The 127500-nt window shown below is 43.2% G+C and overlaps 1 protein-coding gene across 4 annotated transcripts; it reads right to left on the bottom strand.

Moving 5' to 3' along the window:
- Positions 1–8884: 8884 nt before the first annotated feature.
- Positions 8885–113079, bottom strand: LOC311239724 (uncharacterized protein). 4 transcript variants are annotated; one of them, XM_084328138.1, is made up of 16 exons: positions 112948–113079; positions 110103–110145; positions 103425–103556; positions 97842–97987; positions 97665–97729; positions 97406–97554; positions 97085–97180; positions 95923–96036; positions 94755–94868; positions 93115–93228; positions 91946–92059; positions 90777–90890; positions 89610–89723; positions 19152–19238; positions 11517–11599; positions 8885–10633 (listed from the first exon to the last, which is right to left on the bottom strand). In XM_084328138.1, the coding sequence occupies exons 2-16, from the start codon at positions 110134–110136 to the stop codon at positions 10562–10564; spliced, it is 1548 nt and encodes a 515-aa protein (XP_084184264.1). In that variant the 5' UTR covers positions 110137–110145; positions 112948–113079; the 3' UTR covers positions 8885–10561. The 4 variants fall into 4 exon arrangements, with proteins under 4 accessions (XP_084184264.1, XP_084184265.1, XP_084184266.1 ...); XM_084328139.1 differs by lacking the exon at positions 89610–89723; XM_084328140.1 differs by lacking the exons at positions 89610–89723; positions 90777–90890.
- Between the last annotated feature and the right edge of the window lie 14421 nt (positions 113080–127500).

A 127500-nucleotide genomic window follows, 5' to 3' on the forward strand; every position in this document is an offset into this window, starting at 1 on the left:
GAGGGAGGGAGGGACAGACAGAGGGAGGGAGGGAGGGAGGGAGGGAGGGACAGAGGGAGGGGCAGAGGGAGGGACAGACAGACAGAACAGAGGGAGGGAGGGAGGGAGGGAGGGAGGGAGGGAGGGAGGGAGGGAGGGAGGGAGGGAGGGAGGGAGGGAGGGAGGGAGGGAGGGAGGGAGGGAGGGAGGGAGGGAGGGAGGGCGGAGGGAGGGAGGGACAGAGGGAGCGAGGGAGGGGCAGAGGGAGGGACAGACAGAACAGAGGGAGGGAGGGAGGGAGGGAGGGAGGGGAGGGAGGGAGGGAGGGAGGGAGGGAGGGAGGGAGGGAGGGAGGGAAGGACAGACAGAGGGAGGGAGGGAGGGACAGACAGAGGGAGGGAGGGACAGAGGGAGCGAGGGAGGGGCAGAGGGAGGGACAGACAGGCAGAGGGAGGGACAGACAGGCAGAGGGAGGGACAGACAGACAGAGGTAGGGATGGACAGACAGAGGGAGCGAGGGACAGACAGAGGGAGCGAGGGACAGACAGACAGAGGGAGCGAGGAGAGGTGAACTGTGTTTGTGTGAACAACACCCTCTTGACCACCACAAACAGACAAATAGACACCGAAAGCTATGTGGACAAAGCTGTGGTGCATGGCCAGATGTGGGTCATCAGCACAAATGCTTCTGTCTGACCTTGTGAGGGACCCGGCAGTTTCCTGTGTGGTTAACCATTGTGGAGCTGGTGGACTCACAGCATTATTGGGATAAAAATGTTAATAACATGTTAATTGTAACGCTTCCTCCGGTCCTGAGGGACCAGGCGGCAACCCTCCTCCCGGTTCGGCTGGTCCAGGTTTCGGACCTTGTCAACTCCCCTTCCATACACCACTTTACACTTCAACATTGCCAACCGGTGGGCTGATCCAGATGTGGCAGATCTGGCATCAGCTCACTCACCTGATTAACATTATTTGCTGTCATTTATGTTTGATTTATTCGTTGTCTATGTTGTCTTTATTAGTTCCACTGTGTTGGTCTTGTGTCCCTACTGTCTGTGTTTTGTAAATGTGTTTTAGTCTTGTATGTCTCAGTTTGTACTATTGTTATTGTTTTCCCCTGTGTGCTCTGTATTCTGTTAGTCCTGTCTACCACACCTGTGTCCTGTTATTAATTACCCTCTGTCTCTAATTAGTGTTTGTATTTAAGTGTTCTGGGCCAGCATACACTTGCTGGTTCATTATTTAATGTTACCTGTGTGTCAGTCGAGTTTCCTTGTTTTCTGTTTGAGTAAACCTTGTTATCGTCACAATGCCGTCTCCTGCTTCCTGTTTAGCATCTCTCCGTTATCTGCTGCAACTGGGTTCCACACTCCACCATGCTATCGAAACACGGCAGTCATAACAGTTAATATAAATACATTTATACAACGGCATGCACATTTTTAGAAGTGAAAGCAAGATGGCGTACAGTAAACATTACGAAAGGATATGGTGATAGGGTCATAAAGACTAAATGAAAAACGATTATGTCACGGCGAATGTGTTAGTTTCTTAAACAATGTTGGATGATGTAATTGATGGGTCATGAGTCATTGTGGAACAAAATAAAAATCGCGCAAATTGATTGATTGATTGCAAATTTTTTTAATTAATATTTTTACCTACTTTCTATAGAAGCAGCTTGGAGGTGCACTGTTTTAAGTGAGCGTGGATTATTGAATTGATTGATTGATTGATTGCTAATTTTATTACTGTCCGTCTTGTTTCCAACTGGTTAAGTTTAGGCACTCTTTCGAAGTCGCTCTCTTTCGAAGTTGGTTAAGGTTTTTGATTGATTGATTGATTGAATACTTTATTTTGACACAATCGTAGGACAAACATTTAAAAGACAAACAATAACAGTGTCAACACACTGGTCAAAAATGGATAAGGTTAGAGTTTGTCTTTAGAGCAGGGCAATATACCACCAGCCCTGATTCCAAACTCTAACCTTAACCAACTTCGAAAGAGTGCCTAAACTTAACTAGTTGGAAACAAGGTGGACAGTAATAAAATTAGCAATCAATCAATCAATCGCTAATTTTATTACTGTCCGCCTTGTTTCCAACTGGTTAAGTTTAGGCACTCTTTCGAAGTCGCTCTCTTTCGAAGTTGGTTAAGGTTAGAGTTTGTCTTTAGAGCAGGGCGATAGACCACCAGCCCTGATTCCAAACTCTAACCTTAACCAACTTCGAAAGAGTGCCTAAACTTAACCAGTTGGAAACAAGGTGGACAGTAATAAAATTAGCAATCAATCAATCAATCAATCAATTCAATAATCCACGCTCACTTAAAACAGCGCACCTCCCAGCTGCTTCTATAGAAAGTACCACTCCTGCGCGTGATGTAATGCTTTAATTAGTGCCACTCATCTCTGTGACGCATAGCGCACATACAAAAGAAATAAATAAATATATATATTTTATTTTATTTACGTAAACATTTACACTCAGTCATACCAGTTCATATATATCAAGAAAAAAACATTTAATTTTGGTGACCGATTTCTTCAGACAATCATTTCAGAGTACATTTTAATTATTAATATGCCCAGACAATGAAAATAATGGTAGAGAGATAACTTCGAAATATTTCTTCCCTGTGTGAGGTTGGACACAATTACATTGTGATTTGCTTTAGAAGTGCAAGGAATCCAGGGAATGATCTTTGCGTAATGAAACATTAAGTTGACCAGTGTAACTGTTGTACAATGTGTCTGTTGTTGCAATGCACTAAGGTCCATCGTTTGGTTTGAATGTTAAAAAAACCAGTAATGGTATGTTACATTTAGCAGGTCATTATGGCCAGCTGTTTTTGCCTATTGGGCTTTGCCATGTTATTATTTGCAACATTTATTCTATGCTAAATACAGTACCTTTGTTTTTCCTGACAATATTTGTCATTTTAGGGGATGACAGTGGCTCAGGAGGTAGAGCAGTCGTCTGGTAATCGAAAGGTTCCTGGTTCAATTCCAGCTTCTCCCGACAGCATGTCGAAGTGTCCTTGAGCAAGACACTTAACGTTAGGTTATGACTATAACCAAGTTCTGTTAATTAGGGGTGACGCTTGGCATCACTACTGCACTATCTCGCGTACGTGCACGCGTACTGAATAAACCACAAATGTACCTCTAATACCAGTATTAGTCTGACCACACCCCTCATCAGCTTACCTTCATAAGCAGGTGTGTGGTCACCTGCTCTCCTCCTTCCCAAGCTTTCACCACAAGGTGAGGTCAAGGGCTGCAGCGGCCGTCTGATGCCAAGCGTCACCCCTAATTAACAGAACTTGGTTATAGTCATAACCTAACGTTCTGTTTCATTAGGGGCTCTGCTTGGCATCACTACTGCACAAAGGGAGGCCAAGCGGAGCCGCTGGCTGACAAATACACCCCGCTGACAGCCCCCCAAAACCATCAGAACAGGGAGGGCCGAGCCCCCCCGACCCCCCCTAATGGAGGGTATCCCCCCTATTAGAGGCTTCACGGGAAGGCGACGGACCCGACCGTGCGAAGAGGCACTCAAGCAACTTAACGCACAGGGTGAGCAGACCGTGGCTTGACCCCACGACTACACACACGCACAACCCGCATGCCACCCGGGAACGAACGGAGGAACAACCTCGTTACTGCCCCCAGAATCACGGGGTCAAGGGCAAACCCAACCCTGTGGCAAGGCCGTAGCAGCGGAGCGCGAAGGAAGACCCAGACCCACCAAAAGGACTGGACTCCCTGGAATGGGGGCCCGGAGAAGTCCATGATGCCAGCATCAAGACCCCACCAGGTGGGCACGTAGTGCCCCGCCCCCCACATCGCCAGCGTATTCGGACAAAGGCCCCCCAGTTACTGCACCTGGTAATCCCAGGCGGTATCCCAAGTACTAACCAGGCCAGAACCTGCTTAGCTTCCGAGATCGGACGAGATCGGGCGTGTTCAGGTCGGTATGGCCGTAAACCGAGCGGGCCCCGTCCCCCCAACAGTACACCGCCTGGCACACTAACCCTGCAGAACAGACAGTCAGCATGGCCGTAAGCACACAAAAAAGGTTAACCAACGGAAGCAGGCAGCGCACCGGGGAAAAACCAGGCAACAGGCTGTTAACCCTAGCCTGGAGACTGCGGACGAGACAGGCGCCAGAGGGGACAGCTGAACACAGCCGCCCCGGCGGAAGGAGCGTAAGCTGGCGGTGTTGCATGACCAAGCCTCCATTTAAAAACCCCCACCCAGAGGGGTCGAGGCAGAGAAGGCTGACACGATTGGCAGACGTCATGAACGTGCAGGGGCACCCTCAAACGGTGAACCCGGGAGTTGACACTGCTCCAACACACCAGGGAATCAACCACCTCGGTGTTACCCAATGCGGTGGTTGTTCCTATAACCCCTCAAGAAAAAACTCCAAAACACACCTGCGGGTATACACCGGCTATACCGCAGTACAAGTGTTTCAGTTTCCAAAAAGGGTTAACCCAGGCCTACGGGTCGCAAACATCACTTCGGACCGGGCCTGGCGGTACGGGAAGCACAGGGTCACCAGAGGAGGTCAAAAAACCACCCCCACAGGCCCCTCTTCGCCATGCGTGAGAGAGGAGCGAAAAATAATGGAGAACCAGCCCCTAAGCACACCGTACCTGGTATTCCCCGGCGGTCTCCCAACCAAGTACTAACCAGGACCAACCTGTGTAGCGGCCGAGATCCGACGAGATCGAGCGCGTACAGAATGGCATGGCTGTAAGCCATGACGACAGTGCTGAGTAAAAACATACCCAACCAGGGTCTCCATAGCGCTTAACCCTGTGACACCCAGACCGACCTGGCATTTTTCCCCCTGAAAAAAGCCCAAGTCCCTCAGGGTACCAGAACAGCAGATCTGCATCCCCGGCGGACAACGGGTTCAACTGATCTGGACCAGCGTGACCAGAACCAGTCCCGTGCCCTAACCACGCCGACATGCCTACTCCAGGAGAAGGGCAGATATGCGTGTTGATCTTAACATGAAAAGAAGGCGCCACCCAGACGTTCGGACGAACCGCGCCTGGTGGCCCACCCCAAGGGCGTGAGACCCCACTACATATGTTCAGATCCATCCCGTCATCATCCCCCAGACATGAACGAGAATCCGTCGACAACCCACCCAGGTCATGGGATGTGGTCGCCGGAAGAGGAAAAACCCCCATCTCAGTTGCTTTATAAAAACGCTGTTTCAACCACAAGCAACCAAGGCGTGCCAGTCAATCGCCTGTTTACAGCGAGCTAGCACTATACGTGCGTCGGGACACACCCCCATCAATGAACAGGCTATTTAGACCTGTCATTGAATCCCCAACGCGCCCAGGGGAACGACAAGAGGGGTGTGACACTCCCTAACTCCAACACTTCTGGAATAGAAAGAAGGAAGCATCAACAGTATGTATCCCAGTCTACACAGCCGGGGTAAAAATTTTTCACATTTTTACATCCCACCACCCTCCCATAGGAAAGAGACGGGGATCCCCAGAGAGACTTCCCACGCGAGCTGTACAGATTGAAAAGAATATATTGCACCTTGAGCCATGTAAAAAACTGGTTTTAGGGCCTCCGGGGAAGAGGCACTGAACCCATACACACTCAATAAACGAATTGAATCGAATATACATACAATAGAAAAGGACCCTTCTAGAGGGTCCACTCACTTTGACAATCTGAGGAGGAAGGCTCTGTACTCTGATGGAGGCTTCCTCACATGGAAGAAGGAGTCCGAACTCACAGAAGGCCTGAATAGGCGCTTGGTGAGGAGGAGCCCTGACCACCCCCCCTGAAAACAGATCCATCACATGGACCTGAACAGCACACGGAAGTCCTACCAACAGAGACGCGCACGGTGACGTACTCTATGGCGGGGGAATTCCTGCGGTGCACACGCCCAATATACCAGGCCGTGGGACCAGGAACTCCCTCCCCCCCCCCCCCCCCCCCCCCCGTAACGTGCCGAACCGCCACGTGACGGGAACCTTGAAGGACAGGGGGTGTACCCCTGACCGACAGAACAATGGGGAGAGGAAAGGTTACCAGTTCACCCCTTTACGACCCCACACCCATGATACGACGTAACGACAAAAAGAGAATATGACACAGTCATAGTCAGCTCTATGAAGCGTTTCACAGCTCCACACAGCGCATGAGCTAACCTGCTATCTGATTTTTACTAAGGAAAAACACAGAATAGAGAGGGCTCTAAGAACCCCGGTCCAACATACACATGTGCTTCTGTGGCCAGTACAACCCAGTTGTAGGTCACATGACACACACAACCCATCATCACCTACAAAAAATGGCAAAAACACTCAACAGAGGAACGCCGTTTTTTTCACAATGAGAGAATACATCATTCTTGATTAGTATCGACCACAGGCCTTGCTAAGCACACATGACAGCAACCAAACCAATTTCCCTTTAGGAAATAAGTTTCTCCAGCTGATTTAGCACAACCTCAGCAATCAAGCTAAGAGTTACATCGTATCCCTACCACACAAAAGACACAATTAATGCACAACATGTCTGATAGGAGGTGATAAAGTCCCCAGGGAACCGGGGGGGAAAACACAATCCTCCTATTTTACCCTCAATACGGCCAGTTAAAACAGGAAAACCTGTTAATGTGTGAACACACTGTTCATTGTCATTACAGTCTGAGAAAGAACATTCTTTTACTCACTTGTCACCAAGCATAGCTTCATAGGTTAGTTACCTTAGTTGTGAGTACACGGCCGTGTTACTCACACAACAACCAGATCATTACATCCCGTTTGCACGGAGAAGCTAACTGCCAGTGACAAAAACAGCTCACACATAACCGGCAACGTATCCTAAATGCATTGTAGCAACACACGTTTTGGGAAAAACACCGTTATTCACAATACATTTAGCAAAGTAAAACCAGAAGACGTGTTATGAGGTCTGGCCAACCCCGTTCCTACCCGGAACGCAGATCAGCGAAGTGCAGTCACAAGACACCGTAGAACACAGCCGTCCTGTGTTGTTCGATCCGGGCAGTGTCGCCGCTCCAACCAGTCGCTACAGTCCTCTTTGTTGACGCAATCCCCGTCCAGGCTCAGGGCAGGGTCGACGAACATCCCCTGTCAAGGATGACGTCGTGGTCAAGAGTGTAAAACATGTTAAAATCAAAGCACGTTCAACAGAATAGCATCAAGCTAACGGCTGCTCCAACCGTTCGGGTGCTATTGCTTCTGCTCGCGAGACGCCGATCTAACGACGCACGCGATCAGAAGCGAGCTCCCGGCGGCGCGCGAGAAGCTAAGCTACCCCGCACCAGGCCATGGCCATAGCAGCAAGCTAACGTCACCTAGCGACCACGACATGCTAGCCCCGCAGCTAACAGCTGACTGGCTAATAGTAGGCCTTAAGCAGGCCATGCAGCGATCCAGCAGGCTAACGCAGCAGTTAACAGCTGACCGGCTAACCGTAAGCTATGAACATGTAAACAATGACATAACACTCACCCAGACAGGCCGCCGTTCTGAACCTCTCCTCACTTTTTAAGAGAAAAGAGAAAACAAGATGTCAACACCGCTTCACAACGGTGACATTACCACATCCGACGGATCAGCACAGTACCAACTGGCCTGTGTAGCTGACTTTGAACATGAATCTGCCGCTATCGCACATTACATGCACATATCCCCTCGTGAAGGAATACTCTCATTTGGATATGAAAGATGGGGCCTTAACACGGTGACAGAGAGAATCCACTCGTCCAGAACACACAGGGATCACCAGTGTCAATGGTCGCGGCCCACTAGTTAAAACTATAATGGTCTCCAGACCAAGGCCTTCTGTCGCCTAGGTGGCTGAACAAAGGACCCTAGTCTGGGGCCGGTTTCCATAAACTTTGTCAAGTAGCCCCCATAGCACTAACAGACAAGTGGAGCCCGCCAGCAAACACTACTCACCCAACCTGGAACGCACCGCTTCTCACAACAGCGGCATGTCCGACAGTTCAGCTGTGGCCTGACAGGTTTCACCCCAACAAACACAGCAAGGAACTGCAGTTGAGAAGCATGCAGCGGCGTGCTCCCAATACGAAAACCGGTGGAGGGTTTTTAGAATGATCATCATCTTCCAGACACTCCAGTACGAAGACAATATCGCCGTATTTTCTCGAAAATAGTGAGAGAGAAAATAAAGATATGATGTCAACGTATCCTTGTTTCCCAAAGCTGCTCCTAAACCTTTCTTCCATCATGGTGTCAAGTGTGGGGATCTACCGAGGCACTTCTTCCTTGTGGTGAAAGCGAGAAGGAGGAGAGCAGGTGACCACACACCTGCTTATGAAGGTAAGCTGATGAGGGGTGTGGTCAGACTAATACTGGTATTAGAGGTACATTTGTGGTTTATTCAGTACGCGTGCACGTACGCGAGATAGTGCAGTAGTGATGCCAAGCAGAGCCCCTAATGAAACAGAACCCCTGAGCAGGTTGGCAGCACCTTGCATGGTTGTATCCGCCGTCAGTGAATGTGTGAGTTAATGGGTGAGGCATAAGTTGGATAAAAGCATTATATAAATGCAGTCCATTTACCATTTTAATGATTTACTTTATCTAATAAACATACATTTGCATAAAGCAATTATATCTGTTCGCTTCCATGTTGATAAGAGTATTAAACATGTCAAAGATTAGGTACATAAAATGTGAAATGTATACATAAAAACAAATGTGATTCAATAATTAAATCGATTGATAGGCTATTCTTTTTTTGGGATAAAATGTGATTCCTGTAAAATAAAATAATCTGTTATAATCAAGACATGAATGGAATAAATCACATTTATCTTGAAAAATATGAATGAAACAAGATGTACGCAGACAGTGAAGGTACACAGTGAACCTTTTTATTAACCTTTTTACCATGTTTACTTGTTTTCACTTACAATTTACACACTTTTGTTTTCACACTTTTCTTACATACAGGACCCGAACACCATGCATGTAATATAAATGTTTTTTTTTTTTTTTTTTTTGGCCAAGGCCAATGAGTCATTGTATCATTTAACTTTTAGTAAACATTGAAATTGGGTCCCACAAAGGGGAAGTGATGTCATTGGATTGGGAGGTCATGATTGGCTTTCATGCGGTGAATGCAGCCTGTGTGCTTGCCTATATATTGTATTTTGAGGAGAGTGGTTTGAAACAACTTAATCATGTTTTGAAACCAGGAAATGAGAACTGGTGTTTGTGAGAGGATTGCATAAGTTGGAAGTCTATAAATGGCAGCTGTCTAATGATTAGATTTCCTCTGGTCGGTAGTAGAGCTGTGACGATAACCACAACACCACGGTCATCCCTACCTACTAGGGTTGAGCTCATTACCATCATTTTGCTAGTGAAAGTTACAGGAGTGCATATGGTGTGTGATGTAAGCTTATCATATAAACACAATAATTATCGATTAGTTACCATCATTACGTTTTCATTCAATCATTTTCACTGAAAAACTTGCCGTTGGCCTTGGCGGTGAACCGGCGAACCGTGGGGATACATTGCTTTTTCACCGCAGTAAGAACGAATCCATAGCAACAATCAAGCCCTAGCTGGTGGCAGCATACAGTAGTTTACATCACCTCTGAGGTTTCAGAACAATTTTATTTTGATAGTGTACATGCTGCACTAAGTAGTATTTGCTAGTATAGTTAGTAGTATTGCCTAGTATAGTTAGTAGTATGGCCTAGTATAGTTAGTAGTATTGCCTTGTATGGTTAGTAGTATATTGCCTTGTATAGCTGGTAGGGCTGTCACTTAAAAAAAAATCAAATTCGATATTCGTTGCAGAATTGTAGATGAGTTCGAATTCGAATTTCAGTGTCAAAAAAGGTCTTTAAAATTGCAAGACTAAAAATAACCATGACCAGTAATTATTTGGACCGACTCACCCGCCTACTGTCGTCGTTGACGAAAAACAATCCGCCGGAGCATCACGTTCTGTCGAGCAGAGAAATGTCCAGACTCCAGACAGCAGCGTGATACAATCCCCATAATTATGTGCATTTCCGAGAGTCCGAAAAATCCGTTGTCCCTCATATTAGCAGGGCTCTCTTCCTCACGTCTTTGGCATCGGCTAGCCCGGCGGCTATTATGAATGTGTCTAAAGATTCCAGCCAGTGAATGCACAGAATTGGTGACTCGCCAGGAGAGAGATGTGAGAGTAAAGAATCCATAATCCTCGTCGCCAATATTGTGTATAATAACTTCACAAGATAAGACGTTCAAACACTCGCGCCAACTGCCAGCAACAACAACACTTTCCGACATTGCATGTCGCGAAACTCAGTTTTTTCTCCGTTCATGTTAGAATCTGGTGTTTTATGTAAATTCGACATTTAATTCGATATTCGAATATAATGTGACAGCCCTAATAGCTGGTAGTATCATGATATTTTTTGTAAGGGATTCCATTTGATCTTTGTTAATTTCCTCCTCCTCCTCCTCCTCCTCCTCCTCCTCCTCCTCCTCCTCAAACAACTCTTCTTCCTCCACCCAGGGAGGAAGGTCATCTCTGAACAAATTGAAGACGGAGGGTGAAATCTGATGGCAGCCCTAGGTTTATCAGCTCTGTACGTATCTGGATCAACACACACACACACACACACACACACACACACACACACACACACACACACACACACACACACACACACACACACACACACACACACACACACACACACACACACACACACACACACACACACACACACACACACACACACACACACACACACACACACACACACACACACACACACACACACACACACACACACATAATGTTATTCTTTATCAAAGATGCTAAAAATAATTATTAGACGCATAGAATAATAGACGCATTAAAAATGGTGCCAGTAGGATGAAAACACTCTATATGTCTCCTAAGTGGCCGGGACTTTTACACAAGCACTCAACTACTGTAAAAGTTACTGAGATTTTAATATAGTTAAACTATACCACCCAACTACTGCAAATTGTAATTAAACTAGTAATTGAGATACATGTAGTACTCCCAAATGATGAATATGAACTCATGAAGGATGTATTCATATATATAATATATATGATATATGTATTATTAATAGACCACAGGAAAAAAGATACATAATGTACATTATGTTATAACCATAAGTAATATATTTACGTCTTGTATAAGTTATGTTTACGTTTGGTTGAACACCGGGTTTGTTCCCCAGCAGGTGAGCTCAAACGTTTTGAATATTTTATATATGTACTTATATGTAATAAATAAATACACATTGTACATTTTCGTAATTATGTCAATATATTACTTATGGCTATAACATAACATATAATATGTACCTTTTTTTCTGTGGTTGATTAGCACTTTATTTACATATTTTAGGCAAGATCAGGCTGTGATGTCACAACTTCCTCTATGAAAGAAATATAATAATAACAATGAATGGTGTTAAGTAGAACAACAATAATGTTACCTGATCTAAGACAACGTTGCTTATGTAAGAGTCTGTCAACTCAGTCAGCGAGCTCAGTTTCATCCTCAATCCAAGCACATACCCTGTTGACAAACAATGACACAACCTGTTAAGCCAATTGGTGGACCCTGCTGTCCTCGTCATGAATCGATCAATACAGATCATATTCATTAATGTTGTGTTACTTTTTCAAATGTAGCCAAGAGTAAAGACCCTAACCCTATCAAAACAGCAGTCAAAGTGTATATTTTCAGTACTACGTTTGTTTACCAATGATTTAAAAGTTTCTCTGAATAATGTGAATTCTCTGTGTATTGCATCGGAAAAAGGTGAGTAGTCACGCGAGGAAATGACTAAATCCAGATTTAACACTGCCATCGGAAAGAGGAGATTGTATAGATGTATGACTTGGTCATAATAAGGTAATTTATATGCCTGATTTTCTATATTATATATTCAAATTGCATTATAATTCAAATAGCTTGTGTCCGGATGGCAAAATTCAGTACTTTAACACTAGCACAGCCATGGAGAAAATGCCACTAATTCCCGCCAGGAACGGGTCAGATGACCCAACAGCATATTATGAGAAATATGAGAAAAATAAACAGTGTAAACTATATAATTACCTCTGAATATAAAAATATGAGGTTTACCACAATGAAATGTAGGTTTGAGTGACATAATTTTTTTTTAACATTTTAAATTAAATAAATGTCAAATATAATTTTTTTATTTTTTTGGGATGGAAGAGCCACACATTGATAGGCAAAGAGCCACATGCAGCTCACGAGCCATGGGCTGGCCACCCCTGCGCTAGACGCTCGCAAAGTGCTGTGACTTTTGTCTGTTCCAACGGCCCATATGTGGAATAACGTTCTAATTACATTTTCCTGAAGTCATTTTGAAATTTCCGTGCCAGATAAAACAGGTACTTTTAGGAAAAGTCATTGAGTGACAGAGCTGGAGCTCGACCGAGTGACGAGGATACATTTATTGAAAATGCCTAGGGGTCATTTGACCCCTTGTCGGCTGTGCTAGTGTTAATGAGCCATAACATTTACAAATGTGATTACCACTTTTTCTTTGTGTATAAAATAAGGCTGTCAAAGTTAACGCGATATTAACGCGTTAACTCCTGATTCTATTAATGCCACTAATTTTTTTAACTCAAGATTCATTTTTTTTTTTTTTTTTTTTTTTTTTTTTTTTTTACTAGACTTCACTCAGGTGTATTATTGATGCTCTCATTGATACTATGTTTGTTTCTGAAGTGTGTGTGTGTGTGTGTGTGTGTGTGTGTGTGTGTGTGTGTGTGTGTGTGTGTGTGTGTGTGTGTGTGTGTGTGTGTGTGTGTGTGTGTGTGTGTGTGTGTGTGTGTGTGTTTGTGTGTGTGTGTGTGTGAGATATAGAGAGAGAGGGGGGTGAGAGAGATGAGGAAGGGGCAAGAGAGAAAGAGAGCTGGGAGAGTGTGTGTGTGTGTGTGTGTGTGTGTGTGTGTGTGTGTGTGTGTGTGTGTGTGTGTGTGTGTGTGTGTGTGTGTGTGTGTGTGTGTGTGTGTGTGTGTGTGTGTGTGTGTGTGTGTGTGTGTGTGTGTGTGTGTGTGTGTGTGTGTGTGAGAGAGGGGGGGGGGGGCAGGGGGTGAGTTATCAGAATGTAACAAGTTCCTAACGTTTTCTTTCCCCTATTATTTCATGCACAATATTCATTGTTTTAAATTATTATTTTCTTTTAAGTTATTTTGTGCATCACTCTGTTTTGAATTTGATGCAAATTTGCAATGCATGTGGGTCATCCTTTTGTGTTAAATGGCTGCATAAAGCAAGCATTTGTTGACTCGCATGTTGATAAGAGTATTAAAACTTGGAACTTGAAAAAGATCCGTTTAAGGTAAGAAAAATTCAAAAAATAAAAATGCGATTAATTTGCGATTAATCGCGAGTTAACTATGGACAATCATGCGATTAATCGAGTTAAATATTTTAATCGTTTGACAGCACTAGTATAAAACTTAGTTTTAATTGCTGACATCAATAAATCAATAAGTCATCCACATTATTAACAGAATTATTGTACTTTGCTTACTCAAATCATGGATACATAACTTGGCACTCCAAATCAGCACTGATAAGAGATTATTATTGAGGCATACATTTCCGATACCTTTAAGAAAATGTAATACACATAGTGGAAACTGCATAAATGCTAAAAAGGTATTGGTCCACAACACTATGATTAATATTATGATTCAATAAGTAATGTTGGTTTAGTCACTGGACTATCTTGTGTTTGTATCTATACTTTAAGTGTATCTATAGTGTATATAGATACTGGACTGTATAGGACTGTGAAGCTATGTATCGCCCACCCTGTATCCCCCCCCCCCCCCCATGCTGCGTTCAGGGCCGCCTCAGGGGGTGTGCGAGCAGTGCGGTCGCACAGGGCCTCGCGGGAAGGGGGTCCTCGCAAAAAAAATAATAAAAAAAAATAAAAAAAAAATATTTTTTATTTATTTTTTTTTTATTTTTTTTTATTTTTATTTTTTTATTTTTTTTGCGAGGCCCCCCTTCCCGCGAGGCCCTTTTTCATCACATACCTAAAATCTAGTTTTGCTTATATGCTTATATATTTCACATTAGACACGTTTGTAGAATGTGTCTGACCTGTTCCTGGGTCTGCACCTGGGTCACTATTGGAGCTCTGGTGCTCTGCAGCAGACATACTATTGGTTTCAACGAAGGGAGTGGTTACTTACATCATAGTACGCCGCCGGAAACTTAAACGAAGAAGAAGAAGAAGAGTCAGCTGCTTTTGAATATTTCGCGCGTGCAGCTTTTGACTATTATGCTTAGTTATGCCAGCCAAGGTCGGTCACTATCAGTCGGTCAGTCACCAAGGAACGTTGACGAAAGGCGGGACAAATGGCCGGAGCCTTGTCATGATGCAGTCGGGATATAGCCATGGCCCATGATGATGTCGGCTAGTAGCTAGCTTAGCTAAAGGCTATCTAGCGTTAGCTAACCTGCAGCCAAGGATGAAGAGGATGGTCGTTTAGCAGATGAACTTCGTCAACTCCACGCGGTTGTCGCCATCCTCTTGGACGTTTGGTGAGTTTTTAACCTATTCTATTAACTCTATTCTATTCCCGCCGTGGACATCGCTCTCTCTCTCTCTCTCTCTCACTCTCTGGAGCTAAACTGGCCGACTAGCTAATAGTACTACTAGTAGCTAACGGTGTGTGCCTGGTGTCAGCACCTGGCTGTATGTAGCCGCATAGCTTGCTTCTGCGTTAGCTAATGGTTAGCGATAGCCTGGTTGAGCTAACTGTTAGCCAGTTAGCTGTTTAGCTTCGACGTTAATTGCCGGCTGCGCTCGGCTGGGAACGTTCGTTTGATGCTATCAGTTAGCCTTGAGTTAGCTGTTAGCTTGTGCTACGACCATTGACATTAGCCGTGAGAATAGCAGGGGGTTCTGGCACTCTGACTACGACATCATCTTTGACAGAAGATGTAGTCGGGCCTGCACCATGACAAGGCTCTGGCAGCAGCTTATTTTTGTCCCGACAGCGAGAGGCCTTTCGTCAACGTGGAGACCTGTGTTACGGCCTTTCGCCCTGCGTTCCTTGGTGCAGGTAAGATTAATGAAAATGTCATGACATTACCCCACTCTTCCTTCCTTCCCCTCCCGAATGTTTTGTTAATAACGATGTTTTTTTCCAGGCAAAACATATGCTACTTCACAACATTTGGAGATATGACATGTGCTGTGTGTGAATGTCTTGGTCGTTTGTGTAGCTTGGGTAGCGTTGGGCCGTTGGCCAAAGCTGTGTGTGGCCTGGTGTCACAGTACCTGGCTAGCCTATTTAGCTGATGTCGGCCATTGGCACTTTGCTGCTTTGGTTTCTCTGGTATAGACCCTCTTCTCTTTGGATTTAAGTGTTGATCTTTGTCCTTTTGGATCTCTCATACATGCTCTCTCTCTAACACACACACACACATGCTCTCTCTCTCTCTCTCTCTCTCTCTCTATCTCTCTCTCTCATACATGCTCTCTCTCTAACACACATGCTCTCTCTCTCTCTCTCTCTCTCTCTCTCTCTCTCTCTCTCTCTCTTTCTAACACACACAGTCTGCCTATGGCGGCCTTTCTCGATGGCTAGGCTGTGCTCGCTGAGTCTGTATAGTCAAGGATCTTCAGTCACAGTGCTCAAGTATTCTGCCACTGTGTACTCTCTGTTTAGGGCCAAATAGCATTTCAATTTCTTTCCAATGTGTCTCTCTCGCTCTCTCTCTCTCTCTCTCTCTCTCTTGGATTTAGGTGTTGATCTTTGTCCTTTTGGATCTCTCATACATGCTCTCTCTCTAACACACACACACACATGCTCTCTCTCTCTCTCTCTCTCTCTCTCTCTCTCATACATGCTCTCTCTCTAACACACATGCTCTCTCTCTCTCTCTCTCTTTCTAACACACACAGTCTGCCTATGGCGGCCTTTCTCGATGGCTAGGCTGTGCTCGCTGAGTCTGTATAGTCAAGGATCTTCAGTCACAGTGCTCAGGTATTCTGCCACTGTGTACTCTCTGTTTAGGGCCAAATAGCATTTCAATTTCTTTCCAATGTGTCTCTCTCTCTCTCTCTCTCTCTCTCTCTCTCTCTGTACACTGTATATTGACTGTAGAACGGGAGCTCTCTCTCGCTCTCTCTTTTGCTATATGTTGACTGTATCATGCCCCGCCTCGGGCAGCGCTATTATTTAAGAATATGTTGACTGTATGAAAAAAAAAATATATATATATATATATATATATATATATATAATTTTTTTTTTTAACCTTTTGGGGGGGGGGGGGGGGGGGGGGGGGGGGGCTTGCGTTAAATCTCACACAGGGCCTCGCATTTCTCCCAGGCGGCCCTGGCTGTGTTGACACCCGACTATCCCCAAGGGGATGAATAAAGGATCATCTTATCTTATCGTCTTAATACATTTTGTAACTTTTAATTAATAGAAATAAATCACACCTGAACTAATATTATTTTAATTCATATTTAAGCATGATGCCATTTTCTGGTGACAAATATTGGTGTGCTAATGCATCGTAAGAAATACCACACCAGTCACATGGTACTAACATTGACCAAAAGCAAAAAGATGCCGCTGAGCTCATTCAGCACCTTTTTGAGATCAAGTGTACTAAAAAGCTAAGCAAATAAAAAAAGGGCAGATAATTTACAGGACTTTTTGTAGATACAGTACTGCATTTTGCCATCCGGACACATGCAATATGAAATATGAATATAGAATATAGAATATCAGGCCTATGAATTACCTTATTATGGCCAAGTGTTATGTCTATGGATCGGCACAGATTTCCTCTTTCCAATGGCAGAGTTAAATCTGGATTTAATACCACCAGGCACCCCGATAGAGGGCAGCAAAGACCGCAAATGAAACTGTACAAAAGTACAGTTACTTTTGTATAATGGCTGTTAAGAGTAAATGTATACAAGTGGCCTCAGTTGTACTAAATGTGCCAAGATATACTGTTGTGTTCAATGTATATTAAGAGTGCAATACTGTTGTTGTAACACTGTGGGGCGCTCAAGCGCAAGGTAGAGGCGCACGTTTGTGTCTTCACAGTAAGCTGATAAAAAGGGTGTGTCCACCTGTTCAGTTCTCTTCCCTCCCTGCCTCTCTTGTAGCAGGTGCACGCAGCACGCTACAGGTGTCTATGTCTAACTGAAAATAAACCAAGCCAAGAGGTTAAAGAGTTCATCGTCTCTCATCGATTCCTTTCCTCCGAATGCAACGTAGGAGAAGCTGAAATCCTTATCCTAACAATGGCGATAGCTGCGTCAAAGATGACCGGATTGTGACGCCTTTTTTTCCTAGACGTTTACAGAAAGGTAAAGAAAAAATATACGTTGTATTTTATGGCAATAGTGTTGAGGTTTGTTCGACCTGTGATATAAACAGGATATTCCAGTCAATGCTTGTAAGAAATGTTTTTTTGTCATCGGCAGGTGTGAGCTGGGTAGTGTAGTTTTATGAAATTTAGACGTCCATCGAAAGCCCTGAGTCTCCTCTTTCTCTTGACTACAACGATTTCATGATTGCTTGCATGTTCTACTGTCTAAATAATCGGATTTCCAATGCAATGCGCAGATATTTTTATAAGCTCATATTTCACTAATAGCACATAAAATCATTGCTAAACAAACGTAGTGCTGAAAATATACACTTTGACTGCTGTTTTGATAGGGTTAGTCTTTACTCTTGGCTACATTTGAAACAGAAACACAACATCACTTAACACTTTGAGTGCCACTCACGAGATATCTCGGGTTTATTTGCCACAGATTTCTCTTTTCTTTTTTTTTTTTTTTTTTTTTTAGCGATCTGAAATCATATTGCATCACCCGAGCCTACCCGAGTATAGCCGAGCGGCACCGGCGATCATTGTGGAAAAAAGCGCCCCCTGTCGTCTCCCAGATGACATAAGTGATTTTGGAATGGACTCAATGAAAATGAATGGGGAAAAAAATCCGGTACTCCACATTTTCCAGTCCACTGATCCAGCCAGGGTTACCACAGTTCATTCTGGAACCTCAGATCCCCGCTGATCATGGAGTTCTACAGTATCGCGTTGGATCCATACACGTATCGATTTTTTCGAATGGTGATCAGGAATTGGAATATACCAGTTGGATACCATCTGATGTCAGGTAAGGACTATGTTATCAGTGTTAGGATAATCAGAGTAAGTTTGATGAAGATATAGGCTGTTTTGTGAAATGTCTTCTTTCGGTTTCACTGTAAAAGTCCGAGAGGAAATCAACGGAGCGATTATCTGTGCGCGGCCGTAATGTGCTTGCGTGCACGTATAATATTGATCATCTAGCGTTTATTTGAAAACGATTCATAAAAAGGCCGACGAATATCAACGTTGTGGAATATTCCAGTAAAAGACGATTTTCATAGAATGCTCCAGAATGAGCTGTTTTTTACCTGAAAACGGGTGCTTTTCATAATGCTCTGAAAACGGAAACGACGCGATAAAAAAACAACCTGCCTTGACAGCACTGACTGGAAAATAGTCTGTGATAATGCGATGGGCAGATTAGACACATAGCCATAATTTAAAACATAGATTAGGCGATATTAACGTTAACATTGGCGCCGATGGTGGCATTCAGCCGGTAAAAAGGAAAACCAGGCGTGGCGCTCAAAGTGTTAATACGGACTGTATTGATCTATTTGTGCGACGTTAAATACTTCTCGGCCCGGTACCGCTTCACAAAAACTTGCCCTCTGGTGATAAAAAGGTGTACCACAACTACAAAAAGGACTACATGAAAGACAATTAATTCCCCAAAAATACTTGCCGTTGCCTGATAAACATATTCCAACACACTAATCCTTGTGCCTCTTTAACTTTCTGCGCCAAAGCACAGGCTGATCGGCTTTATAGTTTGCAAGATATTGCGCGGATTCACACACACAAAAACAGAAAAACACACAAACAAACACAAACACACACACAGATTCACCGACACACAGACACTACTGAATCATAATATCCTCGGATAGGCTCACCTGCCGTGGACATAATAATACATTTATGGGTTTACACTCACCTAAAGGCGTTTCTCCATTTGTGGTTGGTTGAGTGGTGTCTAGGGTAGATGGAGGAGGAGTAGTTGGCTGAACTGTTGTCACCAACACTGAAATATTAAGCAAATTACATTCATGTCTTGTAAGAAATATAAGGAACTCACAGCAGAAGCTGAAAACATACAGAAAATGGCATTTGAGCTTCTGAGAAAAATTTATATACAGTGTATACAGCGAGACCCTTAATAACCAGTGGACCACACCAAAGGCAAGAAAACACTGGGCAGAGGATGTCATGATTATTTCCTTCACGGTGTGAGGGCTGGAGGAATTCTGCATGCAGCCCAACGAGGGGGCGTGCCGTTTTTCTGCTTCACGCACCTGAGAGGAGTTTGCAATCAGCTCGGGAGAGTATTGCAGACTCCCCTCCACTCCTTGTCGGGTCGTTCTTGTTACAACTGTGGTAAATTCCCAAACATAGACTCATGATTAACTAATGTGTAGAAATACTTGGCTCTCAAAACAATAATTCATAGATTGTGTGTGTGTTTACATAGACTGATTGCCATTGTCACCCCAGGAGGGCATTTGCATATAGTGGCAGCTGGGGTAATACTTGCTTCCCTTTAGCGGGTGGGTAAGACAAAGGGCAGGCAATTCTAGAGAAACATGTCTCCTTTTAGGAGACATCAAAGAGCCAACTGGTCTGCCAAAGACCAAAAGGTCACATAAACATGTTATCTCGCTGGAGTTTCCTGTCACACACACACACACATAGTCACACACACAGACACACCCACACTCACACACTCACACACACATAGTCACACACACACACACACACACACACTCACACACACACATTTTCAAATACACATACACACACACACACACACAGAGAAGATCACTATTGAAATCCAAACAAGCTAACTATTTCCTGGTATATTGTACTTATAATCTTGAATTAAGTCATTGAAGTAAGTTACAATATAATTAGGTTTGGTCATACTTAAATGTCTACAATTAGTTAATGTGCCTGTTCTGTTTTCATTTAGGTTCAATATGATTAATTGATTGTTCTATATGGTATTGATTTGTATTCTATTAAGCTTGTTCTATATGGTATTGATTTGTATTCTATTAAGCTTGTTCTATATGGTATTGATTAATATTCTATTCTAAAAGAATGACTAAAGTCAACAGACTTAGTGATAAAGAAATATATCTGTGTTTAGGTAATCAATATATCTTGAGGTTCATCAAAGTATTAACAAGTCAAGTAATGTGTTTAAGTAAAAAATATAGGGAAAATATTCTCTGGGTAAATGTGAAGAGGGTTTGGCCTATAAGCCAAACCCCTATTTTTCAAATACAAGCTTAGCAGGCTTGTGATTGGAGGAACTAATGTGATGATGTCATCAACTCCGAGACACTGGGCCTGGCTATAAGATCTGTGTGTGATGGAGGAGAGGACTCTGAAACAACCACACCACAAGGACAAGACCTCACCTACCATCTCACCCATCTTCAGCAGGCAGCAGAAGGACAAAGGAACTTCTTGGAGGGAAAATCAACTCTTTGTTCACTAGCCAAGACAACAAAGACCAGCAACAACTTATCAACTATCATTCTTTATACTGTAATATTAGTCTGGTTGTTATCACTTACGGCATAGTGTTTGTGATCAACAACTATAGCATTTTCTTATTGTAATTTGTATACACTCTTAAACTTTGATTAAACAACTGTTAAACTACCTTCCTCCTAATTCCTTCTGCCTGCACTGTTCAGTTTGAACAGAAGTGATTCCCAGAGCTTTAAGGTATTGAATCACAACGCAGAGTACCAGCAACCCGGTTACTGATCAGAGCAGAACAGGACAGCTTGGGAATCCACTTCATTTTGGTGCCGGACTTCAGTGAATCAGGGCGCTCATGTTATCACCACAACAAAGAAATTTTTTTTCTCTACACGCCGGTCGACGAGGAGAACAACTGATCGATCGATCGTCTTCGAGTGACTGGAACAGTTACTAAGAGGTGAGTGTGATAATGTTTGGGTGCTCTATTCGAACCACGGAGGGGGTTGCTAAGACTTTAACCTCATGTAATCATGATGTAAGGGAAAATTAAATTGAATGTTCTGGCTGGGGAGGGCGGCTCTGTAAACACCGTGCGTAGTATATTTTAAAGTAAAATGTTAGCACAATGAACGGGACGCCGCTGCCAGTCGGAACAAGTAAGGGAACAGGAACATGTCTTAGATTCGTGCTCAGAGTTAAAACCAAGGTAAACACTGTGCGTTGTATGTCTTAAAAGTAGAGGCTAAAGCACGCCGTTGCGTAGTATTTTCTAAAGTAGAGAGTTAGCACAAGTAGGTCTGGTTTAAACCTTGGGCACGGCGGGCGTGTTGAAATTAGACTGCGTTAGGCGGTAACAAAAAATAGTACTTAATGAAAGGTTTACCGGTCGCGCCGCTGTGCGGCGTTCGAGAGACGGTAATGTGCGTGAATGCTGATTTTGTATTTTTTAATTGTGTTAGGAAGCGTGTATGAATGTATAGTTGGTGAATGTTTATGGTTAGGAGTGATTGGTGGGACGTGTGAGAGTATGGTTGTGTTATTATGTAATTTAAGTCACCGGTTGGCCATGGGGAAATGTAATGGTGAACGCCGGTTTTCCGAGGCCCGTGGAACGCAGCAGCCGTTAGCTGTTGTATTTAGCCTCTGAGGCACCGGAGCAAACGGAGGGAAAAGTGGACGTAATTCAAATGTATAGGGTCGATCGATAGTGTCTTGAGATTACGGGGATGTGAAAGGCACTTAAAAGTTTTCATATTCGTGGCGGATAAATTAGATGTGTAATGTTTAAGGTGGTTGGGATAATCTAGACGGGGACCCGGAAGTCGTTCTAAGCTCGCCGGAAGTGACGACAGAGGGGTCAAACTAGTGTTTTGCTATTATGTTTTTATATTTATATTTAGATCGCTACACTGGCGTTTTGAGGGAAATAGGATTCTGTTGTGGGGTATGTGGTGTTGTATTAACGTTGCGAGGAGACGGCCCGCGCGGCGGAACGGGTCGTTGGGGAGCGTTTTTATGGGATCATGGGAGAAGCTAAGCTAATGCTACCTAGCCCCGCTAACGGCTAAAGCGGTCGCCGGTTGTGACGTCGTAAGGGTGCGCGGTCGGACGGCCATCTTGGTAGGGGCTCCGAGCGGCCATCTTGAGTAGGGGGCACCGAGCGTCCATCTTGGGAGGGGCGCCGGCGTCCATCTTGGGAGGGCACCGAGCGTCCATTGTTAAGGGGAAGGTGGAGTTTATTTAGGAATACAGTAGGGGGCAGAAGTGGACAGGATGAATATGTTTGGATTCTGCTCACAGAACGTTTTCATTGTACACTCTCTCTCCCCCTCTCTTCTCTTTCTCCCCCACTCTCTCTCTCTCTCTCTCTCTTTCTCTCTCTCTTTCTCTCTCTCTCTCTCTCTCTCTCTTCCTCTCTCTCCCTCTCCCGCTCACCTCCCTCCCTCTCTCTATCTCTCTCTTTCTCTCTCTCTCTCTCTCTCTCTTTCTCTCTCTCTCTCTCCCTATCACCTCCCTTCCCTCTCTCTCTCTTTCTCTTTCTCTTTCACCCCCCCCCTCTCTTTCCTTCCCTCTCACCTCTCCTCCCTCCCTCTCCCTTTCCGCCTCTCTCCCTCTCCCTCTCACCTCCCCCCCTCTTCCCCTCCTCTCCCTCTCTCTCTTTCTCTTTCACCCCCCACTATCTTTCTTTCCTTCTCTCGCCCTCCTCCCTCCCTCTCCCGTTCACCCACCCCCTCTCTTTCTTTCCTTCTCTCACCCTCCCCCCCTCTCTCCCTCTCTCTCTCACCTCCTCTCCATCTCTCTCTTTCTCTTTCACCCCCCTCTCTTTCTTTCCTTCTCTCACCCTCCTCCCTCCCTCTCCCTTTCACCCCCCCCCTCTCTTTCTTTCCTTCTCTCACCCTCCTCCCTCCCTCTCCCTTTCACCTCCCCCCTCTCTCCCTCTCCCTCTCACCTCCCCCCCTCTTCCCCTCCTCTCCCTCTCTCTCTTTCTCTTTCACCCCCCCTCTCTTTCTTTCCTTCTCTCGCCCTCCTCCCTCCCTCTCCCTTTCGCCTCTCTCCCTCTCACCTCCCCCCCTCTTTCCCTCTCCCTCTCTCTCTCTCTCTCTTACCCCCCCCCCTCTCGCTCACTCCCCTCATTCCAACGCCGCCTCTCTTCCATATGTTCCCCCCCCCCGAAACGCTTTCTCTTTCTCTCCTAGTTTAGGGCCTGTATATAGAGTTTTTTTTTATGGGTTTCAAACGCGGTGTAGTGCTAGGTATATTGTTTATTGCTGTTTACTGTAAGGTTTCGAAGGCGGTAGGCTGAGTTTGGGACTTATTATGTGTATGTTGTTGTTCCATATTCAGTTTTATTGTTGTTTTTAGGGAATTTCTAGTGCTGGCAGTGGTGTTGGCTGGCGTTGGCGCTACGCTTTGTTCGACAAAGCGCTCGTACTTCTTTCCTTACATTTGGACGGGGGCTCCGTGTCAGTTCATGTTGGTGGGCCGTAAGTCGGAGCATAATTACTCTACTCGGCTGCGCCTGCGATGGGGGTGTGGGTAGACAGTTCGTCGTGGCTCACTGTCTGCCTCCACGCTTTGTGCGCTGTGTGCGACTCGTCGGTGCTCGCTGACACACTGCGCACAGTTTTCATTTTACCAGGGGTACGGGGACTGCTAAACGTCGTGGCGGGGGTGGGCTCGCTGTCTGCCACCGCGCATTAACGGGGGTGCGCTATGCGTGCGCTCGTCAAAGGCTCGCTGCCACACTACGCGCGTCGGGTTATATTGTGTGTGGGTATTTGGGTGACTGGTTACGGTGGTTGAGTGAGGTGCTGTATGTGTGTGGCAGTGGTTGTGAGTGGAATGATCTTTGATTATCCTTGAGTAGGGGGCCCGGGGTTTCGCATTCCAGGTTCGAAACTGGGGGTGATGCCGTGGGCCACTGGACGAGTTGGCCAGTGGAATGTCATTGGTCGGCAGGATTTTCAATGTGGGGATGGTGTCGCCGCCTGTGGTTATGAACGGGTTGTGTGACACTGTTCTAAATGCACGGGGACTTCGGTGACATAAGGCACTGGAAATTGATTTCTGTTCCCGTGAGGAGCGCGTTATTTTAACACCTAAAGGGTTAGGTGTTACGGGGGAAGTATAGTAACTGTGTGAGAGATTATGAATGGAAAATATGTATGTTACTGATATGTATAATGTAATATGAGCGAAATACATACTAGGCTTTCACGGACAGAAATAAATATAGTTACACATACACATAGTCATTTGCAAAGAACGATTAGAGTAAAAGTGAGATAATTCACCTAAATTACCATGTCCGATACAGATGTTTAGAAATGATAGGCTGTAAATAACGAATTTCTGATTGACCAACAGGAGGAAACGGCTGATGAAAAATAAGTTCCCCGGAGTTGTGTTAAGGAGGATCATAACAGGATTAAGAGTCTGAGTTTCCAATGGAGACAACTGGAAAAAGATTAAGGCTGTGTCATTGATAAATCAAAAACGAAAATTGCACAAATGCTTTCAAGTGATCTTAGTATAGGAGATGCCTGACATTCCATGCTTAAAGACAAATGATGGATTGTGAATGGGAAATATCACTGATAATTAAGTGTATTTTTTGCTTCTCTTTTCACAGCTGCTCCAGGACGGATGGCCAGCGCTGACAATTCCGAACCCCAACAGGGAAATCAAAGAGACTGTTGACAGTCAGGGGGTATAGTATCACAAGACCGAGATTATCAATTCCTGTTTACACCAATATAGAAGTGTGAGTGAAATTAACTCAAGTTTGGTAAAAATAGTTTGAATACAGAGAAACTTGCTTTCCAAACGGTGACGTTACGAATGTTTGAAGTAAAGTGAGAATGGAAAATACACAGATAGGAGCAACCGGAGGGTTAGATGCACTGACCATAGGAAGGGTAGACAATCTGTCTATTTCAACGACTGGAGATGTCACAATAAAAGTGACGAAAAGATGGCCAAAGATATTCAGGCCATTACAGAACCTTGTAGTTAAAGGAGGCCGGTATAGAATGCGTACCCAAATCAAGATAGTGCCGATAACCTCTGCAGACATTACATTGACCGAATTGGACGTTAACTTGATTGACTGGAATTTGATCGACTCCCCTCTAGTGTCCAGTGAGACGGAGGGACTGGAAATAATGTCTTTTACTCCGCCACAGGGAGTCGTTGCAGCAAGCGACCCAGAGACAGCTGTATTACCCGAGTCAATCCACGCTGAAGTGTCCGTTGCAGATGACTGCCAGTTACAGACGTGCCTCCCTCTCGAAGAACAGCTAGCCGAGGCTAGACGGGTAGTGGACTATCTCCAAGGCCTACTCCAGTCCACACAGCCCGGAGGGGAGACAGGTTCCAATCGCCTCTCTCCCTCTCCCTCTGGAGAACCAGATGGCCAGAGACAGGCCCAGTTGGGGCCACAAGGGGGTCCCGTGCCGGAACAACAACAAACCCCAATAAGACCACCCACGAGGTGGCAACCACGAGGAAAAGGTAGAGGCAGAGGCAGGATTCCGAATGGCTACCGTGTGCGGCAGGTGCATTGTTGGACGTGTGGGACCCTCGGACACATTTCTCGGGACTGTGTAGAGCGGGACCATCTATCCATAACAGGGCGTGTTTGTACCGAAACAGGTGGCGGGCCCCTCCCAACCACGGGCCCCTCTCAAGGAACTGTGACTGGACCAAATAGGTACGTGGCTTTCTCCTCCGAACAGGCTCCAGGGAACCATGGCGATGATGGCATACCACCAGGACATGTTCTGGGCCCGATGACCCCAGGGTCATCCGGTCTCAGGCAACTGACCCACCGGGTCCCACAACCCGGGGGAGACCGCCAGTGTTGTTGGAGCTGTGGAGTGAAAGGTCATTTTCAAGGGTCATGTCTGCAGAGGCCACCGGCAGAATAAAAATATATGCAACTGACTAGGGTAGAGGTGGGATATATTGAATGATAAAATATGCTCCTAATTAGATTAGGATAAAAAATAAAAAATAAATAGAGGTGTTAGGTGATTAGATTATGAATGAAAGTTACTAAAAACGGATGTATGGGTGACTGACAAATGCATGAACTAATCAGACTAACAAGAGGATCAAATTATGTTAAACAGTTAATCAATATTAGACAGTGTGATGATGTGACACTGCGGCAGCTAGTGATCAGTAAATTATCCATGCTCGGTCAACATTCGGATTGATCAAGGGGTGGACTGCATGGTTAAGAAATTAAAAAGACTCATAGTTGTTTCTAGTATTTTATAGTATTGATAAGAAGCGTATTAACAGTTATGAGCAATAGGATAGGTGTTTATTTACTTTTATTTTTACTTCTCTTTTCTAGTGTGTTACGAGCAATTCCTGACTTAGGCCGGGAGCGTACATTTTGTTTATTCGTTTGATTTCCCTTTTTGTTTCTTAAGTTAAAAATGAGCTCAGAAGAAAAAAGAAGAAGCTCACAAGTTTGGTTTATTTTTTCATTTATTGGTTTGGCAGCGGTTTCTTTGTGTTTTGTTTTCTGTTTTCTTTCTTTCTGTGTGTTTTTTCTTAGGGTACCTGGCAAGCTGGGAGTGATCTCGACACATCAGGACGGGGTAGTATATGTCTGTAAAATGGACTGGGAACAAAGTGAAGGAACATGAGCTAGTTATGGATTTTTGTTCTCCGCCCATTGAATACCCAGTTTTAGGGGCTGGGGGTGTGTCGTGGTTGGTGATAGGGTTGGGAAGCATGATTCTCTGTACATTAATGAAGCTCAATAGATTTGGTCGCTATTGGCCGAATTAGTCTTGTGTAGGGTGTGAACATGTGCAATTGATAACTGGCTTGTGGTATGGGAGATGTGTGTTTAAGGCGGTCTGTGATTTGTTGCCATACACACAGGTTACTGGGAGAGTGGATGTGTCAGTGCTGACTGTCCGGTCCGGGGTGCAGCTGTCCAAAACCAGAGGAAGACGGTAACGATGTTTCATTGTGTATTTCACATCGAGAGGTGGAGGAGTATACTGTTTTGACAGCATAATATAATGAGAGCCATGTGAATTTTTCAGAATTTTGAAAATTAATGATCTAAAAACCATGAAATATATAGATAAATGATTTGGAAAAGAAAGTTGTCAAAGCTCAGACCAGTAAAGAGAGTCTGAGGGATGGAAATTATGGATTCTCAATCAATTGTTGTGGTAGAAGTGACCTGCACTGTCCCCCGAAGGATATATATTCACTACAGGATACGGATGGGAGATTGGGGGATCCGCAGTCATCAGAGAATGGTACAAGGAAGACCGAGGACTCCATCGGAACTGTTGATGCAGGACACTGGCTAGTGTCTACCCAGCGGTTCCATGGGGAACCACAACACTGCGGAGAACCAGGAGACGCCTACCTCTCGGGCCGGGAGAGTCTTGGCCAACGCAGTGACCGAGTCTTGAGGCTTCAGAGGGAAACGACAGACAACCAACGAGGAGACAGGCGGCTAGGCCTCAGCAACAACTCCGGCTGTCAACAGAAGCAAGGCCTCAACTATTGACCAGGGGGTCAACAAGCGAAGGGGGGGAGCTGCTATCGCCCCTATCGACCACCAGGTCGTCTAAGGAGGGGAGGAGAAACAAACCTCTTCCACTAATCTGAGGGTCAACGGGGGTTGGGCAGCCAGCAACGACCTCCCCACCGCTGTGACAGCAATAGAAGATACAGCAGGGGGCTCTACCCCCTAATAGTCAAGATGTTCTTGACAGAAGATGGAGTGTGATGGGAAAGGCAATTTGCTTTCTAAATTCCACCTCCAAAAATGGGAGCAGTTGCACCCAGCAGTCGTGATACTGCATCAGCTCTGAGCAACAAATGATCACAAAAACTGAAATGGCTAATTTGAATTTTAGGATCTGAGTGTGGCAAATCACATGATATATTTTATCCTAATATGATTTAAAATGTCTTAAGTGTTATCTAGATAGTAGTGTGTAGAGATTGATATCTATGTTTGACATATTAAGGATAGGTAAACTATCCAAGTGGGGAACTGTGGTAAATTCCCAAACATAGACTCATGATTAACTAATGTGTAGAAATACTTGGCTCTCAAAACAATAATTCATAGATTGTGTGTGTGTTTACATAGACTGATTGCCATTGTCACCCCAGGAGGGCATTTGCATATAGTGGCAGCTGGGGTAATACTTGCTTCCCTTTAGGGGGTGGGTAAGACAAAGGGCAGGCAATTCTAGAGAAACATGTCTCCTTTTAGGAGACATCAAAGAGCCAACTGGTCTGCCAAAGACCAAAAGGTCACATAAACATGTTATCTCGCTGGAGTTTCCTGTCACACACACACACACATAGTCACACACACAGACACACCCACACTCACACACTCACACACACATAGTCACACACACACACACACACACACTCACACACACACATTTTCAAATACACATACACACACACACACACACACACAGAGAAGATCACTATTGAAATCCAAACAAGCTAACTATTTCCTGGTATATTGTACTTATAATCTTGAATTAAGTCATTGAAGTAAGTTACAATATAATTAGGTTTGGTCATACTTAAATGTCTACAATTAGTTAATGTGCCTGTTCTGTTTTCATTTAGGTTCAATATGATTAATTGATTGTTCTATATGGTATTGATTTGTATTCTATTAAGCTTGTTCTATATGGTATTGATTTGTATTCTATTAAGCTTGTTCTATATGGTATTGATTAATATTCTATTCTAAAAGAATGACTAAAGTCAACAGACTTAGTGATAAAGAAATATATCTGTGTTTAGGTAATCAATATATCTTGAGGTTCATCAAAGTATTAACAAGTCAAGTAATGTGTTTAAGTAAAAAATATAGGGAAAATTTTCTCTGGGTAAATGTGAAGAGGGTTTGGCCTATAAGCCAAACCCCTATTTTTCAAATACAAGCTTAGCAGGCTTGTGATTGGAGGAACTAATGTGATGATGTCATCAACTCCGAGACACTGGGCCTGGCTATAAGATCTGTGTGTGATGGAGGAGAGGACTCTGAAACAACCACACCACAAGGACAAGACCTCACCTACCATCTCACCCATCTTCAGCAGGCAGCAGAAGGACAAAGGAACTTCTTGGAGGGAAAATCAACTCTTTGTTCACTAGCCAAGACAACAAAGACCAGCAACAACTTATCAACTATCATTCTTTATACTGTAATATTAGTCTGGTTGTTATCACTTACGGCATAGTGTTTGTGATCAACAACTATAGCATTTTCTTATTGTAATTTGTATACACTCTTAAACTTTGATTAAACAACTGTTAAACTACCTTCCTCCTAATTCCTTCTGCCTGCACTGTTCAGTTTGAACAGAAGTGATTCCCAGAGCTTTAAGGTATTGAATCACAACGCAGAGTACCAGCAACCCGGTTACTGATCAGAGCAGAACAGGACAGCTTGGGAATCCACTTCACTACCATCTACTGCCACGTCTCCGGCGTGAGACGTCGTGCCACCCCTGTACATCACCACCTGTCACCGTTTCCTGGAGTAGGACACCGTCTTCGCTCTCTATTACTCCACGGGAGGATCCCAGTGTTCCCACTCCAGATGTCGTGCCGGCTATTTCCCTACCCCCTCTACATGGACCTCGTTCCTGGGGTGAGGATCGCCATCGCTCTCTATTACTCCATGGGAGGATGCCTGTGTTCTCACCCCGCTCCCCTCAGACCCCCTGTTTGCTGCGTTGCCCGTCGGCAGCGTTCTGGTCGGGAGGAAGAAGATTCCTGCTTACTTTTTGCCCGTGAGGAAGAAGATTCCTGGTTACTGTTTGCCCGTGTTCCAGAGGATTCCTGTAACTTTTTTCCTGCCTGTTCGCCCGTTAAAGGCACAGTGCCGCCTTTTTTTTGTGTTATTGGACTTTAGTGTTTTTTCCCCCTTAACACTTTGAGCGTCACACCGTGTTTTCCTTTTTACCCCCTTGAATGCCAGGGTCCACTCCCAATGTTAACGTTAATATCGCCTAATCTATGTTTTAAATTATGGCTTCTAATTATGTGTCTAATCTGCCCGTCGCTTATCAAATAATCATTTTCCAGTCAGTGTTGTCAAGGCAGATTGGTTTTTTATCGCTTCATTTCCGTTTGAGAGCATTTTGAAAAGCACCCGTTTTCAGGTGAAAAACAGCCCATTCTGTGATAATCGCCTTTTACTGGAATATTCCAGAACGTTGATATTTGTCTGCCTATTTATGAATCGTTTTCAAATAAACGCTAGATGATCAATAGTATACGAGCCGCGCGCTGATAATAACTGCTTTCATTTCCTCATGGATTTTACAGTGAAACAGATAGAGCACATATCACAAAAAAGCTTATATCTCCTCGAAAACGAGTCTGATTATCCTAACACTGATAACATAGATTCCTTACCTGACATCAGATGGTATCCAAATGGTATATTCCAATTCCTGATCACCATTCGAAAAAATCGATAAGTGTATAGATCTAACGTGTATACAGTAGAACTCATGATCCGCGGGGCTCAGAGGATCCAGAATGAACTCTGGTAACTCCGGCTGCATCAGTGGACTGGAAAATGTGGACTGGAATCTTTTTTTTCCCCCCATCCATTTTCATTGAGTCCATTCCAAAAGGGTGATTTACCATCTGGGAGACGATAGGGGGCGCTTTTTTCACATCTGATCGCCGGCAGCCCTTGGGTAGGCTAGGGTAGGCTCGCGTGATGCAATATGATTTCAGATCGCTAAAAAATAATAATAATAATAATTCCGAGAAATCTCGTGAGTGGCTTTCAACGTAACTATCGTAAACACGAGTTTGCCGTGAGTGGCGCTCAAAGTGTTAAAGGCTCAGTGCCACTTTTTCTGTATAATAAATCATGCCCTTGTTTTGGCTAACTTTGATTACCTGTCTGTGTCGTGCTATTGGGGTCGCATTACAAACCACAACACACGGTTTCATCAAGAGCATCTTCAGATAACAGTGACAGCAAGGGACCACAAAATAAAAAAGTTAAAGGAACACACCAACATTATGGGAAATGTGCTTTTCTTTTTTTAAACTTAAATTTGTATTTACATTTATGGACATACAACACTTAGACAATACTTAAAATGACATCAAACACATAACAAACAATACATTGAAATGGGTCCCTTGGATTCCTATATAATGACTGTGTTCAGCAGCCCAATCACCCTTAAGAGGGACCCCCCCCCCTCCCGCCATCCACCCTAAGAAATGGGACTCCCCCATATCCCAGGTCTGCTATACCCGGGGCCAAGCACCCAGCGACAGGACCCTTGAATTAAATTGGGCTAGGCTCAGTTGAGGGGAAGGAGCGACTCCCCCCCACCGAGCCAAGCCAAGAACCCCACCCCACGCACATCAACCACATAACATACAAGACCCCACTCTCCCGGGCCGAACCGCCGAAACGATGGCCCCCCTCCCCCGACAGTCCCACCCACTGAGCTAAGCCCGTAGGACTCCCCGATATCCCAAGTCCGCCACGCGCGGAGCTGAGCCCCCAGCGACACGGGTCCCTTGAATTAAATTGGGCCAGGCCCAGTAGAGGAGAGGAAAGGGGACTCCCCCCCCCACCGAGCCAAGCCTCCTACCTCCCATGTCACCAAGAACCCCACCCCACCACGCATACCGACCCCACAACACACAAGACCCCACTGGGCTAAGCCCAGCCGCTCTGACCCCCTTAAGAGAAACCCCCCCTCCCGCCCTCCTCCCCCAGAAACAGAACACCCCCATATCTCAGGTCCACCATGTACGGAGCCGAGCACCCATAGCCCCCACCCGCCCCCGCCACGACCGCCAGGCCCCCGAGAACCCCAAGCCCAGGCCCGCAGTAGGCCAGAGCACCACGCCTCAATGGCCCCCAGACCCCCCACGACCCCAAGCCCGGCAAACCCCCGGCCCGGCGACCAAACCACCCAGGCCACGGCGGCAGAGGGCCCCACGGGACCCCACCCCACACGTACCGATCCCACAACACGCAAGGCCCCCCTCTCCCGGGTCGAACCGCCGGAGCGATGGTCTCTCCCCCCGACATTCCCTCCCACTGAACAAAGCCCGCCCACTCCTGTACCTCCCATGTCACTGATATGATATCACTATGTACATTTATAGCAACAGCTATTTTAACATGACTTAAAATATGATATCTCCCCTAGTGATGGAGATATCCCCAATGGAGATTCTCCAAGCCTCTATTATTGTCCAACATTTTTTTTATTCTTGTCCTTCACAAATGTCCATGGGCACATTTAAAGCAACCTCTATCCTAACATAACTCCCAGGTTTCTTACCCCCGTTGGCGGGCTGGAGGGGTAAGGCTCTCCTGGAGAGGGCCCCTCCTATAATGACAGATATCCCCAATGGGGATTCTCCTATGCCCCTATTATTGTCCAACATTTTATTTTAATTTGTATCTTTCATACATATGATAGTACAGTTCCAAAGCTCCAGGTCAGGTCTCCGAATGTGTTTCCTCTGTTCCCCGCCGTCTTAGTTGTGCGTCATGTGTGTTAGTGTCTTCAGTTTAGTCTAGTATGTGATATTTATATTATATGTCCCGAATCAAGACCCAATTTTTCCCAACTAATGTGTTTACCTCGTCTGTATTCTCATTTATTTGTATGGTATTTGTAGTGTGTCTCGAGTCATAACATCTATTCATTATCAAATAATATGCATATGTGGTATTGAATCTTGGTCGGTGTGTGTGACCCCAGCGCTCGAGTCCTGTTTGGTATGTGAGATCTCGTTATTTGAATCCTGGCTGGTCTGGTTGATCTCGGCGCTCGAATCCCGGTTGGTGTGTGTGGCCTCAATGCTCGCATCTTGGCCGGTCTGGGCGATCTCCGTGCTTGCATCTCGGATGGTCCGGTTGGCTCTGTGCCCGAGTCCTGGTTGGTCCGGGTGTATCCAGTGTCTCTTTGTCCTTCTTCTGGGGGCCATTTGTTTTATTTCTTTCGAATTAGCCTCCATGCTCCTCTGAATATTCTGTATTGCATCGAGTCCGGTCTGCGTGTTGGTTTGCATGTTAGCATCGTTAGCGTTCTGTATTGCTTCTAGCCTGATCCGAATGCTAACTTGCATATTCATCGTGTTAGCTTCCATGTTAGCTTGTAGCTTCGCCTCCAGCCAGGCCTAGCTGTTGTCTAACGTTATGTTAGCTTGTTTTACCTCTTGCGTCATCCCCTCGTGTTGTACCTTTCCCTTCGTTGTATTTTCTTTGTCAGGGATCGTTCTTCTCTCACTTCTCCTCGAGTTTTGTGCACTGGGTCTTGTCATCGTTCTTTTATCTTCGAGTTGTTACTTTTTATCGTGTTTTATAACTTTTTATTACCTTTCTTGAATTTCGGACCGGGAGCTCTGTTCTGCAGCTGCTCACCTGCTCCTCGCCAAACCGGAAGTCATGGGAAATGTGCTTACTGTCAACTCCAGTGTCAGACAAGCAGATACATGTAGATACTAATTTCCTCTCTGTGTGTTCAGCAGAATGTTATTCGGCTGCAAGCTAGCCTAGCTTAGCACTAGGGCTGCAACTAATGACTAATGACTACTAGGGCTGCAACTATTTTGGTAGTCGACTAATCTGTCGATTATTATTTCGATTAGTAGACTAATTGAAAAACAATTATATAAAAAAATAAATAATAATAATTATATATATTATTTTTTATTTATTTATTTTTGCACTACCTATCTTTGTGAAAGTGGCTTCTCAGCTCTGGTCCAGCTGAAGACAGAGCAGAGGAACAGATTGGACATTGAGCATGACCTCAGAGTTGCTTTGAGACTCTTGTCAGGACCAAACAACATCCCCAGTTATCCCATCATTTCCCCCAAACTTACTGTCGGTCTGTTATGTTAAGCTAAGAAGTCTTCAGCTGGCTGGACCAGAGCTGAGAAGCCACTTTCACAAAGATAGGCAGTGCAAAAAAAAAAATATATATATATATATAATAATTTTATATATATATTTTTAATGACTAATCGACGCAACAATTCCTCGTTGACGATTTTTTATAATCGACCACCCAGTACTCTCCCAGATCCCCTCATACCACCCAGTACCCTCTCAGATCCCCTCGTATCACTAGTACCCTCTCAGATCCCCTCGTATCACCAGTACCCTCCCAGTATACTGAAATTAACCTGACAGAGATATTTATAGACATTCACGCAAGACAATCTGTGTAATGTTGTTCATACCACGCCCCCCACAAGATGATCAAAGCCTACACTGTACTGCGAGAGTGTGTGTGTGTGTGTGCGTGTGTATCTGTGTGCGTACGTGCGTGTGCATGCATGCATGTGTGCGTGTACGTATGAGCATGCATGTGTGTGTTTACGTGTTATCTGACAAAAATAAACTAATATTAGAATAGTATTTAAAAAAAGACGTTTTTTAGAACTTTATATTATTAACTATAGTAACCAATGTGTTGTTACGGGTCAAAATAGACCTGTATATATTTATGCTAGAAAAAGCTGAAAAATAAAGCCTTTTTATCATAAAACACAACATTTTTAACAGATACCTTATACCACCCAGTACCCTCCCAGATCCCCTCATACCACCCAGTACCCTCCCAGATCCCCTCATACCACCCAGTACCTCCCAGATCCCCTCATACCACCCAGTACCCTCCCAGATCCCCTCATACCACCCAGTACCCTCCCAGATCCCCTCATACCACCCAGTACCTCCCAGATCCCCTCATACCACCCAGTACCTCCCAGATCCCCTCATACCACCCAGTATCCTCCCAGATCCCCTCATACCACCCAGTACCCTCCCAGATCCCCTCATACCACCCAGATCCCCTCATACCACCCAGTACCCTCCCAGATCCCCTCATACCACCCAGTACCTCCCAGATCCCCTCATACCACCCAGTACCCTCCCAGATCCCCTCATACCACCCAGTACCCTCCCAGATCCCCTCATACCACCCAGTACCTCCCAGATCCCCTCATACCCACCCAGTACCCTCCCAGATCCCCTCATACCCCCCAGATCCCCTCATACCACCCAGTATCCTCCCAGATCCCCTCATACCACCCAGTACCCTCCCAGATCCCCTCATACCACCCAGTACCCTCCCAGATCCCCTCATACCACCCAGTACCTCCCAGATCCCCTCATACCACCCAGTATCCTCCCAGATCCCCTCATACCCACCCAGTACCCTCCCAGATCCCCTCATACCCCCCAGATCCCCTCATACCACCCAGTACCCTCCCAGATCCCCTCATACCACCCAGTACCCTCCCAGATCCCATCATACCACCCAGTACCCTCCCAGATCCCCTCATACCACCCAGTACCCTCCCAGATCCCCTCATACCACCCAGTACCCTCCCAGATCCCCTCATACCACCCAGTACCCTCCCAGATCCCCTCATACCACCCAGTACCCTCCCAGATCCCCTCATACCACCCAGTACCCTCCCAGATCCCCTCATACCACCCAGTACCCTCCCAGATCCCCTCATACCACCCAGTATCCTCCCAGATCCCCTCATTTCATATTTCATTTAGTTAGATTTAAATTATAATTATATTGACCAAATTGTTTACCCCATGCTCAGTATGCTCAGTATATTCTTACTGTATTTATTTCTGTATATTTTATTTCATTTCATTTTATCCTATTTTATTTTACTCTACTCTTATCCTAGGCAACTTGATTTGATTTGTGTTATTATTCTAAGTTGTGACCTGTCCTGTCTAAATGTTTAAATGTTGAGCAATTTGCATCCCCTCATACCACCCAGTATCCTCCCAGATCCCATCATACCACCCAGTACCTCCCAGATCCCCTCATACCACCCAGTACCTCCCAGATCCCCTCATACCACCCAGTATCCTCCCAGATCCCATCATACCACCCAGTACCTCCCAGATCCCATCATACCACTCAGTACCCTCCCAGATCCCCTCATACCACCCAGTACCTCCCAGATCCCCTCATACCACCCAGTATCCTCCCAGATCCCATCATACCACCCAGTACCCTCCCAGATCCCCTCATACCACTCAGTACCCTCCCAGATCCCTTCATACCACCCAGTATCCTCCCAGATCCCTTCATACCACCCAGTATCCTCCCAGATCCCTTCATACCACCCAGTACCCTCCCAGATCCCCTCATACCACTCAGTACCCTCCCAGATCCCTTCATACCACCCAGTACTCTCCCAGATCCCCTCATACCACCCAGTACCCTCTCAGATCCCCTCGTATCACCCAGTACCCTCTCAGATCCCCTCGTATCACCAGTACCCTCCCAGTATACTGAAATTAACCTGACAGAGATATTTATAGACATTCACGCAAGACAATCTGTGTAATGTTGTTCATGCCACGCCCCCCACAAGATGATCAAAGCCTACACTGTACTGTGAGAGTGTGTGTATGCGTGTGTATCTGTGTGCGTACGTGCGTGTGCATGCGTGCATGTGTGCGTGTACGTATGTGCATGCATGTGTGTGTTTACGTTCAAGTTGAATATTAATGTCCATATTCTGTGAGAAAGGTTGAGTTCCCATGGGGGGAGTGGTGCCAGAGGGATTGGGAGAACAGGTGCATGTTGCAAAAAGTAATTGTTCCCGTGGAGGTAGGCTGGTAAAGGTATATGCCTCCTAAAATGTCTAAACGGAAGTACAGGAAGTACAGGCTACAGGCTTTCCGGTTTCGACAAAACAATTATAGAAACATGTGAAGTGCACAATATTTCCTCGTTTAAGCCACTGCAACGGCTTTGCCTGAAGAATTTACTACATGACCGGGACGTTCTAGCTTGTTTGCCGACAGGATTCGGGAAAAGTTTGGTCCGTTCGGAGCAGGGGCGTTTTTAGGGTTAGAATTTTTTTTTTTTTTTTTAACACAGAAATACACAATTTTAGAGTAATTAGAGATGAATACTGAATAACTAGAATCATTAGAGGTTCTCAAAGTGAGGTCCAGGTCCATGAGAGGGATCTGGGCAGTCCCCATAGAAAATTCAAAGTTAACAGGACCAAATCATCAGTTTCTTATTTATTTATTTAACCTTTATTTAGCCAGATAAAACATTGATCTGGTCCAAGAAGCCCCAACAGGAGTACAAATATACATATATACACATATATATACATATATATATATATATAATATATATACATATACTGTACATACATACACACATATACACCAATAACAAAATAAAAACACAGTTAAGAATCATACACATAAGCAAATAAACAAACAAACAAACATATGCACAGCCTATGTACAAAAGAAATAAACAGTTCATCTCTAGTCTTTACAGTTTTCTTCAATTGCATAAACACTCAAATCAAAAGTATTACACAATTATCAAAACTTTACACTCAAGGAGCAAAATATAGGCCCAGATTTGCACCCCTACAATGTCAGCCTCACACTTTTTGCAAAACAATACACACAGTGATTTGCAAAACACTAAACACACTTGCATTACATTAGACACAGAATGTCAAATTACCACACATATGAGCCAATTGGTTAAACACAGCCATCAGATGCACAAACACACCATTGCTTAATTGTAGATACACCAATCAGGTTTAAGCACTATAAAAATGCAGCAGGTGAGTTCACCTGTCTTCAACCAAAATGGAAGGAGAGTGAAGTACTGTACACAGAGAACGTGAAAATATACAATACATCCACCAAACACTACACAAGACAACCAATGATGCAGACTGATGAAAATATACATTTTCTCCCATTTTCCCAAATCAGTCAACGTGGAGAATCACAACAAAAAATTATCTTGCCAGATCCAGCTAGGCAAAGAGATAATGTCTAGTATTTTCTGTTTACATTTTTTCAAATTCTTTTTTGGTTTACTGTAATTTTAACCTGTACTGGATACAGTATTTTATGTTTGTCTGATATTTGCTGAGCTTACAGTGTTATGCACATAGTAGCATGAAAACTGGGACATGTATTGTTGTGATTCTCCATGTTGAAATGTTGACTGATTTGGTTATATGGAGAGAACATTTATATTTTCATCAGTCTGCATCATTGACTTGGGTATATGGAGAGAAAATGTAATTTTTTTCATCAGTCTGCATCATTGATTTGGGTATATGTAGATAAATAAATTATATTTTCATCACAGCATTGGTCTTGTGTAGTGTTTGGTGAATTTATTGTATATTTGCACATTCTCTGCGTACTTCACTTACAGTACTCTAATCACTGAGAAGTAGAATTGCTAAATGTGTTTTAGGTTAAGCACAGCAGTGTGTGTAACTGGTTCAAACAGAATTAAGTCATATGAAACGTGTGTTTCATATGGTAACAAATGTAGTTTTTATAAATTAGTGTATGTGTTTAATTTAGCAAAGGATCTGATGTGTTCTGATAATTGTGTGTGTGGTTGTGCTAATTGTGTGTTTTGAAACACCGGGCCCCGTTTTCAAAATCATGCTTAGGCAATCGAAAAAAACTGTATTGTGTGTTTCATTATATACATATGTTTCAGTCTTCTCATAAAAAAAAGTTTCGATTTTTGGGTCTTTTCCTGCCTTTGGTCCGCTTTGCATTCACATCTCAAATGAACCGCAGCAGGATTCACTTGCAAGAGTGAATGAGCTTTCACACCACCCCAAACCAACCGGACTATCCGAGGAAATGAACCAGGGTTCGATTAAAGCTTATTATAGGACACTGGACATGGGTATGGATGGCTCCAGGTGCTGCTGCGTTAAAGTGCACATCTTCAATATCTGTACTATTTAAAAGCACAGTGCAGGACACACACAAAGGTTATCGCACCTCAGAGATGGCAGTGGACATGTATGACAGGACAAAGGCCATTTGTAATGGCCTTTGGATTGAGGAACATACTACCAGCCAAAGGAGGAAGCAGAAAAGGATGGATGAGTATGTAGTTGAGTCATCTTGTGGCACAAGCTCAGACCTCAGCTCAGAGACTGTTCTATCCAGTCGTCGACAGAATGCTGCAAGAGCTTGAGAGCAGGTTCTAATGAGTTGGATAACAACTTATGAGAGGCATACAGGCATGTTATCCAGCCTCAGACCAGTTTCTCTCAGTGGAATTGCTGCAACCCCTCGCCACACATTACAATATCCAACTATTGCCAGAGGAGATCACAGTTGCAAAGGGTTTCCTGGTCAGGACAGGCAGAGATGCAGTCCCTACTATCCAAAGTGTCTTTTCCCTCCTGGATGATAATAATAATAATAATAATAATAATAATAATAATAATAATAATAATAATAATAATAATAATAATAATAATAATAATAATAATAATAATAATAATAATAATAATAATAATAATAATAATAATAATAATAATAATAATAATAATAATAATAATAATAATAATAATGCATTTGATTTATAATGCGCCTTTGAGGACACTAAAAAAAAAGTCCACAAATCGGTGAATGAAAAAATTATAGGATCAAATGAAAACTACTTACAAAACCAACAAAAAATACCAAACACTAACAAACATTCAGCACAGACAATGGGAATGCTGACAAAAAAAAAAAAAAAAAGTAAAAAATATTTTTTTTTTCTTTTTTTTTAGATCCGGGGCTAGGAGAAAAACATCCGGGAGCCCAGGGCTAACTGGTTCGGAGGCAGCTTCCAGGGGAAGTAATTACATCCGGAAATTCTACCCCACAGACACTTTCGGCCGTAGTTCTTTACCAGGCTTTATCTCACGGAGAGACAACTGGGAACGAGGTTACCGCATCGGCGTATTTAGACCACTATCAGTAGGGCACGTGCCCTACTGATTATCATCTGTGCCCCACTGATAAAAAAAGTTTTTTTTAATTTAATTTTTTTAACAAATGTTTTTTATTTCCCCTTTTTTAACATGATCAAATGGTCATTTAACATGATCAAATAATTATTATAATATTTTTTACTTCGCTTTGAAATATATATATATATATATTTTTTAATAATTTTTTAAACATACACATAAACATAAACATAACAACATAAAATTAGATATACAAGCATTAATTAACAGTACACATCCAATGAAATCACCATTTAAATAAATGTATTATACGAGATATACACCTAATACTTGCTATCTAATACCCTACATACATATGCTCTCGCTCGCTCCCCCCCCCCCCGGACCCCCACTTGGATAATCCATCCATTATCCTTCGCTCCTAACCAGGCACTACAATTCATATGCTAGCCTTTATTCTCTCCACCACTTCTAACCACATTGCAATTTTGGATTCACTGACACCTAAAATTCTTGCTGTAGATATTTCTAGATACATCACATCGAGATATGTAAGAATCCAAACCTTCCGACACATTTTTTCCGGTTGAAACCATCGTGATGCTATCAGCTTTTTAGCCGCTGTGATACCAGATAAAACTAATCTCTTTAGCTGTATAGGGACTGCAAACTCAAAAACATCATTCAACAGCAATACAGAGGGGTGTACAGGTATATTCAGAATTAAGAAATTTGATAATTGCTGGGACAGAATTATTTTTCCAGAATATCTTAACTGGTGGGCAATCCCAGTACATGTGCATAAATGTACCCTCATCCCCATTTGTACATAAGGAGCATTTGGAGTCTTGTTTAAGTCCCATTCTGTTCAATCTTATAGGAGTCAGGTATGTCCTATGAATATAGTTAAGATTGATTTGTTGATGGTCCGGGTTACGTGACGCAAGTCGAACGTTTGCCCAGGCTTCTTGCCAATCAAAATGTATTTCCATGTCTGGTATATCCCTCCTCCAGACTGAGTCTAGGGGGAGGATTCCATACGAGGACGTTAGTAATTGATGATAAAAATCTGATACAAAACCTCTCGATGTCTCTCTTTCATAGAAGAATTTGTGGTATCTGTGGTGTTCAATTGGTATCCTTAATGGGACTCCATGAGCCTTAAAACATACCAATAACTGTGCGTAAAAATAAATTTGTGGAACTGGTGAGATACATTTTTTTATGTATTTCTTCATATCTACAAAACCCCCCTTTGTTGAAAACATCTCCTAATGTGTGTATGCCCTGCTTTTCCCATTAGGGTATCTTATATGTCGTTTTCCAATCAGGAGTGCATTGTTATTGAATAGGGGAGTATGACTATGCCATTTATGTGGGTTAGAATATTTTTTTGTTTCACGCCATATCCGGATCGCATGAGTAATAATGGGGCCAAATTTCAATTCGCATTGCTTAATTGATCATTTGGTGTATACTATGTCCTGCAGTCTATGTGGTGCTACTATATTTACTTCTAAATTTCTCCAGGATACTGATGCTTGGGAATCAAACCAGGTTGTCAGTGGTCTTAAAGTGTACGCCTCAAAATAGTGGTAAAAATCTGGAAATGCCATACCTCCGTCGGCTTTGTTTCTCTGTGCGGTGGATCTTTTTATACGTGGTGGTTTGTTATTCCAAATAAATGTGTATGCAGTAGAGTGTAATTTTTTCCAGTAACCATCTGGAGGGGGTAACGGTAGCATTGAGCTAACGAAGTTGATTCTAGGTAGGACATCCATCTTAACTATTGATACCCGTGCCTGTACTGAGTTTTTAAGTTTTGACCACCTGTCAAAGTCGTATTTGATCTTATTTTGGATTTTTATGTAATTGGACTTCACCGTTTGGCTTATAGTAGGGAATACTTCAACTCCCAAACATCTAAAGTATTTAACCATTGGTATTTCTTCTGGAAGGAGTATATTTTTTGCAGAGGCATTAAGTGGAAGGAAAGCCGACTTTGGCCAATTTATCCTAAATCCCGATAGATTGCCAAAGTCATCAATCAACTTGAGAAGATGAGGCATTGCGGTGTTAGGGTTTTGCATGAACAGTATTACGTCGTCCGCATAATAACACATTTTATATTGTGTGCCCTTGATTGCGATTGGTTCTATGGATTGGGATTATTTTATATATTGTGCTAAAGGCTCTAATGATAAATCGAATAGTCCGGGACTAAGAGGGCAACCCTGTCTAGAAGAGCGTGATACCGGAAAGATTTCGGAGGTGATTATACCTGTTGTAATCATGGCCGATGGGTCTTTGTATAATACTTTAATCATATCAATGATTCCTTTTCCTAACCCCATCCTTTCTAATACTGCCCATAGATAAGACCATTCTAACCTATCAAAAGCTTTCATCGCATCCAGGGACAGCATCGCCTTAGGTGTGGTGTCATCCTTGCTGGCATCTAGTACGTGTAGTAATCGTCTTATATTATCCGTGATCAAGTGGCCTCTTATGAAGCCAGTCTGATCCGGATGAACTAAAGACGTCATATGCTTTTGAAGTCTGATGGCTAATACCTTAGAGTACAGCTTGATATCGGTTCCGAGGAGGCTTAAGGGTCTATAACTACCGCAATCGGTGGGGTCTTTGTCTTTTTTAAGGAGGACTGTTATGAGTGCAATATTGTCGTTCTTATGGAAGTTCCCCTCCTTGATTGAGTATAAAATCATATTAAGTAATAGGGGTCCAATTACGTCCCAACATGAGAGGTACATTTCTGGTGGGATACCGTCTCTTCCAGGAGCCCTACCACTTTGCATTTCAGATATGGCCTCCCTAAGTTCATCTAGTGTGATGGGTGTTTCTAACTGTTTAGCGGGATCCTCTGATAGTTTAGGGAGGTTCATTTGATTAAGATATGTGTCCATTTTGTTTTGATCGAAGGTCGTTTCTGATTTATACAAGTTGGAGTAGAACTCTTTGAATGTCTCGTTGATTTTTTTAGGGTCTGTAACAAGTCCTTGTTGTGCTTTAATGGTAGTTATATCTGCAAATTTTGCGTTGACTCTTAACCGCATAGCTAGTAGGTCACTTGGTTTAGAACAATGAGAGTAGTGCTGTTGTCTTGTGCTACGTATTTGTACTTCAGATTGTTGTTTATAAATGGCATTAATCTCTTTTTTTAACACATTCATTTGAGTTTCCAGTCGAACCGAGTAGTTGTATTGTAAAGAAGAAAATAACGTAGAGTAAAGCGTTTCCAGCTCTGCCAGTTTTGAGCAACGATTCTTGCGTATTTTGGAGGAAAAGTACCCGGTAAAATCCTTGATCAATCCCTTTACCGACATCCATAATATTCTGGGGTCCTGCACCGATTTCGCATTCTCCAGTAGGAATACAGAAAGAGCTTCTTTGAGTTGTGTAATGAATTCCTTGTTATTCAGCAATATCGAGTTAAAATCACCATCTTGGGGCTCGGGATGACAGTATACCAAATGATCCTTTTAGGAGTAAATAACAGTGATCTGATTATGACGTCATAGTTATCAAATAGTCTCGGGGATGCAAAAACATAATCTATTCTGGAAAGTGTGTTAAGTCTTGCAGATCGACAAGAGTACTTCCGGGTCGTGGGGTTTTACAACTGTATTCTTCGACCAATCCTTTAACGCATTAGATGCATTTTTCTGTTCGTTGGAAAAGGTGGGATAAGATTTATCCATCCCAGGATCCCAAATGGCATTAAAATCTGCACCAATTATAAATGAGTATTCAGGAAGGTCTAACATTGTTCTGGTAAGTGTAGTGTAGAAATGAGCTTCCTACAAATTTGGGGCATATACCGCTACCAACGCTATTTTCCTATTCCTGTATACAATATTAGCTATGGTTATCCGACCATCTGTATCAGACCATACTCCCTTCAATTCAATATTCAACTTCCGTTTCACGACTATAGCAACTCCACGGGTTCTCGTTCCAAAGGAAGAGTGACTAATGTTATGGTTTATGTTGTCCGCTAACGTAGCTTTGTCTTCCACTAAAATGTGCGTTTTGCTTAGAAGAGCCACGTCAACCTGTTTGTTTTTCATCAGTGTGAGCACGCATTTGCGTTTATGTTGATTATTTATTCCCCCAGTATTCCAGATCATTATATTCAAACTAGCCATAGTCTATACATGTTGCTGTGTAGTTGTTGGTAATGCTTCTGTAGTGCGAATCCACAATGGATATATATCCAACTATTGAGGTCCCGTTGAGAGCCGAGCTTAAAAACATACGTATATACAAATAATCCCCTAAATCCCCCTCCCTCAGATAGTCATACAGGACTGTGTTCCATAGACACAACCTTCGCGTATAACTCCCTCCCTTAAACCACCGGATTGCCCAAAATGAGCCTTTTAACCTTAACTATGCTAATTGCCATAGGATCTAAAACTTTCATTCTAATTTAATAGAATGTCACTCGTGGTCAAGCGCCTTCCTGTAACGTTCGGGAGACTATCATCCTTAGGATTGTCTCCCACTGTCTACCTGGGTCACTCCTGTTGTTATTGTTCACCTTGTTTGTCACCACTGATTGCTGTCATCACTAATTGTCTGTCACACCTGGGTGCTGTCATTGGCTGTCAGATTGCTGCTCCTCATTGACAGCGTGGAATGTTGAGAATGTGACGTATTTAACATCTGCTCTATTCCTTGTTCTTTGCTAGAGCTTCACCTAATTCTACGGACGTACCTACCGCTGGACAAGCACAGACAGGACAACGAGGAGATACGGGACGAGATGGTGAGCCTACGGGACCAGCTCAGGATCATGATGGAGCGGCAAATGGCAGTCGGTGTCGAGCTGGGTCGACTGGGAGATGTTTCCCTGGCTTCTCAGGAGACGGCGGAGACAGCGTTGGCGGCGGTGAACCAGGCCCGCTCTACGACATCAACGAGGATATCCACAGCCGGAGCATCATCGATCGGCGGGGAAGGCGAGCGGGGGTATCCGGTGGATCGGGAGGACTACCGAGAGCCACGTCTGCCGGCGCCGGAGCGCTATGGAGGGGCTCCTACCGGCTGCCGTGAGTTTATCGCCCAGTGCTCTCTCATTTTTCAACTACAGCCGCGTACTTTCCCCAGTGGTGTGGCTCGGGTAGCCTATATTATAACTCTCCTCATGGGTCGTGCTCTCTCTTGGGCCACAGCGGAGTGGGAGAGTGGGTCTGTGGTCTGCCGCGACGCGGATGCCTTCGCCCTGGAGTTGCGCAGTGTATTCGATACCTCCAGGGTGATTTCCATTTACGAGGCCGGCAGTCGACTTATGTCCTGCCGGCAGGGCATTCGCGCCGTAGCAGACTACGCCATTGACTTCCGTATTGTGGCTCGGGAGGCGGACTGGCCTGAGGTTCCCTGCTGTGTCCATTTTTTGCATGGTCTCTCCACTCGCATGCAGGACGAGCTGGCTACGCAGGAGCTACCCGAACGCCTGGATCTATTGATTAACATGGCCATTCGGTTAGATAATCGTCACCGGGAGAGGGGACGCGAGAGGGAGGCTTCGTCACATGTACTCTTCCGTCCCTCTCCTAGTGTCGATCGGCCAGCATACCAGCCAATGAGAGAGCACCGGGGCGATGACGAGCCCATGCAGCTGGGAGCGTTGAACCTCTCTGAAGCGGAGAAACAGAGGCGGGTCAACGAGAAGCGCTGTTTTCATTGTGGTCGCACGGGGCATAGCTTCGCCGCCTGTCGGGGCTCAAGAAACGCAGGAGCCCGCTAGGCCTGGGGAAGGTGCTAGCAGGTGGGCATGTCTCTCCGGTCATAAACGTTCACGACTCACGTACTTTTTTTGATGTCACTGTCAGGTGGGGGGATTCTTCTACAACGGCCAAGGCTTTAGTGGATTCGGGGGCTGCGGGCAACTTGATTCATGTGGGGGTGGCTCTAGAATGGGGGGTTCCTTTAGAGACACTAGAGGTGCCCATCCCTGTCCGTTCGCTGGACGGCCGACCGCTTGGTTGTGGATTTGTTACCCAGCGCACCGGGAAACTGTGGGTTCGGGTGGCGGGTAGCGAGGGTGAATATTTGAATTTTTTTGTTGTTATGTCTCCTCATTCCGACATTGTTTTAGGCCACCCCTGGCTTGTGCTGCATAATCCTCGTATTAATTGGGCTACGGGTGAACTCTCCATGGGAAGCGGCGTCAGCGCTGACGCTGGCGTGAGTTCATCCGTCCCTCCCTCCCTCCCTCTTTTGTCTCTCTCCAGGTTGACGGTGGACGTTGCAGATTCTTTATTATCCCCCAACCCCGATTTGGCAGGTGTTCCTGCGGTCTATTGTGACCTGGCGGACGTTTTTAGTAAAACGCGTGCTAAAGCACTACCGCCTCATAGACCTTACGACTGCACCATTGATCTTCTACCCGGCGCTTCTCCGCCCCTGGGACGGATGTTCTCTCTCTCCCGCCCTGAGACAGTGTCCATGAACACTTACATTCGAGAGGCATTGTCCGTGGGGCATATCCGACCGTCCACATCCCCTGCAGGCGCTGGCTTCTTTTTTGTGGCTAAAAAAGATGGTGATCAGCGGCCGTGCATAGATTATAGGGGGTTGAATGACGTTTTCCATCAAGAACCGTTATCCTTTACCGCTCATGGACACCGCCTTTGAGTGCTTACAGGGGGCACAGGTCTTTTCTAAACTTGACTTACGTAATGCATACAACTTGGTCAGGATTAGAGAAGGGGACGAGTGGAAAACTGCATTTAATACTCCTAATGGGCATTATGAGTATTTAGTCATGCCTTTTGGTTTAGCTAATGCTCCAGCAGTTTTCCAAGCCCTGGTCAACGACGTGCTGCGGGATCTAATTGGGGTGTCAGTGTTTGTATATTTGGATGACATCCTTATTTTTTCTCACGATATGGTGCAACACCAACTGCACGTTCGTGAGGTGCTTCAACGTCTCCTTAAGCATCAACTGTTTGTTAAGGCTGAGAAGTGTGTGTTTCACACTGACACCGTTTCCTTCCTGGGCTTTGTGTTGACGAAGGGCGATCTTCGCATGGATCCAGCCAAGGTGAGTGCAGTCTTGGATTGGCCACGGCCTTCGTCGCTCAAGGAGTTACAACGTTTTTTGGGCTTTGCACATTTTTACAGGCGCTTTATTCGCAATTTTAGCGCCTTAGTCAATCCATTAACCGCTCTCACTAAGTCCTCTCTCCCTGGCTTTGAATGGTCGCCTAGGGCAGAGTCGGCCTTCTGCGACCTCAAACGTCAATTTACCTCCGCCCCTGTACTGATCCGTCACGACACAGAGGCTCTGTTCATTGTGGAGGTGGATGCCTCTGACACCGCGGTGGGGGGGGTAATCTCGCAGAGATGTTTAAAGGATGCATCCTTGTGCCTTCTTTTCGCGCCGGCTGTCTCCGGCCGAGCGTAACTACGACGTGGGTAATCGGGAGTTATTGGCAATCAAATTGGCATTGGAGGAATGGAGACATTGGTTAGAGGGGGCGGCACATCCTTTCATTGTTTGGACTGACCATAAGAACTTGGCTTACATCCAAGGGGCTAAACGCCTTAACGCTCGCCAGGCCAGGTGGGTGTTATTCTTCACTCGATTTCGGTTTACCATCTCCTATCGACCCGGTTCCAAGAACGTCAAGCCTGACGCCCTGTCACGTCAGTTTGATCTTCCGGGTCGAGAGGAGAAGCCGTCCCTGGTCGCACATATCCCTGGATTTTATTTCCGGTCTTCCCTTATCGGATGGGTTCACTGCCATCCTGGTGGTGGTGGACCGGTTCTCCAAGGCGGCCCACTTCATTCCCCTTCCCAAGCTCCCCTCGGCCCGGGAGACGGCTGACCTTGTGGTGCAGCACGTCTTTCGGGTTCATGGGCTTCCAGTGGATATTGTGTCCGACCGGGGTCCTCAGTTCGCCTCCAGGTTCTGGAAGGCGTTCGCCGCCGGTCTGGGCGCCTCCGTCAGCCTGTCGTCTGGGTTCCATCCGCAGACGAACGGGCAGACGGAGCGTGTCAACCAGGACCTGGAGGGCGTTCTGAGGTGCTACGTTGCTGGGTGTCCGGCGACGTGGAGTAGGAGGTTGGCCTGGGCTGAGTATGCGCATAATACCCTCCTCTCCTCCTCTACTGGTATGTCTCCCTTTCAGTGTCAATATGGTTTTCAACCTCCTCTGTTTCCCGAACAGGAGCAGGAGGTGGAGGTGCCGTCGGCCCAGGCACATGTGGCTCGCTGTTGCAGGACGTGGAGCAGAGTGCGGACGGCGCTGCAGAAGGCCTCGGTTAAGGCTCAGCGGCAAGCTAACCGCAAGCGTCGTCCGGCTCCAGTTTTCCGTCCGGGACAGCGGGTTTGGCTTTCCACTCGTGATCTCCCTCTCCGGGTGGAGTCCAGGAAGCTGGCTCCTCGCTTTATAGGGCCCTTTAAAGTGGTACGTCGGGTGAATCCTATGGCTTACAGGCTACGCCTTCCGGCCTCTATGAGGGTCCATCCGACGTTTCATGTGTCCCTGTTGAAGCCATTCCTCTCATCGCCCTTGTCCCCGCCACTCCCTGCGGTTCCTCCGCCCCGCATTATTGACGGTCAGCCTGTCTATACGGTGCGGAGAATCCTGAGTTGTAGGCGGAGGGGTAGGGGGTTTCAGTTCTTGGTGGATTGGGAGGGGTACGGGGTAGAAGAGCGTTCTTGGGTGCCTCAACGGGACATATTAGATCCCAGCCTGATCGATGATTTCCGGCGGCTGCATCCCGAGGCCCCTAGGTGAACGTCAGGTGCCGTTCGTCGGGGGGGGATACTGTAACGTTCGGGAGACTATCATCCTTAGGATTGTCTCCCACTGTCTACCTGGGTCACTCCTGTTGTTATTGTTCACCTTGTTTGTCACCACTGATTGCTGTCATCACTAATTGTCTGTCACACCTGGGTGCTGTCATTGGCTGTCAGATTGCTGCTCCTCATTGACAGCGTGGAATGTTGAGAATGTGACGTATTTAACATCTGCTCTATTGATTGTTCTTTGCTAGAGCTTCACCTAATTCTACGGACGTACCTACCGCTGGACAAGCACAGACAGATTGTCTTCTCCCTGTTATAGTTTATGCTTTTCCCCTGTTAATAAACAGTTCAACTGTTTTGGTATAGTAAAACATTCTCCGTCTCGTTCTTCTACCTCGACAACTTGGAAGTCTCTTACCCGTTCGTAACACCTTCCCATTAATGTAATAAAAATAATGTGAAAAATGAAAAATATACCTCCATTGGTATTTATTTGAACCTTCTACTAACATGTATATGTTGGAACCTTCAGAAAAAAGAGAAAAAGAAAAGAGAGAAAAAATAAAAAATAAACAAAAAAAGGAGATTTTTAGAACTAAATTATGTAAATCCCTAAAGCAGTGGAGCAATTGCTTAAAATATTAAAATAACTTTGTCAGGCTTATACCTTTAGATGAGGATGAGGTTTTTAAAACCTTGTATGCAGTTCGTCCCCCGACAGGTGTGGGCGTTAAACCGTTATGAGGGTTTATTGAACTTCCATATCTGGTTCATATGCATATACATATCGGATGTTATTGTTCACAGGCCTTCATTGGCTGCGTTTACATGGACAGTTTATTCCCCTTTTCATTCGGAATTAACGTTAAATCCTATTTAAAGTTATCATGTAAACATCTGAAAATACTTAATTCCGAATGAAAATGGCCATTCCGAAATAAAATCCATTCCGATGTAAGTGGCCGGTTTATTCCGTTTATCATTCCGAATTAAAGCTTTTTCTGTCCATGTAAACGCTTTTTCGGAATTAGTTCCCCCCGGTCTTTCTGCGCATGATCGCGCATAGGCTACAGTACACATAGATGATCACGAACAGGGGCACATATTGTTCCATAGCATACGCCTTCAGTTGATCATGACAAATCCTCTCTTACCTTGACGATTAAAAAGCCTCCATAATTTAGTAAATAAAGCTGTAGCCAGCCAGCTAGTATTGATGCTATACAAAATGCTATCCACAAAATAGCTACATAGCTAACCAACTAAATACAATGGTATCCTGAGGTAACGTTAGATACAACGTTTGCTAGTCGAAATGACTGGACACACACAGGGACAAGTTAAACATCAATCAATTAATTTATTCCAACAGGTAGTTTGAGCTGCATGTGAGCCGCGGTCTTTCTCTCCTCTCCTTTGGAAACTAATGATGATACGTTAGCTAGAAAAAGCACAGAACCGGCCGGCAAAAGTTAAGCTGCTAGCAACAGACACTATAATACTTCCGTCGGGGGATTTCAAAATAAAAGAGCGACGTCTAAAAGCACCGTAAATAGGTTTATTTTGTACATTATCTAACGTTAACACGAACCTAAACTAACTTTAGATTAGTTTAGGTTCGTGTAACGTTAGATATTGTAAAGAATAAACGTATTTACGGTGCTTTTAGACGTCGCTCTTTTATTTTGAAACCCCCCGCCCGGAAGTAAAAATTATGCTTATTTGTCTGCTTGTTATCAATGGGTTGCTACATACGGGGTACAATGTTACATAGGCTGTGCGTCGATGTTGCAGAAGCATAAAGGCCTGCAACACCTTTGCTTTGTCGATGTTGTGGTGCAGTTGCTTTGAAGTTGCTGTAGCATTTAGAGGCCTTTAACGTTAGCAGAATAGACACACCGAGAGTCTGGTTAATGTTGTTTGGTACGCTAGCACAGTAGCTGAGAATACCGGTCGCAGCTGTTTGTTTACTTCTGGTAAACGTAATGACGTTAACATCCTGTTTACGTTTACCCAATCAGAAGCCTTCCCAGCCCCAAACCTTACGATGACTCGAAAACTCCCGATTAGACAGTGACTTTCATGTAAACACCTTGTCGGAATTAAGATTTGACATGTAAACTCGCATGATTTTTTTTTACATCCGAATGATTTGATTCCGAAGTTATAATTCGGAATTAAAAGTCACCATGTAACCGCAGCCAATGTAGGAGTACAGTGTATTCTAGAAAGTTGTAGAATACCCTTGTATATTTGTATACACTGATGTTATGTTCCAGAATATACTTCCAGTCCATGAGTTATGTCCTTCTAGTGTTTTCCAGTATATTCCAGTATGACCCTGAACTATCGAAAAAAGAATCCAGAATGTTCCAGAGTGTTCCCAATGTCAACGTTAGATTATTGCCTGCACAAAAAACAGAAATCTATAAATATAGTGCCTATCGTTTCGTATTAAACTCTTTGTACCTCAATGTTGCCTACAGGCTTATTTGCTGCCGCTTTTGTAGTTGAGCCGTGGCAAAGTCATCCTAATAAAAATAAGAAAAAATAAGAAAAAGAGATGAATAAGCTTGTCTTCTGAGACGGGCCTATGGTGCGTCCGGCCCCTTCGGCGTCCTCAGGCGAGCGTAACCCGAATCTTTTCCCATTTTCCCCCACAATGGAGAGAGACGCTGGGTAGCGAAGGCTAGGATTGAGTTTCCTCCTGTAGAGTTTCTGCAACACTTCTTTGTAAGGCGCACGTCGGATTATAGCCTCCCTGCATAAATCTTCGTAGAACGACACTGGTTTATCTTTATATTTCAGTTTCCCCCATTGATTACGTGCCTCTCTGATGATCGTGTCTCTTATTTCTGTTTTACGCAGAGTAGCAATGATAACCCTCGTCTTGTTGCCGTTGGGGTCCCGGGTACCGATTCTATTACAATGGTCCACTAACGGCACTGTGTGGAGGATTTCTTTACCTAGAATTTCAGCTAACACTGTTGGAAATGTGTCGTCTGTGCATTTGACTGATTCATCCAATCCCACAATACGGATATTAAATCTACGGTAGTGACGTTCGGTCTCGAGCAGCCTCTCCATTGATTTCTCTTCGTTGTCTTGTATCTTCTTCAAAAGCGCTTTGTCCACCTGTTGTATCTCCTCCGCTAGCTCCATGAATCCATCGTGAAAAGCCTTCTTGCTCTCCTCGACTTTCAATGTAAATTCGATCACAGTGTTTTCCACTGCAGTAATACGCTCGGATTGATTTGCGGCCGCTGTCTTAACCTCTTCGAATTTAGCATCGATGTGTAATTTGAAGTCGTCGATGTGTAATTTGAAAGCGTCAGCCTTGGCATCCGCCTTGACGTCCGCTTTATCCATCCGATCCTTTATCAGGTTAGTCAGAGACTTGAAATCGGGTGGTGTATTCTCCATGCCTGTATCAGTAGAGGTTGTAGGAGCGTTGGGAGGCGCGGCGGTATTGTCGGATATTTTCTTCTCAATTTCCACTGCTTTCCCTTTCACGAAGCTCGTCCCCGCCGGTGCCGTTATATTGTCGTCTGCTATCTCCCTCCCGGGGCAAGTCGTCATTGGGACCATTATATTATCAGCTGCTGTCTCCCCAACGGAGCAAGTCAACACCGGTGCCGTTGTATTGGCCGCTGCTATATCCCTCGCTGAGCGTGTCACAGACGGGTCCGTTGTATTGTCTACTCCGTGTCTCTTTCCAGTATCTTTCTTTTCCTTTGGTCCCATGTTGAATCTTTCTTTCTGTTGATATAGTTAGTAGAAGGTCTTATTTAATATATATATACGATGAGGTCTAAACACATTAGTGTTGTGCAAATAAGGTTTTGAAGTGAAATTGACGTTAACGGGAGCGGAGCGTTGACCAAACGTATCCGCTACATATCGTTCTCAAACCGGAATGTCTTTGAAATATTATAGTGAAATATTTTGCACTGTTGTCGCATTTATCTTGTTGAAATCCTCCAACAGGCTCTTTTTTGTAAGTTGACTGGTTTGCACACCAATAATACAGTGCAATAATAGAATAGTAGAATAGATAGTAAAATTATGCAATAGAATGGCCAGAGTAAAATAGTGCTACAGTACAATCAACAGCGGGGTGTATTAGAAGGCTATGGTAAAGAGGTACGTTTTTAGCTTATTTCTGAAAATATTAAGAGATCTAGCTTCCCTAATGTCCATAGGTAGTGTGTTCCATAACTTTGGTGCATAGTTAGCAAAGGCTGCATCCCCGATTTTCTTTAGACTGTGGCTTGGAACCTTCAATAGGCCAGTAGTAGATGATCGCAATGTTTATACTTTGTAATACAGTGGAGGTTTCTCTATGACAACACGTGAAACACAAATTCACTCATAATTCATAATTATTATTAATTTACATATACATATATATATATATAAAAAAAAAAAAAAAAACTATATATATATATTTTTTTTTAAATTATTATAATTTTTTTATTTTTTATTATAAATGTTTTCCTCTGTAAAAAAATGCCAGTGAATTTTTTTTTCTTCAAAAATGGCCAAAATTGACAGCTCTGAGCAGTCCTGCACTGCAGTATTGCCTGCAGTAATTATTCGTGAAGAAAACTTCACAGGTGTGACCCATTGTTAAATAAATAATAAATAACAGCGAATCAAAATAGGCTATTAACTTCATCTAAGCATGGTCTGTGCAGTTAAACTCTTGCCATTGAATGGAGGATTGATTGATTGACAGCCCTTGACATCCAATACACAGAGGTTGAATATGATTGGCAGCCTTGCAAATCCAATCAGAGATTTCTGCATTGCAAAGTCAAAATGGTCCAGCTGCATGTCCGGAGGATAGGTTTAGCTCGGGCCAATCTCAAGTTTCTCAAGTTTCTTTATTAGTTGTCATACAGAAGTACAGAATACTTTTATACAAAATGTAACATAAAGAAGCATTTTGTATAAAAGTATTCTGTACTTCTGTATGACAACTAATAAAGAAACTTGAGAAACTTGAGATTGGCCCGAGCTAAACCTATCCTCCGGACATGCAGCTGGACCCATTTTGACTATGTGAAAGTTGAGACTATGAGAAAGTTGTTGTTTAGTAGTTAGTAAGCTGTACAGCTATAACAAGTCAGGCTAAATTAAACTTTGCGCCAACATTAGGACCGAAGTATAAACCAGCAACTGAGCAACATGAAGAAGTGGATTTATGCATCTGGATCAGAAAAAACGTTGTGGATGAAAAAGTAAGTAGGCTACAGTGCTTGTATGCTAACAGTAGCTAGGCAGCTTAGCCTACATCACAATGATAATCACCAAGCTAACTTACTGTACACACTGTAGGGCTGGGCAATTAATCGAAACAGAATCGCAATATCGATTCATAGACCTATGCAATCTAATTTCTAAGTTATGACTATTTTCTTTTATTAAAAAAAAACGTTTTTTTTTTTTTTTACTTTTTAAATTATTTTATCTGGGTTGAACATGATTTGTGGAACTCCCTCTGGTGTTGTGGTCGTGGTATTCACTGACCTTTGGGAAGTATTTCGACATGCACATGGGTATCTTAGTGGTGTAGTGTATCTTGTAGACCAGGCCCATTGCAAGTTGCTGTACTCTGTCGTCTACTCTAAGCCATCCTAGGTTGTCAAAGTGGACAGGGGTGAGGTGGGTTTTAGGAGTAAGGTCAAGCAGTAGTCTGACCAGTTTGTTTTGTGATGTTTGTAATCTTGTTTTTAGTGCCTTTGAGGTGCTTTGGTACCATGAGGTGCAAGCATAGTCGTAGTACCCTTGAATGAGTGCTCCTGTTAGAGTCTTCAAGGTATTCTTGTTTACCAGAGAGGAGATCCGGTACATGAATCTAGTTCGTTGGTTGACTTAGTTTTATTACATTGGATCCCATTTTGTCACAGGAAAGATTTGCCTCTATAGGATGGAACCCAGGTAGGTAATTTCATCTTTCCTTTTAAGATAAGATAAGATATTCCTTTATTGATCCCCTTGGGGAAATTCAGGCATCATAGCAGCATGGGGGAAGGGGGGGGGGGGTGGTACAGGTAGTGAAAACAACACAAACAGTGTAAACAAATAGGTCAATATAATTTACTATCTAACTAACTGAAATATACATTATTCACAGTATCACAGTATCCACATAAGGTGCAGTATGCATAAGGTAGTGTTATTGTCCTACTTGGGTTCCTATTAGTTCTAGGTCGATGTCTGGCAGCAGTCGCTGCCCACTGTTGTGGAGCCTGATGGCCACTGGTATGAAGGACTGTCCGAGGCGGTTAGTTGAGTGTCGGGGGGGGTATGAGTCTGTGGCTTCCTTGTCACCTTCACCTAATATGTTTTGATCTGGTCAGGTGCGCTGTCACCTAAAATGTTTTGATCTGATCAGGTGCGCTGTCACCTAATATGTTTTGATCTGGTCAGGTGCGCTGTCACCTAATATGATTTCATCTGGTCAGGTGCGCTGTCACCTAATATGATTTCATCTGGTCAGGTGCGCTGTCACCTAATATGTTTTCATCTGGTCAGGTCCGCTGTCACCTAATGTTAATATGTTTTCATCAGACTGACCACTGACACACAGTGGGGGATGTTTTAAAAATATTATTTAATATATAATATAATATAATAATTTGTGCTTCACCTAAAAATTTGGTCAGCAGCCACTGCGACGTGTTGGTGGCGGAGGAGGCAAGCAACCCACTGCACTGTAAAGTGCTCTGCGTCCTGTGACTAGAAAGGCACTATAACTGTGGGTGCTCTCCTTCCCCTTTCAATACTTTGCTCACATTCACGACAATGAATGGGTAGGTAATACTCGTCTCTGGGCAGGATGAAGTGGCATGCTGCATGTTAGTCCTTGGTCTCTAGTACCCAGACAACCCGACCTATGAGCGAATCTATGAAGGGGCGCAAAATATGGCAGGAGACTTATTTAGCAAAAACTCAAGTTTATTTTTAACAAAAGCACTCCATACCTTCTAACCACTAATACGCTACAAAACCAAAAGGTCTATCATATCAAAACATAATCTAGGGATGTATAGGAATAATAAAATCACATCTAGAATTTGCCCACCCAGATGGTACCAAATCGTCCAATTTGGGCATTTGGCCCAAGGACTATGTGGCCTTCCTGCTTCACAGCATACTTATTGAACATCTCCGTGACGATGCCACCAGGACGACCGGGTACGCTGAAGGCGTGTAGCTTATTGCCAGCGGAAGAGTGCAAGAATGCTTCCGCATTCGTCACCGCACGCCAGTACGGTAATGCGCCTTTCCTTTCGCCCCGCTCAGACAAATGCATGTAGTACATTGCAACACAACGCAGCATTTCCGCGTACATTGCAACGAATCTGCGGTCTACAGTGAAATGCAATATTATTATTATTGTAAAGATCATTACAATTATTATTTTGTGCACGTTGTGCAAATTGAGAGGCTGTGCTCTTTGCACACAACCCTCGTACACTTGTAACATTGCCTCTCCAGGCTGCGATTGTAATGATAATCCTTACAATAATAATAATAATATTGCATTTCACTGTAGACCGCAGCAGCGATAGAAATATATGGCGAATGTAGCTGTGCATTCACTGTACATGTATTGCAGGACAATGTGTGTACTGCCTAATATCTGTGTTGGTACAATTATATATAAAACGATATATATTTTAGCGACTAGCCCACTAGCGTCCTGCTAGTTAAAGACAGCCGAGGTTGAGTAGTTTCTTCTGATATCACTTTCAAACTCCAAGTGATTCGTTGCAATGTATGCGGAAATGCTGCGTTGTGTTGCAATGTACTACATGCATTTGTCTGAGCGGGGCGAAAGGAAAGGCGCATTACCGTACTGGCGTGCGGTGATGAATGCAGAAGCATTCTTGCACTCTTCCGCTGGCTATAAGCTACACGCATCCTGAAGATCAGCAGCGCTCTGCCAGCCCGGGTGGGAGGGGCCAGGGAGCTGAGCTCGGTGGAAGTGGTGTCTAGCCATGTGTGGGAGGTTCGAAGGGTCAAAGTGGGTATCAACAACAAGAGGTAAGACTGTCAGGTTTTAAACTGTGGATACCAAACAGAAGGTAAAGACGACTTTGAACTGTTAATCCAGTAATCCAGAACTATTTTATTGCACTGTAAAGAAACTGTGATTTTATAGCATGTCTGCACTTTATGTGCTCATTTCTTCATCATTTATGTCTTTTCTATTCTACTAAAACTGAATCAAACCATAAACAAGGTGGCCTGTTGGGATGTTAGATCCTAATGTGAAAAACTGTGATTTTATATGTCTGCTCATTTGACCCTTGCTATTATTTTACTTATTTTACTTTTATCTCTACGCCCCATGTTAAGGACCCCCTCGAAAACGAGATAGCATATCTCAAGGGGTTTATCCTTCCAATAAATTTCAATAAGATCAATTTGTTTGTTTTTAGCCTCACCTGGATTTCACAGAATATATTGATGCCATCAATAGTGTTTCAGGTGTCTTTCTTAATAATTTAGGAGGTAATAATTTATTTAATGATTATTTACTGCCATTAGTACAAAATTAAGTTGCAGGGTAATTTACAGACACTGCCTGGACTAGGTGTAGATAACAGATTTAGAACATGATTGGCAGATAGTATGAGCCCTCACTACCAAATGATGTAAACATGATTTGAGTAGGTGGAACTCAAGCAGTTCAAGCTGAGAACAATAATTGTAAAAATCATTACATTCAATGCAATTCTGGTTGATTGGAGCCAGTACCTACCTACTTACGCAATCATGTCCTTGTTAACCCCACCTATCTATTGATTTCAGGGACATTTTGATTAAAGAATCTGTACAATTGTCGTTTTCAATCTCACTGCATTCTTTATTTTTAATTTTATCTTTTTTATCTCTCTTTCTCAGATTTGTCTCTGTTTTCTCCCCGTCCAATTCTAGTGGTTGTGCCAATTCCCTCCCCTCCCCTACCTGGTTGTTGTGCGCATGTTCTCCTACTGGTCGGTACAAGGGAACCCTGAAGTATCCGCACGCTTCCTCCGACACGTGCGGCGACAGCCAGTGGCTCTCTTCTCACCTGGCAGCGAGGGCTCTCATTGGTGAAGTGTAACGCGTGGGAGGTCACGCTGCCTTCCTCAAGTCCTGCCTCCGCTGAGCAAGCGTCCAGACCTGACCTGTAGGCGTCGCTGTCCACAACGCCAGTTTCCCACCCACGGCTTCCCTCCCCCTAACCCAGCCAAACGAGTTAGTATAGCGATCAGCCCAAGCCAAGGCAATGCTGACTCCGGGAGTCGAGACCGCAGCCTCTTGCATTGGTGACGAGCGCAATCTCCGCTACGCCACCTGACCGCAATATCACTGCATTCTTTAACAGAAGGTATGTTGATGTGCAATTACCCAAATGTTTGAACTGTTGTTGTTGTGAAAATGAAAAAAAAAACATTATTATTATTATTTATGGGGAAATAATATGAGTATAGGTAGAACAAGTTGCACTAAAACAGTTCAAACAAATCAAATGCTACATCCGAAACTGAAAAAATTACACTCCTGACATCAACATTCGACAATATGCTTCTTCTGACTGAATTAACATAATTATACTCGTTATTTATATAACATCACTGCCTGGTATGGAAACAGCACGGCACAGGACAATCAGCCGAGCGTACTACGGGTATTGCACTACCACCTCTGCAGGTCCTATATAACAAGAGGTGCAAATCCAGAGCCTGCAGAATAATGAAAGACCCTCACCACCCCAACAACAGCCTGTTCAAGCTGCTGCGGTCAGGCAAACGCCTGCGAACACCAGCAACTAGGACAGAGAGACTTCGGCTCAGCTTCTTCCCCCAGGCCATCAGAGCCTTGAACACTGAGCTCTCCACACACAAGCACACATGAGCACACACACAACACACACACTGTACACGCTCACACACTAGCAGCCACTTTAACATGAGCACACACACACTCATGCTGCACACGCTCACACTTATGGTCACTTTACAAAAGGAAAGGTCACTTTAAAAATAGTATAGTATAACTTGAGATTGTATAATATAGCATTGTATAGCAGTGTACATAAAGACCCAGTGCCTCATCCGTAGCTAACAGTGTATTGCACTATCACAGGACCTAGCATGTCTTACCATGCTCTGTAGAATCTCATGTACATATACCGATATGCCCTACTTTGATTACTTGTATTATTGCACAATGTCGTTCTATTGGATTCTTATTATATTATTATTATTATTGTATTATGCACAATCGTTGCGGGCAAGACCCCCCGCATTTCACTGTATACTTGTATGCCGTGACAAATAAAACTCTCGACTTGACTTGACTTGACTATTTAACCTTCTGTAGTGTGGTAGTGAAAGGGTTAATATTCCTGCCTGCCTTGATGAAGATTGACTAACCTAAAGGCTCGAGGTCCAACACATCATGGATCTAGGGAAGCTTTCAACAGTGTGTTCTACATTTAGCCTCTAGCACCTCTACGTTATGGGAATAATGTTTCTAAAACTAGGAAAGTAGAAAAATTTTAATGCTCCTCAAAGCGCTCCTCAAAGACAATACCGTTGCATACATTTGCACGCTGGTTGGATGCCAAACTTCTTTTCGTTGTACTGTACTTGTGCTGTATAATGACAATACATTTGAATCTAATCTAATCTAAAACCATACAACAAACAATGGTCACATTTGGTAAGGTACCTCCCTCCCTATACTACATCATTATTGAAATGGAGTTTTGGAACCTATGGAACCCGTTCCAATGGCTGTTCCAGTCCTTAAAAGCTTGATCTCCAACCTTTGTCAATCAAGTTGTACGTGTTTTAATTGATTTGTTATCCTTGCTTTATGCCTCGTCTTGTTGTCTTATTGTTATGCTTTTATATGCTTTTTTATTCTGCTAATTTCACATGTAGACTCGACGTGACTGTAAATGATGGAAACCTCCGTTGCCTTTCGAGTTTAGAAATTAAATGAAATTAGATTTAAAAGCTGCATTCAAAATGGAGACAGGTATTCAGTGTTAGGTTTAGTTAATATTTTAGCTAGTTTTAAGTGTAGTGTGTTGGATATGCCACAGCTGTTTCAAACACAGAGGGGGTTTCCATATTGTAAATCTATGACAGCTCTGTAGAGGGGATTCAAAAGGCACACAGAGCATTGATGAAGCTTATCTTTGATCAATGACATCACCAGAGAGGCATTTACTCTGAAAGACTCAAACACTGAGGCAGAACATCTCTGTATGGTTGTCCAATAAAGGAAATGCATCTACACAGAGAATGCAGGAAACTCTAGAGTGTTGTTCTCCACGATTGACCAGCTGCTCAACGCTGCCCCCCCCCCCCACTAGTGTCTGCATCAAAATGTGAAGAACTTGCACTGTTCTTCAATTACAAAATAACCTCAATCAGAGCTAGCATTACCTCTAATGTAAACAGAGACACCATCTGCAAACCCTGTGTAACCATGGGAAAATTGGAGTGTAATTCGTCTACCTCTTGCATTGACGCAATACCTACAGCATTTTTCTAAGCAAATATTTGACAGTGTCTCAGATCATGAGCTAGACATTATAAACACATCTCTTTTAACTGGCATCTTCCCAGACACATTCAAAAGAACTGTTATAAAACCCCTACAAAAAAATAAATAACCTAGACAGTAATGCACTGACTAGCTTTAGGCCAATAGCAAATCTCCCTTTCATCAGCAAAATACTTGAAAAATGTGTCTCAGTCCAAATAAATCATTTTCTCAAAGAAAACCGCATCCTGGACGAATTTCAATCAGGCTTCAGACAATGCCACAGCACTGAAACCACTCTCACCAAAATAATCAGTGACCTCAGACTAAACTCTGATGCAAGGTCTCAATTCTCGTCCTCTAAGTTCTGCTTTCGATACAATTGACCATGATATCCTAATTAATCGGTTGGACAAGTTAGTGGGTCTCTCTGACTGTGTATTAAATTGGTTCTTCAGAACATATATTAAAGGGAGACAATATTATGTCAAGCTTGGAGATTATGTATCTGAGAAACATGACACCTTCTTTGGAGTTCCACAGGGGAGCTGCCTCGGTCCACTATTGTTCTCCCTATGCTACCACTTGGGGATATCATTAGAGAACACAATGTATGCTTCCACAGCTACGTAGATGACACACAACAGTAATTTGCATATCACCCCAACAGGTCCACGGAGGACGCCATAGCCCATGTGCTGCACACAGCAGCATCACACCTGGACAAGAGGCAGGGGAACTACTGTATGTGAGAATGCAATTTTTTGACTACAGCTCAGCATTCAATACCATAGTCCCCTCCAAGCTCGGGCTTGAACTACGACCTCTGCCAGTGGGTCTTGGACTTCCTGACAGGAAGACCCGAGGTGGACAGAGCAGGCAACTGCACCTCCTCATCCATCACTCTCAACACAGGTGCCCCCCAGGGCTGTGTTCTGAGCCCCCTCCTCTACTTGCTGTACACACATGACTGTGTGGCACAGCGAAACTGCAACACAATCATCAAGTTTGCTGACGACACAGTTGTGGTGGGCCTGATCTCTGCAAACGACGAGATGGCCTACCTCGGAGAGGTAGAGAACCTGGTGCTGTGGTGCCGGGAGAACAGCCTCTCCCTGAACGTCAGCAAAACTAAAGAGATGATTGTGGACTTTAGGAGGTCAGGGGCCACGGACTACAGCCCCCTCAGCATCGACAGGGCACCAGTTGAGAGAGTGAACAGTTTTAAGTACCTCGGAGTCCACCTATCCGAGGACTTGACATGGACCACACACATTGACAGTGTAGTGAAGAAGGCACGACAGCGCCTCTACTTCCTTAGGCGCCTAAGGAAGTTCAAAGTGAGTCAGAAGATCCTTAACACTTTGAGTGCCAGCCACGAGAAATCTCGTTATTTCAGCCATGCGTTGAGTGCAGTGGAGGTTATTCCATGACAACACATGAAACACAAATTCACTCATAATTATTAGTAATTTACATATATATATATATATATATATTATTATTATTATTTTTTTTTATTATTATTATTATTATTATTATTATTATTATTATTATTATTATTATTATTATTATTATTATTATTATTATTTTTTATTAGAAATGTTTTCCTCTGTAAAAAAATGCCAGTGAAATTTTTTTTTCTTCAAAAATGGCCAAGCTCTCTGAGCTCTCTGATCAGGCCTGCAGTGCTCACATAACTGCAGTAATGCGAGCTGTCAATCACTCAAGTGCAACTTTCCCTGCACGGGTTGATCTTTTTATTCTATTATCCAATCAAAATAGGCTATTTGAGTCATCTAAGCCCCGCCCGTGCAACTTTGCGCACGCTACTCACGAACGCGGGTTGAATGATTGACAGCCCTCAACGGTCTGAGACTCAATCAGAGAGGAGCTGTGCGACATGGCATAGACCACTGCACTTCCGCGTTACATGGAGCTCATGAGGAGGAGGGGGGCGGGGGGACGAGAGCGCAAGGGAATCAAATGAATGCGCTGCCTTCCACCCCGAACCTCCCATGAGCTCAAAATACCGGAAGTCAATTGTTTACACTTTCTATGGGATAAAAGAACGTGTCTCGACTCGAGTCGGACTTTTCACGATGGAGAAGCTGCAATATTCAATGGAAGATGAGATCGGTCACTGCTTTGGCTGTTGTGTGGTGAGTGGATTTAAAATATATATATATATATTTTACAGTGATTATGAATTCATTGGCCCGCTGTGGCCTTGCGTGTGTAATACACCAACACGGTTCCTGCGGGCACCAGGTAGCCCCCAAGGACCACATGAGTCGCCCGCGGCAAGCCTTGCTTGCGTTTCTAATCAAATATTAATATCGCCGCGGGGAGGGGGGGGGCATAATCCCACGGGACAATGCATTGGGATCTTGTGTCCCCAACACTCCTCCTCTCTCCTCTCCTCTCCTCTCCTCTCCTCTCCTCTCCTCTCCTCTCCTCTCTTAGGTATGAATTAAAAATGGGGGACCCTGATGTAAACAAGACGAAAGTCTTTCTCTGGTCTGCATCCCCTTAACAATTGTGTGTATTGAGCCGTACTGTATTGTACCCATTCTGCAATCTGTTAAATAAAGTTTTCATTCATTCATTCATTCATTCATTCATTCATTCATTCATTCATTCATTCATTCATTCATTCATTCATTGTCCTTGTGTTACATAAAACCCATCTGTGGCCTCGTGCAGAGGAAGGTGGTAAATACATGTTAGATATTCCAATGTACAGTTTTGCTGTACCATTGACTCAGAATGGTCTGTTTTATTGAAATCGTCACAGCAGTATAGTTTGTTTATACTTCAGAAGTATGATATTTAAACATGGTCCCCAAAATGAATGGAAGCGAATGAGGAGCCTGACACCTGGGAGGAATGGGGGTGTTGCAGCGTTGGGGATGTTTAAAAAATATAATTTAATATATAATATAATATAATAATTTTGTGCTTCACCAAGAAATTTGGTCAGCAGCCGCCACTGCTTTGTATATAAGGAGGAGGACCTTGAAATCAATTCTAAATGTTACCGGAAGCCAGTGTAGGTTACTTACTTGTAACTTCGGGTTTGATCCAAGGAGTAAGTTGCCCCATATTGCTCTGTAACATTTCTCTTTTTGTTATAGGACCGACTAGTAAGATTTCAGTTTTGCCCTCATTTAATTTTAGGAAGTTGTTCGTCATCCATTTGTTTATTGCTAAGAGACAGGCGGAAATGGAGTTTATAGCTGTGTGATCATTTGGTTCAGCGGAGATGTACAATTGTGTGTCATCTGCGTAACTATGGAAACATACATTGTGCTTTCTAATGATGTCTCCTCAATGTTCAATGTTCAATGCAATGTTCAATGCAAGTAAAGCACTTTAAACTTTAAGTATGACTAAATGCTTTCTTGACTATATATATAGTAACTGTTCCAAAATGCATAGATTTCTATGTATTTTAGGGGTTTGGGGGGCTAGCTCTTTTTAATATAAATGTCAGATTGTTTTATTTATTTCATAGATTTCTATGCATTTCAGGAGTTTGGGGGGCTGGCTCCCCAAAATAATTAAATAACATAACCCTAACCTAACCCTAAAACCGAAATAAAGTAAAAAAAATAAATAGTTACAAAATCCACCCACCTTCGCCCAAAAACCGGCCAAAACCGGCAAAAAAAATTACCAAGCTTCATACTTCTGTGCCCCCCTGTGCCCCAGTAGAGTGCTGGGTCTAGATACGCCCCTGGGTTACCGTGGAGGAAAGAGGTAGGGGTGGGGTGTCTAAAGATCAAAGAAGAATCTTGACTAACCCAAATTTGACCCAGAGTTACCTACAACATTTAAATGCACTGCTGGGTCTTCCCAGACCCGAACACCAAATTATACACTTTTTTTTAGAATTAGTTAAAATGTCAAAATAAGTTGTGTAGTGTTTATACAGCTATTGTGAAGGATATCATGAAGCCTCATTCCAATAAAAAAAACTAGAGGGTAGTTATTATATAATTTCAACTTGAAACGGGTCACGGGAGACCCGAACACAACTGAACAGCTGTAAATTGACACTTGCGCTTTGGCATTGTGAGCAGAATCAACGCTGCTCAGTGAGTAGAATCAAATCTGTCCGCTTCCTCTGTTTGCGTGTGAGCGTAGTAGAGCCACCCACAAAGCAGTCTTCTTGTGGATTACGTCGCATACAACAGATTACCGTAGTATTCTGTCCAATGCGTAAATAATTGACTGCCGCATAAAATTAAAATTAAAACATTCTATTTATTTTTGGGCTTTCTGTATTTTTCACCCATCCCAATTTAGTCGTTATGCCAATTCCCTTCCTGGTCGTTGTGCGCATTGCCTCACTGTCGGCCTGGGGAGGGTGTAGAATTACCACATGCCTCCTCCGATACATGTGGAGTTGCCAGCCGCTTCTTTTCACCTGACAGCGAGGAGTTTCACTGGGGGAACATAACACATGGGGAGGTTCACACTATTTCCCCCAGATCCCCTCCCTGCTGAACAGGCAGGAGTCGCAGTTGACAAAACGACCAGGACACATACCCCACCGGCTTCCCACCCGTTAACACGGCCAATTGTGTTAGTAGGGACAACTGACCAAGTACCACTGACAGATGGATTCGATCCCAGAGTCTCTGCGTTAGTAGGTGAGTGCTTAGTCCACTGCGCTACCCATCCGCGGGGGGGGGGGGGGGGGGGGGGGGGCTGTACATTGGAGGGGGTTGGGTTTTAGACATTTACAGGGGCCAGTTTCGAATTGCAGTCTCCCGTAGGTGCTCTTTGAGAGTGGTTTTGAAAGTGGGTAGTGATTCACATTCCTTTACAGCTGTGAGTAGGGTGTTCCACATTGATGTGGCATAATTGCTAAACGTGTTTAGTCCCTTGTTTGAGCCGAATCTGGGTTTAACATGATTTGTGGAGCTCCCTCTGGTGTTGTGGTCATGGTATTCACTGACCTTTGGAAAGTATTTTGACATGTACATGGGTACCTTAGTGGTGTAGTGTATCTTGTAGACCAGGCCCATTGCAAGTTGCTGTACTCTGTCGTCTACTCTTTTTTTGTAAACTTTCTTTATTCCAGGAAAACAGTGAGTTAAACATTACAGTTGTACATGTTATACATTTTCCATTTCCCCCCCCTATCCCTGCCCCCTCCTATAGTATCCTTCCTATTAATACTTGGACATTTCAATCATCTGCAGTTATGCCCCCTGTTCCTCCCTCCCCCTGTTATCCACCCCCCTCCCCCCTCCCCGGGATCTCATTCACACACATGCATACATACCAGGACAAGGAGGGGGGGGGGGGGGGGGTTGGGGGAAAACAATAGAAATAAAATAATGATAAAAGATATGAAAATGTAGTTAGAGGTGTAAAGCTCTATTCGTTCTCATTTTCTTCATTGATAATCAAGGTATCGATGTTTGCAGGAATGGTTGCCAGGTCGCATGGAATGTTTTTAGGGAGCCCCTTAGAGAGAATCTGATTTGTTCAAGCCTAATGCAATGTAGTATCTCATGTATCCATCTGTTGTGAGTGGGTGGGGAAGGGTGTATCCATTTAAAGAGAATGAGTCTCCTAGCGAGGAGGGTAGTGAACGCCACAACTTGTTTTGCAGCTTTAGATGTGATTGTAGGGGTATTCGGAATTCTGAAAAGGGCAGTGAGTGGGTCTGGGTCTAACGTAACACCTAGGACCTTACTCAGTGTATCAAATATTGCAGTGTGATGGTAATTCCCAGGGCTCCGTCCCATTTGGCTTTTAGGGAGTCTAAACAAGTTGGGTCTATCCAAAATATTTTATCATATATAATTGAAACAAGCCCTTTTCGCCCAATGCTGAGCGATAGGAGGGGGTCAATCCTTGAGTCTGGAGGACGGCCAGGGAATTGTGGGAATTGGTTCTGAACAAAATGCCTGATCTGAAAGAAGCGGAAAAGGTGGGAGTTTGGAAGACCAAATTTCTTTGATAATTCTGCAAATGAGGAGAACACACCCCCGGAGTAGAGGTCATTAATAGTTAGCAAACCTTTGTTCGCCCAGATTCTGAATACAGGATCGGAGCAGGATGGTAGGAATAGGTGATTGCGAGAGATTGGAGCTAGCCCTGAAGGAGTGTGTAGGCCAAATTGTTTCCTAAACTGATTCCAGATATACAAAGTATTAGTTACGATTTGGTTCCGAGCCACTTGTTTAATAGGGATTGAAATGGGCAGTTGAGATGTTGCCACAGACCAGAGTGAAGAGGAGATTTCCATCTGAGCCCATTGGGGTTGTTCTTCTTCCTCCCTTTTGGTCCTCCAGTAAAGGAGTTTGTTTATATTACATGCCCAGTAGTAATAGCGAAGATTAGGCAGAGCCAAGCCCCCTTCTGATTTGGGAAGTTGCATGACTGTCCTCTTAATACGTGCTCTTTTGTTACCCCACAGGAATGAACTTACAAGTTGGTCAATCGAGGAGAAAAATGCTTTGTTAATGAATATTGGTATATACTGAAAAGCATATAAAAATCGGGGTAAGACCACCATTTTTATCAGGTTAACTCTTCCCAAAAGTGAGAGGGGGAGGGAGGACCACCTGGTCAGATCCGACTTAAAGCGATCCAGTAGAGGACGGAAATCTTTTGCGAAGAGCTCCGTAGGTGATTTGGCCATGAAAATCCCTAGATATGTGAATCCTTCCATGGCCCTTTTAAAGGGGCAAAGTGATTGAGGAGGTCATTGCGCAGATGCATTAACAGGTACATATTCACTTTTCTGGAGATTAACACTTTGGGTGCCGGCCAAAAATCCGGAAAATGACTGTGGGTTGCCAGGATTCCTGGGCGATTCTAGCATATCTCATGATCTTAGCGGAGCTATTTCTATATTTTATATTATAACTATGGGGAAATGGTTGGGCTCATTTGAAGACGACAAGTTGATGTACACAATGCAAAAAAACGTTTGTTTCTGCATGTCTTCGTTCGTTCACAATTACAAGTTAAAAAACGTCAACAAAAGATAAAAGTATAGGTAAATTCTTTAGAACAGGAGTTACAGGCACTTTTATGAACGGTGTGCCGGCGGGGTGATAATAGGTACTGAACGTGTTATAAAGCAATTTAGACTAGGATGGATGGATGGATGGTTTGATTGATTGATTGTTTGACAGATTGTTTTATTGGTTTGATTGATAGAATGTTTTATTGTTTTGTTGATCGTTTGATTCATAGATTGATTTGTTTGATTGATTGATAAATTTGTTGGTCGTTTGATTGATAGAATGTTTGATTGTTTTGTTGGTCGTTTGATTCATAGATTGATTTGTTTGATTGATTGATTGATTTGTTGGTCGTTTGATTGATAGAATGTTTGATTGTTTTGTTGGTCGTTTGCTTGATAGAATGTTTGATTGATTGATTGATTGGTTTGATTGATTGATTGTTTTGTTGGTCATTTGCTTGATAGAATGTTTGATTGTTTTGTTGATCGTTTGATTCATAGATTGATTTGTTTGATTGATTGATTGATTGATTTGTTGGTTGTTTGATTGATTAAATGTTTGATTGTTTTATTGATTGTTTGATTCATAGATTGTTTGATTGATTGATTGATTGATTGATTGACAGTCCGACTGACTGACAAACTTGAAATGCAGTAATACTATTATATCGATCAGGTGGGAATATATTGTATTGATCAGGTTAGTAGATATTGTACCGATCAGGTATTATAGATCATGTGCATGCAATAAACTAAACAAAAAAACATTTTGACTGTTTCTCATTCATGTACTGTGCATAATCTGCTCCTGTGTTGTAGACACTGTGTTGCTCTGTACCTACCTGTTTTCCAATTTATTCGTCCATACATGATAAACACATTCATAAAGTAATAATATCTTGTATTGATAATATATCAATTAGTTTCACCTGGAAATACTACTACCTCATCAACCACCATGCCTGGCGCTAATGAACAAGTAAGTTATAACTACTGGTGTAGGTCCAGAAAACATTATTATAAAATACAGAATACTTTACAATGCAGAAAACTTGAAACTTTGATGCCATGAAAATTTTTATTGTAAAATATGTTCAATAAACTGGGTGACAAGTCATCAGTACCAACCATTGTTGCTGTGCATTATATGCTGGTAACATTCACAGTATAAAATTATGGTAATTTACCAAGACAATACCTTATAAAAAGTGAACACTGGCTGATGATAACCAACCATTGTTTCAGTGCATTTAGGAGTTTGTTGGTAACATTCACAGTATAGGATTATGGTAATTTACCAATACAATACCTTATAAAAAGTGAACACTGGAGGATAATCAACCATTGTTTCAGTGAATTTAGGAGTTTGTTGGTAACATTCACAGTATAGGATTATGGTAATTTACCAATACAATACCTTATAAAAAGTGAACACTGGAGGATAATCAACCATTGTTTCAGTGCATTTAGGAGTTTGTTGGTAACATTCACAGTATAGGATTATGGTAATTTACCAATACAATACCTTATAAAAAGTGAACACTGGAGGATAATCAACCATTGTTTCAGTGCATTTAGGAGTTTGTTGGTAACATTCACAGTATAGGATTATGGTAATTTACCAAGACAATACCTTATAAAAAGTGAACACTGGCTGATGATAACCAACCATTGTGTCAGTGCATTTAGGAGTTTGTTGGTAACATTCACAGTATAGGATTATGGTAATTTACCAAGACAATACCTTATAAAAAGTGAACACTGGCTGATGATAACCAACCATTGTGTCAGTGCATTTAGGAGTTTGTTGGTAACATTCACAGTATAGGATTATGGTAATTTACCAAGACAATACCTTATAAAAAGTGAACACTGGCTGATGATAACCAACCATTGTGTCAGTGCATTTAGGAGTTTGTTGGTAACATTCACAGTATAGGATTATGGTAATTTACCAAGACAATACCTTATAAAAAGTGAACACTGGAGGATAACCAAACCATTGTTTCAGTGCATTTAGAAGTTTGCTGGTCACATTCACGTCACATGAACTACAGGGCATATCTTACTTGGTCTCTCGCATCGATGACTGCATTGTCCATTGATAAATGGATGAAGCGCCAGATGATCTGTGGACCAAAAAATATCCAATACATGCTTCCAAAGTATATAAATAATAGGCCAATGGACTGCATTAGAAAAGTGTGGTATGTTACCTACAGTATATACTTTTATAAACTGGGTGACTGTCAGCAACCATTGGTTCTGTGCAAACGGTAAAAATGAGGGGGGAAAAAGATAAAAAAAAAAAAAAACTATATACACACACAATGCAAATTATGAATGGAGTCGATACAGCTAGATCGCTAACATAACGTCTCATCTGCAAGTGGTCCAAACATGCCTATGCAATATCGACAACTGTGGCCCAAATACATGTGTTCAACGCATTTGTCTTGTACAGAAAACAGTGCAACTACCCATACACTATACTATACTATACTATACTACAATATACTATACTATACTATACTACACTATACTATACTACACTCAGCTAGCTATACTATGTACCGGTACACATGGTTCTGTCTGTATCACACAATGATGGATTATTTAGAAGTAATCTGTACTTCTGTGTGCCGGATTATTTAGAAGTAGTCTGTACTTCTGTATGACAACTAATAAAGAAACTATTTAGAGAAATCCCTCTTTGTGTGGTACAGAGTGAAGCATTTGTCACGATGCAGGGGGACTTTGCACGATGTGCAAAAATATCTGGTCTCACTCCTGATGCCACGCCTACTGCAGACACGACATTTCCTACACGGTAGCTTTTTCTTGGGGGTGGCTTTGTATGCAACCATTACATGCTTCACAAAGCCACTAATCTGCTCTGCGGGTCCCCCAGTGGGGCCCTAGGGTCGACACGCCCCACCTGCTCAGCCCCTGCCTCCTCCTCATCCCCACCCCCTGCCTCCTCCCCTGCCTCCTCCCCTGCCTCCTCCCCTGCCTCCGCCTCCGCCTCCATCTCCGCTGTCACCCCAGGAATCTTCTTCTCCTTACCGTCTGTGTAGGTCCGCGCCACAGCCCTGGTGAACCGGAAGAGGTTGTAGTAATGCCCTTGTGGGTGCTTTTTTTTGTACAAGACAAAAGCGTTGAAGATACATATTTGGATCAGATACATCACAAACTTTTTGGTCCACTTTCCAGTCTTACGTGTAACCGGATAGTACGATATATTTTGATCCAGCTGATCGACGCCGTTCATGAATTTATTGTACTCCATGATTGATGATGGCTTGAGCATCTCCACCCTCAGCGCTTTGCCCTTCTTCTGCTTCTGCCACACCATCGCCTTTTCCATGGTGTCCTCGTGGAAGCTGCTGATGGTCTTCACGATTCTCTTATCGCGCCATGCCACGATCAGGACCTCCTTGTTGTTGACCGCAATGCGCTCCCCCACACCGATGTCACGTTTGGTCACGTTCTTGATGATGGCTGGCTCGCCCCGGTGCTTCCTGAGGGTACCACAGACGTCGGTCCTCAACTGTCGGAGCCTGGCGGACATACGTACCGAGTTGTAGAAGTTGTCCATAAAGAGCGTATAGCCGGCCCCAGACAGACGTCCAAGCAGACCGACGACCGTGTCCCCCAGGAGCGAGCCTTCCCGACAATATGGCTTAAATGAAAAGCAATATCCTGTGCGAGATTCGCACAGGAAGTAAGACTTGATACCATAGCGGGTGGGCTTGTTTGGGTTGTAGACCCGGAAGGTCAGGCGGCCTCGCCATGCCATCACCCCCTCGTCAATGGCGAGCTCGCGTTCAGGCTGGTACAGCTCCTTGCACCTCGCGTTTACATGGTCAACAACACTGCGTACTTTGCACAATTTGTCTCTAACTTCCAGGGAAGTATTGTCCGCAAAGTGGAGGAATCGCCAGATCAATTGAAACCTGTTGCGTGGCATGGTCTCAGAGTAGTACGGTGTGTACATCATGTCGTCAGTGGTCCACATCTGGTCCACGCGAGGCTTCCGCAGGACACTGCTAAGGAAATTGAGTCCGAGGAACTTCTTCAGCTCCTTCAATGTGAGGGGCTTCCAAAGCAGTGCCCTGCTACTGGTTAGCGTGGGGTCCAGCCGGGCAATGGACTGCTCAGCGTAGAGGTTGGACTGGGCAACAATGGAGTTCAGAAAAGCATCTGTCAGGAACAGATCCATCCATTTCGCAGGCCGGTAAGATTTGAGTGCCTTGGCGTCCTGGAGCAACCCCGGTTGGGCTGTGAAGGGGATCCTTTGAGGCACCCAGCCCTCACGAGACCAGGCATTCTCCTCTTCGTAGCGGATCGCAGCCCTGCTCTTCACTCCTCCGCGTCGCACGCCACGACCTGTCAATTATACAAATATACTATAACACCCCTACTGTAGACATTCATATGCCACGTAGTTACAAACTGTGTGTGAGTGAATGAGTGAGTGTGTGTGGGGTTCAGATGTCAGAGCTGGACGTGGTGTGGGGGTCAGAGGTCAGAGCTGGAAGTGGTGTGCAGAGTGAGGCCAACTTACCGCTCTTAGATGTGCGTTTCCGCCCTGCAACGGGTTCCGGCATGTCCAGACTAGCATCCAGTTCTAGAATCACATGATGTAATACATTACACTAGGGCAACGTATTGTCATTGTATTTACCACCATCACCACCAGGCCAGGCCCTGCAGCAGCCAGTCACCACCAGGCCCAGGCCCTGCAGCAGCCAGTCACCACCAGGCCCAGGCCCTGCAGCAGCCAGTCACCACCAGGCCCAGGCTCTAGCAGCAGCCAGTCACCACCAGGCCCAGGCTCTAGCAGCAGCCAGCTACCACCAGGCCCAGGCTCTAGCAGCAGCCAGTCACCACCATGTACAATTACCTGCAGGAGTAGAATGTGATCCTATGTCGTTGCCAGTCTCAGCGTCACTATCTGCAGGGTCTGCGCCAGAATCTGAATTGGATTAAATTCATTCAGTAAGTAAGTCTCATAAAACACAATAGTAATACATTTACACATACATAAATGTAGTTAGTACATACCCAAGCATGTTGGTGTATTGGCCCCAGATTCGGTGTCTGAGCCTGTATGAACACAAAATAAATCAGCGGCCATTGTACATCAAAGCATGTACATGTGTGTGTGTTGTAATCAATGGAATTTTACATATGCTACACAACCATGCATTTAAATATAGGCCTCACCATGTGCCCATGCCATTGTGTGTGTGTGTATGTGTGTGCTGTAATCAATGGAATTTGCATATAGAGGCCTCACCATGTACTGCGAAGTTCAAAGGTGTTGGAGAGGATTCATGCCTTTTGATCTTGTGTGTGACACACACTGCACACACACACACACACATACACACACATCAAAGGGCATGGGCACATGGTGAGGCCTGCATCGACACACACACACACACATCCATGTAACCTAAAGGTAGACAACTTCAAAGGGCTGGCATCTTCACACACACACACACACACACATCCATGCAACCTAACGTGTAGCAGCACATGGTCATCAACTATATCGATTTGAACATAAAACAATATTCACATTGCAACATGACATACCACGTCGACCACCACCACGTCGTCCCATGTCTGACTCGTGTGATATGCAGGTCTCGCCATAGTTCAAATGTGTTTGAGAGGGTTCATGCCTTTGATGTGGTGTGTGTGTGTGTGTGTGTGTGTGTGTGTGTGTGTGTGTGTGTGTGTGTGTGTGTGTGTGTGTGTGTGTGCTGTAATCAATGATATTGGGACTATGCTAAATAGCATTGATTACAACACACACACACACACACACACCACATCAAAGGCATGAACCCTCTCAAACACATTTGAACTATGGCGAGGCATGCATATCACACACCACACACACACACACACACAAGCCCTTGTAAAAAAAAAAAGAGGCCCTACTCCATCTCACTTCAAACAGGCCTACAGGCCATGCACCCCAACTTAGCACATGGCGGCATGCACAGCATGCAACTATTATCACTTACATTGATAGCTACACACTTCAAAGGGCGTGCACATACACACACACAACAAAGGATGTGCACCCCAACTTAGCACATGGTGTCCTGCATGCAACTATATCACTTACATTGATAGCTACACACATCAAAGTGCGTGCACCTACACACACACACACACACACACACACACACACACACACACAAGACCATGCAACCTAACGTGTAGCACATGGTGGCCTGTACATGCCTATATCCTATATCATTCAACTATCGATTTGAACATGCACGTAAAACAATATTCACATTGCATTAGTAAACATGACGTACCATTGCCCCCTCGACCACCACCGCGTCCCACGTCTGACTCGTGCGATGAATCAGACCCATAACACCTCCGACCCAAGCCGAGATCATCGTCAGATGATTCCGGAGCTAGAATATAATAAATGCATATCAGCGTTGGTTTGGCGAACTAACGTTACATAGTCACAGTATACAATGATTCAAATAAGCGTTAGGTAAATCAACAAATACACGTTTCACACACACACACACAATCACATGCATATCGGCGTTGGTTTGGCGAACTAACGTTACATAGTCACAGTATACAATGATTCAAATAAGCGTTAGGTAAATCATCAAATACACGTTTCACACACACACATATATATATATATAAGACCGTGTAATTACCTGGTGGTTCCCAATCGGCGCTCCCATCAGATTCGTGGGCGGTCGAATCGCTGTCCCCTGACTCGGATGAAGAAGATATGACCACCGCAGCCTTCCTCTTCCTCTAACTGCGTCGGGGTGAGCCGGTCCCGGTCCCGGGGCGAGACGCGTTGCTGGGCCCAGCAACGGTCTCACGGCTCTCTCCGATCGGAGCTACCAAAGACGTTGGTGCTGCTGCTGCTTGAACAACCGCGGGTCCAAACGCCAGCTTCGTCTGAACAAACCGACCCGCCGCCGGATTGTCCCCTCGCTTACCTACACTACATCTCTTCATACTGATCTAATAATCTAAATGAAACTACTAACTGATCAAACTACTATTACTACTACTGAAATAGACTACCTAGACTACACACTAATCCCTCACAATAGTACTACACCTTAGCACGACTAAGTACTTTCTAAAGCACAGCTGAAACCTTACAATTAGTCTGATACTACCACTATACTGTATAACACTATAAATATAGACTATAGGCTGATCTCAATTCAAATATCTCTCTCAATCTCTCTCTCTCTCTATCGCTCTATCTATCTCTCTCTCTCTCTCTCCTCCAAAACCTCGTAGATTCTGGGATCGCGCTAACGTTTTATACCTGTGGTTACATTGGCCAGGTATGCTGGCCAATCAAATGCCAGATTCATTGTGGGGTACAATATTCCCCCTATTGTGATAGTGTTAGAAAATAGGGGGACACTGCCACCTAGTGAAATTTGAGAGGAAATGCAGTTTCCGGTTCAAATTTTCTGCCAAAAGCTCGGCGGTGAAGTTCAGACGGGGAAAATCGAAAAAAGATGTAAACAGATCGAAGACGCTGTAAAGCGTCTTCGGCACCTTGAGCATGGCCGGGAAAGACGTGAAAAGACGTTTCCTGGCAGTTAAAGTGTTAAGTTTGTACCCAGAGAGCTGCCTATGCTGTTCTAGAATGTTTAGGATAACAGGGATGGACGATGACGGATTGGAGACATAGAGTAGGAGATCATCGGCATATAATGAGAGTTTATGAACCAGACCGAACCTCTCGATCCCCTCAAATCTGTCCTCATTGCGAAGCCATATGGCTAACGGTTCTGCGGCGAGCAAGTAGAGTAAGGGAGAAAGCGGACATCCTTGACGGGTGCCACGATAAAGCGGGAACTGGCCCGACTTGATACCATTTACATTAACCGAGGCCACCGGGGACGAGTATAGAAGTTTTATCCATGAAATAAAACCCGGGCCCAGACCGAATTTCTCAAGTGTATGGAACAGGTATCTCCATTCCACTCTGTCAAACGCTTTCTCAGAATCTAAGGAGAGTTCCATTTCTGGTGCGCCAGTCGTGGTTGTGAAAAAGATATTTAACAGCCTTCTGGTGTTGAAGAAGGACTGCCTGTCCATGATGAAACCAGTCTGATCCGGGTCTATCAGGAATGGAACCACCTTCTGGAGACGGCACGACAGGACCTTAGCCAGTATTTTACAATCCACATTAAGGAGGGAGATTGGTCTGTAACTGCGACAGAGGAGAGGGTCTTCATCTTTTTTGAGCAACAGGGATAATGACGCTTCTGATAGCGTGGGTGACATTTGGCCCTTTAGAAGGGAGTCGTTATATACTCTCAGTAGAAAAGGGGCAATCAACATGGAGTACGTTTTATAAAATTCTGTAGTATAGCCATCTGGCCCGGGTGATTTTCCACTTTGTAAAGATTTAATTGCCTCAGTCATTTCAGAGATGGTTATAAGCATGCCCAACTCTTCGGCTTCCCTTTTATTTACTTGAGGGTATGTAAGAGGGGGTTCGGGCGATCCCAGTCCTGCTGGGAAGACTCCGACGTGTAAAGTTTAGAATAATAGTCCGAAAATTTCAGAGATGTCCGTAGGGTCTGTTGTAGTGACACCTAAGTGGGATTTTATTCTAGGGATCAGTCTGGAGGCACTCGCCACTCGTGCTTGGTACGCAAGCAATTTTCCTGCCTTGTCCCCTTGCTCGAAAAAACATTGTTTGGTGTGTAGGAGTAGTTTCTCGATCTTACTAGTTGAGAGCAGATCATATTGTGATTGAAGCTGGAGTAGTTTTTTATATAGAGCAGGTGTGGGTTTGGACGAGTACTGGATGATCTCATCTGATATACCTGTTAATTTGGATTGTTCCTGCTTCCTAAAATGAGAGGTAAAGGAGATAGCCTGTCCGCAGAGATATGCATTAAAGGCCTCCCAGAGTATGTCGCTGTTAATTCCAGGTGTGTCGTTTATCTCAAAGAAGATTTTTATTTGTGAATTGATGAAATCCTTAAATTCAGGTTCAGATAGTAAGTGGGAGTTGAATCTCCAAAATTTAGAGGGTGGTCTACCCTGGGGGAAGTTAGGGCGTGTTCACACCTGAAAGTCCGCGGATTGTCCGGACTTTCTGGTGGACCAAATGTGAAAGTGATACATTGTTTGATTTTGGTCTGCGTTCACACTACCCTTTTTGGTGCGGATCTAATTTGTAAACAAAGGACATACAGTCGCCAAGTCGTTCATCTATTGGACTATAGCACTCACAAACGTAAACAGTTGCCGACAGCAACTGTCATTACGAGCGCGGCGCAAGTCGACGAGAGAGAGAGAGAGAGAGAGAGAGAGAGAGAGAGAGAGAGAGAGAGAGAGAGAGAGAGAGAGAGAGAGAGAGAGAGACTGTCCGCGCGAGGCGCCAGTCTAGAGAGGAGAGAGAGAGAGAGAGAGAGAGAGAGAGAGAGAGAGAGAGAGAGAGAGAGAGAGAGAGAGAGAGAGAGAGAGAGAGAAAGAGAGAGACTGTCCGCGCGCCTGTCATTCATTTGAGTTGGGTCGCGCGCAAGCTGTCACTTGGCGCTGTCAAGTTGGGTCGCGCGCCAGCCGCCACTAGGCGTCTGTCACTCATTTGCTCTAGATTAGGTACTATATAAAGTTCGATCGCGTTCACACCAACAGCAAACGCACCATGGTCCACTTTGAAACGAACCGAGTCCCAACTTTTCAAGAGGACCATGGTTTGGTTGTTTGGTCCTCAAAATAGTTCGGTTTGTGTTCACCCCTGTACAAACAAAACGGACTATTGATCTAATGGGACCATGGTCCACTTAAAGTGGACCAAACAGGGTAGGTGTGAACGCGCGCTTAATTTCAACGGATGCCGGGGCATGATCGGAAATTACTATACTATGGTACTTAATAGAGATTACATTATGTAGTACTTTTTTATCCAGTAAAAATAAATCTATCCTCGAATAGATCCTTAAGAACTTCTACTCATGTACAATAGAGAGCATCCTGACTGGCAATATCACCTCCTGGTTTGGGAATAGCACCGCACAAGACTGTAGCAGACTACAGAGAGTGGCCCGTTCAGCCGAACGCACAATTGGAGGGGGGCTTCCCACTCTCCAGAACATTTACAACAAGCGGTGCAGGGGTAAGGCTAAGAGAATTATCAAGGACTCCAGCCACCCAAACAACTGCCTCTTTGAACTGCTATGGTCAGGCAAGTGATACCGGAGTCTCATGGCAAGCACAGAAAGACTCAGAAGAAGCTTCTATCCCCAGGCCATCAGGTTGCTCAACGAACAATAACACTATGCAACAACCATAAAATGCACCCACAGCACACACATCCACACGCACACACTCACTTTAAACAATCAACCCACTGCAGCACCCACTCTACACACTTTAGAACACCTAGACACACTTTATATTTATTGGCAAATAATTTGCACTACAACCCATACCTCAGGACACCTTACTGTAAATTGTACCTAAATTGTACCTCATCCCATTTCTGCTATGCACTATATAGTATATTGTATATCAGTATATTGCATAGTATATTGTATGGTAACTCAGTTACTGCTATCCTGCACTGAACATTGTACATATGTACATACTGAACACTTGCGTCTACATACGTGACTTATATTTTTTACTTTTACTTGCTATACTTATTTTATTTCACACTTATCTTTGTCTAGCACAGTATCTGGAGTGTAACAGAAAGAAGCATTTTGTATAAAAGTATTTTGTACTTCTGTATGACAACTATTAAAGAAACTTGAAACTTGAACTTGAAACTTGAATATGTGTGGTGGACATGGGAAAAGAAGGAGAAAAATGTATCAGTAGGAAATGTTGTTCTCCACGGGTCTATAAGGCCCAGCTACTCCATGTGATATTTTAAGATGTTAGCTGCTTTGGAGATGGTAGTATGTCTATCAGACGATCTGTCAAGTTCTATGTTTTGGACCTGGTTAAAGTCCCCTCCGATAATTATGTGGTGATCATTAAGGTTAGGTATCGAGGAAAATAAGTTAGATATAAATTGATCATTGTCCCAATTCGGTGCATATATTGAGGCCAGAACCACAGGAGTGTTCTGTAGTCTGCCCGAAACTATATCATATCGTCCGTCAGGATCAGTTAAAATGGTGGAAGGTTCGAAGGGTACATCCCTATGTATAATAATTGCAGCTCGCCTGGCTTTTGCAGAGAATTTAGAATGGAAAATGTGTCCCATCAATGCTCTCTTGATGCGGGGGATATCTGAGGTGCAGATGTGTGTCTCTTGTAAAAAACAAAGGTCACTGTAACGCTTGGGTTCTCTGGCACACCTGAGAACCACCCACCATTCTGACACCTGTCACTGGGCTTCCCTGTCACTTATCTCCCTGTCACTTGTCACTTATTGTTTGGGTCTCCTGATTGGTTGTCACGTTGGAACGCTTGGTATGTCAGGAATGTGGTCGTACTTAAACCCCTGTCTCTCTACTTTCAGTTTTTGGATCTTCTCATTCTCCTGCAGAGTACACGGCGGTACTGCAGACACTGGATGTTGCTGTCATTATTGTTATCATTATTATCTTCTCTCCTAGACGCCCTGCGTCAGTGTTACTATCTGTTGCTATTACTCTAGGTGTACCGTTCTACAAATAAAGAGAACCACCGTTAACAAGTAAACAACCCTCTCTGCCTTTACTCCACAACTGGAACCTACCTGTCTCTGTCGTAACAGGTCACCATTGAGATGTCGTAGGTGTTTCAGTACCTTGTTTGCTTTGATAGAGTTATTCATCACTTTGACATTCCACGAGACGAAGCGGATGTTTCTGCCAGAGACTGCCATGATCTGCTAAGTGTATATATACCTGAGTTGAAAAGATGAGATAGTGGAAGAAGGGAGAAAGGTAGAGGGGGATAAAGAAAAAAGGGAGTAGGGGGGGGGGTTGACGCACACACATGCACCCACACATCCATACACAAACATACTCACCCGGGGGTACAGACCTTGGTCCCTAGGAGAACAGTAACAACCTTTGTATCTCTCTGGATACGCTCCTTCCGGTGGAGACTTCATCCTCACTCCTATTTTCTCCCTCTCCCGTTCATTGTAAACAGTCTCCAATATAGTTATGGATACATTTTAAACTGTGTTTAAAGAACATTCAAACAACAAAAAAACAAAAAAAGAATGAACAAATTTAAAATAAAAATAAAAATTTAAGATACTAGCAACACGACTTGGGGCTCATCCACCAGAGCATAGACGTAAAAGTGCTACTGATGGCTTTCACTCAGGAGTGTGGCCCATAAAAAGTTAAGAGTGCACAAGTATACTGAGGCGCTTCAGTGTGCCTAGGTTAACTTATAATTTAGTGAGCATAAGCAAAGTTTGCTTCCAACCTATAACAGCTTGAAGAGAACGTCTTTAGCCCCTGCTATCATGCAGACAAGGGACATAACAATTGTGAAACCTTGAGAAAGTTGAGAAAGAGGCGCTAATTTTTCAAAATTAAAGAATAAAATAATAATAATTAAGAGGTTTACGCAGTTACAAGGGTTACAGGAATCAGGGACATCAATGTGTACCTAAAATATGTATAGAAAAGTAATTTGGTTAGCTACATTTGGTAGTTTGGAAACCTGTAAAAAGTAAAAAGAAGCGTGTACAACTTGAGTCGGTTCAGTCAGTACCCTGAGTACCTACTGAAACATGTATATAAAACCTCCATTACCCGTTACGTTGAGTATTATTCTATCTCTCACTCCTTATCTTTATCTTTTTTTTATTATCTCTATTTTTTCTCTCTTTCTTTTATCTTACATTGTTCTTTTCCATTGTTCTTCACATTAAGGTGTCAATATTTCTCTACAATCTTTTCCTTTTTCCTGATGTTTCCTACATATGTTAGTAGAGGGTTCAAATGAATATGTCGATGAAAGTTTATTCTCTTTTTTTTTTCATTTTTCACAATATTTCATTACAGTAAGGGAAGGTGCAAGACCAAAAGCGACATTCTATTGTATTAGAATGCAAATGTTAGATCCTATGGCAATTAGCATAGGAAGATTAGGATTACAATGCTCAGTTTGGGCAATCCGGTGGACTAAGGGAGAAAGTCATACGCGGAGGATGTGTTTTTGGAACACAAGCCTGTACGGCTCTCTGGGTGAGGGGAAAATAGGGGATTTTTATTTGTATATATATATGTTTTTAAGCTCGGCTCTCAACGGGACCTCAATAATTGGATGTACATCTATTGTAGCTTCGCACTCCAGAAGCATTACCAAAAACTACACAAAAACATGCATAGATTATGGCTAGTTTGAATATAATGATATGGAACACTGGTGGGATAAACAAACAACACAAACGCAAAAGCGTGCTCACACTGATGAAAAAAGAACATGTGGACGTGGCTCTACTAAGCGAAACGCACATTTTAGAGGAAGACATAGATACGTTAGCGGATAACACATACCATAATATTAGTCACTCTTCTTTTGGTACGAGAACTCGAGGTGTAGCCATAGTCGTCAGACGTAAATTAAATATCGAATTAAAAGGGGTATGGTCGGATGCTGAGGGGCGTATAACTATAGCTAGGATTGTACATAATAACAGGAAAATAGCGTTGGCAGCGGTATATGCCCCAAATTTGTACGAAGTGGGTTTCTTCACTTCACTAACCGATGAAATGTTAAACCATCCCGAGTACTCATTTATAATAGGTGCGGATTTTAATGCCATTTGGAATCCAAGGATGGACAAATCTTACCTCGCCTTTTCCAGCGAACAAAAAAATTCATCTAAAGCATTAAAAGATTGGTCAAAGACTACAGGGGTAATTGATTTATGGCGTTCACTTAATCCCACGACCCGAAAGTACTCCTGTCGATCGGCGAGACATAACACATTATCCAGAATTGATTATGTCTTTGCATCCCCGAGACTATTTGATAAATATGAAGTGGAAATGATACCCAATGCGCTTTCAGATCACTGTTATTTAATCCTAAAAGCAACATTTGGTATACTATCTTCCCGGGCCCCAAGATGGCGTTTTAACACTATGCTGCTTAACAACAAGGATTTCATTACACAACTCAAAGAAGCTCTCACAGTATTCCTACGGGAGAATGCAAACGCGGTGCAAGACCCCAGAATAATATGGATGTCGGTAAAGGGTATGATCAAGGATTTCACGGATATATTTTCCTCCATATTGCGCAAAAATCAATACACAAAACTGTCTGAACTGGAAACGCTTTACTCAACGTTATTTAATTCTTTAAAATACAACAACTCAACTAGACTAGAAAATCAAGTTAACGTTCTAAAAACAGAGATCAATGCAATATACAGACAAAAATCGGAAATGCAAATACGCAGCACAAGACAACAGCAGTATTTCCAAGGTTCTAAACCTAGTCACCTATTAGCCATGCGATTAAGAATTAATGCAAAATTTGCAGATATAACTGCCATTAGAAAACAACAAGTACTTGTAACAGACCCCAAAATAATAAACGATACATTCAAAGAATTCTACTCCGACTTATATAATTCAGAAACGACCTTTGATCAAAACAAATTGGACACATATCTTAATCAAATTATTCTCCCTAAACTTTCGGAGGACGACGCTAAACAGTTAGAAGCACCGATCACATTAGAGGAACTCAAGAAGGCCATATCCTAAATGAAAAATGGTAAGGCTCCTGGAAGAGACGGTATCCCATCAGAAATGTACCTTTCTTGTTGGGACATATTTGGACCCTTATTATGATCTTATACTCAGTCAAGGAGGGGAGCTTCCATAAACACCACAATATCGCACTCATTTCAGTCCTTCTCAAAAAAGACAAAGACCCCACCGAGTGCGGTAGTTACAGACCTTTAAGCCTCCTCGGAACCGATGTCAAACTGTACTCTAAGGTATTAGCCATCAGATTGCAAAAGCATATGACGTCTTTAGTTCATCCGGACCAAACTGGCTTCATAAGAGGTCGCCTGATCAATGATAACATAAGACGAATACTGCACGTACTAGATGCAGACAAAGAGGACACCACACCTAAGGCGATGCTATCCCTGGATGCTATGAAAGCATTTGACAGGCTGGAATGGTCGTTTCTATGGGCAGTATTAGAAAGGATGGGGTTAGGAAAAGGATTCATTGATATGATTAAAGTATTATACAAGGACCCATCGGCCATGATTACAACAGGCACATTCATCTCCGAAATCTTTCCGGTATCACGCTCAGCCAGACAGGGTTGCCCTCTTAGTCCCGGACTATTCGATCTATCATTGGAGCCTTTAGCCCAATACATAGAACCAATCGTAATCAAGGGCACACAACATAAAATTAGTTTATATGCGGACGACGTAATATTGTTCATGCAAAGCCCCAACACCACATTGCCTCATCTACTCAAGTTGATAGAGAACTTTGGTGATTTATCGGGATTTAAAATAAATTGGCCGAAGTCGGCTTTCCTTCCACTTAACATCCATGCAAAAAAAGACACAACCCTCCCAGGTGCGATACCCATGGTAAAACATTTTAGATGCTTGGGTGTGGAAATATTTCCCACCATAAGACAAACGGTGAAGCACAATTACACAAAAATACAGAACAAAATCAAAGACGACCTGGACAGGTGGGCAAAACTTAAAAACTCAGTACAGGCAAGGGTATCAATAGTTAAGATGGATGTATTACCAAGAATCAACTTCATCAGCTCAATGCTACCGTTACCCCCTCCAGAGGGCTACTGGAAAAGATTACACTCCTCCACATACAAATTTATTTGGAATAACAAACCACCTCGCATAAAAAGATCCACCTCACAGAGAAATAAAGCAGACGGTGGCATGGCAGTTCCAGATTTTGTACAATATTTTAAGGCTTTCACATTAAGACCATTGACAATATGGTTTGATCCCCAGGCTTTGGTATCTTGGAGAGAATTGGAAGAAAACATAGTAGCCCCACAGAGACTGAAGGACATAGCACACACTAAACTTCCAATCAAGCACTGTGAACGGAAATTTGGCCCCATAATTACCCATGCAATCCGAACATGGCGGGAAACACACAAAAAATATCCTAACCCTCAAAAATGGCATAATCACACTCCCATATTCAATAACAATGCACTCTTAATGGGAAAACGTCCTATAAGATTCCCTATATGGGAAGAGCAAGGCATACACTCATTAGGGGATATTTTTAATAACCAGGGCTTCTGTAGTTATGGAGAAATATGCACAAAGTTTAACCTCACCGAGTCCACATGGCTTTTTTACATACAGTTACGCCTATGTTTGAAGTCTCACAGTGTTCCATTACACATACCAGTTGAACACCACAGATACCACAAATTTTTCTATGAAAGAGAAACATTGGGAGGTTTTGTATCAGGTTTTTATTATCAATTACTAACGTCCTCGTATGAAACCCTTCAACTAGACACTGTCTGGAGGAGGGATATTCCAGACCTGGAAAGTGACTTTGATTGGCAAGAAGCATGGGCAAATGTCCGTCTTACATCAAGGAACCCGGACCATCAACAAATCAATCTTAACTATATTCACAGGACATACTTGACTCCTATAAGACTGAACAGAATGGGCCTGAAACAGGACTCAAAATGCTCCCAATGTACAAATGGAGACGAAGGGACATTTATGCACATGTATTGGGACTCCCCACCAGTTAAGGCATTCTGGAAAGATGTGACCCATCAATTATCAAAACTCGTATCTTGGAATATACCAGTACACCCCTCTGTATTGCTTTTGAATGATGTTTTTGAGTTTGCAGTAAATCCACAGCTAAAGAGATTGGTCTTATCGGTTATCACAGTAGCTAAAAAACTGATCGCATCACGCTGGTTTCAACCGGAAAAAATTTGCCGTAAAGTTTGGTCTCTTACATATCTCGATGTGATATATCAAGAAATATCTACAGCAAGAATTCTGGGTCTCAACGAATCCAAAATGTCAATGTGGGTAGAAGTGGTGGAGAGAATAAAAGCTAGCTTATAATGGTAGTGTCTGGTTAGGAGTGAGGGATAATGGAGGTACTATCCAAGGAGGGGTCCGGGAGGGGGGGGTTCGAGCTGGAGCATATGTGTGTAGGGTTTTAGAAAATAGGTATTAGGGGTATGTCCTATATAAGCATTTGTATAATTGTTAATTTCGCTGGATATACACTGTATACGGTTAAAATATTATTATAGACTTTTTTTTTTGTCTTGTTTCTGTACTTGCATGTAATTTTAACCACCTTGACTGTTAGTTGCAATCTAATTGACATTAATAATATTACCCTTCTGAAGTATACTGCCCTGTCAAGGCAGACCGCAGTAACTCAAAAAAAGTCAAAATTGAGTTATGAGTGAAATTGAACTTGTCAATAAATGTTTTATCTTGTGACCAAGTTTCAGATGTTAATGTCGCGCAGTTTTGGAGATATGGGGTTTTAAAAACTGCAGTAACTACAAAATCACACTCAAAAACCAGGCAGGCCGCAGTAACTTCCAAACAGTGAAAAATGGCTTTAAAGTTTTTTGACTTGCCATCCAAAATGTGTTATAGGTAGATAGATGATAGTACCCAGATTTAACATGTATTAATGAAGTAATCTTTAGGCATACAAAAATATGACATAATTATTTTAATTAACCCCCAAAAAGCAGATACTGCACTCTGCTGCACAGTTCCCTTAAATAATTATACAGGTAATGTACATGCAAAGTGCAGTAACTTCAAATACAATGTTGTTTTCCCTCCAGCTTTCATAACTTAACCTAGCCATTTTGAAAATGAAATTTAACACCTGAATATATTGGAATGATGATGATCCAAATAAAATGGCTAGGTTAAGTTATGAAAGCTGGAGGGAAAACAACATTGTATTTGAAGTTACTGCACTTTGCCTGTACATTACCTGTATAATTATTTAAGGGAACTGTGCAGCAGAGTGCAGTATCTGCTTTTTGGCGGTTAATTAAAATAATTATGTCATATTTTTGTATGCCTAAAGATTACTTCATTAATACATGTTAAATCTGGGTACTATCATCTATCTACCTATAACACATTTTGGATGGCAAGTCAAAAAACTTTAAAGCCATTTTTCTCAGTTTAACTTTTTTGAAGTTACTGCGGTCTGCCTTGACAGGGCAGTATAGGTGGCCAGTCTATTGTGACTAAGCAATGTAATCCAACCAAAGTCTGTAATTTGACCCACAGTCACCAAGCGTAATCTGTCCCCGTTCTCCTCCGTAATCATCAGTTTGACTGGGTATTGAAGGCTAGGCCTAAGCCCACGTTTGTAAAGTTGTGCCATTACCTCACGGTACGGTGCTCGCTGTTCCAACACAGCCGGGGTATAATCCTCAAAGAAAGCAATTTGTTGACCGTTGTACAGCATCTCTGCCCTTCTCTTTCTGGCCTCCCGGATCACCCGTTCTTGGGTTTGATAGTTATGGAACCTGACGATAACGGGCCTAGGCCTTTCACCTAGCTTCGGTTTAGCTGCTAGCGACCTGTGTGCGCGGTCCAATTCTGGAGGGGTAGGGAGGATTTATGCCCCCAAAACCTGGGATAAAAGGGTGGCGAAGAAGGATGTTGGTCTTGGGCCCTCAATTTGTTCTAGTAGTCCAATGATCCGGAGATTGTTCCGCCGCCCTCGAGCTTCGAGGTCCTCAGCTTTAGCTTTTAGCCTAGCATGGCTAGCATTCAGTTAGGCACATGTAGCTTCCAGCGACGCCATTCTCTCGCTTACAAATTCCGCATTCTCCTCCAGGGACTTGACCCGCTGTCTGTTGTCGGCCATGTCCGATTGAATTTGGTCAAGTTTATTTTCCAGAGTGGCAATGGCTTTTTTAAACTCGGAAGTGATTGTGGTTTTCAAGCAGGGTAGCTAGCCAGGCCTTGCTAACAACGTTGTCCGTTTCCTCTTCTCTCTGAACATCGCCCCTTTTTGGTTTTGGAATCTTAGATGTCATATTTGTGAAGCCAAATAGTTAGTTAGCTGTATCGCTACTTGTATATAAAAAGAACTGTGAAGGTTTGGAGTCTTAAAACATGGAATTTAAAAAAAACATGAGGGAGAGAGGGAAAGCACATCTTACGCCATGCTCACTGTAACTGAGGGGTACAATTCCCTGACTGTATTAATCAAGTACTGATATCATTAATCACTACCGTCTATGTACTTCTGGCCAATACTGTACATAAGTATTATTAGGTTAGAACACTCCAACAATAACACGGTTTTCCACACAGAATACTCGGTTAGAATATTTATTACATAAAAGGGATATTAGGTTACATCATATACTTTGCTTAGATTGCGCTTATAAGGCAAATAGAATGTGCAGGTAAATCAATAGTGCATATTAAGGAATTATCTAGGGATCTTCTGGGAAAGGGTGTACTACCGGTTGTAAGCCAGCAGAGGGGGCCAAAGCTCTATGCAAGTCAATGGTTCACGGGGGCAATATCACCCCTGGAGCAGCGGGGATAGGCAACCTGGTCCCAGGATGCGCGCCGTGTAGGTGAGAGCCGTGGAGTCTCTGCTCCGGCAGAGACGGGCTCGAGTGGAGGTCCTCACGGTAGATGTGTAGATCCCACAGCAGCAGCGGGCAGACGGTTCTGCTCCAGCCGCCACAGTCAAAGCACTGAAGAATAATCCTTGCCGGAAAGTGGCTCTGCTGGCGGGGTAAATCCTCCGTGTTGCGCAGTAGTGCGCGGTGGTTCAGAGTTGAACTTGACGTTGGTCTCTCCTATTTGCACGCGGCTATAAGTGCTCTGTATAGACGCACAATTACTCACTTCACGTGGTCTTTGACTCGTAATGAAGGCTTTTACTAGTAAATAGCGAACGGTACCTTGAACAAAGGTATTAGGATAACACGAGACTATCTTGGGGCGATACGAGCCCTGCTGTACCGCACGTTGCGTAGTGGGTAAGGCTTTACTCGGTAACTGAACCAGACTGAACTGAAGGCGAACTGAAAAGGAACTGCAAGGGGGCTTCTGTATTCGCCGCGCTATATATATATGTACCGTGAACAAATAGTACCTATCTCATTTCTGTCGCCTCTCGGTCTCGTAGCCGTGGGCGAAAGCGGGCATGCCTGGGCAAGTCCCGGCGGTAGCTTTCAAGTCAGCTCGAGGGGGTAAGGCTTTACTCGGTACCTGGCGCCAGGGGATCGCTTCCAATAGGGGAACGAAATATTATGGTCTGTCCTGTAGACTAAAGGGATATTCAGTGTATATTGTACAAGGAATACACAGGGAATATCAAACGATATACAAATATTATACATGGGATCTCAGGCAATAAATATATATATTCGGTTTAATCTGACCCTTTGTAACACTCACCATACCGGAAGTCCCCTCTGTCATCTACTCTAAGCCATCCTAGGTTGTCAAAGTGGGCAGGAGTGATGTTACGTGTGGGGGTAAACCCTTATGTTTGTACCCTGATCAGGTGTTCCCAGTGTGTGATGTGTTATGTCTAGTTGTAGTTCCCTGTTCTAGTCTTGTAGTCCATATCATTTTCCTCCCAGGTGTATCCATTCGTAATCAACCCAGGTGTGTCTTGTCTCATCATCCCCTCATGTTCTGTTCTTCCCTGTGTGAGTGGCTGATCCTGTTTGTACCGTTCTGTGTTTTGTTTGTCATTATTTTATGTTACTTTTTATCACAAAACCATGGTAAATATTAATTAAATATCTTTTGTTGGTTACTTTGGCTACCGTCTCCTTATTATGTTGCATTGACAAGACAACGAGCATTCCTTCAGTCAATGGTAACGTAATAGGTGAGGTGAGTTCTAGGAGTAAGGTCAAGCAGTAGTAGTCAGTAGTCAGTTTGTTTTTTGATGTTTGTAATTTAGTTTTTAGCGCCTTTGAGGTGCTTTGGTACCATGAGGTGCAAGCATAGTCGTAGTACCCTTGAATGAGTGCTCCTGCCATAGTCTTCACGGTATTCTTGTTTACCAGAGAGGAGATCCGGTACAGGAATCTAGTTTGTTGGTTGACTTTTTTGATTACATTGGATGCCATTTTGTCACAGGAAAGATTTGCCTCTAGGATGGAACCCAGGTATGTAATTTCATCTTTCCTTGTGACAATATTGTCACCCACTGTAACTGAGAAGCCGTCGGTCTTGCCGAGTTTGTTATTTGAACTGAAGAGAATGGACGTTTTACCCAGGTATAATGATAGTTTGTTATCAGCGAGCCAGGTACAGATTCTGCCTAGTTCCGAGCTGAGGGTTTGGTCACCCTAAGCAGAACATGGATTGCGCTGAGAAAGTACTCTACCAATCGACAACGTCATCAATTGGATGACGTTTGATTGACATCCTGCGGTACCCGCACACTGTTTTCTTTCTTTGGGGATGTAAAGGAGAGAATATTTTCCATATATAACGTTAATTACAATGGCTATAAGATGTACCACCTCTATCTCTCCAACTTGATTCAACAACAGAATTACTACAGTGCAATATAATGTCCATGAATACAATGCATATCTGATCCTTGATTCCTCTCTCAGACCTACGCAACATCTTGGAACTAGCTAGCTAGTGTGTAGTAATACATTGGCTTCTTCAAGAAACAAAATAATTCCAGGACTTTGTGTCGGTCTGAGAGAAGAAGCAAGCACCAGAAATGCATGAGAAGTGCAGTATTCTGTTGTGGATGGTTAAAACCTTTGTTTGCATGTTGTGGGGTGGGTTAAAACGTTCCTGCACGGATTTTTCAAAACACGACCAGAACATCGACCGCTGGTCTCGGTTCAGTAAGCTATGCCTCTAGCATTGCCTGAAGGCCTGAACCAGAACTAAAACGTCCTCATTTGGGTGGGAGAGTTCACGCAAACCCAGATTTTACATCCCAGTTACATTATTGATTGGAGGGTTCTCTCCATAGAAATCTCTGATTTCATGCATGTTCAGACAAGTTTAGTATTTGGTTATTTGTCATACTATTTATACATGCAATTGAAAGTTATTGCAGCATTTTCTTTCAAACTAATTTGGTCATGGAGGTCAGTTAAATGTTACCGTTATAAGACACCTGGGGCAGAGCTGTTTCAGTCTGTCTGACATACAGGCATAGAGGCAGCTGTGTGTATATAAAACTGAATATTAGTATTCCATTACCGTGGGGTGTAGTGGTACCAGGAATGGCAACAAGCGTAGTATCAGCAATAGTGGTAGATGGTGGAGTAGCAGCAACAGTTGTTGTATAAGCAGTAGTAGTTGTGGGGTGGTTGACTGGATAGGGAAGAAAGGAGATAATGTTGTCCATATATAACGTTATTTAGAAAGGCTTCACGATGTACCACCTCTGTCTCTCCAACTTGATTCAACAACAGAATTACTACAGTCCATGAATGTATATCCATGTATATCCGATACTTCCTTCCTCTCTCAGACCGATGCAACATCTTGGAACTAGCTAGCTAGATAGTCTATGTGTGTAGTAATACACTGGCTTCTTCAAGAAACAAAATAGTTCCAGGACTTTGTGTCGGTCTGAGAGAAGAAACAAGCACCAGAAATACATGAGAAGTGCAGTATTCTGTTGTGGATGGTTAAACCTTTGTTTGCATGTTGTGAGATGGATTAAAACCTTCCTGGATCCCGTGTGCTTCCCGTTTGAAGCTGTGCAGATTGTTCAAAACACGACCAGTACATCGACCGCTGGTCTCGGTTCAGTAGGCTATGCCTCTAGCATTGCCTGAAGGCCTGAACCAGAAATAAAACCTCCTCATTTGGGTGTGAGAGTTCACGTAAACCCAGATTTTACATCCCAGTTACATCATTGATTGGAGGGTTCTCTCCATAGAAATTGCTGATTTCATGCATGTTCAGACGACTTTAGTATTTATTTGTCATACTATTTATACATGCAATTGAACGCTCAGTTTCAGTTTATTTAAAAAGGACAGTAGGCCTACACACTAATAAACATTTCTTTAAATGTGTCAGTTTTAGCTAGCTGGCTAATTCACAACTGTAGTCCTTTTGGCAAGATGTTATAAGACCGACCATACACCTAGAACAGAAGCATTCAAAGTAAAACACAGTATACAACACAATCCAACATAATAGTAAAAGCAATAACAAAATACACAATGAACAGATTAAAAGTGATCACAAGTTATCAAAGTTATTGCAGCATTTTCTTTCAGCCTAATTTGGTCATGGAGGTCAGTTAAATGTTACCGTTATAAGACACCTGGGGCAGAGCTGTTTCAGTCTGTCTGACATACAGGCATAGAGGCAGCTGTGTGTATATAAAACAGAATATTAGTATTCCATTACCGTGGGTTGTAGTGGTACCAGGAATGGCAACAAGCGTAGTATCAGCAATAGTGGTAGATGGTGGAGTAGCGGCAACAGTTGTTGTATAAGCAGTAGTAGTTGTGGGGTGGTTGACTGGATAGGGAAGAAAGGAGATAATGTTGTCCATATATAACGTTATTTAGAAAGGCTTCACGATGTACCACCTCTGTCTCTCCAACTTGATTCAACAACAGAATTACTACAGTCCATGAATGTATATCCATGTATATCCGATACTTGCTTCCTCTCTCAGACCGATGCAACATCTTGGAACTAGCTAGCTAGATAGCCTAAGTGTGTAGTAATACACTGGCTTCTTCAAGAAACAAAATAGTTCCAGGACTTTGTGTCGGTCTGAGAGAAGAAGCAAGCACCAGACATACATGAGAAGTGCAGTATTCTGTTGTGGATGGTTAAACCTTTGTTTGCATGTTGTGAGATGGATTAAAACCTTCCTGGATCCCGTGTGCTTCCCGTTTGAAGCTGTGCAGATTGTTCAAAACACGACCAGAACATCGACCGCTGGTCTCGGTTCAGTAGGCTATGCCTCTAGCATTGCCTGAAGGCCTGAACCAGAAATAAAACCTCCTCATTTGGGTGTGAGAGTTCACGTAAACCCAGATTTAACATCCCAGTTACATCATTGATTGGAGGGTTCTCTCCATAGAAATTGCTGATTTCATGCATGTTAAGACGACTTTAGTATTTATTTGTCATACTATTTATACATGCAATTGAAAGCTCAGTTTCAGTTTATTTAAAAAGGACAGTAGGCCTACACATTAATAAACATTTCTTTAAATGTGTCAGTTTTAGCTAGCTGGCTAATTCGCAACTGTAGTCCTTTTGGCAAGATGTCATAAGACCGACCATACACCTAGAACAGAAGCATTCAAAGTAAAACACAGTATTTACAACACAATCCAACATAATAGTAAAAGCAATAACAAAATACACAATGAACAGATTAAAAGTGATCACAAGTTATCAAAGTTATTGCAGCATTTTCTTTCAAACTAATTTGGTCATGGAGGTCAGTTAAATGTTACCGTTATAAGACACCTGGGGCAGAGCTGTTTCAGTCTGTCTGACATACAGGCATAGAGGCAGCTGTGTGTATATAAAACAGAATATTAGTATTCCATTACCGTGGGTTGTAGTGGTACCAGGAATGGCAACATGCGTAGTATCAGCAATAGTGGTAGATGGTGGAGTAGCGGCAACAGTTGTTGTATAAGCAGTAGTAGTTGTGGGGTGGTTGACTGGATAGGGAAGAAAGGAGATAATGTTGTCCATATATAACGTTATTAAGAAAGGCTTCACGATGTACCACCTCTGTCTCTCCAACTTGATTCAACAACAGAATTACTACAGTCCATGAATGTATATCCATGTATATCCGATACTTGCTTCCTCTCTCAGACCGATGCAACATCTTGGAACTAGCTAGCTAGATAGCCTAAGTGTGTAGTAATACACTGGCTTCTTCAAGAAACAAAATAGTTCCAGGACTTTGTGTCGGTCTGAGAGAAGAAACAAGCACCAGAAATACATGAGAAGTGCAGTATTCTGTTGTGGATGGTTAAACCTTTGTTTGCATGTTGTGAGATGGATTAAAACCTTCCTGGATCCCGTGTGCTTCCCGTTTGAAGCTGTGCAGATTGTTCAAAACACGACCAGAACATCGACCGCTGGTCTCGGTTCAGTAGGCTATGCCTCTAGCATTGCCTGAAGGCCTGAACCAGAAATAAAACCTCCTCATTTGGGTGTGAGAGTTCACGTAAACCCAGATTTTACATCCCAGTTACATCATTGATTGGAGGGTTCTCTCCATAGAAATTGCTGATTTCATGCATGTTCAGACGACTTTAGTATTTATTTGTCATACTATTTATACATGCAATTGAAAGCTCAGTTTCAGTTTATTTAAAAAGGACAGTAGGCCTACACATTAATAAACATTTCTTTAAATGTGTCAGTTTTAGCTAGCTGGCTAATTCGCAACTGTAGTCCTTTTGGCAAGATGTCATAAGACCGACCATACACCTAGAACAGAAGCATTCAAAGTAAAACACAGTATTTACAACACAATCCAACATAATAGTAAAAGCAATAACAAAATACACAATGAACAGATTAAAAGTGATCACAAGTTATCAAAGTTATTGCAGCATTTTCTTTCAAACTAATTTGGTCATGGAGGTCAGTTAAATGTTACCGTTATAAGACACCTGGGGCAGAGCTGTTTCAGTCTGTCTGACATACAGGCATAGAGGCAGCTGTGTGTATATAAAACAGAATATTAGTATTCCATTACCGTGGGTTGTAGTGGTACCAGGAATGGCAACAAGCGTAGTATCAGCAATAGTGGTAGATGGTGGAGTAGCGGCAACAGTTGTTGTATAAGCAGTAGTAGTTGTGGGGTGGTTGACTGGATAGGGAAGAAAGGAGATAATGTTGTCCATATATAACGTTATTTAGAAAGGCTTCACGATGTACCACCTCTGTCTCTCCAACTTGATTCAACAACAGAATTACTACAGTCCATGAATGTATATCCATGTGAGCGGCTACGTGGCGTAGTGGGCAAGGCGCTCGCCATGAAATGCTGGAGACGCTGGGCTCGTCAGTTCGAGCCCAGTGCTCCACATTTGCTTTCAGTTTAGCTGGTCGTCCGTACTAATACACATTGGCCGTATTAGGGGGTGGGAAACTGATGGGTGGGGATCGGGCGTTGTGGACAGCGACTCCTACAGGTCGGTTGGTGCGCCTGCGCAGTAGAATCAGGAAGTGTCGGGGGCAGCGTGAGCCTCCCACACGTTACTCCTCGCCACTGAGAGATCGAGCTGCGCAGGTGAAAAGATGCGACTGCTGTTACCTCAAGTACCGGAGGGGACTTGTGCTATGTATGACTTAGTCCACATTGCAGCCGGCTTGTGGGAGGCAAGAAACAGCGTCCGTGACAGGGGAGGGTTGAATTGGATGATACGAAATTGGGATGGGAGAAAATATAGAAAATGGGAGAAAAAGTGGATTAAAAAAAAAAGAATGTATATCCATGTATATCCGATACTTGCTTCCTCTCTCAGACCCATGCAACATCTTGGAACTAGCTAGCTAGATAGCCTAAGTGTGTAGTAATACACTGGCTTCTTCAAGAAACAAAATAGTTCCAGGACTTTGTGTCGGTCTGAGAGAAGAAACAAGCCCCAGAAATACATGAGAAGTGCAGTATTCTGTTGTGGATGGTTAAACCTTTGTTTGCATGTTGTGAGATGGATTAAAACCTTCCTGGATCCCGTGTGCTTCCCGTTTGAAGCTGTGCAGATTGTTCAAAACACGACCAGTACATCGACCGCTGGTCTCGGTTCAGTAGGCTATGCCTCTAGCATTGCCTGAAGGCCTGAACCAGAAATAAAACCTCCTCATTTGGGTGTGAGAGTTCTCGCAAAACCCAGATTTTACATCCCAGTTACATCATTGATTGGAGGGTCCAATGTTCAGACGACTTTAGTATTTATTTGTCATACTATTTATACATGCAATTGAAAGCTCAGTTTCAGTTTATTTAAAAAGGACAGTAGGCCTACACACTAATAAACATTTCTTTAAATGTGTCAGTTTTAGCTAGCTGGCTAATTCACAACTGTAGTCCTTTTGGCAAGATGTTATAAGACCGACCATACACCTAGAACAGAAGCATTCAAAGTAAAACACAGTATACAACACAATCCAACATAATAGTAAAAGCAATAACAAAATACACAATGAACAGATTAAAAGTGATCACAAGTTATCAAAGTTATTGCAGCATTTTCTTTCAAACTAATTTGGTCATGGAGGTCAGTTAAATGTTACCGTTATAAGACACCTGGGGCAGAGCTGTTTCAGTCTGTCTGACATACAGGCATAGAGGCAGCTGTGTGTATATAAAACAGAATATTAGTATTCCATTACCGTGGGTTGTAGTGGTACCAGGAATGGCAACATGCGTAGTATCAGCAATAGTGGTAGATGGTGGAGTAGCAGCAACAGTTGTTGTATAAGCAGTAGTAGTTGTGGGGTGGTTGACTGGATAGGGAAGAAAGGAGATAATGTTGTCCATATATAACGTTATTTAGAAAGGCTTCACGATGTACCACCTCTGTCTCTCCAACTTGATTCAACAACAGAATTACTACAGTCCATGAATGTATATCCATGTATATCCGATACTTGCTTCCTCTCTCAGACCGATGCAACATCTTGGAACTAGCTAGCTAGATAGTCTAAGTGTGTAGTAATACACTGGCTTCTTCAAGAAACAAAATAGTTCCAGGACTTTGTGTCGGTCTGAGAGAAGAAACAAGCACCAGAAATACATGAGAAGTGCAGTATTCTGTTGTGGATGGTTAAACCTTTGTTTGCATGTTGTGAGATGGATTAAAACCTTCCTGGATCCCGTGTGCTTCCGTTTGAAGCTGTGCAGATTGTTCAAAACACGACCAGTACATCGACCGCTGGTCTCGGTTCAGTAGGCTATGCCTCTAGCATTGCCTGAAGGCCTGAACCAGAAATAAAACCTCCTCATTTGGGTGTGAGAGTTCTCGCAAACCCAGATCTTACATCCCAGTTACATCATTGATTGGAGGGTTCTCTCCATAGAAATTGCTGATTTCATGCATGTTCAGACAACTTTAGTATTTATTTGTCATACTATTTATACATGCAATTGAAAGCTCAGTTTCAGTTTATTTAAAAAGGACAGTAGGCCTACACACTAATAAACATTTCTTTAAATGTGTCAGTTTTAGCTAGCTGGCTAATTCGCAACTGTAGTCCTTTTGGCAAGATGTCATAAGACCGACCATACACCTAGAACAGAAGCATTCAAAGTAAAACACAGTATTTACAACACAATCCAACATAATAGTAAAAGCAATAACAAAATACACAATGAACAGATTAAAAGTGATGACAAGTTATCAAAGTTATTGCAGCATTTTCTTTCAAACTAATTTGGTCATGGAGGTCAGTTAAATGTTACCGTTATAAGACACCTGGGGCAGAGCTGTTTCAGTCTGTCTGACATACAGGCATAGAGGCAGCTGTGTGTATATAAAACAGAATATTAGTATTCCATTACCGTGGGTTGTAGTGGTACCAGGAATGGCAACATGCGTAGTATCAGCAATAGTGGTAGATGGTGGAGTAGCGGCAACAGTTGTTGTATAAGCAGTAGTAGTTGTGGGGTGGTTGACTGGATAGGGAAGAAAGGAGATAATGTTGTCCATATATAACGTTATTTAGAAAGGCTTCACGATGTACCACCTCTGTCTCTCCAACTTGATTCAACAACAGAATTACTACAGTCCATGAATGTATATCCATGTATATCCGATACTTGCTTCCTCTCTCAGACCGATGCAACATCTTGGAACTAGCTAGCTAGATAGTCTAAGTGTGTAGTAATACACTGGCTTCTTCAAGAAACAAAATAGTTCCAGGACTTTGTGTCGGTCTGAGAGAAGAAACAAGCACCAGAAATACATGAGAAGTGCAGTATTCTGTTGTGGATGGTTAAACCTTTGTTTGCATGTTGTGAGATGGATTAAAACCTTCCTGGATCCCGTGTGCTTCCCGTTTGAAACTGTGCAGATTGTTCAAAACACGACCAGTACATCGACCGCTGGTCTCGGTTCAGTAGGCTATGCCTCTAGCATTGCCTGAAGGCCTGAACCAGAAATAAAACCTCCTCATTTGGGTGTGAGGGTTCTCGCAAACCCAGATTTTACATCCCAGTTACATCATTGATTGGAGGATTCTCTCCATAGAAATAGCTGATTTCATGCATGTTCAGACGACTTTAGTATTTATTTGTCATACTATTTATACATGCAATTGAAAGCTCAGTTTCAGTTTATTTAAAAAGGACAGTAGGCCTACACATTAATAAACATTTCTTTAAATGTGTCAGTTTTAGCTAGCTGGCTATTTCGCAACTGTAGTCCTTTTGGCAAGATGTTATAAGACCGACCATACACCTAGAACAGAAGCATTCAAAGTAAAACACAGTACTTACAACACAATCCAACATAATAGTAAAAGCAATAACAAAATACACAATGAACAGATTAAAAGTGATGACAAGTTATCAAAGTTATTGCAGCATTTTCTTTCAAACTAATTTGGTCATAGAGGTCAGTTAAATGTTACCGTTATAAGACACCTGGGGCAGAGCTGTTTCAGTCTGTCTGACATACAGGCATAGAGGCAGCTGTGTGTATATAAAACAGTAGTAGTGGTACCAGGAATGGCAACAAGCGTAGTATCAGCAATAGTGATAGATGGTGGAGTAGCAGCAACAGTTGTTGTATAAGCAGTAGTAGTTGTGGGGTGGTTGACTGGATAGGGAAGAAAGGAACACGCGTAGTATCAGCAATAGTGGTAGATGGTGGAGTAACGGCAACAGTTGTTGTATAAGCAGTATAGTATGCTTTAGTAGTACTTGTAGAGACACAATAGGCTAATGTTTACATGCCATAAATACATATTTGTATGGTAGCAATTAAAATCAATATATTTACTATATGATAGGCATTTGGAGTCGATTTAGAACATTTCCTTACTTGTGACCACAATAGAGGATAGATTGATAGAAAGAGTAAAACCAGGATAGAAGATGGCATTTCGCAGTGTTTGGGCTGCATCACTGAATGCAGGAACTGAGCTTATGTTGTTGAATACCAGCGTAGAATCCACCACAACAGATCCATCACTGAAAATATCAAACATGACAGGAATGATTTTCTCATTCCTTTGAAAGTTCACAATTGCTTTCATTTGTATACCTTTGGTATCCTCCAAATATACAGTTATTGTACTGACCTGAAGCTGTTGACAATGGTTTGAGTGAAGCTGGACCCATATTGATTTAGATACACCTGATCAATCTGCAAAAAATATCCAGGTTATTAGGTATAACAAACACTAAAGTAATACTACATTTACAGAAACGATGAAAACTATTATGGTAAAATGTACTAAAATAGTATTGGTTGTTACCTGTGAAGTCACTTGGTTTGCTAATGCCTGGAACTCAGCTGAGCTGCTATTGGTGAGCTCAGTTTGGAAAGTTTGGTGAAGACTGAAGACTAATGAAAGCGCAGGAGAGGTCAACGCTGCTTCAGTGGCTGGGGCTTGGGTCACTTCTGGTGGTGTTCAAGTTTCAAGTTTCTTTAATAGTTGTCATACAGAAGTACAGAATACTTTCATACAAAATGCTTCTTACTGTTACGCTCCAGAGACTGTGCTAGACAAGATAAGTATCAAATAACATAGTATAGCATGTAAATTAGAAGTAGAAAATGAGGCGGATTTAGGATTGTAGGAGATCCGGGGCTTAGCCCAGATAGGTGCCCTTTATTTTTCATTTTTTTTTTTTTTGGGCAGGCAAGGGGTGGTTTGGAGGGGGTCAGGCCCGACCCCCTCCACGGCAGATTTTTTTTTTAATTTAATGAACCTGTACGTGCAATTTCCTGCAATATAGAGCCTTCAATCTTGACCAATAAAGCTGCTCTTTTCACTATAAAACTCAGTTAACCATAACATAGTTATGGTTAGATTTATATATTGGGGGGGGATATATCATATTTTTCATATAATCAAAAAGTGGTGGAGCAAGATCATACCTTTGCTCCCCCAAGTTCAATAGTGGGAGAGCAGAGATGCTCCGAATGCTCTTATGGCCAGGCGTCTATGATTCACTGATACAAAGTAAAATAGTGCAGTGCAATAAAATAGTTAGTAAAATAGAATAAAATAATGCAATAGTGCATTGCAATAAAATAGTTATCATTGTATTTTTTCGGGAGGCCGGTAAGGAGTGCATTACAGTAGTCGAGTTGGCTTGAGATAAAGGCATGGATCTGGTTTTCAGCGTCCTTTTGATTTATAAATGGCCGTACTTTAGCTATGTTTCTAAGGTGGAAGAATTAAGTTTTTGTCAACTTGTTGATTGTGATTTAAAGCTTAGGTCTGAGTCTACCATAACACCAAGACTTAACTCACTCAAATACAGTTAGCAGCTGGATAGACCACAGATGGAAATTAGCCTCTGCTAAATCTGGTGCAAACATATTTTCATGTAACAATGATGAATTGTAAATCTTTTTTTTTTTTTTTTTTTATGAATAGATTCGGGCCTTTTCAGAATACATTCGGGGCTTGAGCCCAAGTAGCCACCCCCTAGCCCCGCCCCTGCTCACAGTGTTCAGTATAGACATATGTACAATGCTCGATGCAGAATAGACGTAACTGAGTTACCATATAATATACAATACTATGCAGTGTACTAATATACAATACTATATAGTGCAAGCAGAATGGGATGAGGTACAATTTAGGTACAATTTACAGTAAGGTGTACGAGTTGTAGTGCAATCCTTTATCAATAAATATAAAGTGTGGGGAGTGGGTGCTACAGTGTGTTTGTTTAAAGTGAGTGTGTGCTATAAAGTGTGGGGAGTGGGTGCTACAGTGTGTTTGTTTAAAGTGAGTGTGTGCGTGTGGATGTGTGTGCTATGTGCGTTTGATGGTTGTTGTGTAGTGTTCATTGTTCGTTGAGCAGCCTGATGGCCTGGGGATAGAAGCTTCTTCTGAGTCTTTCTGTGCTCGCCTTGAGACTCCGGTATCGTTTGCCTGACCGCAGCAGTTCAAAGAGGCAGTTGTTCGGGTGACTGGAGTCCTTAATGATTCTCTTAGCCTTGCCCCTGCACCGCTTGTTGTAAATGTTCTGGAGGGTGGGGAGCCCCCCTCCAATTGTGCGTTCGGCTGAACGTGTCACTCTTTGTAGTCTGCTTCGGTCTTGTGCAGTGCTATTCCCAAACCAGGAGGTGATGTTGCCAGTCAGGATGCTCTCTATTGTACATGAGTAGAAGTTCTTAAGGATCTTCTGACTGACTTGGAACTTCCTTAGGCGCCTGAGGAAGTAGAGGCGTTGTCGTGCCTTCTTCACAACACTGTCAATGTGTGTGGTCCATGTCAAGTCCTCGGATATATAGGCTCCGAGGTACTTAAAGCTGTTCACTCTCTCAACCGGTGCCCCGTCGATGCTGAGGGGGCTGTAGTCCTTGACCCCCGACCTCCTGAAGTCCACAATCATCTCCTTTGTTTTGCTGACGTTCAGGGAGAGGCTGTTTTCCTGGCACCATCCCGCCAGGACCTTGACCTCTTCCAGGTAGGCCCTCTCGTCGTTTGCAGAGATCAGGCCCACCACCACTGTGTCGTCAGCAAATTTGATGATTGTATTGCTACTCCGCTGAGCCACACAGTCGTGTGTGTACAGGGAGTAGAGGAGGGGACTCAGAACACAGCTCTGGGGGGCCCCTATGTTGAGGGTGATGGATGAGGAGGTGCAGTTGCCTGCTCTCACCACCTGGGGTCTGCCCGTCAGGAAGTCCAAGACCCACTGGCAGAGGTCATAGTTCAAGCCCAGGTCCCTGAGCTTGGCTATGAGTTTGGAGGGGACTATGGTATTGAATGCCGAGCTGTAGTCGATGAATAGCATTCTCACATAGTTCCCCTTCCTCTTGTTCAGGTGTGATGCTGCTGTGTGCAGCACATGGACTATGGCGTCCTCCGTGGACCTGTTGGGGCGGTATGCAAATTGCAGGGGGTCCATGTTGATGGGGAGGGAGGAGCAGATGTAGCCCTTTACTAGCTTCTCAAAGCACTTCATGGCTATGGAGGTGAGAGCTACAGGGCGGTAGTCGTTGAGGCAAGCAGGCTTGGATTTTTTGGGTACAGGGATAATAGTGGACTTCTTCAGGCAGGTGGGGATGACAGCCTGTTCTAAGGACTGTCAGTGAATACCGGGGCCAGTTGGTCGGCACAGACTTTTAGGATGCGGCCGGGGATGCCATCCGGTCCTGCTGCCTTCCTGATATTCACTTTTTTAAAGGTCCGCCTCACCTCATGCTCTGTTACCCTGAACACTGAGTCTTCATCAGCAGCAGACCCCCCCCCCCCCCCCATTGCCGTGGCTTGTGGGCTGGTGTTGTTATTACCAGCATCAAACCTCGCATAGATGGTATTGAGGTCATTTGCTAAGGAGATGTCACTGTTCAGTTTGAGGGAGGTGCCTTTGTAGTCTGTCATCGTTTTGAGCCCCTGCCACATAGCTCTGGAGTCAGCCTGTTCAAACTGGAGTTCAATTTTATCCCTGTAGCGCCGTTTTGCCTCTATTACTGTCCTCCTTACGTTGTATCGCGCCACCTTGTGGTCATTCATGTTGCCTGCCACCAGGCCATCGTTGTATGCTTTGGTGCATGCTTTCAGAGCTTCACGGACGGATTTGTCTACCCAGGGTTTTTGATTTGGGTAAACTTTAATTGTGGTAGTGGGGATTGTTTCTTCCACCAAAGTACGAACAAAGTCCAGCACTGTCTCCGTGTAGACATTAATGTTATCTGTGTCGCGGAACACACCCCAGTCTGTGCACTCAAGCGCAGCTTGGAGCGTCTCCTCTGACGCCACATCCCATTTCTGCACCTCTCGCGAGACTACAGTTGTAGTTGTAGGCCAGGGGCTACAGTTGTATTGACTGGTGGTGATGTTGTGTTGACAGGTGGTGATGTTGTGTTGACTGGTGGTGATGTTGTGTTGACTGGTGGTGATGTTGTGTTGACTGGTGGTGAAGTTGTGTTGACTGGTGGTGATGTTGTGTTGACTGGTGGTGAAGTTGCATTAATTGGTGGTGAAGTAGCGGTTGGAGCAGCTGTAACATTAGGTGCAGTAGTTGGAGTAGCTGTGGGTGCGTTACTTAGTAGAGTAGAGACACAATAGGCTATTGTTTTATTTATAAGGTAACTATAATAATTATAATGCCCTAATCTAAAGTGAAGACTATTCATCATTAACAAATTTCTAATACAGTTTGTTTATTATTTCTGGACTTTTTACTCACCTGTTATGAACGATCTGGCTTTTATGAATACAGACACAAAGCAATTACCAGACTTGTCTTTTCATTAATAAAAACATCTATAAATCATTTGCAGATGCTATTGCGTGCCCTAATCTAAAGTGAAGACTATTCATCATTAACAAATGTCTAATAGTTTGTTAATTATTTGTTGACTTTTTCATCACCTGTTACAAATGTTGTAGACAGCTTTCGGATCCACCCTTCTTTGTGACATCAAACAGTGACAGAATTAGGACTATAGATAAATGCAATTTTATTAACACAAACAAAGCAAAAACCAAAGAGTCTCTTTTGACACGCCATATACATGTAACATGGGCGACACTAGGACCCAGGAGTTCCCTGGCCAGGTATTGCCAGAGTATGTAGAGGGAGTCGCGTGAGACTTGATTATATTTTATTATATAATGATTTTTATAGTGTAACGTTTGGCTACTTAAAATAATTGAACGTATAGAGAGAGAGTGAGAGAGAGAGGGAGAGAGAGCCACTTAACTCATTGGGCGCCATTCACGAGAAAAGTCGGGTTAACTCACCATCGCTTGAGCGCCAATCACGAGAAAAGTCAGGTTTTAATCGCTATTTCTTTTATTCGCTATATCCATTCATTTTTCATCCATCCAGCCTGATGTTATCAATGGGTCTGAGCTTGCAAAAGGCCAATACCGCCGCCTAACGCCTTCCGGCCGGTATTGCACATCATTGGAATCCCTCCCCCTTGGGCTGTATGCTGATCTCAAAGTCCGGTCTAGGTTTTCCTTCTCGGGCCGCAGTATCGTTATAACACATGGACTGGGGAGACTGGGAGCAGCGTGCGTTTTGGTGGAGAAACGTTGGATCAATAAACGCGATCAATATTTGGAATGGCGATCAGGAATTGGATTATTCTTTTTGCAGTACATCAGATATGATGTAAGGACTCTATGTTACCAATCTTGGGTTAATCCGATGTTTCTTTCATAACGATCATGCATGTGTGTGTGTGTGTGTGTGCGTGCGGTTGGTGCTGAGGCACGGAGGCACGGAGAAGCGACTTTTCAGCCCCCGCTTCTGTTCGTGCATGAGGACACATATAATACCGATAATCTAGCGTTTATTTCAGAACGATTCATAAATCAAGCGACAAATGGCACGATTTCTAAGGAGATGCATTGAAGCACGGTTTGCTCGAGTTTCTTGAGATTAGACAGAATCGCTCTGGAACTATACTCATATTCACCACGATATACGATACACGATATACAACACGACCCCTTGGCGTCCATTGAGTTAAGCATCGGACAAAAATGGGACTCGTTTAAAAAAAATTATTTCAGGGATGACTCAGCAACATTTTTGACGATTGCATAGCCAAAGTAATTTGCAATATATTATTTATTTATTTACAACCTCATTGGAGTTCGGATAATTTTCTAACGCCGATGAGACTGGAGGAAAAATATCCCACTTATTTGACGTCGATCGACTAGATCCATTTCCGGTTTGTATGGCGCAATAAACGCCCAAATCATATCGATTATTTTCTTTCGAACTAATTTGGTCGTGGAGGTCATTTAAATGTTACCATTATAACACCTGGGACAGAGCTGTTGGAGTCTGTCTGACATACAGGCATAGAGGCAGCTGTGTGTATATAAAACTGAATATTAGTATTCCATTACCGTGGGGTGTAGTGGTACCAGTAGTGGCAACAGGCGTAGTCTCAGCAATAATGGTAGCAGTTGTAGTATTGGCAGTAGCGGCAACAGTTGTAGGATAAGCAGTAGTAGTAGCAGTAGTTGATGAGTGGCTGACTGGATAGGGAAGAAAGGAGAGAATGTTTTCCATATACTATAACAACAGTCCAATGCAATGACCATGAATACAATGTATTTCTGATGCTTGATTCCTCTCTCAAACTGACACAATACCTTGGAACTAGCTAGCTAGATATCCCCAGTGCATAGTAATACATTGGTTTCTTCAAGAAACAAAATAGTTAAGTAAGTGTAGACACTTGAATGTGTCTGATAAGACTCAGAGATTTTTCTTTTAGGAGGACTGACACTAGGGGGAGCTGCCGGGCAGTCAGGCTGGTGGTCAGAGGAACGGCGACAGGTGTGATGGATACTACATGAAGAAGAGAGGTGCACGCCTTTTTCCTGCAGGAGCAGCGTGTGAGTGAGATGTGAGTGGGACCCGTCTATTCTTTAACTAGCGGATTTCCAGTTCCGCGTTCGCGTTCTGCGATCTGATTGGCCACTGACGTTTCTGGTGCGATCTGATTGGCCACTGACGTTTCTGGTCATGTGACATGTGCGCCCAATCGCGTGACACGCCCATTTCCGCCTCGAACAGCAGCAAACTACCGAACGCCTAGTTTATCACTGGTTAAGCTTAGGCGACTCTTTCGAAGTTGGTTAAGGTTAGAGTTTGGAATCAGGGCTGGTGTTCTATCGCCCTGCTCTAAGACAAACTCTAACCTTAACCAACTTCGAAAGAGTGCCTAAGCTTAACCGGTGGCAGAACTTGCCGTCACACGATTGGCGCGACCAGAAACGTTAGTGGCCAATCAGAGCGCAGAACGCGAACGCGGAACTGGAAATCCGTTAGTTAAAGAATTCAGGCGAGTGGGACAGTTCTGCCTTGAATGCTGAGCTTCAGGCTAATAATGTAACACAGTATCTGGTAGGAGTGGAACGGTTCACAAAATCCACGGTTCCGTTCGTATCACGGTCTTGGGGTCATGGTTTTTGGTTCGGTATACGTTGTTTTTTATAAAAAAAATATTTAACACTCCAAAAATACCATACATCAGCATAAGAAATATAGCCTAAAAATAATCCAACTTTTCAGTTATTCTCAAGGACATAGACATAGTCATGCAAAAGGCATTTTGACAGTGACCGGGTTAGAGCTAGGAGATATTTTGGTAGAGCAAGAGGGGAGGCATTGCCGATTTAAACATGCTTCTCATTTATTTGGTAAAAAAATAAGTTTACAGCGGTTTGTCTTAAATAATGTTTGGCACACAAAGACCGAACTGACTGAAAATATAATTAAACCTTTCCATTTGTGTGGCCACATTATAGACAAAAGCCATCAACATAAAGTATGCATATACTCAACCAGCACGAGACTTTCTTATCAAAAAGGAAAAGTCACAGAAAAGATAATTAGTTTATTTTTATTTTTTTAATTGATCTTTTTTTCCCCTTCCTTTTTCCTCCGATTTTCTCCCATCCCAATGTTAGTCGTTATGCCAATTCCCAATCCCCTTCCTAGTCGCTGCGCACTTACCCCCCACAGTTGGTCTGGGAGAGTGGAGGCTATCACGTGCTTCCTCCGACACACGTCTAGCCAATCAAACGCTTCTTTTCACCTGTCAGCGCGGACTCTCACTGAGAGGGTGTAACATGTGGAAGGATCACACTACCCCCCTTAGATCCTATCCGCGTTGAGCAGGCGCCCCGACCGAACTGTAGGAGTCGCTGTTTACAACGACCCGGACCCACCCCGCCAGCTTTCCCACCCTCTAATACAGCCAATTGTATTAGTGTGAACGGCCAGCCAAGCTGGTGACAACGCCGGAGCTGTGAGCTGGATTCGAACAGGCAAATCCAGCGTCTCCGGTGTTGGTGACGAACGCAATCTCGCTACGCCACCTGACCGCCGATAATTACGGACGTTTATGGGGTTTCTTGTATTAATAATAATTTGCACTAAGGAATGTTGTAACTGTTGTTATCTAAAGAAAAAAGGAGATGTTACAAAGGAATGGGGAATGTTATATAACCCCCCCCCCCCCTCAGTGGTGTGTGGAGTTGGTACGTCCGAGCAGGGACCAGGATGTAAACTATGATGTTGTGTTATGGGTTGGCAATACAGAGGCACAGTTGACATGACACACACGCTCTAGTCTCCTGGCTCGTTATTGAACACAAACGGTTATCGTTGAACCTCTGTTGTCAAGCCTCGTCAATATACCCCCCCTTCCCCACTAATGGAACTGGTTGTCGTGGAGTCACTTCTCTGTGAGCGTTTCCATGGTTAGCTCGCGGCTAACGTAACGATAGCCTAGCTCGCGGCTAACGTTATAACAGAACAACACACATGCCCCGAACCGTGGAGGTCGTATGGAACGGTGTATGGTTCGAATGCGTACCATTCCACCCCTAGTATCTGGGGATAATGCAACGTGCTGTATGTATTATAGTATAGTATAGTGTCGAGTCGGCGTGCTGAAGAAGAGGATGGTCAACTGACGAACATGTGAAGACGACATTGAGTTTGCGTGTTAACAGTTAGGCGGAAAGCTAGGTTAGCCGCACCGGCTATTAGTTTAATCAAGTGTTTTGAGTTAGCCTTTTAGCTTAGCGCGTAGCGTCAAGCATACTACAAGCGGGAGAAGGATTCTTCAACAAGGACCCCTACTGGTCGTCTCATGCATCCGTCGGGACCACCAACTGACTGCCAGCACTGCCCTGCCTGTTGTGTACCATGCAGGTGACGGTCTTTCGAGACCACTTTATTGTTGAATGAGCACAGGCATTATGGATTATGCATGCTAGAGCCAGCCACGGCTGAAGCTACAGACTGCTTAACGTGACTCAGACATTTGTGTATGTGAGCCTCTAGCACTGTGGCTGTAGACTATTATGTGTGAGCGAGTTCGCTAAAGGTGCACTCCGCGCCTTTAGCGCCGTTGGAATATCACCCTTTTGTTTGTTCATGCTCATAACTGAGTGAAGGGGCCATTCTGTTTTGAGGCCACCACGTTCGCCAGCCACGATTCAGCGCTGCAACGGGGGTTTATTATTATTTCAAGGTGCCGGCTTATTATAAGCAAATGTTATTTAAAAGTGTGGGCCCACTTAGGTTTTGTATACATGCATTGTGTTACCAGCATGCGTGTTTAAGCTGCACAGCATATTCAAAGAGTGTTTATCAGTCAAGTAGCTCACTTGTGCTTTGTGCTATTGTCTTGCTGCCATAGGGCGAAGGTTACCAGTAACATAGTATTGTTATGCGATGTGCTACTGTCGTGTCGACATTAAAAGTAGAAAGTCCCCAGTGAGGTAACATTGGTTCTACACTGTCCACTGTTGTGCTAAATTACTAAAGTAAAGAGAGAGTGAGACTGTGATAATTGAACCCAATGTGTTGTGCATGTGTTTCAGCGAATTATCAATGTTGAGCATATTGTGATAACCTGTCTTCCAACGCTACCCTCTGGGATCGGAGCTCCTGTTTGCTCCCGCATGCAGTCATCGGTAAAAATAGACAAATGGCATTTTTGAGTGCTTTGAAATGTTCTAAGTCTGTTTCCTTATTTGCAAAACTTAATACGACTTGTAAATAGGTTTAATTCTTGCTAGATTGCATGTCTGTAATTATCCCGGTTCTCGAGAGAACTACACTCACTGCAGCTACTGTACGTCACATACACGCACATATACGCACACGCATACACTCAGAGAGAGAGGGTGTGTGTGCTTTGAATAGGGTTTAGACCCCCCGCAGAGACTTGTCAGACTGTCACTACCCCCCTCCAGCTTGTAGCACTGGACAGATTCTAAACAACACATTGGCTTTCATAATATGTATCATATGAATTATCTCTCGCAATAATATCCACAGGACTTTTTGCAGAGTCGTTGCGCGAGTTGGATGTTTTATTTAACAGGGCTATTCAACTGGCGGCCCGCGGGCCAGATCCGGCCCGCGGGATGATTCTGACCGGCCCGCCAAAGATTACATAATAATATTTTTTTTTTTTTTTAAATTAAAAATAATATTTATTTTTAATTTTTAATTTTATATATTTTTTTTTTACTTTTTTCTTTTCATGTCAACGTTAACACGCAAAATTGAGCCAAAAGTCACTCACTTAATGACAGATTTCATTGATAAATTGAGGGAAAACTTTGCAAGTCGATTTGATGAATTTGACATGTCCAGAGAATTGATGCATTTTGTGAGCAACCCATTTGCCAATGTAGCTGCTATTTCCACAAAAGGACAAGAGTTCCTTGCATCACTTCACACTTGAGAATGAATCCACCACAACATTTTGGATAAAGTGTATTCATGTCAAGACATTCCCCAAAATAAAAACGCTGGCAATATCTGTGCTAACAATGTTTGGCTCAACATACACCTGTGAATCCAGTTTCTCTCACATGAATGCCATTAAAACAAGCAACCGTGCCTCCTTGACAAATGAGCATTTGCATCACTGTTTGCGGGTAGCCCTCACTTCCTATGAACCCTCTTTCTCTGCCATTGCCCAGTCAAAGAAGTGCAATCGCTCTCATTAGATGTGTGTATGTAGGCTAGGCCTGTCTGCCCCCCACCCCCCTGATGTTTGAGAGTTAAGAGTGGACAATAAGTGCTAATAAGATGCTGTGATTTGCTGTTGTTGCACAGACATGAAGCACTTTTTCATAAGCTCAGCTGCACTATAAATGTGTTTTTTTGTTCAAGTGTTGATGTTAGAATGTTCAGATGCACATCATGCACTTGTTTGTTTTTTATTTTATTTTTATATTGAAATGTTGAAGAGGAGATGTTGCAGTTGTTGCACAGTTATAAATGAAGCACTTTTTGCAGGAGATGTTGCAGATGTGGCACATAAATTAAGCACTTTTTTTGGAAAGTATACTACTTTTGCAATGTAGTTAAATAAAAGTTGTGAAAATGTGGTTGCGTGTTGTGTCAAGTGTACATATATTCCGGGGAGGCGCCGTGGCAGTCCGGCGCCTGGCCCCTTGGGTTTCTGACAATGTGGCCCCCTGAACAATTTAGTTGAATAGCCCGTAGGCTCATGACAGCAATGTTAGTGACTTGGTTGAAACGTGAATCCGGAGTGATACCTAAATGCCTTCCGTTTCATTCAGAGAGAGGGAGAGTGTGTGTGCGAGCAGCTCATGTGAGCCGCAGTGTTTCTCGCCTCTCCTTTGGAAACTATAGCGATAACAACAATAACACTTGTTATACGATACAAGATAGCTGCATTTTATTATTAGTATTAACCACTACTTCCACCGGGTGTGAGGGTGTGTAGCGTACTAGACGGAGTGCAGGTGTTGAGGGAATTAATGAGTCTTTGTCCTTAAGAATAGGGGAGGACTATTACATGAGTTCCTAAGTTGGTAAACCCTAAGGCCCTACCCATCACATTATATCAGACATCCTAACTTTGTTGGTGATAATATGACTAGCCCTATTTCCAAACGGCTATCCTCCTTCCCCAATTGTTGAAAAATATTAAACAATTCAGGTCCTTGGTGTCCTCTGTTGATGTGACACACGCACGCACGCACGCACGCACGCACGCACGCACGCACGCACGCACACACACACACACACACACACACACACACAGGATTGATTGCAACAGCACTGTGTAAATATTGTGGGGAACCATAAAATTGTGAGCAGCCTGACCATTTTATACAGAAATATTGCAAGGATTGGTACCATTTGCAAGCTGTCACAAATATTTTAATTTGCATTAATTCTTGGAATTGCACAATCGCAAAATCCTGTAGGGCAAACACAAGACTGCCTTACTAGCACAATCTTGTTGTATCTAGAGATTCACTGAAGAAAATAATTGTTTAGATTTCGTATTAGATCACCCATCACTACAATGATGATGAGTTTCTTACTCTAACTGAAAGGGAATTCATAAAAATCTTGCACTTTGTGACAAGTTTGCAATTTGGCAGGGTGTTAGGTATGGGCATAATGGTTTTCAAAAACCACCACATACAAATTGGGGTAGTCTGTAATAAAATACATGGCCACCGTTGGAAAGAGATAATGTCATATCTCAGCTCCTGTTAGTACTAGATTCTTGTTTGATATCACCTTTTTACTTTATTTGGTGCGAGGAATCCATTTCCAAAGTAATTTTTCTATTTAAAGGTCATTTCCACAGTCAACTGTCATTTTCAAGGTCACCTTTAGCAAACGGCCATAACTCTGGAATTAAGTCAGATAGGAAGATGATATATGGCTCTCTAGACCTTTGTTTTCAACCCTGGGGAATTCATTTCTCAGTTTATTGGACATCTGACTCTCTCTCTCTTAGCATATCAGGTACAACGGATAACCAAAGAAAACAAAAGCAGACACCCTTCTTAAAAATGGTATGGCATGGCAGACTACAGATGAAAACTATCTCATTAGCTAATTCTGGCACATTTACATTCATAAATAACTTAAATTTAACTTAAATGGTCGCCATACCTGTATATTTTATGTGTTGAAACCCAACCCTTGCAGTGTCCTGGTCAAAGCCATACATATTTAAAGTATCTAAACAACAATATAATTATATAAAAGGCACAAACCTGTGAGCAGCAAGAGGAGCAGCCATTGAGCCATGCTGTTATCCTTGGAAAAAATAAATCAATATATATATATATAAATCTGTTATAGTAGTAGTAGTAGTAGTTTATTTTTTTCAGTCATCAAAAAAAAGTACAATATACATCATCATTTATCAATATTTGATTATTTACAGTGACTGAAAAAGGTACAGACTGAAGCATAGTGCTTATATGTGCCTGTCCTATATTCTTACCAAAATTTTTATTTTATTTTTTTTTACTCCAAAACAGTATTATAAAGATTCTTGTGTGCATAGGCTACATAAATTCAGGTTGTTCACTCAAATTTTTTGCTTCTATTAGCTTCTGTACTCCTGAAACGTGGAACATCATATACAACAAGGTCGCTTTCACATATAGTTTTGGTGGACTCGGTGCGGTTCTGGGGGTGAAGTTGCAACATTGTTGCATTCTTCATTTGGTTCGCCTGCTTTCACACAGATATCTGTCAGGCGGACCGAGACCTTCTGAACAATGTCACGCGGTCGAAAAGGGCGCTTGTCTATTGGACAGTGGAAATGTGTGTGTGGCTACGATCCCGTGTGTGCGCGCGCGCGTGTGTGTGTGTGTGTCTGTGTGGACTGCGAGTCCTCCAGATCAGCGGAGCCGAGTTTTGACATGGCATTGATCCATTGTTCTATTGAAGCACATTACCACCATCCTCTCGCTAAACAACTTGTAGACCACGGTGTTTTTATAAGTGCCCACAAGTAGCTGTTTTATTAATAATATAATAAGCCGCGCGCCTCGGTAATAATAATAAGCCGCGTTGTTTCTTCCTTCTTCCCAAGATGCACAGATATATAGATAGATAGATAGATAGAGAGATTAGATGCAGTGTGCTTGTTTTGCAGTGAGTGCTGCGAGCAGTGGTAATAATAATCACTTCCTATATTTGGTTCGCATTTGGTTCGATGAAGCCGAACCGAGACCTACGTTTTCAGGCGGACCAGAGTTCGACTGTTTGGTCCGCGAACCGAGTTCGACGCGCATTCACACAGACCCGAAAAACCGGACTATCGAATTCTAGTCCGAAAGTCCGGACCAAACAGCCCCTGTGTGAAAGCGACCTAAAACTCAATATACATTGGTATCCTTTGGACAGTTCAAGTCCTTAATCACCAACCAGTCCACCATAATCTGCAGTTGTTTTAATTGCATGTAAAAACTCTATTATGATTGCATTTGTTGTATATTTATGATGTGCATGGACATCTGCAGCGTAGTAACAGTTCAGTGTAATATTTAATCATTTGGAAACTTTGCAAATGTGTCTTTTTGCCGATAAGTTAGCAATTTCTCCTTAATTTCATTAAGGAAATGGCCACTACGATGAATTGATCCGGTTAGCGTATTTCATTCAAACCCTCATTTTCAATGTCGTCGAGACTTTACAGACATTTCAATGCATAGATATTTACAATATAATAATAATAAATATGAATAACTATCTATATAGCACTTTTCACACATGGACCGCAGTCCAGAGTGCCTCACAGCAATTAGTATAAAATGAACATAGGCATAAAATCAGCACACAGTTGACAGAATAAAAAACAATGCATAAATTGCAGACATAAGAATAGGTATAATAGACAATAAAAGTAGTGCAACATAAACGTGCAGACATAAGAATAGGCATAAAATAAGTACAATAGTGGAATGTTGCTCGAAGGCATGTGAACCCCCCCGGAACAGCCAGTCCCCCCAAACACCCCACACATCAATCCCTACCACATCCCCATCCAAGACACACACCCTGATAAAGCACGCCATGACTGAAGAAAAACACAAACAGACCGCGTGCCACTCACACCGCCATCACCGAAGGAAAACACAAACAGCCCGCGTGCCACTCACACCGCCATCACCGAAGGAAAACACAAACATGGGAATGCCATGCCCTAGCCATATATATATATATAAATATATACAGTATATAATACTTTTTTCTCGTTATTTCTTTGACAAGAAGTGAGAGCATGCAGAAAAGAGTTGTTTGTTAGCCGGCTAGCATTAGCTGCTAATGTAACCGAACATCTTTCACATTGCACAACTGGCTAATGCCCATAACATTGGTACTCAGGGTGTCTGGACGGTTTCATGCATGTTCGTAAAGGAAATCATAAATACCTAATCAAAACATCACAAAAGCACAACTTTTGCCTCTGAATGTCTCTAAAATAGCCAGTGTAGATTTTCTCTAGGATGTCCTCATGAAACGTATCCCTGTGTTATGTTAGATGCACTCAACTGGCCTTTCCTATATAGGAGACACTTTCATTGGCTTCAGTTAATCTCTAAAGTGTAAATTTACTTATCTGAACCATGTCGATCGACATACACTCTTAAAATTTTTTATTACAGTTTATTTTCTGTTCCAAAAGTTTCCTCAGAAATGTTTAAAAGGACATTCATGTTTTAGGGCTCCTTCCGATTGTAATAATTTACCAAATAATTTTCAATCTTTAACCTGATTTGGTGTATGTAATGACTTTATTTTCACAAATATGAGTCAAGTAATGAAATAAAAACACACTTCTTCAACCAATATCTGAAATGAATTTATAAAAAAAATGTAAACACTAACCTATACTACTGTACCATGCACTCCTCCTACTATACTAATATGTATTATGTCTACTGCAGCACCCAAGTTTCAGCACTGTTTGATGAACATTGTTACTCAGCTGAAAGAGTTGTACCCTTCCTGCTGACTTGTCGTACAAAACGTGTAAGTCGCTTTGGATAAGCCTCGGCTACTGTAAATGACAAAATGTAAATGTAATGAGCATTCACTTCTTACCTCTTCTTTCCTCTCAGGTGTATTCTGCAGCTGCTCGGTGAACTCCAACTCCTAACTCCAAAGGAAGAAAAAAAGAGACGGTCGCTATCCGTCTCTCAAGTACATAACTGCATGACAATGCAAAGTAAACGCTGATATGAAACCAGTTTTTCCAGAAGGAATGTGTTCATTAGTGATACAGTCTCATCAGAGGAAGGAACGAGGAAGTACAGTGAAAATAAATGTATGTTTATATCCTTAAATCAAATCCTGATTGATACTTTTTTTAATAGTTTGAAACCATATAAAATAGAGATTTGCACTTTTTGGAACCATACTTTTAACTGGTAAAATGCAGTGGTGGGGAGTAGTTTCACCACATGTAATTAAACTAGTAGTGTAACTAAATTTTGCAGTAGCTTCAATCAATCAATACAATTTATTTGTATAGCACATTTAAACATGACACTTGTCAACCAAAGTGCTTCACAGTGAGTCGCGTGAAAAAAAAAAAAAAGGGTTCCGGTTCCGGGTCGAGAATGGGGTGAACGTCTCTGAGCCATGCTGCCGCTCCCGAACTTTTATTTTACTTTAAAAAGCCTATTTTTTTTATTTCAAGATAAGTGAACCACTAATATACATCATCCATATCTCTGCCTGTATTATTCGACCCAAAAGAAAAAAGAAGAACGAGCGTGATGGCTGCGCAAGTCTTGAGAAGCGGGACCGGCCCCATGGATGGAGCTACCATGGCGGAACTAATGGAGGAACTCAAACAGGCTTTCACCACAGAGTTCAGAACGTTTGCTGCCTCGCTCGAGTCCAGACTCGACGGCTCCCAACTGGCGGTCGCAGACCATACTCAACGCCTGGCCTCCGTAGAAGACGGCCTGAATATGTGGTCGGGTAGGATGGTAGAGCTGGAGGCCAGATGCACAGCTCAGGACGAAGTCATCGGCAAGCTAAAAAACAAGCTAATTGATGTTGAATCACGCAGCCGGCGTTCTAACATACGCATCCTGGGCCTGGATGAATCACACAGCAACCGTCCTAGTGTCTTTTTCGCAGAGGTCCTGGTGGAAATCATGGGGAAAGACGTCCTCGCTACACCACCGGAGCTCGACCGATGTCACAGGACACTAACACCCAAGCCAGCACCAGGCTCCAGTTTCAATCTTCAATCTTCGAAGACTACTGCCCTGAGGTGGTCGAGCAGCGATCACACTACCGAGATGTCATGGGGCCCCTGTACAAACGTGGATTTAAACCATCGCTCCAGTTCCCCGCGAAGCTCATCATCAGAGCCAAGGATGGCACGAGGATACATCTACCGTCGCCCGGGGACGCCGTGGACCCGGCCCAGAAAAACCCCAACCCCGACTCCGGCACCACCAGACCCAGACGCGAACCCGACGGACCCGATGCCGGCTTCGCCGGAGCCGGACGGGGACATGATGCCGGCCTCATCAGATCCAGACGTGGTGGTAACATGACTCTGCTACGGCTACGGCTACCACACAGAGAGGGGTTGCATTTAATATTTTATTACATATGTAGTTATGGATGAATACTTGACGTTAGGCTTCGCCTGGAAGTTTATCTTTTTCTTTTCTCTCGCTATCTGACATAAGGGGAGGAGGGGGACAATTCTGTTGTATATGACTGTTGTACTGTTGCATGACTATAGCCACGGGCTAAGATGCTAAGTGCTAACGTTCCATTTCGGAAGAAGCGGGACCTATTTTGTTTTGGATATTTCTACCACGCCTATAACTTTTACGCGCTATGCCAGCGCCCAGCCGTGTTTTGGTTCATTGCCAACGGGAGGCGTTTACTGTTGCTTGCACATTGAACAAACTGGGGTATTGTAAACGGAATAATGGATGGATAGTCCAAGAGGGGGTCCTGAGGGGGGGGGTGAGGGGAAGGGAAGGAGAAGGAAAGAGTGAGGAAGAGCAAGCAAGAGCATAATCAAGTCAAGTCAAGAGTTTTATTTGTCACGGCATACAAGTATACAATGAAATGCGGGTGGTCTTGCCCGCAACGATGTGCAATACAGTAGTAACAGCATATAATAGAATCCAATAAAACAATATTGTGCATTAAACAAGTAACATAGTAGGGCATATCGGTATTTGTACATAGTTATTTACAGAGCATGAATGACATGCTAGGTCCTGTGTTAGTGCAATACACTGTTAGCTACGGATGAGGCACTGGGTCTTTCTGTACATCTCAGGTTATACTATACTATTTTTACAGTGACCTTTCCTTAGTGGCCATAAGTGTGGGCGTGTGCAGCATGAGTGTGTGCTTGCTCATGTTAAAGTGGCTGCTAGTGTGTGAGCGTGTACAGTGTGTGTGTCGTGTGTGTGGTCATGTGTGCTTGTGTGTGGAGAGTTCAGTGTTCAAGGCTCTGATGGCCTGGGGGAAGAAGCTGAGCCGAAGCCTCTCTGTCCTAGTAGCTGGGGTTCGCAGGCGTCTGCCTGACCTCAGCAGCATGAACAGGCTGTTGTTGGGGTGGTGTGGGTCTTTCATTATTCTGCAGGCTCTGGATTTGCACCTCTTGTTGTATAGAACCTGCAGGGGTGGTAGTGCAATACCCGTGGTACGCTCGGCTGAGCGCACCACTCTCTGTAGGGCCTTCTTGTCCTGTGCTGTGCTGTTTCCATACCAGGCAGTGATGTTTCCAGTCAAGATGCTCTCTACAGCTCCAGAGTAGAAGGACTGGAGTATCTTCCCAGATACTCTGAACTTCCTTAACTGTCTCAGGTGGTAGAGGCGCTGCTTCGCCTTTTTTTACGACTGAGTCTATGTGTGTTGACCATGTCAGATCCTCTGAGATGTGGACCCCCAAGTACTTAAAGCGGCTCACCCTGTCCACGGTAGCCCCGTTTATCCTCAGTAGTGTGTGTGTGTCTCCTGCTGTCCTCTCCTATAATCCACAATCAGCTCCTTGGTTTTACCAATGTTCAGGAGCAGGCTGTTGTCCTGGCACCAGCGTTCCAGTACCTCAATCTCCTCCCGGTAGGCCTTCTCGTCGTTGTCCGAGATCAGCCCCACCACCACGCGTCGTCCGCAAACTTCACTATAGAGTTGGAGCTGAACTTGGCCACACAGTCGTGTGTGTATAGTGAGTACAGCAGGGGGCTCAGAACACAGCCCTGGGGGGACCCGATGCTCAGGGTGATGGTGTTGGAGGTCTGACCCCCCACCCTGACCGCCTGGGGCCTTTCGCTCAGAAAGTCCAGTATCCAGGCGCTCAGAGCGGAGCTCAGACCCAGCTCGATCAGCTTGTCCACCAGTCTGGTGGGGACTATGGTGTTGAACGCTGAGCTGTAGTCAATGAACAACAGTCTCACATAGCCCCCCTTCTGGCGGTCAAGGTGAGAGAGGGTGCTGTGCAGTACATGGGAGACCGCATCGTCAGTGGACATGTTTGGCCTGTATGCAAATTGCATGGGGTCCATATCACTGGGGAGGGAGGCACAAATGTGATCCTTGACCAGCCTCTCGAAACATTTCATGGCCACAGAGGTGAGTGCCACCGGTCTGTAGTCATTGAGACATGTTGTATTGTATTGTATTTATTATGTGTATATCTTTTAATCTACATTTATTTTGATTTAAGTACTGGACAGTCATTATTGTTATTATTATGTCGGTCATAGTCCTGTGATTTATTGTGGATTTCTACTGTTAATGTATTGTGTGTCTAGTTTTATGTTAAAAAAGGGAAAATAAAAAACATTTGTTAAAAAAATCGTGACTGCGCCAGCCGGGCCTTGTCGGCTACATACAGCTAGCCACCCGCATGGCTCCCGTCAATATCTGCTGCTGACAACGTGCTCGCTGGAGCGGCAGACGGCAGAATTTTCTTGTTTACTTTACACTTTGAGGCACTTTTGTATATAGGGGAATGTGGCAGTTGGCTACTGAGATGGTTCTAGGATTGTTAGGTTTGAAGTCTCTGGAAATGTTGGTGAGTCCCTGTGATGTTGGGGAAAGACCCACTGGTCCCACACCTTTATATGTTTTTAATGTCATTAATATTTGTTTTATGTATGGCTCAAAGTACGTGTGCATAGTGTTTAAGATAAGTGAATTCTGCATGCCCACAGGCTTGTCCAGGTCTGCCCCGCCTACACACCCCTCAATATTCTATGGCTACGGCTAACTCTGAGAGCTTTAAGCTCTGCTCCTGGAATGTTCGAGGTCTTCAGAAATTGGCAAAGAGGAAGGCGATTCTGACCTTTTTAAAGAAGGAGAATGTCTCTATTGCTTTATTACAAGAAACCCATATGGAGCCCAACGACACCGCTAAACTCCAAACGAGTTGGGTGGGACAGGTCTTCGCCACAAACTATTCTACATTCAGTAGGGGAGTGGCCATATTGATCAATAAAAATCTCCCCTTTAGACTCATAACTTCCTCTTTAGATAGCCAAGGTCGCTATGTGATCATCAAAGGGGTTCTTAAGGGTAAAGAAATTACATTTATGAATGTATACTTTCCCCCAGGCTACTCCCCTGACTTTCTATCCAAAATATTTACTGAATTTAATGGCCTGGCCTCTGAGAATGCTTTTGTGGGCGGAGACTTTAACTGTCCTTATACCGTCTCTTGACAAACTCCCACCCAGTTTGGCGCCCCCCTCTAGGCAAGCAAAGACGTCTGGAGAACCCTTTACCCATCCGAACTGAAGTTCACCTTTTTTAGCGGCCCACACAAGAGCAACAGTAGAATAGACTATTTCTTCATCCCTTCCTCTAAGCTCTTTCTAGTATCGTCCTGCACGATCGGAAGTATTGTTTTATGGGATCACGCCCCTATATATCTGGTCTACTCCCTGTCAGAAGAGAGGGCGCTGTCAAGGCGTTGGCGCCTCAACCCATACCTCCTCAAGGACAATATGTTTGTCTCTTATTTCAAAATGGAATTTAAAATGTTCTACTCAATTAACTCGCATTCTACGGATAACCCGTCTCTGCTCTGGGAAACAACTCTACCGACAACATGAGACGGCTCCTTAATATCATCCAAATGACTCGTGAGACAGACCACCCCGCGGTGGTTCTGTCTCCCGACGCGGAGAAGGCATTCGACCGTGTAGAATGGCCGTATTTGTTTCTAACGCTCGCTGAATTTGGCCTAGGAGACACTTTTATTGACTGGGTCAAGGTTCTTTACAACTCACGGATGTCAGCGGTCCTGACTAACAGGCTTAGGTCTAACAACTTTCCTCTATAATGGGGGAACCCCCAAGGGGATCCTCTTAGCCCTTTACTATTTTACATGGCCATAGAACCACTCGCTCAGGCCATAAGGCAGTCAGCCGAGATCTCAGGTATTAGAGTGAGCGAGAGGGAAGTGAACACAAAATCACTCTCTACGCGGATGATGTACTGATATTCATATCTAAACCTGACTCTTCTATCCCATGCCTAACCCGCATGATCTCCACATTTGGAACCTTCTCGGGGTACAAAATTAACTTTTCCAAATCCGAAGCAATGCCACTTGGGACACTTAAATCCATTCCAATCCTGCCCGAGCCCTTCCCATTTCGCTGGTCGCCCTCCGGCTTTGTTTACCTAGGAGTATTTGTGACACCCACCTATGATACATTGTTTAAGGCCAACTTTCCCCCCCTTTTAGACACCATAAGGGCAGACTTAGTTAGATGGGCCCCTTTACCAATCTCCTGGCTGGGTAGGATAGCCCTCGTCAAAATGAACATACTCCCCAGACTATTATACCCTCTCCAAATGATCCCAGTGCTGCTGACAAACAAGGTTATCAAGGTGCTAGAAGGCTGGCTAAGCTCATTCATTTGGAATGGGAAGAAACCGCGTCTGAAAATGGCCAAATTACAGATGGATAGTGAAGATGGGGGTCTAGACCTACCTAATATTAGACATTACCAACTAGCAGCACACCTTAGGGTACTTGTCGGCTGGTTCAGATCAGACCCACTGTCAATCTGGCTGGACATTGAATCCTTGCAGTCTAAGTCCCCCCTATGGAACCTACTATTTATCAAAGACTTTAAGTCTGTTAGGAAAATATGCTCCAACCCCATCACACAATGCTCCGTCAAGGCCTGGAAGACTGTCCGTAAGGTGGAGGGCCGAGCCAAGCTGACCTCTCCTCTTACCCCGATCGTAGGCAATCCTGACTTTAAGCCAGACCAAATTGGCGGCGGCTTCAAGACCTGGCATAAGCAGGGCATAACTGATCTTGGCCACCTGTTTGATGGCCAGACCATAATGTCCTTTACACAGCTGCAGCAGCGGTATGGCCTATTGAAAGCGGAATTTTTTAGATACCTACAAATTAGGCAGTTTATCACCAAGGACACCTCACTTTTAACTAACAGCTCCACCTCGCAGGTGGAGAAAGCCCTCCTTGCAGATCCCCAAAAAACAAATATCTATCTTCTATAGTACTCAAAACCTTAATTCATCTTTATCTTCCCTTATTACTAAACAGTCCTGGGAAAAAGACCTGGACATAGAGATCACAGATGTAGACTGGCAGGATGCATGGACCTACGCAAAAAAAATCTCTGTTTGCAACCGCACCAAGGCCATTCAAGTTAGAGTCTTGCACAGCATTCATATTACCCCTGCCCTTAAGAGTAAAATGGATCCCAATACATCCCCACTTTGAAGTCCTCTCGCCTAAAGTTCGGCTGTCTTACTCCAAAGAAGACTATGTAGGTGAGCTCTGATCCCAATTCTGGACATTTCCAAAATATGGGAGAAAGAACCTTTTGGTAGCTAAATATAATGAATGTGACAACCATCCCGTTATATATATATATATATATATATATATATATATATATATATATATCATGTAGGGATGTAACAAATCATCAGCTTAACAAATTTAACCGATAGGATGCTTATGACCGCAAGTGGGCGTTTCTTTATAAAAAAAAGAAAAAGTAGCTTACTGACAAAAATGTAGTTGCATTTTCAAACTTTATTTAACTTTAACTTTGCAGGAGTTTTCTGATGTAGGGGAGCCCCAGTGTTTCCTATTTATTATCATTTTCTGTCATTGCTGGGGTCAACTTGAGATGTTTGATTTGAATTTGTCAGAAAAAAAGATATACGTTTTTTTCACGGATCTAGCCTCTTTTCCTTGATGCAGATTGATGCATTTAAATGTTAAATGCATGCCCACCTTAACCTCGTAAGCCCTAGCCATATTTTCTGAAAATGCGCCTAAAAATACATACTTAAGTAAATGGAAGATTGCTCCACTTCTACAAGGTCCATTTGCATGTTCTTGGTATCTAGGGACATCTATGGATCCCAGGGAATGTATTTCCAGTGTCAGAAATATTGTGTCTGTTACTAGGCTTGAGTAAATTGTGATGAACCAAAGGAGAATATAATATAAAAGAAAATGTATTTTCTTTTATCTTTGACGGTGAATAATGGGATTTATCTTTGATGGAGATCACGTGTACAGAAAAAATCTAAGCAAATGAATAAAGGGCAGATGATTAATAGGAGGTTTTGTAGATACAGTACTGAATTCTGCCATCCGGACACATGCAATAAATATGATTATAGAATATAGTGTAACGGTTCAGCGTTCCCTGGCCAGACTCCGCCTGCTGCTCCCCCCTCCCCTCCTGTCCATCCAAGGACTCATGAACAGCCCCCTCCTTCTCACAGACTGCTACCTCCCCCTGCTGGACATTCATCGTCACTACCCCTTGTCTTCCTTATGCATACCCTCCTGGTGCACTGGTGGCTCTTTATTATTTACATGTCTCTCTGTGCCCTTCCCCTGTTACTTTGTCACTTGCCTTTCATGTTCCCCTGTTAAATGTTCCTAGTTGTTCGTTCCTTGTGGTGTTGTATGGTTGTTACGTTACTCTGTCTAGTGTTTCAGTCTTTTCTTGTGTCTGTTTCCTTATGGTTGTTCTCCCTCCCCATGTCATGTTGTTAATTAGTCTGTCTATATATGCTGTGTGTTTCCTGTACTCCTTGTCGGTTCATTGTTTGGTGTCCACGCTTGTTTGCTGTTGCTGTTTGCTGTTCCATGTCCATATTCATGTTCTGTTTTCCTGTGATCCTGTGCGTCCTATAGTACGTTTCCTAGTGTTAATCTGATTTCCACCTTTTTGTTTTCGTGTACAGTCCATCTTGTTTCTTAGTGTTTTATTTGTAGTTAGGTGTACTTTTCCCCTACCAGCTCTGCTGTGGTTTTTTGTTGTGCTTTTTGTACGTGCTCATTGTGAGTAGTTATTCATTGTTTTGTTGGCTGCTGCCTTTTTTCAAGTAAAGCTCTTTTTTTACACTTCACCCCTGGCTCCGCGTCTCGTCTGCCTATTTCCTTTTCTCCTCGTCCTGTTCTGCGCTTGGGTCCTCCACCAACACTATTCCTAACATATAGAATATAAGGCCTATAAATGCCCTTATTATGGCCAAGTCACACATATCTGGATCTGGCCAAATCTCCCCTTTCCAATGGCAGAGTTCAACCTTGATTTAGTACCACCAGGCGCCCCTCACAGGGCAGACAAAAACGTGAATGAAATCTACTGTAAGAGTACAGTTACTTTTTTATAATGTAAATTTCTCTGGCATTTTTTCATCAGATTGCTAGACGTTCACAGAAAGGTAGAGAAACTAACTGGGTTCTATTTTATGGCAGTAACATTCAGGTTTGTTCCACCCATGAGATATGATCCCGAAAAAAAGAGATAGAAAAAAACTTTTTTTTATTGACAGGGGCTGGCATGAGCTGGAAAGTATTTTTTTTTTATTATTCAAAAGCCCTGGGTCTTTTCTCTCAAAAGACTACACTCAAGTTAGGTTGAGCCAAATCCTCACGTCAATAAACGCCTTTTTCTGACTCGATGCACTGAGATGTCTATAAACTCATATTTCACTAATAACACTTAAAATCATTGGTAAACAAACGTAGTGCTGAAAATATACACTTTGACTGCTGTTTTGACAGGGTTAAGCCCTGAATATACTTGAGAAGTCTGCGCGCATATCCGCGCGGTCACAAAATCAGGCACGCGTATACGGTGCAGACAAGAGCGTTGATGAAAATTCTGCAATTTACGTCACATGTACCAACGCACATCCACGGACGCGGGAAGTATATTCAGGCCTTTAGGGTCTTTAAGAGGTTAAAGGGTTTGGAATCCCCCCACCATAGTTTCACAAAATAGGGGCCCCCAAACAACATTTAGCAAAGGGCCCCTAAAAAGCTAGAAACGGCCCTGCCTGAGGTGCATGCTGTTGTCTCAGAAGCACAGCGCTGTTTCATGTGTGTAGGCCTGAGGTGCGTGACTGGGATAGGTGAAGCGTGAATAAATTCCTGTCTTTCAGGAATAAAATCCGACTTGTGCCGTTCCTTCATGCAGGAATGGGGAAACAGCTCTAATTTACTGTAAGCATGGGAATATCCCGCTTTCAAGATGACTCAGGGTATCATATGGCTCTTTGAAAGTTCCATGCCTTGTGTAATGGAGACGTCTGAGATCGTATCATTGTTTCATTGCAAATGAGCCATACACACATCATTATTAAGATGCGTTCATTCTTCTTTTTTTTATTATTATTATTATTATTTTTGTAATGTATTTCTTTTTTGCAGACGTATCATTGTCTAATACAGGGGTCTTCAATTAAGTTTGGCCGAGGGCCAAATTTCTTCCAAGCCATTGTATGGGGGGCCGGAAACAAAAACAATGGCTAATTTAATATATTGATAGTGAAAACATTTTAACTCTGTGACAGACCACATTTGTGGCAGAGGCAGATAATGGACAAAATAAACGAGCTGCATAGGTGGCTTAATAAACTGTAAACGGCATACACATTTGCACTGAACATTATACCTTTGTCTGTTTGCCATTTTATTATAAAACCAGAGACAAGCGCCTCTCTCTTATCAGCCTATCTTACATTACACACAACCAATGTGTCTATCTGACGGCCCTTTCTGTGGAGCGCACTGGACTATTGAGAAACAATAGGAATTTTCCATTGGTTCTCCCAGTCCATGTGACCATTTCTAGCATTTCCATTGGCTATAGTGACAGACATAGATATATGATAAATGGATAGATACAGCGGATTAGATGCAGTCCAGAGAAAACAACCAATCTAGATATTTCAAGATTCTATGCTTTACACCCGCGCATTCTCTGAGAGATGCACTACATTTTTAGATGACAATTGATTCCGATACAATAAAGCAAGTCTTTATCACAAACAAATCCAAAGATATTTAATGTTTTACAAAACATGTCTACTGTTGCACCCGGCTTTAGAGGGTTAAAAGCCTAATTGTGAGGTTTGGTCCGCTCCCCGCCACACGCTTCGTTCCTTTGAGGTACTTTGTTGATTAATTGCATTCCCCGCCACACGCTCCGTTCCTGTAAGGTACCGTGTTGATTGGTGCTTTCCCCGCTGCACGCTTCTGGAGCAAGTATCAATTTCATCCCGCAGCTGTCACAGCTTGTAATCAGCGCCCTGTGGCTTTATATACTCTGATCCCCCTACTATCGATGTTGGATCGTTCTGAATTACTCCTGCTTTTGCCTGCCTTCCCCGTCGCTGTCTTTTGCTCTCCAGGGCCCTCATGCATCAACGTGTTCTACGCACAGATCTGTGCGTAACCCGTGCGTACGATCATTTCTAAGCAAAGAGTGGGATTCATCAATTTGAACTTGAACTTGACTTCGTGCGTACATCTACGCACAGGTCAGACCTGGCGTACCTAGCTCCCAGTGGTAGAATATATTATTACAACAAGGAAATGAGCTTCTGTGCATAATAACACTGGATGTTCTGTATGAACCGTAGTTCATTATAGTTCATTGTAAGATAGCAACAGTAGTGTAATTATGGTCAAAACCCTATAAATAGCATTTGGAATAATAGATCTTTCTCTCAGAATGAATGCAGCATGGTTTATATAGCGTTATCGGAATATACGGGGTGTAGGCTACTGACTGACTGCGCTCCGCGTAGCTTGATTGATTGATTGATTGAAAAGTTTATTAACAGATTGCAGAATGGGTACAGTACAGTACAGCTCAGTACATACAATTGTTAATTGGGGATGCAGACCAACTTTCGTCCTGTTTACATCAGGGTCCCCCATTTTCAATTCATCATAAATCATAAAGCTCAACTCGTTATTATTTTGCGCACAGACCGCCGAAACACGGGAACGTTTTGATTATATTTAAAAGGCTTTACGTTAAACGAAACAAGTGGAATTTCGAAGCTGTAAGCAGAATAAGTCATATGAATATAGTGTTCTTCCCCCTTTTTACTGTACAAGAAAGAATAGAAAACGCATTGCAATGACACCATGCAGATAGTGGACAGACTATATGATGGGATTCAAGTTCGCGTTTTTGTTGCTCATAGGCATGCTGTCAGAGTATGATATCTTAATCAAACATTCTAGAACATTTGTCGTCACAGATCATGTCCTAATGGAACATAGGCTATGGCATGGATCGTGATATTGTGTGGACTGTTATTATTACTGTACGGCGGTACCACCCATTGTGACAGCAGCCTTGAGTCCCGCACACAAACATGATGGAATTCAAGTGCAGTGAGATTCATTGTTCTTGTATATGCTCTCGTATTATATTGTTTATATAGGCTACCCAATACTGACATCAAAATAGATTGTAGTATGCCTCTAGAAATCATATGCAGCAGGTAGAAAATTGACGGGAGATCCATCGCGATTTGGAATAGAATTGAGGAGAACTTTAATCCCTGGGGTATTAATCAAACAACACAGGAAAAGGCAGTCATATTCCAGCGCGGTCTTTATTAGCCGACAACAAAATAGATGCCTCTAAAAATCATATAGCCAATCGAACACAACTAATAAAGGCATTCATATTACAGCACGGTTATAATGACACACAACCAACGCCAAACAGTGGTCAACGAACGGTCTTTATTAGTATTTTGAGCTGTCCAGGCAGAATTGCAGCAATGGTCTTAGGGAGCCGTTGATATCTGACATCACCGTTTACAAGTCCGCCTTTTATTTATCCCATAAATCATAATACGCGATAGTGTCTTCTTGGTTCGACAGCAGTGAATTCTCCGTGGAGTTTCTCAGGGTTCCGCTCGGGTCGGTCCATTATTTCACATCCCATGGGGGGTGTTTCCTCATTTTCATGACCATATATGGATAATCATGCACGAGCATTGACGGTAGAACAAAGTGGTATTCATCAACACGGCAGGGCATAGAGCCTGCGTACGCACGTGTGATGAATGCCGACTTCCCTGTGCGTACGCTAGTTCTACATTCCGTGCTTACGTGTGGAAGTAGGTCAAGTTCTACGTCCACGTTGATGCATGAGGGCCCAGGACTTTCGTGGAGAATCCCTGTGGAGAACCTGGTTCCCCGTTCTGAGCTGCGCCTCGTATTCTGCCCGCTTTACGCGTTGCGCTCTGGTGAGTTTTTGGAAACAGTTATTTTTGGATCATCAGTTTTTTGTGTGTTTGTGAAACACCGAAGAGATCCCGTTTTTGTTTGTACTGTTCTCACCTATTTTTGTGTTGGATTTACACCTTGGATTACCGTATTGTTTTTTCTCTGGACTTGTGTTGTGGTACACCGAAGATCAAGTCACTTGGATATATACTGGATCATTCACCTCTCTGCTAATTTGTGTTGTGGTACACCGAAGATCAAGTCACTTGGATATATACTGGATCATTCACCTCTCTGCTAATTTGTGTTGTGGTACACCGAAGATCAAGTCACTTGGATATATACTGGATCATTCACCTCTCTGCTTCTGTTGTGCGCTGGGCTAACTCTGATTTCCCTCTCTCTCCGTTTCCACCGGGAGTGAAAGCTGGGAGGATCTGCAGAGCCGCTTCAGACGTCACAAGCCAATTCCTCACCACCACCTACTGGGAGTATCTGCAGAGCCGCAACAATCTTCACATGCCAGATTCCCGTTTGTTCGGTTGCTCAACTTCATTCCATCTTGTAACTCTGAAAATAAATACGCCCTTGCTTTGGCTAACTCTGAACAACTCTCTCTGTGCCGTTGCGTTTGAGGTCGGTTACAAACCCTAACACTAATAGTATTTTTTATTTGGTTAATAAATGTCTCGTTGTAATTCCTTATATACCTAATGTAGCGCATCTTCTTGAAGCAGATTCAGCTTTTTTTGCTCTGATTTGACTTCAGTTTAATTGCATTGTTACTGTTCACATGTGTGGTGCCATCAGTCATATATAAGTAAAGATAAAGTTTGAATGACTTACTGAACTGGTGTTTTAATTTCACACCACACTGCTTGTTTGCTATTTCAGCACCAGGCGCTGTCCACCGACTTTTTTCATGTTGAGCAAGCACTACATTGCACCTCGCTGCCTACCTGTTATTCACTCTCAACATGGATAAAACAACGTATAATAAGCATTCTTTAGGTGGTGGTAGTTTCTCTATTTGGACATTATAGCTAACATATAGCCTAGCCTAGTTGGTCTAAATAAATAAAAGAAAAAAAGAAAAAAGTAATTTTTTTTTAATATTCTGAAGGGCCAGATATTATTGCTGGCGGGCCAATTTCGGCCCGCAGGCCGCCTATTGCCGACCTCTGGTCTAATATATGATTGCTCTGCCCTCTGTTCCATTGTGTGTGTGTGCACGCGTGCATGTGTTTTTGTGTTCAACATTAGACTATTGTGCAACTTTATTTTCCAAAATAAAATATACTGAATATATTGATCACGATTGTAAAACGTTGCTGCTGTTTTTATTAGCAATATATCGACTTAATAGTTAATTGGTACAATAATGAATTACTTTCCTAAACTATCTACTGCAGATATGTGAGGCACTGTTGTGAGAAGAACCCACAGAGGATCCAGCAAAGAAGAAGAGCCTCCTGCTGTTTGCTTCAGAGGATGAAGAGGGGGCAGAGCCAACCATTTCTTAGTCTGGTTCGTTCATACAGAATATTGAAAAAAATAAGAGAAATTTAGATCAATCAAGACGTTTTTCCCAATGGTCAACTGTTCTGGAATGTACTTGAAAGTACTGCGTTTTACTTTTACCTCAAAAGTGCTTGAGTTTACAAAAGATCCGTTGCGCTATATATATAATTCCTAAAATTGCTGCACTTTGTTAAAAATTGCATTTATGTTGGTCTGTGTAGTAGCTAATAAACAAGATTTTGCTGCTTAAACGTGTGTATAATGTATATTCATTGATTCACTTGTATACCAAAATCCATTTGAATTGAAACATATTGCTTTTCGCATCAAATATTGATACGCGATTCAAATGTGATTCATTTAGATTAATTAACTATAAAGTCTCAAATTAATTAGATACACATTTTAATCAAGTCCCATCACTACTTCATTTATGACATTTAACCCCCTGAGGTCTAGAGTTTCTAGCTCCACCTTCTCAGAATATTCTCTTTTTTTTTGTGACATAATGTAAAATTACAGATTCATACCTTCAAAATAAGCCATCAATTGTCAAATTTGAGGCGATAGTTTTCAATCAATGTCCTATC

Source organism: Notolepis coatsorum (genome assembly GCF_963971535.1).
Source record: "Notolepis coatsorum genome assembly, chromosome: 13".
Classification (NCBI taxonomy): domain Eukaryota; kingdom Metazoa; phylum Chordata; class Actinopteri; order Aulopiformes; family Paralepididae; genus Notolepis; species Notolepis coatsorum.

Bases quoted from the DNA above. Each gene is read 5' to 3' on its own strand.
- LOC311239724 (XM_084328138.1), bottom strand. From the start codon at position 110,136: ATGGCTCAATGGCTGCTCCTCTTGCTGCTCACAG. The intron at 97,730-97,841 runs GTAACAACCAAT...TATTTTTTGCAG, and splicing joins CAAACCAAGTGACTTCACAG to ATTGATCAGGTGTATCTAAA. The intron at 96,037-97,084 runs GTACCACTACTA...TTCCCTATCCAG, and splicing joins TACGCTTGTTGCCATTCCTG to TCAACCACCCCACAACTACT.